This window comes from Elaeis guineensis, chromosome 2, assembly GCF_000442705.2.
Source record: "Elaeis guineensis isolate ETL-2024a chromosome 2, EG11, whole genome shotgun sequence".
Taxonomy (NCBI): domain Eukaryota; kingdom Viridiplantae; phylum Streptophyta; class Magnoliopsida; order Arecales; family Arecaceae; genus Elaeis; species Elaeis guineensis.
Window position 1 is genome coordinate 117,146,195 of NC_025994.2, and position 122,269 is coordinate 117,268,463.

A 122,269-nucleotide genomic window follows, 5' to 3' on the forward strand; every position below is an offset into this window, starting at 1 on the left:
TTGCTTCTGGAGCAGGTATCTTGTCACAACATTCAAGGTAGTCCCAAGAGGTACAGAAGGAGCTGTAAGTGTGGAGGGGACCATTGCTGGGTTTTTAGCTTCAATTCTTCTTGCTAGCATTGGTTATTTTCTGAGAGAGGTATATTTCCTATTAAGTAGATCATTTTATTTAAATTGTTATCCTCAATGTATAGTTTTCACGTTTGAATTGGGAGATGTTAAAGCTGATAATTCATGGATATTCTCACTGGAAGTATTGGTTGGTGAATTTAGTTTTCTTTTCTATTGACTGCAAATAAGTTATATAAACTCACAAATCCCTGTTTATATGAAAATAGTGTATGATGTGGCTGTCATTCCATCTGCTACTAAATTCCTTGTGACCTGGAATCTGATTAGGAGCTCCTGCCTTTTATACATGTAGTAAAATTTATACCTTGCCTTATTATGTATGAAGAGATAATATAGTAATGAATCAATGCAAGTAATATAAAAATATCTGAAGAATCAAAAAGTGAGTGTTAGTTTTCGAATTCAGAAATTTAGAAGTTGATGGAGCACAATTGCATAAAGTTGGATAAGCATTCATGAAAACAGGAGCCAGGTCTGAACAAATGGAATATTAATGCTCCAATATAGCTAAAAATATGCAATTGCATCAGTCACCAAGAACAAAGAGCTTTTAACTTGCACCCAACATCCATCTATTTAAAATAGGCTTATTATGTAGGTTAGCGATGCTATCTGACCCTAAATATTGTTCTGATAGGTAGCTTGTCTTGTTTTAGAAATATTTTTAATCTTTTATTGGAATTATTTAATTTTATCAAGATTAATATGTTCAATCCTATTCCTATATTTGTTCGATAACCAATAACGTAACCAATGTACATGGTTGACTGGATGTTGTTTTCAGGGTTGCAATGTGGTACATTTCATAACAAGAGCTTGTAAATGAATATGTTGGTTCATTGTCTTGCTAAAGACCTTTTTGTAATCATATTCGTTTCCTCTCTTTCCAGACCTTTCACTACTTCTGCCTATGAAACAATGCTTGTCCCTTTTTCCCAAACTATGCAGCAGAGATGAATAACCTTTCCCTTTTCAAGCAATTCTCAGCAGGCCAACAATTCCACACCTATTCGGATATTCATGTTGTCATTGCTGTGCAAGTGCTGCTAATAACAGTGATCTGTATGTGTTATTTAAGTTTTCATTGACCTCATGTCCTTGTGATACAGATAGATGTACCCCAGGCTGCTATATGCGTTCTAGCATCTCAGATTGCAAATTTTGGTGAGAGCCTAATTGGTGCTGCGCTACAAGACAAAGAAGGTTTTCGATGGGTAAGTTGCCATTCCAATGACCAGCTCAATGCTTCTAAATTATTAGTTATATGGTGAATGTGCTCCTTACCTATTGGTTCTTTCTTCATTGACATGAAAAAGAATGAAATAAAATATTTGCACAACATGATGCTTATTGGATGTGCTATTTAGGTAGCACAAGCGCATCTATTAATATAATGGAAAGGTGAAGATTGACAATTTCCAACAGAATTTCATCTGGGTGGAGAATTAGGGATGTGATTTAGGAGAGTCATGTATAGGCACATGCAGATGATATATAGGAAGACATTTCACATAATGACAAAAACGCCTGTGATTTTGGACAATGCAAAAAAGTTGGGCAATGATGGGAACCCTGGCATGACCTGTATGCTGCAAAAGTGAGAAATTGAGGTATATGTGGTTCTTTGGTAGGAAAAATGGAACTTAGAAGTTTGCATGCTAGAGAAAACAACAAATCTGCATCTAGTGGAGGACCAACTATGATCTCACTGAATAGGCAAGCAACGAAAGACCAAGATCTTTTGAGAGAAAGAAAAGAGCTCAGATTGTGTGGAAGCCTGGAAAGTTATTCAATAAAAATGAGAGGAAAGCCTGTGAAATATGAAAACCTATCGAAGTGAAAAGAATTTAAAGTGACTTGCATCAAAAAAGGCTGCAGCTGCACTTTAGGAGGAACTATTGTTGACATAAAAGATGGAAGATCCATTATAATTTCAAACATGAAATCAGAAAAGAAGATCCTCTATGGTGTTATGGACAAATACTGAGAAGGTATGTCCAAATTCATGATAGGCCACACTGTTTACAATTAAGCATGCTGTTCTATGTTCAACAATTATTTAATTAAATCAAATGCGAGTTATATTTCTACCGATATACATAATCTGATTTTAACCATCTACTTGGCTTTATCTATCCTTCATTTGAAGAGGAAATAAAAAGGTTTTCTCCCATATTTCTTTAAGCGGACTGCCTAGCATCCAGGAGGAACGTATACAAGATCATTGATATGATTGCAATTTACAGGCACTATAGTGCACAAGTTCTGGTTTCTACTTGTACTGCAGAATTTCATATGGATTTTACTGTATTATAAATTTAATCACTGGTCATTGATCTTATTGTAGTTATACTGTTTATTGGCAGTTTTATTGACTTTCTGATCTGCAAGGTTAACATTAGCTGTCACTTCTTTTGCTGTACAGTTGAACAACGATGCTGTCAATGTAATCAACATCTCCATCGGCAGCATTTTGGCCGTTCTGATGCAGCAGTTCATGCTACAGAGCTAACTTCAGTAAATAATAGCCATAGCATTGATCCCTGTTGCATGTATATCACATGAAACTAACAAATGAAATGATCGAGTTCGTCAACATAAGAAGGTAGCAGTAAGATTACTGAAACAAATTATGATTATTTATAACCACAAAAGATACGAAGTTCTGAAAAGGATTGACTTCTCGTGCAGGTAAGGCCTGAAATTTTTCAGAGGATCAGTTTGTGTTCTTGAGAACTGCATGGAATGAAAAGTTAAAGAGGCATTTAATTAACAATTCAACCTTCCTTCGCATGTTTGCCATTTTCTTTGAACAGAAGATGATAGCCTGATCCATGTGATTCCAAATCAGCCTGACATATTGTGTAAAAGTTGGTTATTACATCATGAAATTTTAGGAATTGATCTTATCAGTTGCTGGTTGCCTTATATTATCATTTTCAATGAGTGATGCAATTTGTTGTGAAATAAATTATTGGATGATCAAATGTTTGTTGTTGTAATGAAAAAGAAATTTATTTTCCATTATTCAAAAGCTTTCCATGTCTGAACATATTATCTGGACTTTTTTTTTTTCCGCCTCAGTTTGTGTTAAATGTCCTCTAACTTGTGTCTCCATGGCTTTGTATATTATTTCTTCTGTAGAAGCTTTTGTCATTAGATTACCTAGTGGAAAATTTTGATTGAGCAGCTTGCTTTGAATGATTTCTTGTTTTTCCAAGCCCTGAGTCAGCATTTGTCTGTATTAAGTTCAGGTTGACTAATTCAGATTTAAGAGCGTATCAGATGTCATTTCTGGGTTGGATTCATTTAAGCGTGCCATGCAACCCCCTGGGAAGGTTCCCACCTTTCTCATTTTGATATGGAACCTTGTTGATGGTTAGGTATGTACAATGGATGAGATTGGATGAGGTAGGTGGTGGAAGTGTGCTGATCCACTGTCTTTTTATGGGGAATACATGATCCAACATTGTTCTTCGGAAACAGGAGCCTCTTATTTATCTTAGAATTTGGAAATTTAAGCTTTTGGAAATGATGTCTGCCCGCTGTCAGCATTTGTTTGGACTTTGAAGATGACACCAAGCGTGTTATTACTATATATTCTTGGATCTAATCCGACTTCAGAGCCACTTGGTGGGGTAGAAGCCTGCTTGCAGGTCAGTGTCTTGCCCTAAGCTTTCTCATGGTGGAATACCAGAAGAGTGGAGTCCCACACGAGGGGCGCGTATGCATTGAGATTGCTGTATGTGCCAGTAAACGTGTATGCATGTAGTTACATAAGGTGGAGGACTTCTTTTTTTAAAGCGTTATGGCATGCGCTTTTATATGTGAAAGGGCTCCCGTTAGCTCATTACATGTCTTTGTTGGGCTCTGAAACATTCTGGCAGCAAGTGTTTTGGGTGTGAGATTCTTCGGTCTCAGGCATCTATCCTTTCCAACCTGCTAATGTGTGGCTCGCGCGTCCGATTAAGCGAATATATGGGAACGGATGCATGGGGGACACCGCCGATGTGGAAAATTTCCGTATCTGCCACATTGTATGTTTGCTTGTTGAGTTGTTGGATCACATCTGCCTCTTGTGCCAGCTGCTTGTTGGTTGTGCTGCTGCTGTCGTTATGCTTAAGTATGATGTCTCTTTTTTTTTTTTTTTTTTGGTCTTTCGAGAAAAGGCTCTAAATTTTTGATGGTAATGGCTCATAGGTCTTATAATTATGTTCTAGTTAGCGACAGCTGCTGGTCTTATCTGTTGTTTGATATCATGCCAGATATCAAGAATGCTTGTATGATACGGTGCTATTGTTGATTTGAATGGTCAAATTTTGATGTTATTATCCTATATTGAATTAATTACCTTGTAATTTTATAGCATTATATTTATAAGCCACTTAAAACCTTTAGATTGTACCTTGAATTTCATCAAAAATTAAAGTAAAATTCCACGCTGTAATGATGTGATTCATGCATTCCACAAGCTCGTTGGTCAAGTGAGCGCAAGGCTGCAGCCTTAGGACTTCGTACCGTGATCTCCCATGTAGAAATTTTGAAAAAGTAAAGGAGAAGAGAAGAGTCTATAGGAGGGTCATCAAGATTAATAGTGGTTCGTACCCAAAAAAAGATATTGAAAGTGGTAAAAAATACTAAATAAAGAAATAACTGTTGTTAACCAGTAAAAAGAGAAAACTTTATTTAAACTTTAAAAGCCATTCCCCGCTCCCAATCCGGAAATCCCTCCGCTCAATCTTTCCCGAGTACTGACGCTACATGGGTTCATTGCGTTTCAAATAAAAACACCAGGACCCCACCAACCTATCATATCAATCACATCAGAACCCATTCTATCTCCAAGGCAACCACTTTCTCCGTCCAGCTCTTATGCCCTCCCTATTCCGCAGCCAGCCTCGTGAGAACCCAACCCAACACTGTAGAAGAAAAGCAGACCTCTCAAACTCTTCTTCCCTTTCCCCACTTACTTTCACTTGGTACCAAATCCCAGCACCATGATGTCTCCTGCCCTTCTCTCCCTCCCCCAGGTCCTGGTCGTGCTTCCTCTTCTGCTTTCACTTCCTTGTTTTACCGTCTCCACTCAACCCTTGGGGACCAACAACCATAGCCAAGCCCAAATGCTTCAATCCATGAGCATGGCCCCTCCTGAGAGGGAGACCCTCTTCCATGTGATGGAGACCATGTCCTCTGATAGGGACTGGAGGTTCTCCAACCCAGACCCATGCATGCCGGGCTCCTTTTGGCCTGGTATTGAATGCAAGCCAGGCAGTGACAATCACCTCCATGTCACAAGGCTGGACTTTGGAGCCACACCCAACCCGACTTGCAAGAACACTGCCACCTTCCCATCTGAGGTCTTTGACCTCCCTTATCTCCAATCTCTTTTCTTCTTCAACTGCTTTAAGACCACCAAAACCAGCCTCTCCATGCCGCCACCAGCCTACAAACCAGCTGCTTATGCTTCTCTCCAACAGCTTAGCCTTAAATCAAATCCATCCTTGATAGGTCCCATACCACCCCATATCTCCTCCCTCTCCTCGCTCCAAGTCCTCACGCTCTCTCAAAACCACCTCCATGGAAAGATCCCTGAGGGCATCTCCGGCCTGACCTCCCTCATCCACCTGGACCTCAGCTACAACTCCCTCACAGGCAGCATACCAGCCCAGCTGGGTAGTCTTAGCAGCCTGACAGGCCTTGATCTCAGCTACAACTCCCTCACTGGATCCATCCCACCATCAATTGGGCAGCTAAGTCAACTCCAGAAACTTGATTTGAGCTCTAATTCACTGTCTGGAAGCGTCCCAGAGAGCTTGGAAAATCTCGGCCTGCTGGCTTTCTTAGCCCTCAGCAACAACAAGTTGAGTGGGCAGCTACCAAAGGGCCTGCCAAAGCTCCAGAACCTCCAGTACTTCATAATGGATGGCAACCCCATGTTCGTCCCACTGCCCTACCAGCTTGGGAGGTTGTCGAAGCTGCAGGAGCTCCGGCTAGCCAACTCGGGCTACTCGGGTTCGATCCCCAGGAGCTTTGCCCTGTTGGCCAATCTCACCACCCTGTCTTTGGAGAACAACAGGCTCACTGGTGAGATTCCAGCAGGTTTAAGCGGCCTCAGCAGGATGTACCATTTGAATTTGAGCAGGAACATGCTAGCTGGTGTGGTTCCTTTCAATGCCGGCTTCATTAAAAGGCTTGGGAAGAACCTGGACTTAAGTGGGAACCCAGGCTTGTGTCTCAATGGACCTGAGAGCTCTGATAGCATCAGTGTTGGGGTTGAAGTTTGTGGAGGTAACAGAAGCGCCTCCTCCATGCAGCAGCCATTGAGGAGCTCAGCCAGAGCTCCATCATCTCTGTTCTCTAACTTTCCCCTGTTACTGGGTTGTTTAGCTCTCTGGCCTGTTACTGGGTTTTAAATTACACTTCTTGATCATTTAATCATCTAAGACTTTCTAGCTCTTCTCTTTCATTGACTCTTTTGTTAATTCGAGTTGTATGCTATACTATCACCAAAAAAGAAAAGCCAATGTTTTTTGAAACCACCTGGGGACTTCATGGAAGCCTTGGGGGAAGTTCTCACTTACTAATCCAAGCCAAAGCTGGTCATCTGCAGCTATTAGCAAATTTGGCTGTATTTCCTTGTATGGTTTCAGCATTGAGGACTTTATGCGGTGTAGCAGTCTACAGATTTGGGTCGACCCTTCGGCGGGAACTACCATACATAGCTCGTGTTAGATGCTTCCTGTATCCGGATTTAGGTCTTTCCAAAACTTGGTGCTATTTTGTGTGAACACATGTAGTATTATGATTGGGAATGAGTTTTGGATAATATTTAAGAAGTTATTGTGGATGAAGAGCTCACATCATTGTCTTGTCTTACCTGTTTGTTGAGTCTTGGCGAACTTGTATTAAACTTTTGTCAATCAGTGAAGGAGAGAAAAATCCCCCCACACTCCATGGGAAACCGTGTGGGAAATAAAAGCAGAAATTCTTTGTTTTATGAGATGGTACTGTTAAGGCCATTTTGGAGCAGTGTCACCCAGGACAGTGCGACATTTGGTAAATTGGATGTTACTGAGGTAGATATACAGATTTACCTCGATATACAGGTCTACCTCTTTGTGTTGGTTTTTCTCCACCTAAACATGTTGCCAAAAGTCCATCCTTGCATCACATCCTATACCTAGCATACGCTCTTTCAATGGAGACTCGGGGGACAAAAGGGAAGTTTTTTATGGTAACCTTTTATACTCTCAAAAGAAAATTAAACTTTATAACCACCCAATTGGTGGTTTATCAGGTGCAGCTTTGTGAGTCACGCAGTTGCACCCCAAAAGCTCATTTGGAGACGGTATCTTATCCATAGATGGGTTCCGGTCCCCTCTTCTGAGTGTTCTGAAAGTGAACTCAATTTGATGGGGCTGTAAGAGGACAAACAATTGTTGCTGGATTTGTCCTAAAAGAATGTAATGCTAGTTTAATTCATACATATATATAGTCGGTTGCCCATTACCATTATGCATAGTGTCATATGCTGAATCAGTTGCATCCTTAAAAGGTATCGAATGTGATGTTGGGTAGTATCAAGTGTCTTAGTTATAGGTTGAAGGCAATTCACAAGTTTATTATTTCACTACTTAACACATTACATAACTGCAGATCTTTTCCCAATCCTTTGCTATAGGGATATCACAGCATGGAAGACCACTTTAGTTGCTTTTACAGCGACTCATATTCGTAGAGACAGTAATGTTGCAGCCACTAGGCAGCTGTTTGTGTATGTACGGAAAATTTTGAGTTTACTTCTTATACTGTAGCTCACGTAGATCTTCAATTTTTGCTGCAGAGTGATATGTATATATGTTTTGTGTGGTGTCACTGGTGTTCTGGCTTTAGCCCCTATTGGTTAATTTTTTTTGTTAAAAAAAAAAATCTCGTTTGGAGAGATGAAATCTGGTGATGAAACTCATTTAATGCCCATATAAAAATGTGGCAAGTGGATTAGGATTTAGAAAAAGATAAATGAGATTGGTCATAATATAGCATAGCTCTCATGGATGCTAACATGCAATAAGCAAAACTCTAATAGACCTTGTAGCATCCTGTTCCAAATGATGTAGATATTGAGAGTACTAACTAGCTTAGCTGGTAAAGCCATTGCTGTTGGATATGAATACCCTTGGTTCAAGTCTCGTCTCATTTTAGCCGACTTCCTCCTTTCTTGATTCTCGAAGGAAAGAGCAGCAAAAAGAACTATTGATTACAATTTGCCCATTAAAACTTTGCCAACATGAGGAGTTCTTGGAATTCATCGTGTCATCCAGATTAAATTATTTGCTCAAAATATTTGAAATGAACATATGGTTACTCTCTGTACATTGATAATTCGGGAAAAAATAAGCAAAAAACGTAAATTTGAGGAAAAGAGAGAGTTTTCAAACACCAGCCTTCGGTTTGTCATGATGTCCCGAACTTGTGGAACCTCGTTTAATAATGATGTTAATAGAACAGTCGCACGCCAGATTTCACAAGGATGGAACCCACTCACCACAGCGTTCAGGTGGGGATTCGCGATGGCAATTTCGCGAGCAGAACCGGCCAATGGGCTTGATATATATACCCCGTTAGATTCATAGTGCACTCCTTCAGTCATGATGTAGTACGGTTACCAAAGACACAGAGCTGGGGGGGGCTTGTGGAGAAGCCATGGAGTGGATTATTTAGAAAGGGAGTACATGTATCAGCAAAGGGAGAAAAAAACGCCTGGCACACCTGCAAATTGTACGGAAGGAGGAACAGGGAACACGAGCGAAAGGTAATTGAAGTCGACGTGTCCCTTACGAAGTGATAGTTGGCTGGCTGAATGCTGTCAGAGATCTGTCAGTTTCAGCTGCAGGACCGATAACATAGAACATGACATTTTGCCAATCAGCTGACAACACCTAAGCCCGGTCAAATGAAGTCTTGTCCTTTTCAAACAGATGGGAATGGTACTACTTGAGGTCTGTCATAACGGCGTTATAACCATTTTGGTCATACGGCACCTGGCCGCCTCCCCACCCCCACAAAAACCCATAATAATAATAATAATAATAACCAAAAAAAATCATTATAATATATTATCTAGCATTAAGACATTCTATTATTTTTATTTTCTTAATCTTTCTCTAAATAAACTGTCATTTTCAAAACTCAAATTATTTACTATTTTTTTCTTTATAAATGATTATATGGTTTAAAATATATATTTTTAATTTGGTTAAAAATGAACGAAAAGAAAATATCATTAATTTTTGTTACAGAAATGGTTATTTTCATACCAAAAAAAAAATTAAATTTAGATCATAATTTTTGAGATAAATTATAACAATTATAATAGTGGCATGATTTATTTCTAGAATAAGCTATTATTCAAGCTCGAAGTTGAAATATCTTCCGATGATGCCAACCAATTGGCCTACATTTTGTCAACAATTATGCTTTTTACCGCATCGATCAATTCTTTTTGTGCAATAAATAAGTTTTTATATGCAGCATCAGTAGGCTGGTAGCATATTTAAGTTTCACACAAGCTCGGCCTTCCAGACTGGCCCATACCGAATCCTCCGGAACAAATATGCCAACAATCTGAAAAGAAGATTCCGATGCCTGACAACAACCCTTTTTTTCGGAAATCCGTTCTTGATGGGAAGGAAAAAGAACATATTTTACCATAAATACGAAATTTTATTGTAAAATAATAAATACATTAACAGGAAATAAAAAAAGAAAAAATAATAATAAATATGATATCCCACGTGAGTTGAATCTAGGCCGATGGGGTGAGTTATACCGCAACAAATGCATATTTAGTTAAACAAAGTCAATATCCTACATCAGTAAGCACTTAACGTGATCTTTTTTTTTTTTTTTGGGTAGAACACTTAACGTGAAGTTTGACAGAGCTTGCCAAGCTGTTGTTGTCTGGCACACACGTCGAGGCTACGGGTAGATATATCAGACGTGTAGCTTAAAAATGGTGCAGGTCAAGCCCTAGCTATGTATAATTAAAGACATGTTTAGTTTGGTTGGAGGATAACAAATAAGAAAATTATAGTTCGATTCTTTTGATTGAAGAGTTTTTAATTAGATTTCTGAAATTGTATTTGTAATATAATGTGATTCTCTGGTCCACCTTCCATATGATACTATGGATGCCATAGCAAATGAGGAAAATAACTTCCCCTTCATATATAAAATGAGCAAATGAGGAAAATAACTTCCCTCTCATTAGTGCTCTTTTCCGGGTACATGCATGCCTCCATCTTTAATTTGCCTTCCAATCTCGATCCACATTGTCATCACTGCCAACAACGTTACCATTAGTGATGCAATTTACGAAGTGGTCAAGGAAGAGGTGCTAAGTTAGTTATAAGGTAGTGAGCAATAGCCATCTCTTATTGTGATAAAGCAAAGCCTACTATTCGGATGCTTGGTCAATGCTATGCAGCACAAATCTTGTCTTTGGAACATAGCTAGCATTCTTCATTTTAATGTCAACAGTATGAATAGATTGCTTCAAGAACACGGCATGCGACAAAAATAAATGGGAAACATTTGTCCATCTAGCCTCAGTCCATTCAGCAAAAAGATCAATTGCATCCTCTCCAAAACCATCATTAACAAGACCCATAATCATAATATCTCAAGATGTCAAGCTCTGCTAGGGCAAGTTATCCGTCGATGAGCACTGGCCATCGAATCAAACTTGGAATACATATCTAAGATCTTGTTATGAGCCCTAGCTTCAACATTAATTAATGTTCGTGCTATGTAATCATGGGCTAATCTTGCTTCTTCTAGAGACCTTGCGACGCATGCATCAACAATATATATCTATGAAGGTCCACAACACACCAATTTTCTCTAGTAAAGCCAAAAATTCTATAGCTTCTTCCACCTTCCCTTCGTTGAAGAATCCATCCAGCTTCAACATCACTAACTGGATGAGAATAATCAATTCTACTACGAATTGAAGTAGAGCTCCGATGAGGATCTATAAGGCTCATTACTTGATACTCCTTAATTTGGGCTATGCTAAAAATATATATCTTTTTAAATATGATCCATTGGGTATGCGATGATTCTCACTATATATCCCTTGTGTATTATCACCTCTCCTCCCAGTTATATAGATTTGATTTCGATAAACTTGCCATGGATTAATTAAAATCATAGTGTCTGTTAAGGACTTGCTATCCATGGTTTTCCTCATGAAGCCTATTGAGATTCTGATATAGCTCTTTATTTTCTACAGCGTTGTTCTGCGAGAAATTTTCTATAACACCTCCAATACACATCTGGGTTTTGATAAAATTCTTCCCCATAAAATCCACAAGGATTCATTCGAATCACCTCTTCAACAATTCCCCCAATAACGCCATCAAGTTTTGAATAGCATTCACCAAGGACTCTTATGTACCATCATTCTCATATTACTATATATGGAAGACCTCTGCCCTTTGGTTTCAAAGGATTTTCCTATAAAACCCATCAGAATTCCCCCATATCTGTCACCAAGATTCTACCTTTGATGCCCATCAGGGTTTGGAATTAGGTTTCCTCAATGAACGCTAACAATTCTCTGTTGATAAGGGCATTCATTCACCCATGCAGACTCTGTTGGCAAGAGACACCAAGGTCAGAATAAGAAACTCCGGCGACCTCCCACTCATTGCTGAGAGGGTTGGTGGCGAAACCGGTATAATGCTGTTTGACCCAACAAAACAAACTCATATCCCTTTCTTACTGCCACCATGTTCCGCATTGAGCACGGATTCTCTGTAATGCACTTTGCGCACCGTCCATCACGAACAACCATAAATGGATACGGAGCTATGCAATACATGCCGCGTGTGATCATATGCAACCGTCCATCGTATGATAGATCGTGCACATAATGCATCGAATAGTATGGTACATCATGGATACCATAGAGAATCCATGCTCTTTGGCATTAGGCTTTTCTATTGAACTTAGGTGACTGGATACACTCAGCAGCCACCTTTAATCCGAAGAGACGAGTATTTTAGTCATGTAATAGATTTAGGTTACCAAAGCTCTAATATCTAGTTAAACAAAGATGGACAGTAGGAGCAAATTACATTAGAATGTAGTTTAAAGATCTAATTAAAAAATCAAGGGGATCAAATTGTTATGTTTCCTAAAATAAATCCAAACAAGATAAATTTATCATTTTCATTTTATAACTATTTATAATGCTAAACTCTGTGAGTCTGACGCAGAATAGAGGAAATTGCCAGAGGGTTACTTTTATAATTAAAAAAAAAAACGTTTTACTCACTTATTCTACTAAGATCCAACTACGTATATTTATTTTTAATAATATATTTCCGGACCAAATGCAGCCACGCACATCACCTAGAATCACTTCAGAATTGCCGCTACGCAACCAACCCAAGCAAGTATTTTTTAAGGCAAATTGCTGACCGCCTGATCCACTCCATCCCCATCTAATCCAACCCCCGACCAACTACCCCAAGTAAGGAACGAATGGAGCCACCAAACAGTTCATGACCCAAACCGGGCTGCCTCGATTGACCACCAACTACCGACTACTGAAAATTTGTACATTTTTTGTATAAAGAAATCCATGGTCTGAGAAAGAGAATCCCATCTCTCTTTCCTTTTTCCAGTAAACAACAACATAACCTTCCAACAACCAGCCAACAACAACAAAAAATAGACCTGTGATTCCCACCTGGGCAGAGCCCCCATTTCTTGTAATCCCTCACGCAGCAACATGTCCATCTACGAGCATTATGTCAACAAATCAGAGCCCATGCCAAGTCCCATATATAACACACAAGGGAAAGTAAACCTTGGCCGCGTTACAGCATTCAGAAACTCGGAAGCATGCAAGGTGTAAGCGAATCGTGGCAAAAGGGACGCTTCTGTCAGGCATTAATACAAACAAGTAAAAGGCTAAAGAGAAACAGTGGTTGCACGGGGTACTGCGGGGCTGGCTCACGTGGGCGACGCAGGAGTCGCAGCTCCTGACCTCCTGAGAGCGTGGATGGCCGGCAGAGAGAAGGGGGGCCACCAGCCACAGGGGCTTGCGCGTTTTAGTGCTCTCCGCTCTGTCTGACACCAGGGGAGGCAGGGGGGAGGAGAGAACGTGTGCTCGTGCTTTCGAGAGGGCTGGGAAAAGAAAGCGACTGGTCTTGGGTCTGGATGCGACCATTGCCTGCTAAATTGATAGCAGTACTGTTCACATTATGATACAAGTATCATTCTGGTCGTGGTAGCATCATTCTTGTTTCTAAATCGCAGGTATATAGTTTTGTCTTTTTTTTTTTTTTTTGCTGGGTTAAAGTCTCCTTTCTCGCAAATGGAATTACTGTTTGTAACGAGACAATTAGATTCGATTGCAAGATATGGCTTTGCGAACATGCTTGTTACAATGTTAGTGGTGGTAGCATATGGTTGTGGTCCATTATTATCTTATGCAAGAAGCATTTGATTGTTATATTTTATGAGTGGCAATAGATCGGATATCGATCAGATGGGACAATACCTATATTAACATCGTAATTGAAAACTCATATCCATATCCATCTCATACCTGCATCGGGTCAAGCCGAATCAAATAAAATAAATAGTGTGGGTTAGGTCAAATCGGATAAATAAGGAAGATTAGATCGAATAAGATAAGAAACTCATAATATAAATATTCTAAAATAATTATAATTTTAAAAGAAGAAATTTAGATTAAAGCCACATCGAATTAGATTCAAAACAGAGCATACTATTATCTGCATTCGATCTAAAGCCGCTTCAGATATCTTATCTAGAACTCATATCCATTTCAGGGTTTAAACAAGTTGGGTAAAATCCTACTCCATTTGGATCAAGTATTCGGCCGGTCGGTTGCAATTGCTATTTCTAGCTATATTGATAATAGTGTTTCGAAGAAAAGTAGTGGAGTTATGATCTAGATATGACATTGCCTATGAGTGATCCTTTTTCTTTTTTTTTTTTTTTGGTGAAGAAGACCTGCATTAATGAGCACTAACAAAATACAAATGTTCATAAGTGAGCCCCCTTACAGTCATGTATATTAAAAAACAGAGGAAGCTAAGTTTTAAGGGTATGGAGAAAGTATACAGTATATAGATGATGTTTAGTATAGATGAACCAAAAGGTATCCAATTACACAAACAACAAACAAGAGAAAGCAATCCATCAAGGAGTGGCAATTGAGAATGTGAAGTGCATGATGAGACATAAGCCAACCCAAGGATCTAAATTAAAGATCCAGCCAAATGCAACAGCAATCTGTTGAGAGATCATCTATAAGGAAGGGATGCATATCGTGATAAATGGGCTAGTTGAAGAACCTGAAGTGAAAAGCTACTCAAACAGATTAATATAAAAAGCTGAAAGAAACATGTAAGTTGCATCATGGATGAAAACAAATGTTCTAGCAGAAACTATAGAGGAGCCATGTAACCTATTTTGAGAAAGTAATGCAATCCAATTTTGAGTTATAAGCAATCCTGCAGGAATTAACATCGGCAAACATATAATATTCCCACCAAAATGCATTTTCCAACAGGTGCCAAAAGGCAATGCAATTAGCAAAAGCAAGGTAATGAGTAGAGACTGCGATACTTGGTTCTTCTTCAAGGGCAACCATAATGCATTGAACTCGGGCTTGGGGCAAGTATCAGCATAGATAAAATGCACCCTCCCTTCAAGACAAACCTCATACTATGGGTGATCTCTTTGATACGATGTTTCTGGCACGTTAAACGTACACATAGGTCCGACATAAGCTGATTTTAAGGTGAATTAGATAGAGAGTGAACATTTAGTCGGGAAGGATGATTTGTCGACTAAGAACTCTTGTAATTAACTTCTATGAAGCAGAATACATGCTTAAGTAATCACAAAAAATGCTGAAGACCCATCAATATTCTTTGAGTGCCAGTGGAAATCTTTATTAATCTTGACACAAGTAAAATAAGAAGATTATTTGGCTTTGGTGGCATGGGTTACATTTTTGCAATATCCAAACCAGATGTACTCGATCAAAAACTAACATTCTTTTCCCTGAAATAAAACATCTGAGCAACTTTTTGAGCCTTTGACCGAACAACATCGTCCACAACTTTTTGAGTGGTATTTGCTTGGACTATTCGTCTTATCCACCATTGTAAACATCCAAACACAACATATGTTTGCGTTAAAGTACATGGAGGATTGAGTGCAATCCATCTAGAGCTTCATATTGTACTCTAGAATGTGATAGTGTGAATGTAATTAAGAAGCCGTAAACGTTCTTAAATGATATGAAGCTTCTCTAGCATGGGCATGGGTGTAATATTCATATCTAAAACATTATTCATTCTTCTCGTGCAATGGAGGGTTTTTATCCAAACCACTAGAACCAAATTTTGCAGTCTGATGAACTTGAAGCATATACTTGAAGGACAGTATGGACCATCTGATACCTAGGGTCCAAGAACAAACACCAAACACAATATAGGTTTGGGAGAAGAAATAGTATGAACAAAAAAATTTGGAAAGAAAAAACAAAATAGCTCTTTATTAAAATTTACTAAATACAAAGTAAGGAAGCTGCTACATCCGACTTCCACTGTTCTCACCGACACCTCACGTCCACAACCTTATAGAAGACACCCGACCAAACTCTCTCTCCTCTTTCGTCAAGCTCTGATACGGTGTAAAATATTCTGCCTCGCTCTAAAATCATTAAGAACGGCACGATCCCGCATAAGAGGACCGTCCAATCCGGGGATCATAAGAACAAACACCAAACACTATATAGACTTGCAGGAAGAATAAAATTGAGGAGAACAAATTCAGACTAGAAAAGACAACGTAAATATTTATTTTGGACAAAAAAACAATGTAGATATGAATCGCAACAACATGCATGCTTTGCGTCAGCTACTTCAGAGACTAATTGTTGATCAAAACCAAGCGTTTGATCCTTATGCGACATGATTCATCTCAAAGTTCAAACGCAAAACATGATGTGACAAAGGTCAACAAAAGTTGCACTCCTTTTTTTTTTTTTTGGTAGCACTCTTTGATCAACCAGCGCTAGCAAAAACTAAAACTTTGTTTAGTTTTTTCTTTTTAAAAAAAGCAATATGGAATCTGATGCAAAAATTAGGTTTGATTATTCTGTTTTGGTTTCTGTTATTCTTAATCAACTTTTATTATTTGTAAAAAAATTGAAACTAAAATTTTTTTGCTCCCGCTTCTTTAAAAGTGGATTTTCATCCTTCTTCCTCCGGCTTCTTTTCTTCTATCCAATATCAGAGTTAACCTGATCGCCCTCGCCCAATCACTTCAGCTCTCTGGACCTCACCAACGATCTCTCTGCTTAACATCAAGCTATCCCTCATCCTCAACCACGTCATCGGCCCCATTCCTAGTCCCTTTCCCTCTATCACTCCCTCAATCGCCTCTCTATTTGACATTGGACTCTTTCTCATCCTCAACTACGTCACCAACCACATCTACTGTCCCTCTTCCTCATTGTCGGCCATATTACTAATTTTCATTGTCAAAAAAAAAAAAAAAGAAAAAGAGATAGAAAGCGAGCCAAATATATTTTTTATTATTAAAAATTTAAAAAAATAGAAAGAGTATTATTGTTTCTAATTCTTTTTAAAAAAATGATGACAATGCCAAACATAATGGGACTGATTCATATCTAACATGTCACCTAATACGTCAGACATCAGTAAAGCACCAGATAATCTTACCTTCTCATTGCCTGATTTGACTGCAATTCAATCCCCATGTTCCATTTATTTTTTATTCATACATGATTATACTCACATGTACCTTATATATATATATATATATATATATATATATATATATATATATATATATATATATATATATATATATTTTTTTTTTTTTTTTTGTATTTATCTTTTTTTTGCCCTTTTTTCTTTTGTTTTTGCTGATTATTTCTTTGTTTTCTCTTGATTTTTCCGTTCTCAGGAGTCTCAATTGGGTGGGAGGTTTGGAGCGATGGTTGAATAGGAAAGCTTAGACTATAGCTAAGATTCTTCATTCATATTTATATATAATCAGATTTAGGTAGTAGATATTTAAGGGATAAATCCCAAACTATCCCAAATCATATAAGTAATTACTAAATGGATTTTGTTAGAATTTAGGATAGATCGGATATTAAAAAAAAAAAAAAAAGAGCCCAACTGCTATCCCTATTGTTTTGTACATAATTACACACGCCAGCAGCTAAAAGATGCGATGACCACCAAAACAAAGAACCGAGAAAAACAAATAGAAGGTAGTCAAACGAAGGGTCAAAAAGTTACTTCCTCATAGCAGTTCTTGTGGGCCCAAATGGTGTCATCAGCACGAAAAAGTAACAACACATCAGTTTTCCCATAATTTTGTCTCATTTAGATCCAACAGGTTGAGATCCACCATGTATTTTCCTTGATCACATCCTGGACTTAAATGCTCTTTCGCCGCAGCAAATGCCAGAGCTAGATTAGACCCAAGCTCGTCAACGTAATCATCCATTTTTAGCCTTAATATTCTTGGCCGTGGTAACTTGAAAGAAGACACTCTTTAGGATGTGCATCTCGCACCATTCATTGTCAAGTTGACCATTTGCTGGCCCAACAGTGGACTGTTGTAATGCCCAGACAAGTGAGCCAGTCCACAGTAAAATACGGCTTTAAAGAATCTGCGAGGCTGAGAACAGTAGTGGGGCCTTACCAGATATTGAAACCAGTATTTGTTCACTGTTCATCTCTCCTTCTCTCCTTTGCAGCAGCTTTGTTCTCTCTTTTCCTCCAGGTCTGATCACAATTCATTTAATGGCGTGGATCAGTGCAAGCGGGGAGGGGGCAAGAAGGTCAAAACAGGAGGATGTCGTCAAATGGGCTGGAGGTGGGCTCTACTTGCACCAAAACCCTGTGACAACATGCGAGAACCTTTCGGCTTTTCGTCGTCGACAGTATTGGATTACGAGGATGATGTCCAGGGTCCTCTGTACGAGACCAAGGAAAGTAACAACTCTGTATAGACTGAAAATATAAAGCCTGATGTGCTATGACTCTCTTTCGATCATCATGTGTGCAACAAAAGCCTGTAAAGACCCCTGTGATTGGACCAATGTAGGTGTGTGGAGGCAACATGGATCGGCTAAATAATATATTGAAGTGGTGCAGAAGAATTTGATGAGGCTTGATCTAATCCTAAAAGTCATACGTTGAGGGTTGTAGTAGGGGTTTCATTACATGATACAATAAGATCTTGTGGTGGTTGTTATTTTATTATTTATGCATGTCAAGTGGGATTTAATTTTGGCCCATGTCAGAGCTAGCAAAACAAAACAACTCAAATTCAGATTGATGCGATTCACTAATTATTTTGAATCAGCATTTTGTGAGTCGTTTTCTTAAAAGAAGCATAGAAATTAAATTATATGATACATATTTTAACTGAAAGAAAGTTTGTGCTATAAAAGCGGTGGGCGGCCTCTTAACGTGTACGCTCGCGTCCTCGAAAAAATGTTTGCTATAATTACTATTTTATAAGAACTGTTCCGGATAAACAAAAATTGAGGACTGTCAAGGTCTAAGTGGAACATTATTTTGAGGTCGGTTGCAGGCTTACCAGGACCTGATTTTGTATGCGTTCAGGCTTCGTCACAAGCTTGCCCAACGGAAAAGTTGGCTTTGGCAGAGTAGCATTTTTTTCTCTCATAACTGAACCTGGTAACCTTCTTGGCTGATCTCCAATTTCCAAATGAAATATCAGAATTGGTTTTTTTTTTTTTTGCCTTGAGATGAAATGAAATTTAACAATTTAATGCTCTAATAAGAAAAAATCTTTATGAATGCCTTACAGTCATTTTCAAGAACACGAAATAGTTTCTTACCTGCAAGAGAAAAACATAAAATAAAAAATAGAACTAACAACATCTGTCTCGGCTGATGGATGAGATGATTTCGGATGGGGAGAAAAACAATATACACTTGCACAGATACTTGTTGCAAATATGATAGAGATGTTTAATACATTCAGTACGTAGTTCAAAAAGATCAGAAGCTAGCCGTTGGCACAATTTCTGGCCAGGATCTCGATGGCTGATGAATAATGGAATTGTCACATCCCAGCTTGCATGTCCTGTTAAAAGATTTTCTTGGTTCAAGCCTGTGCGAAAAGGGGCACTGCCTTACAGCTTCTAGCCTCAAAAAAGTATACATCAATTGAAAACTTCTAATCTACAGAAACAAAAAATTAAAAAAACCCAGAGGAAAGCCCTCCAATAAATAACATTGACATCCTGGAATGTACAGTAGAAACAAAAGAAACAATTGCTGGCTCGGAAAGAATGCGCCATGGGATGGTGAACATGGAAAAAACAAGAAATATCAGCTTCAGTAGTTTAATAAGGAATACTTCACACGTACAACAATCTTCCCCTTCTCAACTCCCAACTTTGCTCCGGTAACTAACCAGTGGCCCGGTGTATCTTCTGGCCCCTTTGACATCTCCGTCATGTCAACCATCTTTGCAAGTTTACTGATCTGACTAGACCTGTCGCTTGAAGATGTATCATCTGGACATGGTGCAAGAGTCTTGAATGGACTGTGATCCCAAACTGATCTCCGTATGGTACACCCAGGAACCTTGGAGAATAATAGTTTGAGGTGTAAGACACTCTTGGCACCAAAATCCCACACCCCCAACTGTGCCCCCGTCACAATGTAAACACCAGAAAGGTCCCCAATATTAGTTTCGGTGTTCTCTATTGGTGCAGTGCTGACATGGGCAAAGTTCTTCCACTTAATTGGTTCAAACCACCGGCTGTCCTGTTCTTCAGGGCCTTGCCATTTTGGTGGACCAATTGCCACATAAGAGTCCCAGTGTGGCACGAGAATCTTTGGAAGGGAAGCAAGGTGCTGTAAATGAATGGCTAGTCGATTTTGCTTGCTTCCTTCTAGACACAACCTGAGGCCAGTGACTGGTTTCCGACCAACAGATACCTGCATCCAACAGACAAACTTACGTTAGCAGCTAGGCATTTTCTTCCAATTTAAATGGGCTTGACACCATGTCAGATCAAGCTTTCCATGATTTCCAATCCACTGGTACACCACATATTAAGCATGGTAAACTTTGGGAGTGCTTGTGTGCATTGGATATTTCTAATCCATATCCGAATAGTGACTAGGAAAATTTCGCACAATAGATTCTTAATCAGGTGGAAGTATTACCAACATGCTGGTCCTATTTGAGACAGCAACTCAGCAGTCTCCTTCAAGACAAAATACATAACTTCATAAGCTGAGGTGTCTGCCCTCCATTGGCAAGTATTGTCTGATCCAAAGGCCACATCTGACAGGACCATGTCTCTTCTACTCCAATTATATAAACCATCTCACATGGCTTGAGCACCCCAATTGACAGGCCAATGGGACTTCTGCACATCAGCTCATCAAGATGTAGCCTGTCTGAAAGAGACAGCCAAGATGCCCCAGGGTTATTCTTACAGACGTCAATGGCCTCCTCAATGATTGTACACTAAGGATTCATAAAGTTGATTCCAAATAGTTAAAGGTGGTGAGGAAACTAATGGGGTTGTTTTGCAAAAGGGGCCTCCTTACAAGGTGACCCTGGAGAACCTAACAGTGATTGAATGGAAAAGATTTGTTAAAGAAATACACGTGAAGACAGACATTAGAAAAGCAATTAGTTTCAACTCTGTTTCCTCTTTAAAGAGGTTGTCGTGTCAAGAAAAGAAAGTTTTACTGTTGTAAATTCATCATTATTAAAGGCAAAACTGTTTTCCTTCTAGTATGGCCATTCAACTGCTGAGTAAACATTGAAAGATTAATTTCCAAATCGTGAACAGAATCAAGATTTGAAGAACCAATTCTTGCTAATGATAATAATGGTAAGTGATGACAAATTGTATTCAGAAGGAAACCATTACATTGAGAAATTCAGAGCAATGCAGACCTTTCATATCTGCATTTTTTACCTCTTCAAAATTAAGTAGACCAAGCTACTCATGGTTTGGAAGAATTTTGATTGAGAGCCACCTTTAATTGAAGCTTGCAAATACATCCATTAACTGCTGTTGAGTAGCCAAACAAACATCTTGGCCCCTTCAGCATTCTAAAGCAAAATATATAATGAAGCAATTGCCCATACATATACAAGAATGGGCATGCTTTTTCCACTAGCCATGAATCATTAAGTGGAACCGATGTGAAGGACATTGCAAGCTTGGAACGTGGATGTTACACATTTGGGGAATTATTTCACTTTAAAGATCTAGTCATGCAAACAAATAAGATAACTCCTAATTCATATCTGGTTTAGAGCTAACGATTTGCCAGATAATAGAACATAGAATTGATTAGAATGAGTTATTCATTGTGTTTTATATATGGTGAATTGGAGTTTCTTCTGTCGTTGTGGAACAAGCGGACATTTGTTACCCCTATCTAGTATAATTACTCTCCTTGCCAAAAAAACCACTTTGAAACTAGTTGTTTTTATATGCTGAATTGTGAGTATACAGAAGCAGACCTAGGAAGGATGATGGAGGACAATCCTCAGCTACAAGAAGACTCTTGTTGGAATTAGCTACAGTATGGCAACTCTGTGTAAATGATACAGCTGAACTACTTAGAATCTATTATCACGGAATTTCACAGTGAGAAAACTTCATACCTGCTCGGAGCTGATATAGAGCTTGGGGCCCATTAAGCTAAACTGAAGCAAAGGGCATACAGGTTCCTTTCTCTGGTGACCAGGAATGCTTGAAGGCACTGGAGCCCAAACTCGTTGCATTTGAAACTCCAAGAAATACCGCAGCTCCTCTACAGGAGGCTTGTCTGAAGAAATGACAACACAAGAATAGAAAAACAAAGGTGTCATGCCACACATGCTCCAACCACTGACATGAAAGCGAGCAGGTTTGCATAGGTTAAAAACATAAGCATAAAGATAGGCCAGCAATGATTAAAAAAAACATGCCAACAAACAATCAGAGATTATAATAACTCTTACATTCCAAGTATAGATCAACTGAGTGAGCCAAATACTGGAGTCCAGGGAGTCCATTCAAAAGAAAAACTATGGGTAAAAAGGTCATGTTAATAACATCTGGTGCTGAAGGAACAGTGTTCTTCCACTCTGCATGATTTTGAACAAGATCATCACCACCTCTTCTTCTAAAGATTACTGTAACATCCTGCAAAGAAAGAAAAAGCACTTAAGCAAAGCGAACAAGAAAAAGAATCATCATTGAAGAATATGGGCATTCAATACATCGTTTGTAAAACAATTTCTCAAATAGCTAGAGAAGATCGCCACATGCCTGTTTGCACAATCACAAGCAAACAAGGTACATGCCCATATATGGGCAGATAGGCCTGTTAACTGGTCAGGTTTGGGTCAGATCAGGGTCAAACCAAATGCAACCTGAATTTTTTAAATAGCCAACCTGACCCAATCCAGCAATCTGCTGGTTCAGCAAAAAGGCATTCTCTACCCAACCGGGGGTGTATCAGATATTTGTAGCACTGCAAACAAGCCAAGCTGAGCTTTGTGTTGCTCAGGTCTCCCTTGGCTTGTCATATGAGACAGGTGTTTAAACTCATGCTATGGTCAAGCTTTGGTCAAGCAAAGCTTGACCTTGGCAAATATTCAAGCTTGGTTCATTTCCTATTGGAAGAAGCTTGACTGAGACTCTTATTGAGCCACGCTGGAGCTTCTACTTATTTTTTCGGCACTGGAGTCTGCTTGCCTGGCCCATCTACAAACTAAGTTAACTGAAGTTTTGAGTTTGCCTGTCTTCTAATTGAACAAGCTCAAACAAGCCTATCATAGAGCACTGTAAGCTGTTCATATACAGTCTACTTTATTTGGAGCCCCAGATGTGTGACACAATAGCCCAACTGAATTCATTTGAATCAGTCACAACAACTAAGGAGGGGGTGGGGAGGGGGGGGCAGTGAGCGAGTGAATTAGAGAGAGAGGGAGAAGATTGGAGTCTAAGCTGTTGATAAACTGAAAGAAATGTGCCATAAAATTTAGCTCTAAGTGGACCTAGATACTCAAGGTCTACCATTTGTTCTCCTAATGGAAGTGCCTAGAATCTTGGATCTAGTTTCCTCTAATATATTTACACGTGTGTATGCGTGCGTGTGTTTGTGTGTAGGTACAGATGCACAAGATTTTCAAATCACCAACTGAATTAAAGAACAAGGACCACCAAAGTTGCAGGAAACCAGAACATCTCAGTTACAAATCCCTAGACTACACAGACTGATAGATTGCTTAAATCTGAGCAACCGATAAATTGATATTTTCATCCCCTAATGTACTTCTGGTCTACATAGATTTACAAAATCACAAGATTCCCAACAAATAAATGCCAAATTAACAAGATATCAAGCAGAGGAATAGAACTTAGAGCTAATCACAGTTATAAACCCTAGATTAGGATAGTGTCACAATGTTTTATTTCTCTGGCACGAACATAATCATACAGGTCACAAAGAAATTGAAAGAATAAACAACCCTAGATGAATGGACTGAGTCCAACCTCTCTCTCTCTCTCTCTCTCTCTCTCTCTCTCTCACAGAAGAAGAAGAAGAAGGAAGAAGAGCCTTAGATGATGCAGATTTAAGTCAATTCAAACTTATATAGCAAAAATAGAATGGATGGAAAAAATGTCTTCCTGATCCAAATAGGGAGAGAAACATGATAGATAGATAGATAGAGAGAGAGAGAGAGAGGTTGGGGGTTCCATATATGGGATTAACACAGAGAGTAGCACATCCGCTGGTTACGAATGACTCATGATCATTAGCAGTGAACTGGGAGGAAGGCAGGCAGGAAGGCAGAGCCACAAAGGCAACAAGTAAGGGTTAGAGCCTCGGGAGAGGGATGGGAGTAGGGAGTCTAGCCGTTATCTTATATTTTACAATACCGGCCCTAAATTGTTAGATCAAGTTCTAAGCCCAACTCATAAATCTTTTACACAAATTTCTGCAGGGCAAGTCAGGAAGCATTGACACAAAGATTAAAAAGGGGGAAAAGAAGAAGAAGAAATAAATATCAGGATGAAGAAGGATATAATGGACTCACACCAAAGACACAGGAATCACATCACACCCAGGAGTAGGTTTTGCGATAGATGCCAAGAAATACATTTCCCACTCCAAAAGCAGTTTCTTGAAAAATCGAACTTAGAAATGAGTGTCAAGCATGTCTTAAGAAATGTAGAATTTGCATTGTCAAAGTTGGATGAAAAAAAAATGCTTGTTCTCATGCACTCGGTCCCGCCATGCTTCATATTCTCTCTTCCCCATGCAACTCTGTTCCCACCCCGTAGAATGGAAAAAAATCCCAATGGATATCAGTTATCTTTCCATACAAGACTCTTCCTCAAGTTTCCTTCTTTGAGTAGATATCTTACAAAATAATCTGCTATCTACTAAAATATATGTGAAATCACAATATAGATCCCATACCCCCATAAAAAAAAAAGAAAAACTTGACCCCTTCTGCCCTTTTTAAAAGATATATATAGGCAATGATTAGTTAAAGAGACTTTTTTAATCTATCTTTTTGACAGAAGTTTTTCAAAAAGTTTGGGAAGGAGGCTGTTGATTAGGATAAAAATTTTAATAATTTAATTTTGTTAAGATATATGTTTTATGTCTTGTATTAAGTATATGAATAATTTTACATTTTTATATAAATATTTCTTGTTTCCCGAATTGTATAATTTTTTATCGATTGTCTCATGCTCCTATCTCTCATATTGTTTCTCGCACTCATTTCCTAAGCTAGCAACTATGGGTTTCACACTAACTTCATGGAACATGGGGAACAGCCTCGACATAAAAAGATTTCTTTAAAACTTCATCCTTTCAATCATCGAAAATACATCCTTCACACCCAGACTCAATAAATGGAAAAATCTTAATTTAGCCTTATCATAAATCACCCACCACCCCCCCTCCCCCCCACAAAAAAAAAAAAAAAAAAAAGTACAACCTCACCCATGTAATATGAACAGAATTGATGAACAGTAAGCTACAATAATGGTTGGTGTGGAACTTGAGGATCTTCAAAACTGTGATAGGCTAACTTGATCTCAGCCTAAAAACTAAAACATAGAAGTCTGAAAACTGAAAATTAATCTAATTTATCTGATCAAACACTCTGAGATCTGACCCCTCCTTTCAGTCATTCCTTCCAGTTTCTTCTTTATTATTTTCTCAATCACCCTAGCTGCTGTCAATATGTTGATTAATAGAATTTTTCCTGCGTCGAATGTCTTCCTTAGTAGTTCCAAAGCCAAATGTCATTAACTGAATACACCAAAGTCCAAAGACATTACCATATTGCTGACTGATGAAATAATCAGTTCAATCAACAGTATATTAGGGCTAATGATGAAACCAAGATTACCATGGGATGAAAGTCAACAAAGAAATCATTAAAAATGTGAGTCTATGAAACGGTGAAATGAAAAAAGAAATGCCAAAGCTAATGATTAAGCTGAAACTCAAGTCCACAACATCAAACTGATGTGATGGGACAGAGGCTTGAGTATAGTTGGGGATAAAAATAGTATGAGATAATGTAAATTATATCAGCAATTTATTTGAAATTGAATAGGAAGATCTAAAAAGCAACAGTAGGGGTTAAGGCCTTTTTGTATCCTAAAGTGTGTATGCAAATAGGTTATAAGATCAAAAGGAATCGGATACACTTTTGTCACAAATAAAATGAGGGAACATATAGCTATCACAAACTAAAGTCCATGATATACACTTTTGGCCAATACATGCTAAACACCTATGGCTGACGATAATTAGATTATTCTTAATTTTCTGAATCATCTATAGATGAATAAAGTAATCATAAATCTTTACCTAATTCAGTTGTGATATAGCATCTACTGTAGAACACCTTATGACAAAGTAAAATGGAGTGGATAAATCGAAATTCTAGAAAGATAAACACAGTTAACTCCTTTCTAATTAGATGTGCAACACTTCATAGGTATGAGTGCATGTCACAGTTGTTAAGCAGAGAGGGATCTGCAATCTCTGCACTTGAACAGATATTAAAATTGTATGATAAAATATTTCTCACATAATACATTATGATCTGTGCATCTAAGGTAGCAAAAGGCACTAACCTTGTCCTTGTAATTATAGGGAGCAGCATCGGACTGGCTTCCCAAGCTTAGAAATCTCTGGTCCCCAATGTTTTCCACATACTTTTTAATGTCTGATGCTGATAACTGAGATGAATGGTGCTGTTTGACATACACTTCATCTTTACCTCCGATACTCACAGATGTAATAATATGGGTACCGAAATTCTCGATAAAGCTGACGAAAGAATAGGAAAGAGTCACTTGATGATCTAGCATGTGATCAACAGCAGCTATATATATATATATATATATATATATATATATATATAGAGAGAGGAGAGAGAGAGAGAGCTAACAAAGAAAAAACCCAACTGATAAATTTGATGCCTTCTTGGATATATAAGCAGAGGTTTTTCCATGACTACAAGAATGTGACAAGCAGCACAGACCCTAAAAAAAAAAAAATCTACAAATGTCCCCAGTCCGGAGATTCTAATTCCAAGACAAAAAATATGCTGACAATACCTAAACACAGTGCAACAAGTTTATTACCTACTAACCTAGCCAAGGATGATGGATCCCAGCTCCGTGGAACAGCACGTCGGACATCTTCTCGCAACACCAATTCAGCATTTGTAAGTTTAACTTTATATAGAGGGATAAAATAACCATACATTGCTAGGGCTTTTGTTGCTGCAGAATCAATTTTCCAAGAGCCAGTAAAACTGAACATAGAATTGAAATTGCCAAGAGGTACATTTTCTGATAATCCTGACTTCTCATTAAAATATTCAGCCATCTGAGGATAATATAGAATCCAATGGTCATTAGTATTTCAATATCATAGAAAATGCTGCACGCAAAATAGATAAATACGATGTAGAGACTGATAAGGCATGATAACTGTATTCAGTATAGTGCAGAAATTTATTTTTCAATATATAGTGGTAACTACTTTGTATGAATGCTAAGGGAGCTTGGGTAGTATATGAGACAAATATTAGTTTGTCATGCTGAACCGCAAAGGTCAACAGGCAAAAGTAAACATTACAGATATTCATATTTATGGTGTTTATAATCGAATGTGAAGTAAACAGTTGATACATGAATCCCTTCTCACCTATATTGATTTCATTAGAAAAGACGAAACTCACCAGTTTATTCATGGTATTTTCTAGTATCTTCAAGGAGTGTTAGTGCAGAGATTAAAATTCTAAAATGCCTATCGATTTCAGTATTTGACAACAATTCTTTCTGCTGGAACTTCTGCCAAAAAGAGGCACTATCTTAAGGAATCCTCATAGTTCCTGTGGCTTTGGCTATCTAACATGAACTCTCTGTTATTCAAAAATTTGGCTCAACACCTCCGAATTTTTTAAAATAACTGAAGTGCTGATAGATAGGAACTTTATTATCCTAAAGTCTGGTCCAATGGGTTTCTAGTTAGAAATTTCAATATTATGTTGGCTAAAATGTTGTTGATCTTGAATAAATGAATCAAAAGGTACAATCTGAGTCATTCTGCAAATCAAGATATGTTCTGCAAAACTTTGATTTGTCAAAAATAATTTGGGACTTGGAATTAATAGCATGTTCTAATGGTTTGAGAATATCAGCTGAATCTTGAGGCATTTTTATACCTTCGACAATTACAAAGATTAAAATTGACAAAAACTACAATCAACAATATGAACTGCAGCATTTTGCTCAAACAGACCAGATCAACCGATAAAAGTTGACCAACCAATGGAAAAGGATCAAATATCACTAGTGCATGAGTGGTTTTGGCTGGGTTTAGCTCTAGTTTGTATGCGTTAGAATAGGAAGCTGATGCAAATCATTTGACTTGTTCCCACTTCTATATTATACAACTTTAAAAAAGGCCTTTCAACCTGAAGATATAAGGAATCCAAATTGGATTGATCAACTCATAAAAGATCAAACACAGCAAAGATATTTGATGATAATTGCACAGACATTCTATAAAAGCATAAGCTATTTAGATTCATAAATTCTTTGAGCCATGGTTTATTTATATATGTTGAATAAAATAATCATCCATATTTTCCTAAATTATCAAGCAAATATTCCAAAACTTGAATTAGTAGATGTAAACAACCAGTATCTTATAACATAAAGTGCTAAATTATAATTACATGAAGACAACTCCTGGAGTCAGTGAGTAGTACTTCAGAAAGTTTGTTGCAATTTTTGAAAACAAAAGACAGATTTGCAGTGCCTAACTCTGCAGCTCAAGTCACCAAATCCAGGGTCCTCTAGAATTAATTATATATAGGTACGCTAATGTTCATGTCCAGAGTATAATACCAAGTAAATCACATTGTTATTCAGCCATCACCATCACCACAAAGTACATGAGCACCTTGCGAGGGCTCATGATGCCTATCTAAAATTAAAATAATCAGATCTTGTAGCAGCTTGTTTGCCGCATTTGCATGCATTTAGATCTAAGTAATAGGCCATGCATCTCAAACTGGACCAGATCCAAGGTACCCACTGTTGCTGACCAAAATCCTGCCCTACTAAGTCATAACTAGGAACACACCAAAACTAAAGTAGCTCAATGCTCAATCTTGTTATGATTCTCCATATACTCTCAACATTTTCCTCCTTCATGATCATTTCTAAAATGTGGGTGCTATGTTAAAGAGACTGTATGTTCAACCCCAACATGAACCACCATCTTTTCCTTTGCTGCATACCAAAACAACAATATCTGCTATGTTAAAGAGACCGTATAATCAACCCCACCATGAGCCACCATCTTTACCTTTGCTGCATACCAAAACAACAATATCTATCAAGCACTTCATAAACTCTTGTCAACTGATGAAGTAGAAATTAAACCCAACAGGGCAGAAATGAGTGATTCGAACAATGCTTCAGCAGTGCTAAAGATGTTATAAAATTTAATCTTCACGGCAACAGATCATTCAAAAAGGTGAAAATTCCTATTGCTTAAATCATATATAATTTTTTACTCCTCCATAAAAGGGCTTGCCACAGTCTGAACCATTAGTTCAATCAAATAACACATCATCAATGTTTATCAATGGCAAACTGGAAACTCTGATTACTTTCCGGTACTTTTGAACTTGTGAAACAATATCTTCAGCAAATGCATAATTGTCATTCATGAACCTTTCCTTGATGCAATGAACTGGCTGTTCTAAAAGATGATTATAACTTCTACCAACTATTGTAACAAGCAAAACTTGGTAAGACTTCTAAAGACAAGTTTATCCCTTGTCCAGTTTGACACATTCGAGCGAGGGAAATCAGGATGTCTGCAACCCTGCAACTACATGCCCTATAATTCTGGCACTCTATAGCACAAAGTCTACAGCAATTCTACCTTCCTCTTTTTAACTCTCCTCAAAACCTCAAGCTTTCATGAAGACCTGGAATTCTGTAGGGAAATTATCCTGACAGGCTAAGTGTCATCTTTACAGCCAGATGAATGTACTTCTTTAGATGACCATATTTTAGACTTGATGTCAAACCTATATTTCTCAAAAAGAACTCTCATCCTTGTCTCTATATTTATAACATTGCCACCACTAAGATATCGCCCACATTTCAAGATTCATTCACCTATATCTGGAGATCAGATTCGCACCAAGATTATGATTACCTGACAAGCTGTAATTTACCAAAGTAAAGCCAAAGCATTTCCAGCTGAATCTAAGTCTGTGGGGAGACCGGATAAGGGAAGGAATGAAAGAACACCCTTTCTTGAAACAACAGTATCCCCACATTAACAAAAAGGCTCAGATACCCCAAGACGACTATGATTAATTTAAACAAAATCAAGGAGAAAACATCAAAATTCAAGACTGGCGCAGTTTGATCAGAACAAAAAATACTGCCGAAAAGAAATCGAAATCAGACCAGAAGCAGCGTATCAAAGCATCGCAAGCGAAACCCTAACTCCCTTTCAAAAAGAAACTCATAAAACAAAACCCATCAGCATCCAGTCCTAGAAAGAACACTCAATCTCATAACTTCAAAAGTCAAGAAAAACCCAGATCACAGAACGGAAAGGGAGAAAAAAAACGAGTGACAGAGAGATCGGATTCATTTGACTTACTTCCTGGAAGCTACAAACACGGGTGGTCTCCCGCCGGCTCTGCTCCCTTAAAATATCGATATCCAGGGAGACATCGGGAAGGACGACGCCACCGTCGTCGGAGATCACGACGTCCCTGGTGCGCTCGTCATCGACCAGCGCGAGCCGGGAGCCCGGGGTGCCCTTGCAGTAGAGGAGGCGGGCGTCGGAGGTCACATCGAAGCCCCGGCCGAGGGCCTGGACAGCGTTGGAGAGCGTAGAGATTAGAGCGTCGGAGCTCGCCGGCGGCTGCCGCGGCCTCTCCATGGGAGGCGAAGGAGAGATGGGCACGGGAAAGGCTTGTTCTCATCTCATGTCACCTCTCCAGGGGGAGTGGGAATCTCCACATCTCTCGTCGTCAATTGGAACTATAAATTACTATCGTTGAAATCGAAGGCCGGAGGGGTTTGCGTGGTGAGGTGTTTCTTCTCTCCTCCTCTCGGGTCGACTTGGCTTCCAAGGAAGATAGAAAAGGGGAAGACTGAAGAACAACGGTTCGGCTGGGGGCGTTTTGACCACCGTGATAGATCGTAATGGGAAAGACACTGACGGGTCCGTCAATCAAACCGAGCTGCTGTGTTTCTGCGGCTCTTCTTTGGATGCCGTTAGCCGTCCGCTAGCACGCCAACTAATTTTGCATCATGTCTTACTAAAGTCAAAAGGAAAAATTAACATAATAGTCAAACTGTATTCATCGATTTCAACCGGTTTAACCTAACATGCCAATTCTTCCTCATTAGGGCAGCTGCACTGGGTAGCGCCGAGGGTCGCCCATAGCTACAATGAAATCGTTTCTCTCTTAAGAAGCGATTACGAGCTCTTGTGCAATGATACAGAAATCTGATATCTATCACCAGCTCATGGACGATGCAACTCATACATGGCATCCTAGATATGAGAATCCATGTGTTCACAAATAGAGTGCTAAGAAATTTTGTCCTGTACTTGATTGTTTGGATTTTCTTCTTCTCATCCAGAAAACGCTAACGAATTTTGTCGATTTTTCCCTTCTCACTTGGATTGTTGAACAAATTTTGTCCTGCACTTGATTTTTAGGAGAATCGCATGTGAATTGTATACGATGTTGGAGGAAGAAAAATTCTGTAAAGTGCCGGAAAGAAGAGCCAACACCAATGTTGCTTACAGCTTCGAGGGCCAATTCATCAACCACCACATGCTAAGGCTGAGTAAATAATCCAAATCTAAAGAAATTCATCCAATCTGACTCAATAAAGATCATTTTAGTCGGTTGAAAGACATAAATCGGATGGAATCGAATTGAAATTTGTAAAAAATTAATTATCTACGATCGGATTCGATTCCTATACTTTTTAATCCGTATGAAGTCAAACCAAACCGATGTAGTATTTCAAAAACTCACTTTCATTTTTGGGACTGTGTCGTTTAAACTTCAAGATTTTATTAAAAAAAATATCCCATCACCCATTTGGATTTATGAAAATTGTTGCTCAGAAAAGTAGCAACCTAAGAGGGGGATGAATTGGATTGTTTAAAAATTTTAACTAAGTCTGAAATCTAAAATGATCTATGCTTCAAATTAACTTATTTAAAGTGCTTGTGACGTGTTTAATATATGTAATAGTGGAATTAAAATATAAGAAAAGTTATACAAGTATTAAACCAATATAAAACAGAAACTAAAAGCAAGTAAAGTAAATATGAAAAGATACAATACAAACACATAGAAATTTATAGTGGTTCGGAGCAACCCCACATCAATATCCACTCTTCAATTCTTTTTAAAAATTTCACTATAATCAACTTGATTACAGTACATTTGTTTTACCCGAAATTACAAATAAATTCAGTCGATTTTCTGTGATCACCAACCACAATCTATACACTGATTAATTTTTGGGCTCACAATTAATCCAATTGATTTTACAGACTCACCAATCAAAACCTAACAAATCTAATTCTAGACTTGGACGGGCCTAATTCCCAAATTTTTTTCTCAAAAAAATTTGTAAAGAAAATAAAATATAAAATATAATTTTCAGCACAAGTAAAATAAAATGGAAAAATAACTCTTTAAAGCTCAAAGAAGTGATCGTGAAATGGCTCTTTTGAAGCTTCACTTCTTTTTGATTAATGCTTGAGAGAATGTAGATGTTGATGGAGATGATTTCTCTGGAAAATCCTTCGAAATTGTACATAAATCCTTCTCTTTTCTCTATTTTCAATATTATTCAATGAACCTCACCCATTTGAAGTTTTTTCTTTTTGATCCATTTGGCTACCTTCTCAATTGATTCTCTAGCCTTTAATACATTTGAAAGTTGTTGAAGAATAAGTTTTGACCGTTGGAGCACTTGAAATAGCCATTAGAAATAATTCTGCATATTTCTGAAAATTCTTCAGAGCTGGCCATTGAAACTCGAGTCAACTCGAATTGGACTCAAGTCGAGTCGAATGACCTTTGAGTCTTTCTTCCTGAAAATATTTCTTTCTATTTTTTTGTGCAACTTCTGTTCAATAATTCGAATCGACTCGAGCTGCCGCTCGAATTTCTTCGAGTCTATTTGAATTTTTTATTTTTTTTTGAGTCGACTCGAATGATACTCAAGTCGACTCAAGCTGAAACTTTGGCATGTCAAAATCTTTTTTTCTTCTATTTTGCAACTTGAGCCGACTCGACTGAAATTTGAATCGACTCGAATGACAGCCAATTGAAAAATGCTGAATATTTTTCTATATGAGTGACTTTTTAACTTCAACTTTGAGGACCTCTTTCACTTTGATTTTTATAACCTTTCCCACTATGAAGGCTTCCAAAAACTTCTTATTTCAGTTTTATTTGAGCATTTAAATCATTCTTTTCCTTAACTTAGCTTCTTTTGAGGAGATCTTTTTATGAATGAATTCTTCAATTTAAGCACCTGAAAAATCTACATTCATCTTTGAAACACATAATTAGTATCATTTATATTCGATATTTTGGAATCATCAAAATCAATTATAGGATCAACAATCTTCTCTTTTTGATGATACAAAACTTTAAGTATATGCACAATAAAAATATAATATATTTTAATTAATTTACTAATATAATCATGAAGTGATAAACTAAGCACATGTAAGTATATACTTTATAAATGCTTTAATAGATTTATCATAAATTTAAATGAATATATACATATACTCATCAAATACTCATTTCATGTAATTGTTTCAAATAAACATATAAGTATCTCAAGCACAATGAATCAATTGAATGAGCATCTCAAGCATAATAAATTATATAATTAATTTAAATATTTTAAGCATATACTCAACACAACATACTCTCTTCCTTTTTGACAGCATCAAAAAGTATAAAGAGAAATTTAAAAAGTATCATGAAAATTAATTTAATTACAAATATATACACATTCAATGTTAGAATTCAGATTTCTAGCTTGTGACACTATCTCTCCTTTTGGATAAGTACTCTCCTTTCTGAAACTTGATAGTAAATTCAGATTAAATTTCTTCTCTCTTTTGGTCAATATATGTTAAAAAAAATATATCTCCTCTTTTTAAATAAAGTCGATACAATTGCTTTGAGCTTCAAGAATTTAAGTATGATATAACTTTTCAAAACAAAAATATTTGAGTATGAAAAGCAAGCATAAGCTATATTTCAAAATTCATCACTTTCTTTATATAATAAGTAACAATCAATTAAATTAAAAATAATATTATGAATATATCAAAGCAAATCTATGGTCCTAACACATAGCATTCGAGCAAAATCAGAGCAAAACGTGATATCACAGAATAATATACTTGAGAAGAAGATTGTTTGATATCACTTGTAAAATAAACTTCTTATTTTTCTTAATACCAAAGAAAGTCTATTAAAATCATTTCATTCTTATCTTGAGAGGTATCAATCAATTTGATGCACATAGGTATCAATCTTCTAATTTATCTCAAGATATAATATTAAAAATATATTCATGCAAATAGATTATTCATAAAGATATTTTTTTCAACAAATTATCTTTGTCACTCTTAATAAGTATCTCATATTTAAGTTAAGAAAAATATGATTTTTTTTTTTGATTTATCTCAGACAATATCATCTCAGGAATATCTATGCAAAACAAATTTGAGATAATATATTTTTATTCTTTTATCAAAGATAAAACAATAGAATATAAGACAATAATGATCTATTTGATACCAATTGTTGAAATTTTTTATCAAAAAAGATGAAGCAATTAAATTCAGATCAAATTATTTTGATAAATTATTTTAAATTGATATCAATAGATTATGCAAAATATATCATTGAGAGATTTTTTATTTAAATTCAGATCTTTATTTTTTTGAGAAATATCACTCAATTAAGTTTAAAAAATATATAAATTTTTGAATTTTTCTCAAATTATATCAAGAATATAACTATGCAAAATCATATTTGTGACACAATATTTTTCTTTTTTTTGTTGAAAGATAGATTAATAAAATATAAGATAAATAGTAAGATATCTTATACCAATTATATCTAGCTTCAAAATAAATGACAACTTACTTAAAAAATTTAATTTGATACCAATTTCAAAAGATTCAAGAAGAATATTCTCAAATTCATTTCTCGAAAATAATCAACCAGAATAAAGACAGTAGAAGTGATGATTTTTAAAATAATAGATGATAATCAAAGCATGCAAAATATGAATATTCATCAATAATTTATCTTTTAAAATTAATAATGACTTTTTCAAAATAAGTCAAATAACATGAATATTTAAATAAGTAAAATAATTTTTTTTGAAGGATCACATCCCCTAACCAATGAAGATACCACTTAAAGATTTAGGAAGAGCAATTTTTAAATTTATTTTTTAAAAATAAATCAATGAAGTATTTTTTTTTAAATTTTAGCTTGAAATTCAATGCAGTAAAGTACAAATCAGTACAAATAAACAAAAGCATTGAAATGTTCAAATAAATCCATAAGATTAAATCAAGATAAGTATGATGTGAATATTTATCAATAGTTTTTCTTCTTTTTTTAAAGATTAATAATGATGTCTATTATAATACTCAAATAATGATTTCTTAAAAAAATTTCTTGATATTAATTGAACTAAAATTTAAATCATTTACTGATTTTCTTAAAACTTTGATGCCGCTTCAGGATTAAAAAAGAACAAGTTTTAAGTTCATTTAAAAATAAAAGATTAACCTCAGCAAAATGCTTCAAATTCAGCTTAATACTAATTAATCATAAAAAAAATGATGATCCAATCAAACCATGCAAATCAAATTAAATGATTAAAGATATATGAATGTTCAAATTAAGAAAAGTATAATATAATTATTAAATTCAAAAATTATTTCTCTCAAAAGAAATCAACTAGAAATCTCAATCAAAATAAGAGAAAGTTCAAAAAATATTTTTTCTTTTAATTTTAATTTCTTCTCTATTTTTAATAATAAATATCAAAAAAATTATTTTTTCTTAATTCTTTCTCTTTTTCTTTCAAATCATGCATATTCATTAAAAAATAATAACTTGGTATTTTTCTGCCCCTTAGTTTTACAATTAAAGCATATATTTAAATAATTAACTAAACATAAGTAATAACATAAGACACATTGCATTTCATAAAAGATCAAATTTTTATTTATTATCAAAATAAGATTATAAGAAATGATCAATACATCAATTTATTCAAATGCATAAGGGCTACATATACTAAATGAATGGATTGCTATAAATACTAAAGCTCTATGAAAGGAATTCTAGCATCCTAAGACAGTAGGTAAATAAATTAGAATAAATGAATTAAGTGAGGGATCATGAATAAATCAATTGGGGGTTTGTAACTAATCAATTCAAATAGGATCAACTCAAGAGAAAATTAGATGAAGGCTCTAAAGATTAAGTTCAACTACAAAATTTTCAAATCCTTGAGGGTTCAAGTTAGGATGTAATGCAAATCAATTAATATCAAGCATACAATCTTTTATGAATGAATATCTTATCTTGATGTTCTTTGAATCATGCTATTTTTAACATATTCCAATAGTTACATGCCTTATGAAAATGTCAAAGGTTGATTAGTAAGATTTTCATTCAATTATTTTTAGATATAAACAAGCTTAATTTAATTAAGTTCTTCAAGTATTTAGCAGAATATGAGGGATCAAAAAATGGCTGAATTTAGAGTAAAACTTATGCTCATAACAATCAAAATGACACAAGAACTTATAAGAGTATAAAGATCAATACATTAAATATTGAATCAAGGAATGAAATTATGGCAAATATTGAAAAATCATCAAAATCAATCAATAATATAAAATAAATTTAACAAGCAATGATTGAATGATATAAAAAAAATTTTGCTTTTATCAAATATCATCACCCATCCATTTCGAGTCCAAAGCATCTATTTTCAAGAATTAACTCTTTTCACAGATGTTTAGTATATCTACAAAATCATTCTTAATTTTTGGTACCCAAGTCATCTTGGATCCGATTGAGTTAGAGCACATGGTTCCTTTGAGAATTCAAATTTATTTGATCAAAATATGACCAACTCTTTTAATATTACATTCAAAAATTTTGTATCCTACTTTATTACATTTGAAGCAAACTATAGAGTTATTTTTAGGTAAATCCCTTGTAAATATATTTTTAATAATTTTTTATTTTCTCATTGAATTATAATTAATTTTGATTTTATCAAAAATAATTTTTTGATTATTCAAAATTAATTGAAGCTTTTGCGAATCATTTGTAAATTTTTCAAACACAGACTTCAATGTTTCAATTTCTTTTCTAAGATTATTATTTTCTTGCATAAGAGATTTTTTAAATTAAAAAAAAATCTTTTTCTTCAACTAATACTTTTTTTTTCTTCAAAAGTTATTCTTTTTTCATCAATATTTTATCCTTTTCTTCAGCCAAAAATATATTAAATTTTTTAATTTTTTATTTTTCAGCTTTATCTTTTTATATTCATCCATTAAATCATTAAAGGCTTCAAATAACTTATCAAATATAAATTCAAATTTTTTTTATAATATACCTCATCATCAATAGTCATGAGACATAAATTTACTGCATCCTCTTCCTCATCTGAACTAGAGATATCACTATCTCTCCAAATGTGTAACATTACACTCTTTTTGCCTTTTTTGGATTCTTCTTGAGTAGAGGGAAATCCGGCTTGTAGTGTCCTCTCTTATTGTACTTATAGCAAGTGACATTTTTTTTTTTATTTTCTTCTTTACTTTCTTTCTTCTTCAACCCTTTCTTCATGAGGAATTTTTTAAATTTTTTTGTAAGTAGCACCATGTCCTGATCTTCATCTTCACTCTCTTCTTCTTCTTCATCATCTTCCTCCAACCCATCACTTTCTTCTATATTTACCGTTGACTTGAAAGCGATGGTCCTCTTCTTTTTTATCTCTTCTTTTTTCACTTTTTGAGCTATCTTCAACTCATGAGTCATAAGTGAATCGATCAACTCTTTCATGGACAGCTTTATGAGATCCTTAGCTTCTTGTATCACTGTCATTTTGGCTTTTCATGTCTTTGGCAAATACCTCAAAATATTGCAAACAAGCTCATAGTTAGTGTATTTCTTTCCAAGACCACCCAATGCATTAATAATATCGATAAATCTTGAGAATATCGAAAATAGACTCGTATTGTTCCATCTTGAACAATTCATAATTATGAACAAGCAAATTAATTTTAGATTCTTTAACTTGCCTTGTTCCTTCATAAGTAATTTTTAAGTTATCCTAAATTTCTTGTGCGATGTGTAAGTGGATATTTTATTAAATTCATTAACATCAAGTGCAAAATACAAAATATTTATGACCTTAACATTTAGCTCAATCATTTTTATATTATGAACATCCCAATCCGCTTCAGGTTTGGAACATTAACACCATATACTCTTATTGTGGGAGTGTGTGAGCCATTGGTTATAACTCTCCAAAGTTGATAATCTAGTGCTTAAATATAAATACGCATATATGCGTTCCAATAGATGTAGTTTGTGTTATTAAAGATGGTGGTCTAGATGTGGATTGGCTTTCAATAAATGAGGAACCAATCAGGATTGCTATGATCTTTTGCTCAAGACCACTATATCAACAAACAATATTGGAGCATTCGCTCTGATACCACTTGTTGCTCAGAAAGGTAGCAATCCAAGAGGAATGATGAATTGGATTGTTTAAAATTTTAACTAAATTTGAAATCTAAAATGATTTATGCTTCAAATTAACTTATCTAAAGTACTTATGAAGTGTTTAATATATGTAGTAGTGAAATCAAAATATAAAAAAAACTATGCAAGTATTAAACCAATGCAAAATAGAAATTAAAAGCAAGTAAAACAAATATAAAAGGGCACAATACAAACACATAGAAATTTATAGTGGTTTGATACAATTCCACACCAAAATCCACTCTCGAAGCTCTTCTTGAAAATTCTACTATAATCAACCCGATATATAGTGCGTTTATTTTATCCAAGATCACAAATAAATTCAGTTAATTTTTTAGGATCACCAACCATAACCTATACACCAATTATTTTTCGGACTCGCAATCAACCTAGTTGGTTTTATGGGCTCGCCAATTAAAATATAACAAGTCCAATTTCGAACTTGGATAGACCTAATCCTCAATTTTTTTCTTCAAAAAAATTTGTAACAAAAATAAAATATAATTTTTAGTAAAAAATAAAATAAAAAAATAACTCTTTGAAGCTCGAAAAAGTGGCTGTGAAATAGTTCTTTTGAAGCTTCATTTCTTTTCAATTAATGCTTGAGAGGATGTCGATGTTGGTGGAGATGATCTCTCTTGAAAATCCTTCGAAATCTGTACATAAATCTCTCTCTTTTCAATATTATTCAATGAACCTCACTCATTTAAAAATTTTCTACTTTTTGATCTACTTGACTGCCTTCCCAATTGATTCTCTAGCCTTTAATATCCTTTAATATGCTTGAAAGTTATTGAAAAATGAATTTTGACCGTTGAAGCACTTGGAATAGCCGTTAAACCCAAAAACTAGCCATTGGAAGTAATTCTGCCTACTCGAATAATTCAAATCGACTCGAGCTGCCATTCAAATTTCTACGAGTTTTGCTTGAATTTTTATAAGTCTACTTAAATTTTCTGTTCTTTTTTTTTTGAATCAACTCGGATGACACTCGAGTCAACTCGAGCTAAAACTTTGACATGCCAAAACCTTATTTTCTTCTATTTTGCAACTTGAGTCGACTATGATGAAATTTGAATCGACTCGAATGATAACCAATTAAAAAATACTAAATATTTTTTTGCATAAGTAATTTTTTGACTTCAACTTTTGAAGACCTCTTCCACTTCGATTTTTATGACCTTCCCACCATGAAGGCTTTCAAAAACTTCTTATTTGAGTTTTATTTGAGCATTTAAAATATTTTTTTTTTAACTTAGCCTTTTTTGAGGAGATCTTTTCCATACATGAATTTTTCAATTTAAGCATCTGCAAAATCATACATTCATCCTTGAAACACATGATTAATATCATTTATACTCAGCATTTTAAAATCATCAAAATCAATCATAGGATCAACAAAAATATTAATATTGAATTATTAATATAAGCACATCAATTTGAAATAATTTTAAAGTGAAAACTTTCAAATATAGTTATTTTCAGATAAATAATTTTTTTTATTTTTATTTTATACAGATTCAAAAATAAATTCTAAATTTGTAACTCATACAGTTTAAATTTTTTGTTACATTAAATTGATAAAAATAAATAAATTAATTAAAATTGATCAATATTAAACTTAATATCAACGTTGAAATCCAAACCGACAAAATCCATCCGAACCCACTACAAACCGTTCACTTCAATTTCAAACGATTTAATACACAACAAACGCTCAGCAACAGATTGAATTTTTTTCAATCCGATTGAATTTGATCGGATAAAATTTTTTTCTCAATTCAATCAAATTCGATCTATGCTCAACCCTACTTTTGAGGATCTCTCCCCCACCCACTTTTTTTTTTTTTCAATTAATACGTGAGAGCCCATTCTCGGAAGTGGCCAGTCACAAGTGATTTGGGTGATCCAGCTTAATTTAAACACAATCATTAGTACCGTATCATGCCGTGTTCTCTCGCACGAATGAGCCAACTATTTCAACAGCAACCATCCAATCCAGCATCCTGTGCAGCTCTTTACAATATAAGCATACACATGCATCACTGATAGCTCTATTTGATTTGACGTACAGATGTAGCGCACAACCCCAGTCCACTACGTACTATTATGGTCTACCATCAGATATGCTGGATGTATTTACATCTTTCCACAGACCGCTTGAAAGAACACACACAAAAACTAGAAGCTTTGGGTAGAAACAACTTCCCAGCAAACTAGAAACTTAGGTAGCATCATCTTCAAGGTTGTTGACACGTTCACATTCATCAATCCATTCACTGTATCTGTAACATATGAACTGTATCAGATGTTGTGCTCGCAAATCTAAAAATCGGGCTATGTAAGAATCTGGATATGATATGTGGACAATAATCCTACTTACATATCTATAGGCTCCGTCAGCGCTGCAAAGGAAGGAAAAAAAAGAGGTCAGCCAGCACATTCCCAAGAATCAATAGAAAAATCAAGGTTAGCAGTGAATCATGTGAATCTCATAGTTTATGATACCATTGTGTTCTGTGCCCTTCTATTTTTCTTTTTGGTCATGGCCAACAATTAAAGCTTATTGACCAACCAGATCTATTCCGGCCTCAGCTAGATCTGGAGTCTGGACTGCGGGTAGGGCATCCAGAAGGCCACACCTCAACAGTGGATGAGGGTCCAACATCAACATCAGACAGGACCTGGATAGTATCAGTTAAGACCATCAGTTTAACTCAGACCTGTATCTGAACTGCCCCGAGATCCTACCATTAATCTGAACAAAGAATTCCCCGGTTAGAGTCCCATTCGAACTCAGACATGGTTTATTTATTTTTTCCCCTTTTGAAAAGAAGGGGGAGGGGGTGCAGTAGAGGTTCAGAAGTTATCCAAAACAGTCTGCCGATCCAACTTGCACGAGCCCTACCGCATGCTAGAAGCCCACATACAGCTACCAGTAAAGGTTACAACTGAAACTGTGTTTACCTTTTTTCTCATGATTAATAAAACAGATATTGACATCTTATGGAAATTATTAGCTGGCTATTCCCAATAAAGGCCTGTTTGGGTGATCCCACTGGATTTGTGGGACTCGGAAAGCCTGGACAATATCAACCAGACCACCACCCCACCACCAGTAAAAGCCCATATACTGCAGAAAAAAGAAAAAAAAGGCCTCCCACTGATCTTTTTCTTTTCTTTCCTGCGATGCTCAGACCTCTCCATCTTGCTTGTAGTCACCAACCTGCTGCCCTCTCCCTCTCTCTCCCTCCCTCCCTTCCCAATCCCACACATCTGGCAGGATTATCCAAAGAAGGCCTAAGCACATACAGCTTCTGCTGATACTAAGCCTGAGCCTAGTTAACTGTTTATGAACATACCTGTGATGGTGGTGCTGAAACTTTCCTGGCAAATCCTGCATGCAGCTTCACCAATCAAATTCTTCATGTCGCTGAAAAATAAGATGGTTTCTATAAGCAACTGAGAGAACACCATGAATCTATCTTAATGTTTAATATACCATGAACAAAACCAAAAAGCATCATGTGTCCTGACTATTTGTGATACTATGTGTAAACTAGAAATACTGCAAGAAAAATCAATAAAGAAGGTGAAAAAGGCAACTGTTATTGATTGTAGGAAAATTCCTACAGTTCTTCAGCTGTCGAAAACATCTAGACATGGAGAGTCAACATACAATTCTGCTTCTTTGAACCTGGCTCTGACCCCTAGACATACCTGCTAGCGAAAAGCCTACAACTGTTGCAAAAGGAGTTAAACATAGGGAAATATAATTATAACCTAACTAGATATGGCAACTTTAAATATGTTCAACAGAATAGTAAGAGTAGGTGAATTATTAAACAAGGAAGGTTTTCCAAATATTCAAGTCTACTGTAGCCTATTAGTATTACATGGATCAAAGGTGATTATGCATACATGCGACACTCAACGCTGCTTCCATGGTTGCAGAAAGGGCACAAAATACAGTATCAAGCTTATCCATTCGCTTCTTTGGAGGTCGCTTCGCCCTTGATTTCCTCTTTCCCATGCTTGAGCTTCAATTTTTCAACTGAATGAGTAATAAACCTCCATTAGTTAATTCCTCTATGTACAATGATGAGCAATGACAAATAACCTAAATCCTTATTAGGCATTCAAGCAAGACTTCGGAAAAAAAGGTACAAGAAGAAGAAGAAGAAGAAGAAGAAGAAAGAAAGAAAGAAAGAAGATACCAAAACTTTAAAGTATTGACGAGATGCATTTCATAAATATCATGACACTGCATGAGCTCTTAATTGAATATTTAACACATTCAGCATGGAAGACAAAATCTAACATGGCAGAGTTACCTTCAAGACCTTGAACCAAGAATTTGGGAATCGAACGGTATTTACTATTTTTAAAATTTTATAAAATATCATATGTTTATATCTTCTTATCTAGCTGACAGAAGTACGCAAACAATGCCAATCAATACGAACACATTTATCAAGCACTGTCACATCTAAGTAAATGTTGCATGCGCTATAAATAAGACCATTTATATCAATAAAATAGTATTTATTATGACTATCATGATTTTGGGAGTTGAACCATTCATGTAGATAGGATACATCCTATAGAATCTTAGGTTGCTAAAATATGGAAATGGAAATGATGAATGTAATATACTGTATCTCCAGTGTAACAGAAAAACCCATACAAAAACTTGACATGTTCTAAAGATGGCTAAACTGTTAAAACCAGATAAGAAAATAGGACTTTAATTTTCAGGAAACACGGTATCCTTGTGGATTAAGAAGACAAAAGAAGAGTAAATATAACATTTTGCAGCATCTCTTATTCATTTGCTAATCAATCAGATCTTGGTTCTCTTTGCAAAAACTTTATACTTGGATAAATTCAATATATATTTAGCCCATAAGAATTCAGAAAATGGATCCACAGAAAATCTGATTATGACCTAACTGCCTCAGATAGGTTTATACTTTATCATTGATGAAGTATGGATGCACGATGAACAAGTCCCTGAAAAATCTTCATTCTTTGGGCTTGGGTCAGAATTGAAGCCTGTGAAAGAGTTGACCAGCCTTTCATTCATTCAACCAGCATTAAATTTGAAATTACCTGAAAACTGCTTAAATCGTAAAATTTGCAGAGGGGTACAAAGAACAGGAAAAGCTATGAAGTGTTCAAAAAACCTGGTCCTTAAAGTAGGTAACTGTTTGAAATAAGAATTCACTAAAACCATGTCATGCATCCGCATAAAGACCACTGGCAACTATCCCACAAGCAAATGGCTTCTATATTACATCAAAGAATGTATCCTCTTCTTTTATTTAGTCTACTAGCAAAAATGTAACTTATAATACAAATGGCTAATTCTCAGACCAAAGTAAATTGCCATGTTAAAAAATGTATAAGATAATAATCCACATACGGATGAGAGCTTTTTTGTTTATGGACTTAACCTGACCAGGGAAATATTTGTATAACAAGACATGCAAACAACAATACTAATATAGTATACACATTAAATTAAAAGACAAAGGAGCTGGTGTAGGTATATAAGAAAACCTACCATCTCATATATGAAGGCTCAGCAGTACCCATTACTTTTAGAATAACATTACTTTGTTACCTTCTTTTCTTGCTAATACAGCAAGAATTATTATGAGACTTTATATAGTGGCATAGAAATTAGATAGAGTAATGACCGTCTCAGATATGCACCACAATTTTGAAGAAAATTTCTAAATATTTTAGTGTAAGGATTTGATATAAAACAAAACAGGCAAGTTGAGTTTCTAATCATGTCATGCTTGATTTATTTTGAATCCAACTCTGGATGTAACCTAAAGGACATGGACGCATGGATAGACCAGGCATGCAGTCATGCCCATGTAATGGGCAACCAGCTGAGAGTTTTTCCCCATTTTCTTAGAATGCTAGTTGGTATCATAGATTGGATTCCTCAGTTACTAAGCAACAGAAAAAAAAAAAAAAAAAAATCGATGCCAGTATGGGGTGAACTATGGCCAATGGAAGACGTATTGGACAGGTTCACATATTTTACACTTTTGAAACTATTTTTAGGACTAGTCCCACATATCTTCAGTTATTTTGCTTAGTAATTTAGTTGAAAATTACAGGTTTGTCTGGTAAGAAGAACATATAATACATTGCTGGTTTACTTGAATTCTGTCCAGTCATTTTCATGGTTTTCAAATGAAACTATGTTTAGAATAATAACAACTTTGCAGCAGCTTGATTAATAAATTATAGTAGAATTTTTCATCTCTGGTTATAATTCAAAGATTTGACCTTTAAGATGGATCCAATCCCATTACCATTGATACTTCAACTCAACATAAAGCCATATAAAATTTAGTCTGCTGCTTCCTAGGGTCTGAAGCTTAGCCAGACAGAATCCTTTACCTAGGATAATATACCCGCTTCAGAATCTTCCCAAAATCTCAAGCCCGCAAATGCTTCCCTAAGTGCTTTCTCCTTAGAAGTGTTTCTAAAATATCCTCTTCTCCACATCTACGCCTGCATTGTTCTAGCACTCACTCTCGTATGACATTATTTTCTTAAAAATGAAAGAATTCCTGTTCAGCTAACAAGAAATAAGTGGAAAAAAGCATCAGAGAGCTACAAGATAAGAATGAAGCTAATAGAAAACCACATCTTTCAAGAAATTCTCACAAAACGATATTTGTAGCAAGGTGGAACCAAAAAACAAGCAATCATAAAATCTTTCATAAGGAGGGATCACATAGAAATATCAAGACAGGTGCAACCTCTTTCACCAAGCTCTGACAACAAGAGTGTCTAAGAAGGGCATGCTAAATGCAATATTATGTCTCATAACCACATATCCTATCTCATTTTATGAACATGTCAAAATATATTAACCAATAATCGTTGAAATTTAGCTTCAATAATTGGCAGATTGGATTCTGTACTTTCAGTGAGCTACTTTTTTTTCGATAAGGAGTGAGCTACTTGATTACCAGAAACTCAACACAAAGCAATCAGCAATACGAAGCCAGGTGTCATATTAAAATAACTTGCTAGCATTGCATAGTACAGCAAGTTCATCTCCTCATACTGTTCTGCGAGACATTGTTATTTTGTCTTTCCAAAAAATTCTTGTATTTTCCATGTGACGAAGCACGAAAATTTAGAGATCTTAATATATCACCAAAGATTTCTTAAATAAATCGGACCTGTGAAGAATAACACGACTATATCCAAATCTCCGAAGCGACAGCTCAAACAAATCAAGACAGCAATATAAATTCATCGGGGAAAAATTTCAAACTGCGGTCAACTAAAGCTAGAAAAAGCTTAATTAAAGACGTCGGAAAGAATCTTGAAAGCCTTTGAAAACCCTAGATTCAGATTATAATGTAGAATTATAAACAGTAATTTCGGAGAAAAGAAAGAAGATTCAGAAATTTAAATTTGTCTTAAAAAAAAAAAAGAACACCCTACGTTAGCCGATGGGTCAAGAACCTGTCCTGATCACATAAACACACGCGAGATTGGCAAAGAATGCGATGAGAAAACACTCGGAAAGGGAGAAAGAAAAAGAACTCGAAGCCTTACCTCGAAGAGATTGGGGATAAGAACGACAACAGGAAAGCATGGGTTCTGGCACCTGCACCGAAAGAGAGAGCTCCTTCCATGGAGGCGATCGCAAGATTTCACCGCTCCTTGGCTCGATTGAACTGACCACACCGGTGGTCTGGACCGTCCTCCCTCTGACACGTGACCGACCCGGTCCAACTATTCTATTCAGACCCGAACCACGCCAGCTGCACGTGCAAGGTGTTTGTTGGTGATTTTTATTTATAGCTGAAATATAATGGTTGATAATGAAAGATAAAAATTATGAAAATTTTTAAAATATAAAAAAAATAATTTAAACTTGAATTTTCATTCAAAAAATTTAGTTCCATCCAATTAATTAATCCTCACAAATCATAATTTTTAAAATATATTTATATATAAATAAATTAGAATGTATCATAAATAAGAATATATCAAAATAAATAATAATATTTATTTATTTATATTTAAGTGAAAATAGTGTGAAGAGCTGTGGTTATTAAGATAATAGAAAAGAAAAATTATATGATTTGGGTTTTTGGTGGGATTGGATTGGATTAGATTTGATTTGTGTCGAATGGAGCTTAATCTTGTAATCTAAATTAGATCTATATAAGGTAGATGGATGGGTTTTGGATGAAAATTAAAAGATTTTAGATTGGTTCGATTCTTGAACTCATCCATGTCTTTGAATATGGATTAATGTTTTGATTGGGAGAAAAAAAAAGAAAAAAAAAATAATACTTTCTTTTGAAAGTATTTTTATAAAAAGGAGAGGAAAAAAAAAAGATAGAAAAAAAAATATAAATCTCTTTAAATTTATAATTTTTTTCTCTTCAAATGTATTTGAAAAAAAAAAATTAAAATTAATAAATTTTTTATAATTTTTATTTTACTATTTTAATAATAAAAAATAAAATTAATATTATATTTTAATTTTAAATTTATTTCAACCTCCATCCCATTCAACCCCTACGAATGAAAAAAATCAACGAGAGCAAAAAAAAAAAAAAAAAAAAAAATATATATATATTATTTTATTTTTTTAAATTTATTATTTTTTTGAAAATATAATAATAAAAAAGATATAATATTTTTTTTTTTTTTATCTCTAATTATAAAAAAAAATTTAAACTCCCCACCAAATATATATATATATATATATATAATTTTTTCTCCTTTTAATATTTTCATTCCTTTCTTTTCTTCCCCAAACTCCCAACCAAGGCGCAAGATCAAGTCTGATCAGCCCCAGGCTATAAATAGTTTCCCTATAAATCTTGAGACAGACGCATTTCGCCGTCTCCCAATTCTCTTCCGAGGCTCCGAGCTACGGCGTCCTCCCTTGATCTCCCTCCCCAGGGCTCGCTTTTCGATCATTTTCTCGAAGAAGACGATGGAACGGAGCTTCGATCCGGCGACTCTCGCCCGCAGCCGGCTCGCCGTCCTCTCCGCCCACCTAGCCGCCGCGGCCTCCCCCGTCTCCTACTCCGGTGATCTCCCGCCGATCCTCGAGACCTCCCCCGTCTCCGCGCAGGAGATCGTTCGCCATCCGGGGGACCTCGGCGGTTTCTTGACCGTCGTTGATGGGAGAACCGGGAAAAAATTCGAGCTCAAGATCTCTGAGGAAGGGACTGTCAAAGCCACAGATCTCAAGAAGGTATTCTCACCCAAGATCTTCTTTACTTTTTTTCGCCTTTGGATGCCTATTTAAGAGTTATTTTTTGATTTTCGTGTTAAAATTTTACTCGATTCATCTGGCTGAAGAAACTAAAATTCTTGTCCTGTATCATACACTTATAATTAAATTTTGTGTCATTTAGTTAAAAATTCGCCTTTTGGTAAAGCACACGGAAATGAAATTTGGTAAACGAAACGTAAATTCCATGGTTGACTTGTTCTAGTCGTTGTAGGTTCTATGGTTGTTGGAATGGTAATATATTTTATTTATTGTCACAGAGTGGTTGGTGGCCGTGGTGGTTTGTTTAGATTCCGAAATTTGTATAGTCATTGAATTCACATGCATGGATTTTGACTATGGTTGCTCTCTGTTTTGTATTTACCTGGCATGCAAAGTTACTTTGGGTGATGTTAGTTTTCATTGTGGATTATGACAGATAACAACTGGAAAACAAGACAAGGGGCTTAAACTATATGATCCAGGCTACCTTAATACGGCTCCAGTCCGTTCATCCATCTGTTATATTGATGGAGATGAGGGGATTCTTCGGTACAGAGGTTACCCAATCGAGGAGCTAGCTGAGAGCAGCACATTTGTCGAGGTGGCCTATCTCTTAAGTGAGTGTCCTACTTACTAACAGGTTTATTTGAATCATTTACTTCATCTATATGGTCTAAGCTCCTAACTTGCTTGCTTTTCAGTGTATGGGAATTTGCCTTCTAAGAGCCAATTGGCAGACTGGGAGTTTGCAATTTCTCAGCATTCTGCTGTTCCTCAGGGTCTTTTGGTAATTCCTTAGTGCTTGAATTTATGTTTCCGTCGCTGTTCTGTAGTACTAATGTCAGTAACCAAAAATTAAATTTACGGCAAAAATCATTTCTACATTTTATGATGGAAATGATTTTTATATATACTTCTATAGTTACTAATAGCTTAGTTACTGATTTTTCTCTTTTGCAGGACATCATACAATCAATGCCTCATGATGCACACCCAATGGGTGTACTCGTCAGTGCAATGAGTGCACTCTCTGTGTTCCACCCAGATGCCAATCCTGCTCTCAGAGTGAGTATAAGTATTTAACGGTGAAGTTGTTGAGATCCAACAAGCACTTTTTTTACCTCGATTGCCTAGACACATGGAACTTTTCAATTTGGTATTCCATGTAGGTTGAGTTCTTGTTGGAAAAGGTACAATGTGTGTGCATTATATTAATAAATAAAAGAAAGAACAGTTAGTGAGGATTCGAAACATACATCAAGGACAGCTTCTACGACAAAGGTACCCAAAACTTAAACAGAATTATGGAAGGAAGATTTTTGTCCGGGAGACCACACTGCGACATAGATAAACAGTCAGATATTTACAAGTAGCAGGATCTAATAAGATATGCATAAATTGACGTAGCCATGCTTGATTAGTTGTACCTTGACTTCTTATAGATTTTGAATTCCTCTTGTTTCATACCTCTGCTTCATGCACTAGGTAGAACCATCCTCCACACAAAGCCAAAGGTTCCACAAGATGAGAAATCTAGTTCTTTATTCATCACTTAGTTATTTAAGATATGAAAATTATATCCTCTGTATCTAAGAGATGAAGAGTGGATATATATTTTTCATTGACAATAGATAGAGAGGTGGAAAGCTAACATAAAAATCTGCCAAAAATGATAATAGTAAGAGAAGCATGTTATGAAACAAAATATCTTTTGTTTCTTCTTTCTCATGCATCGGACATGTATTGGTTTTGATTAGCTGTAATGTAGTATACATAGCTCATGTGTTCCAGCAGATATAATTACCAGATACTAGCTGATCACATTGTGCTAATTACTCAAACTAGCACCTATGAAGCTGCAAAGACTTTTGAGAGGGTGACAACAATTGACATGTTAAGTTAAATTGTTAAAAATTTTCTTTTTCATGTCATTATCCAGCCACCTTTTTTTTTAAAAAAAAAGAAAAAAATAGACTCTGCAAGTAAATTTTGGTGTTTCTTTCCTGAACATGTAGCTGGATGTACTTTACATTGTTCCTTGTAAATGAGCACTATATTCTTCATAATTTAATGATATAGGTATTTTGCTTGTTGTTATTATTTCTAAAAAGTCTCCTTGTAGATGTTTGTGCTTCTTGACTACCCAGATGTATGGCATCTTATTCACTCTCGTGTACTGTCATTTGTTGCCCTTTCCTTTCTTCTGAAACCACCATCTAAATCTCCAGACATCCCTTGATCTATCAGAATTCATTGGACATCTTTCAATCTTCTTCTTCTTCTTCTAATTTACAATATATGACATCTAATTAGTGATCAATTAAACATGCATATGAACTCATATAGCATTTTTGTGAAGAATCCTGAATGTGTGTATTCTTTTGCTATGTAGGGCCAAAGTCTTTATCAGTCAAAGCAAGTGAGGGACAAGCAGATAGTGCGGATACTTGGAAAGGTGTGTCTTGTGTTCTTTTCCCTTTGGCTTGCAATTTTTTTTTATGGGTTGGCCATTTCAATCTGTATTTCTGTTTGTATGATTAAGTTATATGCAAGCTTATGAAATCCAAATACTAGGTCCAGTCTGGATAGTTCCATGTTTTCATCTTAATATCTTCTGGGTTAAGGTTATGCCTGACCGGCATAAATGGAATAAGGCTTGAATTTTAATGTAATGGATGTGCTTGGTATCAACCATTTGATACAGGTAACCATTGATTTTGTAATATCTCACGTATTGATTTTGTATATTTTATATCTACAGGCACCCACTATTGCAGCTGCAGCCTATTTGAGATTAACTGGAAGGCCTCCAGTGCTTCCTTCTAACAACCTTTCTTATTCAGAGAACTTCTTGTATATGTTGGACTCTTTGTAAGTGATGTGCTACCATTTCTTCTTCGCAGTACTTGTTCAGATGTTCATGCATCTATAAATTTCTTTTGAAGATAATTAAAGCACCTAAATAATAGTGAAAAAAAAATTGTTTGACATGGCAGATGCTTATGCATTTGAGCTTGAGTAAGAAAATGATCTTGCTACTCTTGAAAGCTTAGTCCCTTCATTATATTTCTTGGAAATGCAGAGGTAATAGGTCTTACAAACCAAATCCTCGACTTGCTCGAGCACTTGACATTCTATTTATACTGCATGCGGAACATGAAATGAACTGCTCTACAGCTGCTGCAAGGCATCTTGCATCAAGGTTTGCAACCTGATCTAGAATTTTAACCCTGACACTCAAATGTTGTCTCTCATTTCGGGTGTGACATCACAGTGCCGTAGATGTCTACACTGCTATTGCTGGTGCTGTTGGAGCATTGTATGGCCCTCTGCATGGTGGGGCAAATGAGGTAGGCATAGAACTCCATATCCTGTGAGCTTATAGTCCACATGATTTTTATTTAATCAAAGCTGGAGATGAGTGAGGAGTGCATGATTTGAAATGGCCATTCTCTGGCAGACCCAACTTTATTTGAGTTAATTTGGCCAAGAAGACTGTTCCACACAAATTAAATTTTGTGTTTTAAAAGGATAATAGAAGATTAAATTTGTTAAATGAGTCTGCTCTAAACTTATTCAACTGTCTGGTCTTTTTGGCTGAATGGAAAATTTTATCAATTATAAATGTTGATAATGTCACATATAGCTTTCTGGCACAGTGGAAGAATGTAATGTATCACAGGATCCTCTCAGGTTTATATCTTGGCTACATTTTCTATTTTGAAGTATAAAATCTGTTATTAGCTACCATGTTGGGCCCAGTAGTTTAGTCCAAATGGTCCAGTTTATCAGATTCATCTAACTTGAAGGTTGGAGTTTGGATCATGTTGTTTTCAGAACCAATCTGGGAAATTGCCTGCGTCTGTGGACCTATGAATTCTGTTTGACCATGTTCATTTGTGTGTCATTAATACATTGGTTTGATTTGTTAACTGCAGGCTGTCCTTAAGATGTTGAATGAGATTGGAACAGTGGAGAATATTCCAGAGTTTATTGAAGGTGTGAAAAACAGGTATGTCATGCTTTTGCAGTTTCATGATTACCCAAACAGCAGTTGTTATCTGCCTATGGAGTCTTATTATTTCTCATTGAATTTTCCAAACATGGCTGTACATAGGAAGCGAAAAATGTCAGGTTTTGGACATCGTGTATACAAAAACTATGATCCTCGTGCTAAAGTTATCCGCAAGTTGGCGGAGGAGGTCTTCTCAATTGTTGGACGGGATCCTCTCATAGAGGTTTTCTTATCTTCTCTACATGAAAATATATATTTCTATGACTTTATATAGTGAGATTTTACCGATAAGGTTGTGTACATATGCCTGGGTTGTGGCTGTCCTATCATAAGCATCTGTGCTAATTGTCAGAAATGACATATTTTTGTTGTTATTATGATCTTAATATTGTGATTGCTTAAGCTTGCCTGGCTTTATGCACTGAGTATACTTGTTTTGGTGTCTGATAATGTAGCAAGCAATTTTTTTTTTGGGTAGAGGAGGTGCAAGATTGAAGGCAGTAGGTCTGATAATCAGCTAAATGATGTGTGCACAAAACAAGAGGTAATGACAAGTGGATGTATGAGAGTCAATGTGCAAGTCTGAGCAGGATAATATATTCTTTTTTTTTAAATAAAAAAAAGAGCATTTGTTTCTTTGGGATTGGAGCATAAGTGTGTGACTTAGAATTTAAGTTCTTTGGTGGCACTTGCAAATTTAGATGGACCAAACTTACTCATGGTCTTCTCTCCGTGTAGGAACCACTTGGTTTTTTCCTTTTTATTCTCTTTTCAAAAATTGCTTGTAAAGAACTCTGAGTTTATTTTTGTACTCAGATTCCCAAATAGGCATGTGGATTCGCCGATGTTGGTTCCAGCATGTGGACCATAACTAGAGAAAGCCAATGGCTATTTTTTGACTGGAGGCTTATTCTTACAAGGACCTCTTCGACTACAGCTTTGGTACATATAGTATACTATAATAGTACTATCAAGAGTTCATTTTGCTATCATGTGCTTTTTTCAGGTAGCTGTTGCACTGGAGAAAGCTGCGTTATCAGATGAATACTTTGTTAAGAGAAGGCTATATCCTAATGTTGATTTCTACTCTGGCTTGATTTACCGGTATGTTTGAATAAATGCATCATTTTTTTGTGATAGTTTCCCAAGTAATTAACTAATTGTGAATCAGGGCAATGGGATTTCCGACGGAGTTTTTTCCTGTTTTGTTTGCAATCCCTCGTATGGCTGGATACTTAGCACATTGGCGAGAATCACTTGATGATCCTGACACGAAGATCATGAGACCCCAGCAGGTATATACTAACATAAATCAAAACGATCCTTAACCTCTTTCCTAATGTAATCTTCAAAAAGTATACTTTCATAGCAAAATGGGAAAATGCCATGTGTTCATGGTTGTTGGCCTGAAGATTATAAAACTATTTAGAGTTCTTTTCTACTTTTGTGTTCTTCTATTTTCGTTTTGTTGATCTGGAAAAAACTAAAATAGAGAGTCAATGCAGGTGTCAATTCTAAGGTCTTTGACTTTGAAGGGCTTTCTGGGTCTAAATATATTAGGGGTGGTTCTGCAATGGGGAAGAGGATAGTGGTCTTTGAAAAGTTCAGGACATTTTGTAAAGAAGATGTAGGTGATGATTCTTCATAGCACTAGGTAGGAGAAGAATTACATGGGAATAGATTGTCCTTGCAAATGGACTCAATTTTGGTGGCCATGTCAGGTGTTAGGGAGGGAGTGGACGGCGCATTGTTGTGATCTTTTGAATTCTTTTAGAGGATTACCTGAAAGAAACTGAATAACTCGTAGTAGTTAACTCAAGACTGCACATGCATGTCCCCAGGATTTTGGGCATCATGTTGGCAGAAATATGTAGACTCATTCAAGGCTCTGTTCCATAAACTTTGTCATTTATGACAAGTAACCTTTGTGTGAACCTGGTGGCTTCTATTTTCTAGTGTCTTTCCAACTCCGATCAAAAAACACTACGAGACATATGCAAATATATAATAATCAGCATTCCTGTGGATATCAGTGACTGATTTTTTTTTGTCTTGGTGTTCTAATACATATTTTTCTTAGCTTGCCTGAGTACAGTTTACAAATGTTGATATCAGTTTTCTGATGAGTACATTCAATATGCACTCAACCAAAAACATGGCCAATAAGCCTTAATCCAGCAAATACTGTGCCTCATTAATGGCAGTTAGAGATGGTCTTTTTCTGTTCTTTGTATCAGAATTTTGGTGTATAGGAATCTTGACTTTCCTTCCAAGTCCTTTTAGATATATGTCTTACCTTATAGACCCCATAAATATGCCTATTTTTTTTGGTGTCGTATTTGGCAGTGCTCTAGTCTGTTACTCTTCAGGAAGTGTCTATGTCAACATGTCTGATAGCAATGAGGAGTCCCTTTCATCCTCAAATTTTCATTCCCTTGCCTTTTTGGTATCCAAGATCTGCATTGCAGATCCTGTTGGATTTCGAGTGTAACTTTTAAGTATCTCGTTGCCATGCCTGTGGCAAACTTGAAATAAACAAAATTGCCATCCTGGTCTTCCCCATCCCTCACATGGTCATGGAAGGTTAAAGCAATTTGGACTCCTTATTCTGAATATAATGTGACTCGTGACTATCCTAGTAAATACTGCATGAGAGCCTAAACTGTCTGTTTTTCTCTTATTAGGTATCTACGCATGAGCCTTCTTCTAAAGCTATATTTTATGTCGAGAAAATTATTGGTTTGCTATAGTGTGCCTTTTTAAAATTAAGATTATATTTATATTCACACCTGCCAGGGTTGTCATATATTTGTTACTACTAGTTTGTAAGATGATTTTTTTCTCCAAATTTATTGTGATTAGATGCTAATCTCAATCCCTTTCATATAAATTAAGATTTCATAGTGAAATTGGTTGAACTGGTTAAGAGTCTACCATATTGGGTGGAATAGATGACCGGACAGAGATGGTGCTGAAGGGCTTCTTCATGTATATCTGAGATATGGCTGAATATCTGAGATGGGTTGTCTGGGGGAAATGCATGATGTCGGAGTGCTGGTTCAACGTGAAATATATTGAGGCATTCATTACAAGAGTTTTCATTATCCTACTTCATTTGAGAAACCTGTTATGGGGCCTATTATGTTCCATGAATGGCCAGCTGATAAAAATGGCACGGTTAAAAATCTGTGAGACGCTAACCAATCTGTCCTTTCTCTCCTAAAGGGGGATACCAGGCGTTTATTTGTATGGAATCAATGTTTTATATGGAAGAGGCGCCTCTCCATGTTCCTTCTCGAAGCATTATCTGCTGCTGCTTTGACAGCTGAAACCCTTCTTTTAGTTTTCATTGGCATTTGCAGTCTTTCAATAAACTTGTGCTATTTCTTCCAGGAAAAGATCAACTTGTTTCTGGAAATAATGCACTTAACATGTCTGTAATTGCTTTCTTTCATTATCCTGTCTGATCTTCTAGGTCTACAAGGGCACGTGGCTTCGCCATTATATGTCTCTCAAAGAGCGAACTTTATCAGCTGAGACTGACAAGCTTGGTCAGCTGGCAATTTCAAATGCAACAAGGCGGCGGCTGTCAGGGTCCAGGGTGTAGACTGCAGGAAAAGTGTATGATACAATACATAAGCATCTATTTGGTCCTTGTATCTTAATTGCAAGACTGATGCGAAATCTTTGAAGGTGGCAGTTTCAGCAAACTTTCATGATTAGATGTCTGAAGCAAGTTCTTATGCAGTTATTTTATTTTGTTTCTTTTCTATTTTTCATTTTCCTGTATGGCTGATGCATGCAATATTTCTTGCTTGTTATTTATGTGATAATTTGGAAGCTATGATCAAGAAGCAAGAAATGGAATCATGAAAAGCATACAATACAATCTATAAAATATTTACTGTGATATTGTGCTTTGTAGTTGTGCATATTACTGTTTGTCACAATAGAAGCGCATCGTTCAAAAGTGGGGGCCTAATTATCAGTCCATTTAAATAAAAATTTTTATATCGGATTTAGATCATTACCATCACCCAGATAATTTCCTTGTCATAGACTTAATGAAGTGCATTGCGTGATGCTCTTTTAATTTGTATGGTTCTCTTTATTTATTTTTTCCGTTTCTCAGTGATGGCTGCGGTGGGGGAATGTGTCGGATGTGTTTGGACCCATATGGACTTGGATGTGAACGCAGGCAGACCTGTAGTTTTCATATACGTGAGCTGATGATTGGCTGAATGATGCGAGAAACCATCTGGGTGGCAATTTTTTAAAATTTTAAAATAAATTTGTAAAATTGAGATAATTTTTTTGATTTTTTAAATCTTTATTTGAATTTTCTATGCCTTGAAAAATAAAAATAAATTTTTATTTTTTTTAAAAATAAAAAATTTATGTTTTTATTGGTAGCACCGGTGCTATCTTTGGCATCGTTGTTGCCGTCGTTACCACATTATTATTATTATTATTATTATTATTATTTATTATTATTATTATTATTATTATCATCATCATCATCATCATCATCATCTACACTATCATTATTATTGGCACATCCATAATTATCATTAAAATTATTGTTGGTATCAAATTTAATTATTTTTTTATTATCATTACATCTATGCTTTTTACCGTAGCATTATCATCATTACTTTATTATTACATCATCGATGTCTCATATTATTATGTTGCCATCATTAATACGGTTTCAACTATCTTTGCCATCACTATTATCACTTTATCTATTATTATCACACTTATATTTTAAAACTATAAGAGACATATTTATATTTTAAAATTTAAAAATAAAATAAAATAATTTTTTTTACTGTAAAAATAAAAGAGTGGAGCTATATCATATTTAATTATTTAGATTTAAATATAATTTTATTAACAACCAAATATTGATCAAGCTAGTCTTGAAATAATAGATAGAGAAGACAGTTTTAGAAGATGGGGCAGAGAGATCTACATAGAACGGGATTGTGAGAAAGAGAAAAAAACCTTTCCCATGTCTTTTAGGATGCCTAATTTGGTTTTTTTTGTGAGCCTCTGAGAATGAAATGAAGTATCAAGTCCCTCATAAACCACCTAGTCCCATGTATGGCCATATGTAAACCCGAGTTCGGTGCTCCTTCAAGCATGCCGAGGGGTACGTTAAGCAATACTTATTTGAGACAAAATAGAAGGATTCAAGTGTTTCTTTAGATTGGGTCATTTGGCACTTACTTATATTTTGATATCTGAAAATCAATTTGTTAAAAAAAGATCTAAATTTTTGATTAGTTTGATCTATGAATAATGAAAATTTAAAGGTACTTATTACGAAGCTTTTTTTTTTTAATATAATTTATTCGAACCATCTATTGACAATGATTTTATTTAAAAAATAAACTCTCATAGATTTTATTTAGTTATCCTCTCGACTTTTCCCATCCTTCATCTATCTATCATAGGCGGCATGCTGTTGTGCCTCCTACTAAGATCTATAATTTTAGTCTTTTCATATTTTTTTTTAATTCTACTTTATTTTTTTTATTTTGTAAATTGATTTAAAATTTTACTTCGTTGAAAACTGGAATAAACTGAAATAATTGCAAATGCTGTGAAATAATTGCAAATGTTGTTTCGCTAGATGACTAGAAAAATAAACATATAAAATAAGTTTTTGTAAGACCAAAAAGAATAAGATTTTTGCAGTATTTCAAATAAAGTTGGTTAGTCCGCTTAGCCGGGTAATTTTGTTCCAGATAAAAATGATTAGTTTATTCATGAACGCTTTGTGGTGAAACCAAGAAATCTCACCGAAGGTGACCCTATCTCCATTATCCACTCCCCGTCTTCTCTCCATTGGACCGCCAAGAGCCAACTCAAAAGAAGAGAAATCTCAGAGCCAAACGCCCCACCATTCCAATCCTTCCACCAGAGGAAGAGAAAATGGCAGCGGCGATTCCAACGTCCGCCTTCCTCCCGGCTGTCCGCTCTCACAGCAACCCCTCGCTCTCTTCTCCCACGGCCGCCGCCCTCCCAAGACCCCCTTTCTTGCTCCCTCTAACCTCGCTTTCGCCGTCGCCAAACCCTCGATTCGAATCGCTTCCCTCCCTTCGAGGAACCGCCTCCAGGTCCGCTGCCAAGAGAAGCAGGTCGCAGTCGTCACCAGGGAGAACCGGTGGATGTACGAAGAGTCCGAGATCAACGGCCCCGTAATCCCTCCGTCTCTGGCTCCTTGCTTTCTTTTTTTACGGTTTTCATACAATGTAGTGAAATAACTCTTGTTTTTCCTTGCTTTTTGAACGAGATGAGTCCAAAAATAGTGGGAAAGAAGTGATCTTGGAGGCCTCTGATGGAGAAATCTTTGCTAATTTGGAAATTTGATGTTTTTCGATGTTGGGAACTCCTAGAAATTCTTGGAAACTTGATATTATACTTTCTTCTATGATGACTAAATTGATAGGAAAGATGACTTCTTGAAGGCCTATAGACAAAGTTTATCGCGAATTTGGAATCTTGACCTTCTTCGAGATGAAGATCTGAGCCTGGTTTAACTGTTTCTTTTTAGTGAGAGTTATTTGTGCATGGATTTGCCCTGCATACTCAGGGAGATGTCAAGAGGCCTCGCTGTATGATAAGATTAGGGGGTTTTTCATTGCCCCCAAATGTTGAGATTGATGTCTGGTAAAACTGGAAAGGAAAGAGTGGAGAAAGAAATATTAGAGGCGATGATTGAGCACACAGTATCCTCTGGGATGGTAGAGATATGTTACACAAATTTGAAGAAGCCACTAGAGGAGAGGTTCTTGAATATACAGAGAAGGGCTTATTAGTATTAATAGGGGAAGACCTTAGATAACATGGATGAAAGCCACAAAATGGTCTACGAAAATGCTTGTATTGACATTAGAGGTTTCCCCTAAGCATACCTCTAAACATGTTTTGTGCTTTGAAATGCAAAAGTTCATTTTCTTAATTTTGTCACGTCTGTTTGCTGGTTCTTTTTTTTTTTTTTGGAAACATTTAATTTTTATTAATGTTTATAACTCTGAGATCTTTTCCTATTATGTGGTTCAGTGTTTGGTCAGCTTAATTGGTTACTTTGTGCAATGTCATGTGATGTTTATATTTCCCTCTTGCGTTATGTAATGGTGAATTACCTGTATATTAAGTCATATCCGGGTTTCGATGTTCAAAACTCTAGGTTTTCTATGTAATCATTGCTGTAGTTTAACATCTTTTTGGTTATCACCAGTTATCTTCTGCTGCTCTAGTGTTTGCTTGTTTCCTCAAAGTCAACACCTATCTTGATGTTGTATCTTGATTTTTTTTCTCCATTTTTGGGCATGTTGTGTGGCATGTTCTCTGTGAATCAAAATTATGAAAGTAAAACTCACATTTTTGGAGGGGGCATCTGGTTCTTCAGCAGTCTTTATGTTTGGCCTATTAACATATGTCTATTTGTTTTGTGTGAATCGAAAACAATTATAGCATAATCCAAACTATATTTGCTGTAGGTGCCTTTTCATTTATTTATATTTAGGTTCTGGCCTTATTATGTACTTCTATTTATTTTTTAAGCTTGATGAACTCTGAAGGTATGTTTCCTTATTATGGAAGTCACGAATGCTCTTTCCATTCAAAAGCTCCATCTTTGTAGTAAAGCTTGTTCTTCATTTTTTTTTTTAAAAAACACTTTTGGTCATTTTGTGTTTGACACCACATGTATGCACTGTTTTTCAGGACATTTGGAACAAAACTTGGTATCCTAAGGCTGCAGATCATATAACCACAGAAAAAACATGGTATATAGTTGATGCAACGGACAAAATTCTTGGCAGACTGGCATCAACCATTGCAATACATATCAGAGGAAAGAATCTTGTAACCTACACTCCTAGTGTGGACATGGGGGCCTACGTGATTGTGGTATGTATAATGCATCAACCAGTATTTGGTCTGGGTTTCTGTTTGCCAGCTGTCACATGCACAGATCACCCAGTCAACATTCAACCTGCAAGGACTTTTTTTTTGGGTTTACAGTTTGTAATGCTGTACACTTATGACTTCTGACTTGTGATGCATTTTAATGATCATTTCTTATCTGTCACCAGTCATCAACACATTAGGCATGCTTGGTTTCATAGAAATCCTTGTTTCTATCTGGCATATGAAATGCATCTTTTTGAGAAGGGTTACTAGATGATTAAATACAATCTGCGGTTTTTGTCTTTGAGCTTAAGGCATGCCTAGAGGCATAACTAGATGGGAACTTATGCATTTTGTGCATGTGATGATTGCTAGGAAGCTAAATTCAAGCCATGTGACCTATAATTTTGAATTTATACTCATTGGCCTGTTAGATTTGTCAAAATCTTGGTCAAACTTTGTGTAAGGTATTTGACTGCAACTTTTTGATTCAATTGGGAGTCCTGGTCAGGGCAAGTATAGAAATTTTCTAGCAGTTTTGATATAAAAGTCTCAGATTTTGAATCTGTAATAAGTTGTGCAAGTTTTAGTTTTATCAGAATAGTTTTATAGGTTCCCATGTTGATTTAGAAACTCTATTTAGTTTGGTTTACATTTGTACCTTCTTTTGCATGTGAATGGGTCACTATAGGACTTCTCTTGATATTTGTGTAGGGGAAGCCATATTCTGGATTTATTGTGACCTTCTGAAGAAAATTGCTTTTATCCTCTGTTAATTATCTTTTATTGCAGATCCTACTTTGTGTAAATCATGGTAGCTATGCACAACCATGTTACTTTGCCTTCCTTCAAAAAATATGATACGCAAGGGAATAAGCCTTGAATACCTTTTATCTTAAGTGAATTGTGTACCTTAATAGCTTGTATTGTCCTTTTTTTTTTAATTTTTTTTTAACGAGAATACAAAAAGATACAAATTATAAAGGAACTTAAATTAATATACTTTTCTAATTGAATTGAATCAAAGATTTGAATCAACATCAGTGTATTGGCCAACAGTGTATGGTGCTACCCTAATCTTGTTTGAACATCAATGCATTGAATGGGTTTTGAAATTAGATATTGAGATTAATTGGGCATACAGTCACGTACAATTCTCTACTATTATAAATTATAACATAATGATAGATTACAACCTATGAAGTCATTTAAAATTCTAGATATGTATTATTACTATTTTTAAGGCCCTGAATGATCAAGAAAAAGAGGGGGGGGGGGGGGGGGGGCGCGCATGAACTCCACCACCTAATGATCTGTTTGTCCTGTTGATCTAGCATAAATTTTGTGGAATCATTCCTTACAATTCCCTAACTTTTCGTGACAAAATCTTCTCTCTTTCCATACTATGACCCATTCTATTCTTTATTACACGATACACGTGCCATGCCATTTCAATTGGCCACTGTCTATGTTTGCATCACATAGTATCTAGAATCTGGATATTAACCATTATCTTGTATACAACTAAAAAAAGGGTGTCCCATTGGAGAGTTGGATGTATATAGCCTTGCTCTCGTGTCTAGAGAAGTTATTTCCATGCTTCGAACCCATGACACCAAGGTCATGATGCAGCAGCCTTACCATTGTCCCAAGGCCTGCCCACATCTTATAGGCACATGAAGCTCCTTCTGCTTAGCATATGGCATTTATGTCGACCTTACATTATCTCCTTACCTCTCATTTGCCAGTGGCATCACAAAAAATGCAAAAAGCACTCCAATTTCAAAAACCCTTATTGTATCTCCGTTAGTATGTAAAATATTATTTGAGGGCATGAAGATTTGACTTGTTTTGGTGTCTTTTTGGTCATTGGTCTTGGTCGGAATGTCTTCTTTATTTATATTCCCACTCAAACTACATCTCAGTAGTTCACTTAGTTTGAGATTTTGGAGTGTTTTGAATTTATTCCAATTGAATTCTGATACTGCTGGCACCCCTCTTTTCATCTCATTAATTAACTGTTACTCTCTAACCTGCTTGTGATATGGACAGTAGTGCCTGCTACAATGGTTCAAACTACAAATAACCTAGAGCCATGAAGCAAGCACGGATATGAATAGGCCGATAAGGCAAATCTTGCAGAAGTAAGACATGATGCTACTAGGATATGTTAAGAAACACACACACACACACACACATACATATGTGCTATATATATATATATATATATATATATATATATATATATATATATATATATGTATGTATGTATGTATGTATGTATGTATGTATGTATATGTGTGTATATATATATATATGTATGTGTGTGTGTGTGTATGTATTTATATACACACACAAAAATGTATAAAATGCATTCATAGATACATAAACATACATATATATGTATACAAAAAAAGCATCCATAATTATTCTGACTGCACTGAACACAGGTCAATGCAGAAAAAGTAGCAGTTTCTGGTAAAAAGAGGACTCAAAAGCTCTACAGGAGGCATTCAGGAAGGCCAGGTGGTATGAAAGTGGAGACATTTGATCAACTTCAAGAGAGAATTCCTGAAAGAATAATTGAACATGCTGTGCGGGGCATGCTTCCTAAAGGGAGGGTAAGAAAAAAATTTAATATCTATCATATTCTTTTCCTGAAATGCAAGGGACTAATGCCAATAGTGAGAGAAAAAGCTAGAGATCTACCATCCAATTTATGGATCATAATATATTTGTTACTCTGCTAGAAAAAACTGCTGTGTAAGAGGATGACATTATGTTCTTTTTCATTGAATGTGAAGGACTAACCTTTGCCTTTTACATAAAAAAAAGGAAGAGAAGAAAGCTAGAGATTTTAACTAATCATATTTATGAATCATAAAATCTGCTGCGGCTTGTGAAACTACTCTGTGAGAGGATTTCATCAAATGTTCAGAGGCTGGACAATACTCATTACTGGTTTCTACTTTGGTTCTCACTTAGAATAGGACTGCTGATGTATCAGAAGCTCAATGTGGCACTTTTCCTGCCATGAAGATAAAAGGACAATGGTGGTTTTTGAGAATTTGATTCCAAGTATTGCATTTACTTCAGATTTGATTCATAAACATTGCCTTTCCATAGGTTGGCATGATATGTACTGGTTCCTTTTTGTGGTTCGTTGACTAGAGCCCATTTTCTGAATATATAGAGGGCCATTATAAATTGTTTATGTCTTGCACCAGGTTTTTGTGGAATGTGTGTGTTTCTTTTTTTTTTTTCTTTTTTTGGCATATGATCTATGTATTCATTATTATGTTCTCCAAGAAAAACTGATGGCATCTTGGCATTGTTACCATGACGTACATTGTACTTGATGATTGATGCTTATGAAGGATCTGATTGCATACCTTTTTTTTTACTTTCAAATTTATTTTTAATGCTCTTTTATTGTTTCTTGTGGGTGGTAAATCATGTCTACAGTCTGCATCATTAAAGTATCTCTATATTAGTTTGTAGGCAAACAACTCCCTTTAAATGAATCACTGGTTTAATCAACAATTTAAATTTTCAATATTTGTCACATTTGGAGTTTTTTTTTTTTGTGGAACTTCTCATCTTTGTATTATTTATTCAAAGGACTCTAGGTTCCATTTTTTTTTATTGGTAAGACTTGTGAGAAAGTTCAACTTGGCAAGAAGTTGAAAGCCAATCTTTTTGACACTCCAACCAGAATTTAACTTCTGCTTTGTGCAGCTCGGAAGAACTCTATTCACGCACCTCAAAGTGTACAAAGGCCCAGATCATCCACATGAGGCCCAAAAGCCTATTCCTCTTCCTATAAGGGACAAGAGAATACAAGCAAGGAAGTAGATTTTGTGGTGCTCTCTGCAGATATAAGTGGCAGATTGTTCATGTTGTACGGACGTTAGGATTTTTTTAAAAAAATTCCATAGTCAGAGTGGAGAGGTCTATGGTCAGCATGTTCATTTTAAGAGTTCTAAAAATTTCTGTAACCTGTTTCTTGCCTCCTGATAATGTTTATGTGCACTATCGGTTTATCTCAACTGCTGCTGGTGGCCAAGTTGAATTCATTTTCTCCATGTATGATGCAAGCTTAAATAAATCAATACATTTGCAGGTGCATCCACATCTAAAGTTTGGTGTTTCCCATCATTATTTGGAAATTATGAATGTTCCGTCAAAACTGCAAATGTTTTATGACTCCTGATCACTGCCATGTATTTGATGGCTGTTCGTAACCAGAGATATGAATGTTGCTCCCAACCAAAGTTGCTGTCAAGGTACTATCTCATGCATAGCCTGCACACTTTAATTTTCAAGTTTGACACACCTTAACGGCTGCTTCTAGTTTTATTCTCAGCTTTTCTTTGCAAGTTTACCAAGTTCAAGCCATTGTAAGGACTTTAGGCTTCACCAATATGAAAATTTTCACTTAAAACTAATGGTTAATATTTTACAAGCATTGAGTTGCCATGCTTAAATGCGAGCAGCACTGATGCAGTCATTCGATGCTGTCTAATATCCTCTGGATGCAGCGATTGTGCTCTAGCTTTTCTGCTTCATTCTCTTTGGCTTCTCATCTAAACAGTAGTCAGGATTTAGGACGCAAGGCATGAGTTTTTAGATGCTGGATCGTCCTAAACAAATAACTGTTTATTAGACCTATATGCGTCTTCTTAGAAGTTGCAGGCTTCCATCATTACTGGGTGCTGATTCAGATAAATCAATATCTGATGCATCAACTGACATTGCCTGGTTCTCAGATGGGTTCTGCCAAAAGTTTCTTCTCACTCCGCTAGAGCTCGTACCATTTGCTGAGATGCTCAGGTTTGAAAGTAGAGGCTGGAGAGGAGCTTGTCCTTCGAGCAAACTAACCACTTTTGACATCGTAGGTCTCAGCGTGGGCGATGCATTAGTGCACAAGAGAGCCACATTCAGCATCACCATTGCCTCTTCCTTAGAATACTCTGATCCAAGGTCTGGATCTACCAATTCCAAAAGGGACCCCCTCTCCTGTAGAACTGTGCCTGGGATGCCAAGAAAGCACAAAGTAAATATAATGGTTCTTTGAATCATGTGTACAATTATATACATCCAATCATACTAAGTATAATTTGAAACTCTGTTCATAAAAAGGGAGCAGAACTAAAATTGCTTTCTTGAATATCAAAGACAAAACAAAATTAAGTTAACAGAATAAAGGTTTGAAGAAAAGAATAAAGGGCTAAAGTTACCCAGTCAAGAAGATAGACAAATTCTTCTTGTGGCTTATAATTAGTGTTGCTCTTTCCACTAACAATTTCTAAAGCAACTACTCCAAAGCTGTAAACATCTGCTTTACTGGTTAGATAACCTCGCATTGCATATTCAGGAGCCATGTAACCTCTGAAAGAATCAAAATATGACAAAATTGCATTAGTTATATTCCTAATATTCGACAAGAAAAGTGTTGATGACACCATGCCCAAGAAAGAGAAAATGTACTTCCAAGTAACAGATTGTTAAGCGTCAAGCCAAGCTTGCCTTGTCTCAGGCAAAATATTGTACCGCCAAAACCTTTCAATGGATTTTCTTGAGAGTTTGAAGAAGACAAAACATTTTTAGAAAGAATTTAGAATTCTTCAGTTTTTCAGTTACAAACCAGAATTTGATAATGGATCATCAAGTAAATTAGTCATTTACAAATTATGTTCATCGATAATAGCCATACTAAACTTGATATGCTAACAATCACTGAAAACTAGCATACTCTACATAAATAATTAGAAATGCCAAAAGAATAAGGATAAAACCACATAATAGTAACGCTGGTGATAAACCTTTTTTTTTTTTGGTAACACTGGTGATGAACCTTTATATTGTGAGAAACCATTGTTCACAAAATTAATAATGGTTAAAGATAATTGCTGGCACATGCTGATATTGAAATTTATAGTGCTGAAAATTAGAGGTATTCTTGACTAGGATGTAATAAGAGTTGCATCAAAGCTCATTATTTTCTCCCAAATCTAGGTTTCTCATTACTATAATAAATATCTAGATAGGTATAATCATTTTCCTAGCTTGTGATGAAATTAGTTGGTCACCATGGTAAAGTTGCATCCTAACTGATAAAGCTTGAATAACCAGTCCATCAACAATGACTGTGGGTGCAAATTTGTTCAAAAGTCATTTTAACGATTCAAGAAGAAATACTTACATAGTTCCAGCCACTCGAGTGCTTATGTGGGTATTCTCCTCTTCATAGAGTTTTGCTAAACCAAAATCAGAAATCTTCGCATTGAGATCTCTATCAAGCAGTACATTGCTGGCCTTGATATCTCGGTGAACAATCTTCAATCTGGACTCCTCATGAAGATAGGCCAGGCCTCGAGCTATGCCAAGGCAAATCTTTTGTCTTGTTGGCCAATCCAATTTCAATCTGCACTCTGGTTTTTTACCTGTACAACATATTGATAATTATCTGTTCTGATCTAACCGCATCACACAACTCAATAGCTTAGACAAAAAAGCAACCAGAGAAAAAAGAAGGGAACAAAATAGATGACGTACTAAATAAGGCACGTGCAAGACAATTGTTTTCCATGTACTCATAAATAAGCAATAATTGGTTTCCTTCAGTACAACATCCATAAAGCTTCACAAGATTAGGATGTTGTGATGCAGAAATCATGCCAATTTCATTCACAAATTCACGAGTTCCTTGTCTAGATCTAGACGAAAGCTGCTTCACAGCAATTACAGTTCCATCTGATAGCAGACCCTACACTTTCAAGGAGAATATAGTTTAATAAAGAAGGTAGTTCAAATATAGAGGACTTATGATGTCATACTATGCCTCAGGAAATAAGAATATATAAATAAGATATCATTACTACCTTGTAAACTGAACCAAATCCGCCTTCCCCGATCAAGTTCTCAGCATCAAAGTTCTTGGTTGCTGCTTTAATTTGTCGCAAGGTGAAGGATCCAGTTTGTAGGTCAAGGCCTCTTAGATCTACTTAAAAAAGCAGAATTCATGTATGAGAAATAAAATATAAGCTATTCAAGTTTTCATTTTCCTTCACCTTTTCAACACTATAAGATGCATAACCCATGTCCAGTGCATGACATTTCATGGAACAAAAACAAAGGAAGTTTGTTTGAGTATCATCAACACATGGAAATGCGCCCTTCTAAAGGGTTTTGAGCAGTCAAGATTAGTATATTGTTTATCAGTTTCATCCATGCATCAATGATTATTCACTGCCTTGAAAACAGGAACAGTGTAAAAGTAAAAAATTAATCTCATGAAAATTAAACAATATTAAGAATATTACTACATTTATAACAGTGATAGTTTCACTTAATCCAAAACAAAATCCCTACTTGGAAACCTGAATTCTCTTGAACCAAATTTTTACATCTGTATCATTATATCTGATATGCCAATCAAGAAAGGGTACTCGAGTATTATATGCTGAGGCCTAGGGAGAAGGATGATATTTGGAAAGGAAGAAGAAAGCTAAGAGATGATGAAGGAAGAGAACATGCAGAAAAAAAAAATAAAATGAAGACATCAACTTGGAACGAGTCTTCAGAGGGTTAACATGATTCCTGAATCTGATGCCGTCAGGCTGGTATCTGATGTACTCGAAACTATCTTACATGGCATCCAATCACTCACTCGAGTCTTAGATGATTTTAGCACTAGAATGTCATTATTTTTCGTAAGTACCCCAGGGATCACCAATGTCTTCGATAGAGAAAGCCTTCAAACCTGTAAATATAAGTCTTGCACCCGGTTTTTCATATATGCAAATAAAATTTGTTCGTTAAATAGCGCATTTTGTGCTCCAATTCTTGGCAAAATTCTGATTAGTTGTCAATTCAGCATTACAAATTCTGGAGGTAGGCAGAGGCTCCTTGGTGCTACTTCCAAAGCAATGACTCGTTTCTGAGGCAGAGTGCTGATTCTGAGTTAGAGCAAGTTCCATTCTCTCCTCATGCCTCTTCTTTTATTTCTCCACTCTTGCCTTCCTCTTGCCCTCTTCTTGCTTCTACAATCACAATTCCTCTTGCCACAAACTTTCATATGCTATCCTCATCACAACCAACCCATTTTCCTAGATGGTGTCATGTTACTATAGTTGAATGAAAAGTTCGTTTGTATGCAGATTTCCTAGATTAGAAGGTCAACCTCAATATCATGTACGAACAGTTTGAGATGGAGGTGCGGTTGTACACTTTATATTCTTAATAGATTTCTCCCAGATGCATCCATGTTAGTTAACCTTTTGAGGAATTCTAGAGGAATATGATATCACAACATGAAATAGTAAGAGTCTAACTGAAGTTTTGTCTTCTTCTTCCGTGAAAAGTTTTCTTTTCGTCTTTTAATTATTTATGCTAAAATACTAGTGCATTAGCCAGCAATTGAACTCTCATGCACATGGAGGCCATAAAAGCAACCATACACGCAGAGAAACACATGCACATAAAAAGAGACATAATAACTTGGAATTGGAATGTATGAACACTGAGAATCACATACCGAGCGTGAACTTCATATAATATGCATCTAGTTGGCCTTTTCTCAAAACAAAAATGCAGATATCGATCGTCTATTGACATCATATAAGTATGTAGTATCAGCTGATCACTTAAGAGTATAATGAGGAAGCAGCAATACAATGAATTGCTAGAATCAGAGTAGGGACTAAATGTGATAACCTTCAATACCTTTGTACATGGAATTAAGCCATAACCTCCTTTTCCTCCAAATGCCTAGAGCAAACAGAACCAAGAAAATCCCCAAAACCATGACCACAACCACAATGATAGTATGTATTCTATTACTGCTAGGAGATCCGACATCTATGCGAATATCAAAATCTGAATGATAAAAACAAGGTTATGTCAAAAAATTTGACTGCATTATCAAGTTTCGTGGCAGTAATAGAGTGCAACAGCAAAAGCCACTGAAAATTACAGAACTTACTAGGTGTCACCGAGATAGCTGATATCAGAGGACCATACATTCCTCTAGTTGGAATGCCTGTCGTCCCCTTTCCAGCCCAGTAGAGTTGTATCTTTAAGGTGTTGTGTGTGACATTTGTTATAAAAGTCTTTATAACTGGTTTTCCAGGTCCACCAGCTGCATCTTCAATGTTGAAATCCAGCAATACCATCTTTCCCTGCATTGAGCAAATTTTAGAACCACTATAAATTTTATGTTTAGTTAATCCAAAGGTTAAATGGGGAAAATATGTGTACTTTAATTACCTGAATGAAAACATTAAATAAGCGCTTCCCAAGGCTGCTAAATGTATTGTCATTTGTGAAAACTATTTCTGCAAAGTGGAGTTTCACAGTGTAACTTCCATTCATCATACACAGGCCATAATAGGTAAGTGAAACAGGAGAAAGGCGTGCTTTTGTATAAAGTTCTGGATGGAGCATGGTGAGTATAGATGTGTTTGTAGCAATATAATTGTCCGCATTCGCATCATTGTCCATGAAGTCCCCTGTGCTGCTAAATGCCCAGTTTGGACCTAAGTAAAACGTTGAAGCACCTCTTTCCTCTGTATCTGCTTCATACTTGGTCCTCTTGATAATTGTTTCTTGACCTCCACAATTGATGTGCAAGGAGTGCTGATCTGTTCATAAGATCATGGTAAGACCATGTAATAGAAGAGGGGATCTGGCTTACATAATTGTGTGGACAACCACTTATTTAGGCGATATTCTGGAAAAAATGGTTTTTTATTTTTCAGGCATAAATCAGTCATCATTGGATGCTGAAGTATAACCTTATTGTCTCTCTCTTTCTCTAATAGAGAATGAACAGATCTCAGTAGAACTTCATGACTTTTTGAGTGTTTCCCGCCTCATTTTGGTTGTTAAAAAAGTTTATTGTGAATTACATTGTTCAATGAGATAGACAGAAGCAAGTGTTACAAAATGTGTGTCAATGAGATTACCAGATGAAGCATGGAAATTAATGTGATCATAAACAAGATTGATTTAATAACTACGAAAGGAAAACTTTGGATCAGGATTTGAGTTGAATAATGAATTTGATTTACTTACATTGTTTGTTGGAAGCACTGCAGGGGAAATTCCTCTTTAGGCATGAATTTACTGTACTACTACATGAGAAGATATAAATAAAAGTAAGAGAACAGAGCTAGGGTTCAGAAAATACTGGGTTAACTAAAGATGCTGTTCACGTGTGTTATAAATTTATTTGACAGCTCAAGATAATCTTACATGTTGTCTGCTGCTGGTGAGTAGCACTCTGCTGTGTTACTGAAAAGCATTAATCAGGAGTTATAGTTTGAAAAAGGAAAAAAAAAAAATCATGTTAGAGGCAAGCAAAATATAAGAGAAAGCATTCTTACACACTCCCGTCAAGACATTGAGTAGGGCCTGAGCTTCCCACCATGAAGTAATTGTAAGAAATATCCCTGGATTTCAAGACTAACAGTCAATATCTGATAGAAGAACAATGAAATAGAAAATAATAAATAATCACTCCAACTCTGCAAGCAAGCGTGCAGAGATCTTATGAAATCATATATGCAAAGTTGGCAAAATTGGACCCTCAATCCAAACAATTTAATCACATACATTAATCCAGATATATTAGTGATTATAGTGAACCGCTTCTGTGGTAGGACTCGGTCTTTGTTTGGTATTATTAATAATTGTAAGATGTCTAGCTTCAGCATAAATTAAGCTCGAAGAAAAAGCACTCATGAAGGTAGATGTTAGGCCCCAGATATTTGTACATGTGACTGAATCCATATATTCAGCTACTTCCATTGATAAAACTCAGCTGCACCACATATAGAGCTCATGCAACTCATATATATCCAAAAGTTAATGTGAAATAACAAAATAATGATTGTGGCCACACATTGTCATGAATAGGGGAAAGTGACATTGCAAGAGCACAGTTATTGACATAAAAATGACAGGAATCTTGCATTTGACAAAGTCTAGAAGATAGGATCCCACATGTAAGAGGCATATGTAAATTTAAATGTTTTTTTTTTCTGTTTATTTAATTTCCATTAGGCAAGAACTGTTTGAATGGTACTTCTGAATAAAATATAACAGAAAAATACCGTATAAACCTTGCCTTCTTGCTTTCAACTGAAACCTTTCTTGTATACAAGACACTAAAGGCATACCCTAAACTTCTAATAAGGTAAGCCTTGCTACCTGTCATAGTTTGATAGATCATAACTTGATCTCTGGAGCCAATATGCATACAGTCGAGGCAATTATATTCTTGGTGAAAGTTAGGCTTTAGTTTATATCTGAAGGCCCCCAACAATTAGCAAGATCTGGTTAGTCTACAGTTGGAGATCATGCATATTTTTAAGAAAGAAAGCAAGGATTTTTTTGCCTTCTTAGCAGGGGTTAGATTTTGAAAAAATTCAAAAAGAAATTGTAACTGTCCTTCATGACGTATTCTGCCATAATACACATTTTGAGGACATGGAAATCTTAAGATTCATTATGGCTTAATGCCCATATCGGTGTCCTCACATCATATTGCAAGTTACCTAGTCCAAATTAAAGAACCTCCACAATCATGCTTGTCAATGAAAGAACATTATTGACATCCATTTTAAATTATTTGGTAGGGGTTTCTCTTTGATATACATAAAAACGTATACAATGTTCATATGTATCTATGTAATGTGTGCAAATGAATGCCCACATTCATGTCCGTATATGCATGTAAGTGTATCTATACATTTACTTATGTACTAGAGTTGAGGCACATGCGATGCACGTGCACAGTCACTGTGCATGGATCATGGATGGCTATGACTTTTAAGACTAAGACATGCAAGAACGTACTCTTTTATTTTTAAAATATTTTTACAATATTATTTTATATATAACCTATTTAATTAAAAACGATCTTTAATTAGTTAAAAAGCATTAGTTTTAATTAAGAAGAGTCTTGAATACATGAGAATTCTAGATGATGAAGGAAAGTTCAAAAACTTTGATTTCCATATGAACCTAGAACAAGGGAACCTGATCATATATGGAAAGATATCAAGTCATTTGAAAAAAACAAAAAGATCAGTGGGGCTGGGGTGCATGTGGGAAAGAAGTATCAATTTTTTTCTTTTTTTCAAGTTAGGTGTGTGGATTGTTTTTGTATTTTTTAATACTAGGGTATTGGGGCCATTCAATTGAGGCCTGCTCAAAGCCTTTTCCATTATAGTAGATAGGTGCGGATGTGCACGCATGTATGCCAACCTAAGACGTGCACTAACAACTGCACCAAAACTTTCTATTTAGTAAATATGCATGGATGATTGCAGTGCATTAAAACTTTTATACGCACAAAGATAGTAAATATACTTGTTTTGCCGGATAATCACAAGATAAGGAATATGCATGATTTGTAAATGACTAATGCTTTGTTTGAATTGGGGGTACACGAGAGTTCATAAGGGGAGGAGAGAGAAGAGTAATGGAGGGAAAGGGAGGGGAGGGTAAGGGAATTAATGAACCCTTATTTGGAAAGGGAGGGGAAAGGTAAAAAAAGGTACATATCTTATCCTTGTTTGGATAGAGGGGTTAAGGAAGGGGTAGAAGAACTTTTATATATTTTGACAAATATGTCCTTTCTCATTAATAGATGTACTATTTAATGTTTGTGATATTTTGATCGTGAATCTCTGTCACTGGAATCTGCCTTCTAAAGATCATGATATCTGGATTTGCGTGAGGAGCAGCCTGCGGGCGAAGGTACGGCTATAGAATTTTTGAGTTGTGCGAAGAGTAAAGGAGCGATTGGAAAGATAGAGTATATAATGATCTAGTTGTAACTTTAAAATTTTATTAAAGATAAGTTAGGAAAATAAAAATTAAGCATGAATCTTCCCCTCTGTTACACCCCAACTCGGTTCATAAAGCGGTTGTAACTTTATTCTTTACCAAACTGGAGTTTATTCTTTACCCTCCCCTCCCCTCCCTTTCCTTTATGAACCCCATGTACCCTCGATCCAAACAATATGTAAAACAACTACACCCTCTTGGACTAAAAAAACAAGTGTACCACCATAAAAGCAGCAAGTCCTTTAACAAGAAAATTATGAAGGAACAGTCATTTCACATGGATTTAGAAATAGGTAATCTCACAAACGCTCAATTTAAGCATATTAAATTCAGATACCGTACCATCCTTTGTACAGAAAAAGAAGGAATTAACATGTCTAAATGCTTCCGGCAAGTTAAAAAGAAATGTATATGTATCGTTAGTTAGAAAGTTTGTGAAAGGTCCAAGACATACTAGCAGTCAAACATCATAAAACAGACAGACTGAAGCTGTAGGTAAAAGTATTATTGCTGGCTGATATGAAAAATCAAAAACACTTACACATTCTTGTTTCTTTTCAAGATCCATCCTGGTATGGTTCCAGTAAGCGTGTTTGCAGTAAGATATCTAACAGATAATGGTGTTGTGATTCCACAAACAGGGTAAGAATTCATTCTAGAAAAATAAAAGGTTTGACAAGAAACTGAAACTAGTGATGCTAATTATATCTATTGAGACTTCCAACCATATAAAAACAATATTTAAAAAATATTTGCAACTTACATGAAATCTACGTTAACCAGGGAAGCGAGGGAACTTGGAATTTCTCCTGTCAACTTATTAAAGCTGAGATCTCTGTATAGACAGGGCATAGAGAACTATGATATCAAGAATAAGATTATTTTTTGGCATAGATATTATACATAACAAATTTAAAGAGATTATAAAGGGCTAAGAAGCAAGCAATATCCTTGTATGAGGTTAGACCATGATTAACAGAGAAAAAAAAGCTTTGCGAAACTACGGACATAGAGCACATCCTAGATTTTTGGCAAAAATTGTATGGACATACTTCAATGTACAAGTATTTTATAGCAGAGAAGCCTATCACACAATATGAATGACATTTGCTATGAAAACCAGAAATAAGTTAACGGCCTTTTTATTTTAAAAAGAAAAACAGACTACATTGTTTCTCACCCTTCTGGTTCTAGATGGAATATAAAATGCAATAATGTTTGAGATTTCATGAAGGAAAAAAAAGACATTTACTAAAGGCATATATTTGATAAGATGGTTAAACTGCATGCCGAAGCAATCAGCAACTACTCATGTCATATCTATCCAATATAATTCTTCATTAAATGAAGTTTTCATTATAATGCAAATCTGACAGAGAAAAAAAAAAAAAACATACCTTCATGAATTGCTCCAACCGAAAAGGATCACAAAAAACAAGAGGAAGTGGAATGATGTTGGTCTAAATGAGTACATGCCAGTGGTGGATTTAATTGGCCCGAAAAATACATGCTTTATTTTATGGGAAGATTAAGAAATAAATAACTTACAAGTGCTTCAGCATCCTCATAGATCCAATATAAGCAGGGATATCTCCATGAATGGAGCAATTCCTCAGTATCCTGCACAGAATATGCATTTCTTTTTTGGACTACATTATAATGCATGCATGCATACACATAGTACATAGAAACCTATAACCCACTCAGAGGTATATAGACATCAGACCTTATTGAGATATTTAACTTACAATGTCTTTAAACTTTCCATTTGACTCAAGTTTGGAAAGGTTGATCCATTTCCACTCAGGTCACTAATCCTCCTAACAATAAACACATAAAAGATTCAGCTTTATTGATAGTACAAAATAAAATAGAAAATTACAAGCATGTATCACAACTTGCTTACAAATCAGTCATACTGGTTAAATTAGAAATGCCAGAAGGAATGGGCCCCTCTAGAGAGCATCCCCCAATCTGCCTGCATAGTATGTATATAACTCTTTGGTAGACCGACATCATAAATTAGCGGACAAACATAATTATCATACACACACACACACACACACTAATAGATGGAGTGAATTTACTTACAGTTTTTCCAGTCTGGTCAAGTTTGTTATATATTCAGGTATCTTGCCAGAGAAGTTGTTGTCAGAAATCCTTCTGTTTATGTAGCAAAAATGAATATACATAATATCATTTATTGTTAATTGTTAATAAAATAAAAAAATAAAGAAAGAAACATAAGCTCACAGATCAGTCAAATTGGTCAACTCTGCAAGAGCCTTGGGCAGCGCCCCGGTGAACTCGTTGGAGGATACAATACTGAAATTCGCAATTTTATTAAAAGAAAATAATACATAAATGATTAATTTTCTGAGCTTTTTTCTTTCAATTGTGGGAGAAATGGGAAGACGTTAAAAGCTCACAGTTTCTCCATGTTAACAAGGCGTCCAAGCTCAGGAGGCAGAGAACCGGTGAAGCGATTCCCTTCGACGCTCCTGAGGAACATGTTTATTAACGTTCATCGCCGTTCTAATAATCATAATTATAGAAGAGAGAGGTTTAAGAGTTTCCATACAGATTGGTTAAGGTGGTTATCTTTGTCAGAACTATGGGGAATGGCCCAGACAAGCGGTTCCCCATTAAAGACCTGCATTATTTTTACTAATTTCATTTCAATTTCCGTCATCAGATTATTATACATCTTAACATCTAATTAACCAAAGCACCGGCATTTATTGATTGATTTAGCTAATTAAGTATTCTTAAACATGGATTGAGATGGAATTGACTCAAGAAAAAAAAAAAAAAAACTTACAGGCCTTGCAGCCGCATGCCGGCCCATTGCTCTGGGATGCTGCCGTTGAAGACGTTGCGGCTCAGATCCCTGCGATCATAATCTTCCGTCTTATTAGAGAGAGAGGAGTTTAACTATACCAGTGAGGGGGAATAACTTAACAGCTAATAAAGAAAGGAGTCCTAAGTCCACCGTGGACTCAAGTCTGAGCTTACGACCCCCGACCACGCGGTGCCACCGGACCGTGTGGGCCAATCAACTGGCTAGCCGCCACGCCATGGGCCACACACGGAACGCCAGATTTGGACTCGCACTAGAAGAGATGGTTGGAAAAAAGTATTGATTGGACTTCGTTCATACTGGACTATTAATAATTTAATTTTTTTTTCATTATTTTTTTATTCGCCGTGTATGTGTGATAATAATAACTATTTAATATTATTTATTTTTTTAATAATATATTCTATCATATATTTAATTTTTTTTTTCTGATTGATAAATTATTTATGATCCATTATGAACCAGATCCAATGAATAATTTTTAGACCCAACATTGATACCAAGCCAAATTCTAGCGTTACATATATTATATTTAATATCTTTTATCTTCTTAATAATACGTCCTATCATATATTTAATTTTTTTTTTATGAATCAGATCCAACCAATAATTTTTTAGACCCAACACCGCCGTATAGCGAATCGCATCGGCATCCTCACGTCTGGTCCGGCCCCATACGTTGCTAAATGCTAAATAATTTATTACTATTCTCCCGTCTATACTTACAGCTGCTGGAGGTGACGAAGCAAGCCGAATTCCGGGGGAAGCACGCCTGAAAGGTTCTGCCCTTTTAGAGACCTACGTGACCATACCCAGAACCCCGTTAAAAATTAGATTAAAAAACGGTGAGAATTAAACTACTGATGGTTAAAGAATGAAAGAGGAGGATATCGAGAGATGAGAAGAGATACGATGAATGGCCTACAAGCTTATGATGTGGCATCCAGATTTATTTGAGGAGCAATCGCAGAAGACGTCCATCTCGGAAACCTTCGTCGCATCCGGCACGCTCCTGTTCCCTTCGCCGCTGCAGGGATCGACGCCGAAATCCCAGTTCGTCTTCCCCAGTTTCTCCGCGATTCGCCGGAGCGCATTCACTGGCACTCGAGACCAAATCCAATCAGAAAAATGTAGCTCCCGTTTTAAATAAATACGAGATTCGATCCACCTCCATACCTTCCGATTTGGCGAGCGTTGGCGATGCCGATCCGACCGCGAAAAAGACATCGAGAGAGAGGAGGGAGAAGAGAAGGAAGAACGCGAGATTCTCTCTCATGGCTTCCCACGCGCTTTGCGGTCACACCGAGCTTGGAACTGGAGTGGAGAAGTGGGAGCGACTGATGAGGTGGAGGAAAGGGATTTTTATTTCTGGCCTTCAATGAGAAGAATGGCTTAGAAGAAAACGACCTGCAATTACCCTTGGCCGGTCCTTTGGGGTGGGAGATTTGGGGATAAGTGGAGGAGGGTGGGGGAGCAACGAGGACGGGAGCATACCGGAGTAATAGATAGATATTGGTAAAATCTCGTCAAACGGTCATTTACACCAAAGCGTCGTGAGATGATTGGAAAATGCTGGACCTCTTGTCTACGGACACCGGTGGATCCTTCCTTCGCGCCAATCCACCGTTGGATCGCGCAATTGACGGACGGATGTACGAAGTGCTCGGTGTGCCTTAGGAGCTGTGCAATCAGATGGTCGACGTCATTCTTTCGCGCGATTGATACCATCGAGCCCGATATTTGTAGCGCTGAGCAGAGGATGGCCGACATCGCGGTGGACCGGGTGGAGGGCCGAAAACTTACTCCAGGATGAGCCCGGTTCGATCCAACAATTATTGGTGGGACCTGGTTCAATGTAAACCAGGGATAATTAATACCTTTTATCTCCTTAACAATACATATTACTGTATATTTAATACTTTTTTCCTCTTTAATATTACGTGTTACAACGTATTTAACATCTTCTAGCTAGTAAAGTACCTCTGGTTCACTGTGAACCAGATCCAACCAATAATTTCTCGTTGGGGCCTACTGATCAATGGTCCATACGTGGACTGTCGAGTGTGCGGTGTTTTGACTGCAGAGCAGTCCACTCCCATTAAATTAAATAAATAGAAGAGAATGTTTCCTTCGTTGTCTGGTTTGCGGCGGCTGAGGGGTCGGGCTGCATCTTTCGCATCAAAGAATGCAACCGTTGGATCATGCAATATCTACCTCCAGATCTGTACAGATGCATGGAAGAAAATGGTTGGATTGCCTTGAAATCGGTATAAGACGTGATGGCCGACATCACAAAAGAAAGATCAATCATTCTTTCACGTAAAGGATGCAACCGGGACCCAGTGGCTGAGGCACCATAGGATCAGCGAGTGGCTGCACATCCGCTCTTCATTATTTTCTCCACAGAGGAACTCATTGTGCCGGCTTCTCTATAGTGCAAATCTAAATGCTAAAAGAGTTTTTTTTTTTCCTTTTGTCTTCTTTTTCTTTTTGGTTTGGACAGCCAAGTGATAGTTGAAGTCAGGCATTATGAAGGTTGATCTGCAGTTGGATGACTAGGAGATATCCTTGATTGCTAAGGTAAAAGATGAAAAATAACAGTTGCATTCTTTTTTTTTTTTTTCGTCGATGATCCATGGGGATACACACAGAAATAAGCATGCATTAAATCGAATGCTGAATAGAACTTCATACTCTTAAGTGAAAGTTGATGCCAATACACTAATAAGTTTTTTGTAAACATATATACAAAGTATTTTATGTGACTATATGAACATTTGCACATTTATAATCACTTCACCAATAAAATGTTGATTATAAGCACACATACAAATATGTATGTATAAATATGTATATTTTCATATGTAACTTTAAGATACTTTGAAAAGAAAGTCAAACAACTTTGCATGTGATATTTGTGTTATGCATATTTAAGCTGATTTTTTAGAAGAAATTTCTTCTTTGGCCTATTTGCGTACATTAAAACCAAGCAAGATCTGATGCATCTTTAATCCCACAAAGATAGAGTTTTAAGGCATATTTTGTTGACAGGAGTTGGATTTTGAAATGAGTGAGTGACTTTCATTCTAGTCATTTCGTTAGGGAGGAGTCGCATTCTCATTCTGATTATCAAAAAAAAGATAATGTTTGAATTCTTACTCTCTCCTAATATTCAAATTTCATTTTGATCACAATTTCAATTTCAATCATAAACTAAATATGTCAGGGTATATAGCCATTATGATTTCCATTCTAATATATTTTGATTTGATTCTGATAACAAACCAAATGAACCTTTAGATTAGGAGTACCAACCATTTTGTTTGCTTCTACCTACATTTGTAGCAATAAATTAGAAAATTTGGGGTCTTTTGTTGTTGAAGATTGAATTGGAGAGGCCGTGCATTGTGGGACATTTCCATGATTGACTATACCCTCCATCATTCTTGCAGTATACCATATATTATTTTTAGATCTAGTGATCTAATATAGATAGATAACCATGATTTTTTTCAGTCCAACCCAAAGTGGAGAGTATCCAAACTCCACTACTAGAGCAAGGACATGTTGTGGCTCGCCAAACTTATTCTTTTTTTGGTACATGAAGGACTTAACCGAAGAGATAGAAAAGATACAGAACACACAACTAAATATGTCGATGATAGCCAACAACATATGCAACAGCCTCTAGGATTTGAAGAAATCAGTACGGATTTTATCACAGCCGTCAAACTTTTGAAAGCAATCTTTGATACACCAACATGTTAGGATCCTTTGCCCCCAAGTTCGCTTAAAATGGCCTCCTTATTGGAGGGAATCTTAAAAAAAAAAATTAAAAAAAAATTTTCTCCAAATATTTTAATTTTATTTTTTTAATTATTATTTAAATATTTTAATCTCTTCATTATTATGATTTTAATTTTTGACCCTTTATAATTTTTTCTCTTTAAATCCTTTTTCTTTATAATTATTTTTCTGTATGTTGAAAGAATCTCCATCAACGTCCTTACGATCGTGTTTGCAGATGGAGGATCCCGTTCGTATCTTAGGATAGTTCTTCCAGATCTTTCTGTATGAGGGATAAGAATACGTCTTAGGACAGTATGCTTCCATATTTGAATATTTTTTTTCTTGATGTTTTATAAGTCTTTTATAATTTTTTTATAACAAAATTTTATTAATTTTATTTAATCTTTTAAATCACATTAATAATTCTTTAAATCATGTTCTAACAATTCAAGGCGTATCTCTATGCACAAAACTAAATTTGAAAAAAAAAAAAATAATAATCACACACAAGTGCTGCAATTCCACTTTTTACCCATGTTAATCAGCACATCAGGAACGAGCAGGGGATTCTGCCATGCGGAAGAAGCAAAAACTAGTCATCCTATGGGTTAAATATACCATTGCTGTCGGCGTCCTCCCTTGCAAATTATTTTGTGGCCAAGAAAGGGTTTACCATGGTCAATTTAGAAATTTCATGGCTCGTATCTAGGGCATTTCGGAGAATGCTTGGCATCATGATATCATCTTTTTAAATTTCTTTTCATTCTAAAAATAAATATTTTACATCACATGCTGTTAGCTAATGTTAAGTAATTAACTGTTTTTTTTTTTTGGTAAATAAGTAGTTAACTGTTTATTGTCAATATACTTGACCTTTAGGTCTTTATGTTTTCTATGAGTATTGGAGTATAATTTCATAGTGAACTGAAACCATAAATACTATATCTTGAGAATCTGTGTAGAATTAGTCCGTTGACTCTCTCAAAGCATGTGTTTAGTAATAGAAATATATATGTGATGGCATAAAAAAAAATTCTTTTGTTTTTCCTGCATCTTATGCCGAGACACTTTTCCTGGTTTCTACTGAGCCAGTGAAAGGACAATGCTTGTAATGTTCCTGGCACCTTTTATGATGAATCTTGATATTCACTGATATTGCACAAAATAATATTGATAGTTTTCTGAATTTTGTTTACATTCGAGTGTTTTAGAAGTTCTTTTGTTGTTCCTGTAGTTTTCTCCGTTGTCTCTTAATTTTGATCTGACCCTTTTTTTTTTTTTTTCCTTATCTGGAGAATTTTGTATCATTTGATCTACCTGGGCGGTTGATATCTGGATATCATCATCTTTCTTGTTCTTCTGTTCTATGAGACCCATATGGATGGAGAGGGTTTTTGACATCGAAGAATGCAGAAAAAAAATCAGGAATTAATTAATTTTTATTGTTAAAAGACATAATCAGCTATAAAATTTTTGCAATTGTAAAATAGAAATAATCTCGTAAAATTATAGTGCTGTAGTCAGCCCTTTAAAACCCGTGCATGGCCACTTATTTGTACGGACTTTTCTGCCGATCGAGCATCAGTCGGCCAGTCCGTCTAATTATTACTTGGACAGATCCAAATGGATCCCACCAAATCGATAACACGCCACGTGAATTTTTGATTGTGTGTTATCCACCGTGCATTTTCTCCAAGATTTGCGGTGGTCTACTTTGACCTGATTCATGCAATAATTCTCCTCCTGCAGGGCCCATGACTGTGATTTATTGGATCATGTGCAACTGTATGAACACATAAAGCTCGTATACGTTGATGGCTGCCATGGCATCACCTTAACTGAGAAACGGTTGAGAAACTTACTTTATCTTAGCCAATACTTTTTACAATTATAGGTTGTCCATTCATTTTTTGTTCACAATAATATTCCATCCGTTTTTTTCTGTATTTCCTCGTTATTATAGATTATTCATGTCAGAACTTTTTTTTTTTTTGGGCAACATATTCATGTCAGAGCTTTGAAAGGTCGGGTGCCAAGTGTTTACAATTTGGGTTTTTGATGGAAATCTTCATTTAAAAATCAAGATATATCTGCCTTAAGAGAATCATGTGATGAAATTCTTATAGATCCTTCTGCATAGAATGAGATAACTTGGAACTACGTTGAGAAGGGTCACGACTAAATCATGAATGAAATGAAGATATGCTGGAATAAAAAAAAAAAAATATTTAGAGACCTAAAATGCTTAGCACTTGAACTTGATATTTCAAACCTTAGATTATATGATTTAGGATATTAATTAGAGTCTAGTTGCAAAGTCAACATTCAGGTTAAAATTGTTCTCTATGAAGTGAAAAACTTCTAAACTTTTTTTGATCAATTTGTCTTACAAAAGATTTAAATGGAACTAAGATTCTAAAGCCATCGAAAGGGATATGGCTTAGTCTACAAAGGATCTTCCAGTAGTGAAAACCTCATCTTTGTGATAGGAGATCTCTTGAAAGAAGTTCAGTGTGATAATAAAAATGATTGATTAGTCAGAAGCACATATGATTTATTTAATATAGGAGTCATAAACTTCATCCTATCTCTATGGTAATTAACACTCTTATGTTGTAGTTAGGAAGAGTTTATCTCTAAACGAGAATTGAGAGGTATTCTCGAGACTTGACACTACATACATTCATGGAGAGGCTCGCCCATATAAGAGTATCTGTATATGGCCAAATATTAGATATAGATTTTCTTTAGTAACTCTCATGAAAAATCAAAATATATTTACAGAGTCACTAATGCACAAACTCGCGATAGAGAATTATGTACTATGTATGTGGTAACTAAAGTCTGGATTAAAGAAACATAGTTCAAGATGTGATTCACTTCGATTTTTTCAGATAAAAACTATTCACACTAAGTGATGTTATCTTATAAAGACACCTTACCCATTACATAGTATAAATATCTTAAAATTTATATTTATATTTACTTTTATTTTATAATTTTTGAAAAATTTTGAGTTTTATGGGGAATTGTTATAGGGAATCCAGAAAAAGAAAAACTCAAAATTTTTTTAAAATTTTCTTCTAAGCATTTTAACCTTGTTTTTTAATTTATCATTTAGATGTTTTAATTTCTTCATTACTATGATTTTAATTTCTGATCGTTGGGCTCCTAATTAAAGGTTCTGACTGTTAGGTTTCTTATTAAAAATCTTAATGGGTCAATAAAAATTCAAACGGCCATAAACAGTCATAAACGATCACATTAGATAGTTATAAAAGGACCGTCTGGAAATCTGATTTTGATACATTCTATCTAAGCCTCTCTCTCTCTTATTTATGACTTTTTCTCTTTAAGTCTTTTCTCTTTGTAATTATTTTTGTGCATGCTGAAAAAATTTTTATCAACTTCCCATGGTCGTATCACAGGCGGAGAATCCTGATCGTGTCTTGGGATGGTTTTCTTGAATTTTTCTGTACGAAAGATGGAAATGCACTTTAGGATAGTGTCCAACATGCTTCCAGATTTGAACATTTTATTTCTTGATATTTTATATATTTTTTACAATTTTTTTATAATAAAATTTTGTTAATTATATTTAATCTTTTATATCACTTTAGTAATTCTTTAAGTTTTATTATAACACCCCCTATCACTTGGGTCTTAGTTTCCCTACTTAGCTTAAATCTAGTGAAATAGTTTAGAATTCAGCGACTTATTTAAGATAAAAAAAAAAAAAAAAAAACTGCTTCTGATGTCATCTATCAGTCAAGGCAAAAAAGCTTTTTGGTTTAATTTTCTAAGCAGCTCATGATTCATGCTCGTACAATCAAAGCCTTTTAAGATTTGTAAATGTGAGGACTCTTTCCACTTTCTAATTTTCCAACCTGCCAATTTAAGAAAAGTCAGATTCTAATACGTTGAATCCTATCCATGGTCCACCACTCCATTGTCCTTTTTTTTGGGTACAAAACGGGATTGTCTTTTTTGAATTAGGAAGCCTCAATAGTCTCCCAAAATTCATGACCAAAGAAGGCCAAGACTCTAACCACTAAATTCCAATAGAAAAAAAAAAAAAAAAACAGCCCAACACAAAAGAAAAGTGATGTTGAAGAGAAAAGCTTCACCCCAAAATCAAAGAGCTTTCTTTTCATCATTTTTTTTTTTCATTTATGCAGCTTCCATTCTATCCCCCCCCCCCCTTTTTTTTTTCCCTTAGTGATGAATGATTAATGTGCTCTAGCTCATATCTTAACCCTGGCTCACAAAAAAGGTAAATATCTTCCCATCTACTCCAACCTTATCGTCTCTCTTTCTCTATCTTATTGTGCAGGAGGTTATACATGATTTGGTGAGAGCTTCGAAAGTCAGGAGCCTTATGAAAATAAAGATGGATATAGAGCATGCCTACGATCATATTCAATATGATTTTCTATGGTACACCATGATGCAAATGGGATTCCATGATGGGTGAACTAGGTGGATTAAAGTGTACCTTGAAGGGCCTTTTTTTGCCTTGTTAATTAATGGCACTATTGTGGAATTCTTTCAATCCAAAATCGGTTCATGCTAGGGTTGCCCATTATCCCTATGTCTGTTTATTATCTGTACAGATGCGTTGACTAGGTTGTTCAATTTGAACGTCAGTTACTAACGCCTCTCTATGTATCAGTCCGTTCCATTTGTAAGGCCAATTTCACATTTATTGTGTACAGATGATCATCTTCTAATTGCAAAAGCAACTTAGATGATCGCAATTGTGCTTCGAAGGGTAGTTGACAAATATTGCTTGATTTCAGGATAATGGGTTAATATTTGGAAATCCTTCATTAAATCAGCCTTAAGATTGATGTCAACATAAAGCATATTATTAAAAAAATGCCTTGGAGCAGAAGAATGTGAAGAGACCTGGCATTATCTGGGGGTTCCTATTCTGAAAAAGACAACCTCAAGTTTCTAATTGCAATTCAATGATTCAAAGGATCTATGATCGCTTGGAGGGATGGCAGTGGAATTCTCTATCTTTGATGGACCGAATGTTCTCGTTAGATTAGTGTTAGGTGCTATGCTAGTTTGTCTCGTCGTCGATATCTTTCTTCCTAAGGAAGTTCTCAGAGAGCAGAGTTTCTTATGAGACTCCTACGATCAATCCGGAAGGATTCATCTTTTTGCAAGAGAAGCACTGTGCCAACCTACCCAACGTGGAGGCTTAGGCATTCATTCTTTATTTATTAGATAGGATGGAGTTAGGACGCATGATAAATGCTGCTTTGAAATCCTCGCGAACATGAAGCCACTTCAATTTTCGTGTATGCCAATGCAGGATTAAAGAGCCAATATTCTATCGGGCCACCAGATGTTCCCATAAGTCTGGGACCCAATGCAAACTTGGCAACCTGAGTGTGCTTTGGAGTTTTCCCCAATTTGTGTATTTAGTGGTGCTAAGTTGGGCTCAGACAGGCTCTTATTGATTTAAATGCAATATGTGATGCTAGATGCGGTCCAAAATAATTCGGCCCAATCATTTTCAGGCCCAATTTATTTATTTATTTATTTTTTAATACAGTGGGTAACTCATATAATCTAATATGAATATATCTAAAAAATCAGAATATAAATATCAAAAAAGAAACTATAACAGTTCTGCATGCACTAGCAAATGGGTCTCCGATGTCTTTTTCTCTACCTACTTTTTCTCCATTTGTGCATGATATTTTTGTTAGCTTCCACCCACCGATGATGCAACAACATCTTAGGATATGTAAATTTCTCTATCTCTTCGTGGTCATCAATTATTGTGGGGTTTTGGGCTTCAAAACGGCCAATAAATTTAGGTGGAATTGGTGCCCAATAAAATTGAAAGTGAAGAGCTGGATCTAGTGCTCTCTCTGATCAGACGTGTTCGTAGGCTGAGGTAGATTGGACTTCATCCAAAGGTCAATATCATTAATTTAGGCCAAGCTCAACCTGGCCTACCTTCGAGGGCCAAACAAGGACCTCACTCGGGCTTTGGGCGTCGGGCCAGGCCTCAAACTTCTTGATAATTTTTAATTTTTAAAGTACCTTAAGATGCGAATTATGAATCACTAAATATTACTAGCAACTTACAATAATTGCAAATTAAGTATAGAAATAAAGCAAATAGGGGCAAACATTACAAGAAAAATAAAAATTATTGCCGAGTCAGACTTTTATCTGCCTGACCCCAGCCCTTAACAAGTTTTTCTCCGTCTACTCACAAGTTATAAATTAATTATTGAAAAGGGTTCTTAACATACTTTGAGGTAGTTGGCTTATCAAATCGTCCATAGCTAATCTCATTTTCTTTTTTAAAAAACACTAGAACTTGGCAAATTGATTCACATGAGAGGTATTCTTAATGGCGACACTCATCATTTTTATTCGTAGCTCGAATGTTGCCATTAATTCCTCACTAGTGTACTAATTTCTTCCGTATAACAACCAATAGATTAAAATATATTGATTCAAATCTTATCTCAGGGAGAGATTTCATTTGTATCTTTCCTGCCAAGAATGATTCTTTTTTTGTAATATTAATTTGCGTAATATTTACTTGAAATCTGAATAGATAAATAAAAATAAAAAATTAAAATATTTTAAAATTTATGTAATATATGATCCAATGATTATATCATGAAAAAATATCCAATCATCTGCACGAAAGATACAATTCAAATTTTTAAAAATATCAAATAAATTAAAATAACTCATGATTTATAAAACTAATCATCCTCTCAGCTCTTTCTTGGTACCAAGTGCCAATATATTTTTGAAAATGGTTCTCTGCTGTGCATATAGTGAGATATTTATCAAAAAAAAAAATATAATATTTATTAAATTATTTAAATATTTTTAGATTTATTTAAATATCAAATAAATATCCTAAGTTACCCACCATCAGCATTCACATGTCCCCCGCATCTGGATGCAGTTGGTTAACAGCACATGCATTCTTTTATTTTTTCTTGGTCATATTGCTCCCAGTGGTTTACTGGTAGCCATCGTACGTTGACCCGGAATTCAAAGCCATCCATTCGGCCTCCTGTATTTTATTCCTTCCGCCTTATTCCGTTGAAAACGATGGGTAACCAAACTTGCCAGCAAATTGCCTGCACAAGAATACATAGTTTTGTTCCTATTCCAGTCAACGACGTTTTCATGGGTTCCGATAATATATTTCTTGCGAAAAAAATGATTGGCCATTCTCATGACGTAATCATTGGATTATGCTTCACATAGCTTCCAAAATATATATTATTTTTTTATCATATATGATCAAAAAAATTAAAATATATTTGAAAAACTGTACAAAATATGATCTAACAGTTAGAATATGAAGAAAAATAAATATTTTTTTTACATGAAAATACAATCTGAATCTATATCTATATACCTTTATCATTTTCTTGCAGATAATGTTGAGAAAAAGTTGCATGCTACCAGAAGTAGCATTCTGCTTCTCGATCTAAAACAGATAAATAAATAAGCAAGCAAGTCAAAAAAAAATAAAAAAAAGTTGGGGTGAATGTGAGCATATCATCTTCGAAGCTCAACTAGTTGATTGTCTATGATGTCATCAAAGCCGCACAAGAACGTAAACTTGATGCAGCTGGCTCGAGTCTAAATACCATGACCCAAAAAATTATATTTTTGGGCTCCTTTTCTACGCTCAGCGATAATATCACCTCATAAGAACTGAAATCTTGGAGTGAGAAATTATCAGTAGTTGACAAGTCCATTGACAAGCCAGTATCAGAAAACGTAAACCAATAGCGATCAGCTGCGAATAGTTCTTGATTTCAACCGCCAATTAAGACCATGCACCACCTCGGCTCTTACATTAATTTCATTTTTTTTTAATGTGGAATTTGAATACTTTCCTGCGAACAATTTTCATTTTTACATTTTCTTGATAAAATTTTGATTTTTTGATTAATTTAAATGCAGAGCATTTAACGGGGGATCATGGATGAATAGTTGGAATTTTATGTTATTTTAAGAACCGTAGAAGATCAGCTTAATATATGCAGGTACTATTTAATTTACAATTGTTGTCTAATATTGTGAATTTTAAAACTTATTATCTGTCGTAGCTTCCGGTATAGAAATAAATACCTCCAAAATAAGTTTACATATGGCCGAGTAACAGTCACTTTCTCAGAGCATGTGATTAGTATGGTGCACGGAAATGTTGGTGCATGTAATGTGAACATAAGCTTCTCATTTTATCACATATTTTTTGGATCTATAAAAAAAAAATTATAACCAAAAACTCCTTCAACTAATAGAATCACAAGCTTCGTGATTTAAAAAAAAATATATGAAAAAAATCACATGTGATATTTTTTTTTTATTTAAAAAAATATTTTGTCTCAATATAATACAGTTAGATAATATAAATCAAATAGATTAGTCATCTAACAAATCGATATATATATCTAGATAAATTGATATATAATTTTTAAAATATAATGTCATCAGAACATAGTATATGATCAGATGACATTATTTAATAAATTAATCATTTAGCAATCTAATATATATTTTTAAATAAATTAATATATAATTTTAAAATATTATATTCACTAATATATATTATATGACTAGATGATACATATTCATTGACTTTCTAATATATATTATAATTTTTTTTAATATATATCCTGTAATGATCAAATATATATCTTCAAATAAATTGATAAATAATTTGTAGAAGATAATTTTTATTAGTATATACTATATAGCCACGTGATATATCAAACAAATTAGTTATCTAATAAATTAATATATATCTCTACATAAATAAATATATAATTTTTAAAATTAATATATTATTTTTTAGCTTTGTTTGTTATAATAAATTATGTATATATTATTTTTTAAATTTTATGGACCCTTAAGTATAAAGATCTTAGAGAAAAAAAATTCAAAAAAAAAAGATTTCAGAAGATAGATGGGCGAAGCTTTGTAAGAAAAAAAAAAGAATATAAATGCTCTCTTTTTATGCTCTTTTTTGTGGGTAGCTTCTCTTGATGCCTATAATTTTTTTTTTTTTATAAATTATGAAATTGACATGCTCCATTGATGTAGCTTTATCCATATTTTGACCTTTCGTCTTCCTGGGCACCAAAGAAAAATGTGGCAATATAGAAGTTCGGCTCCATATAATATTTTATAGTGCCGACTGCCCGCCCCTATTTTCGCCAACGCGTTGCTGGATATAATGTGCCACTTGGAGAATTAAATTTCACCACCAACCACGTGGTCACGAGACGCCCGACTGAAAGTCTTCGAAGTGTATGGTTCGTCACTATATTTGGAAACAAAAAATAAAGCCTATGGCTATTCTTCGCAAATGAATAATACCGAGACAAGGTGGCCCCCGCGATTTGGCCTTCCGCTGCGTAGTGTTTAGGGTTTCCTACTACATCAGTCATGTATTAATTCCATGTGCTAGAGAGGAACGCGAAGAGGAAGAAGACACAGGAGATGGGAGTAATAATGGTAGAAGCTGAAAAGCGGTTCTCCGCTCCTCTGCATCGTCTTCCTTCTCTTCTCCTCTTCTTGATGCTGCTAGTTTTCAACTGTTTTGATGACCTCGGTTGTGGAGCTCAGAAGCTGGTTGAGGAAGAAGGTAATTACTCCATTATCTACGTTTACGGTTTCTTCTCCTTTTATGACTCATTTCTGCTATCTTCACAAGTGATTCATTGTATGGTAATGAACTGATCCTGATAAATTTTCAAAGTTGGGGGAGGCAGTTCGCTTCCTTTATTTTGATTTCAAAAAAAAAAAAAAAAAAAAATCCATCCTGTTCCTCTGGCCTCCTGCTATTGATGGTCATCCATCCATCCCCTCTCCAAACGTACGTTGGCTACGAGGATTACACAGCACTCTATGATCCAGCTTGGGCATCGTAGGAGATCCATGCTCTCCTCTTATAGTTAATGTAGTTATCTCCTTAGCTTGATGCAGGCCCGAAATGGATCCGGGAGAGCTGATCCGAGGCCGCTCCGACGAAGTGGGCCCTCTTAGCCCACTTTCCATCGAACTAAATTTCTAGTACAAAAATCAATCTCAAACAAACTACATAATGGATGTGTAATGATGGTTGTACCAAAACATCTGGATTCAAATCTTACCTTCACTAGAATTTAGAGAGTTAAAATTGTATCCGGAGGGGCATCCAATCTTCTAATGCAATGTAGAGACTGAGATACAATAAATTATGTTTTCCAAGTTAGCCAGGTGCTCATCTCTTGTGGAAAAGCTTATCCCATGCACAGCTTGGGTATTGGCTAGTAGTAGAATTGGGCTTTGGCTTGGCCAATTTTAATTTCTGAACATAAAAAAGAGAGATGGTATATGAAATGATGATGATGATGATGATGAACTGCAGTCACCGCATTACGGTTGATTGGCAACGAGTTAGGGAAGAAGTGGGACTTCTCAGCGGACCCCTGTAGCAAAACTGCAGGGTGGCTGGTCCCTGCAAGCACCAAAGCGTTTGCCAGCAACGTCACCTGCAGCTGCAACACCACCACAAAATATGCCACGTGGTTAGCATGTACGCTCGTTTGCTTGGAAAAGATCTCTCATTTTCACTGCTGTCTATCTAATCCTTTGTGGAAAATTAACTCAAAAATCTGTTGACTTCTTCTGCAAAGAAACATTATAGTTTCGTAGGACAAGGATTGCTACTGCTTCATTTTTTTTTTTTTGTTCCTATTTTAATCACACTGCATGCATCCTATGAGTTCTCAGTCTACTCAAGGGTCAAAACTTGACCGGAGTTCTGCCGGAGGAGTTTGCTAATCTTACCTTCTTAAGAGAGCTGTAAGTATACAGAGTAATAGTGAAGCAGGACCAGTGATGGTGATGGAATATCGAAGTCATGAAATTATTTTGCTTATGTAACAGAGATCTTACACGAAACTATCTTAATGGTTCCATTCCCCGTGCTTGGGCTTCGCTTCCCCTCACCAAAGTGTAAACTTTTTTTATCCCTTTCTTCTTCTTCTTCAAAAGGAAAAAAAAAAAATCTTTTTTAGAAATAAAGAGAATGAGAAAAGGAATTATAATTAATTTTTTTCCCTCTACATGTGTATATTTGTACTCACTATTACTATAAATGCAGGTCTCTTCTGGGAAACCGAATCTCTGGGAGGATCCCTAGTGAACTTGGAGAAATCATCACTCTTGAGGAGCTGTAGTACTTCTTCCCTGCATCCTAATTTCCTCTCTTACCCTTCTCTCTGTAAATTGTTTTCCAAATTTTGGCATGACAGGGTGTTGGAAGATAACCAGCTGCAAGGCTCGATTCCGGTGGCCCTTGGTAACCTGGTCAACTTAAAACAACTGTAAGATCCCATTTCTCATCTATCCAAGGGCTAACTTAAATTTCTTGTATTCAAGAACTGGTGACAAGATCATCACCATTTCAATAGGATGATGAACAGATGCAAGTTGTTCCCCTTCTGGTATTTATAGGCGCCCTACAAACAGAAGGAAAGTAACCACGGCAGAATCGTTAACAGGGCTAGCTCAAGGGCAATGCCCAATTGAGAGTCCTCTCACAATTTTAACCCATCAAAAGAAGCGAGAGGCTACGTTAAATTTCTAATGTCCTTTTGTTGTTGTTTTGTAATATTCCTTCTCTTTTTTTTTGCTTTCTTTCTGTCCACTTTTGCAGCACACTTTCATCAAATAACTTGACCGGAGAATTGCCGGACTCGCTTGGCAATCTAACGAACTTGACAGACTTGTACGTCACAAATCTCTTCCTTTGGATGGTTGCTGTAGTGGCTATAAATGCTGTTCATTTGAATAACTTCTATAGGTTACCGCCTTCAGAAGCCTGTTTATTTGAAGTTAAAAGGAAAGGGAGAGAGACCTCTATTTTGAATTAATGAATTGAGGTAAATGCTAAAATTTTCCAACTCTCTTTTATGCAGTAGAATTGATGGCAATCCAATCTCCGGCAAAATTCCTAGCTTCATAGCGAACTGGAAGAAACTCCAACAATTGTGAGTACTACCACTACTACTCACCCATGTTAATCATTTTAGTGTCTCTGCAATCTTGGCCTTGAGATTAGTGAATTGAAACATGACCTTTTTGTTTGCAGAGACATGCAAGGAACGTTGATGGAGGGACCATTCCCTCCCACCTTCGCGACATTGGAATCTATGACTGAGATGTATGACCTGTATCACTGATTTTCTGTATTTCGAATCTTTGATTGGTTTGATTGTTTCTAGCTAGTTAATTTTTATGAATGGTTGGGATTGCAGGAGAGTGTCTGATTGGAAAGGAGGGGATGGAAAGTTCCCTCCATTGCAGAATATGAAAAGCATGGAAGAATTGTACGTCTGACTAAAATCGAACCACTGTGGAGAGAAGTAATGTATATTGATGTAGACTATTTCTTTTCCTCAACTCAGAATATGCATATTATTGCAGGGTGTTGAGGAACTTGTCATTATCTGGAGGAATTCCTGATTTTATTGGGCAGCTGACGAATCTTCATGTGTTGTGAGTTTGTCTAGATGCTACCCTTAAATACTTCTAGATTCTTTAGTCATTTTCATCATTATCTGTTGATGAAAGAACTAAAAAAGGGTCCTGTCTCTCTGTCTCTGCTTGTGTTTATGTTTCACCATCTGCTACTAAGAGAACTGATAATGCAAGTTATTAACATGGAAACAAACATTTCCTTCTTGCAGAGATCTTAGCTTCAACAACCTGACAGGTGCAATTCCAAGCAATTTTGAGGACTTACAGGAAATAAAATTTATGTAAGCAGCTCAGATAAACTTGGTTGTATTGATACTACTAACAATTACTATAATTAAGTTTTATTCAGCTTCGTAACCCTTATATTTTATGTTTCTGATTTTTTTTCCCCCATATCCACCTCTTTTCTCATGTAGATACCTTACTAACAACAAGTTAAGTGGAACCATACCTGATTGGATCTTGACTAGCCAAAAGCACCTGTATGTTATATGTTATTTTAGATCTTTCTATGCTGCATTTCATTTGCTTTATGGCAATTGGCAATTCTTTAGTTTACAGAATTCATCTCCATTTTATAATATTTAAAATTGCAGGGATCTTTCCTATAACTCTTTTACAGGAACACCAGCACCATCCGATTGCACAGGGACTGTGTAAAGATTCTTCAGATCTTTACCTTTTTTTAATCACCTAGTTTTACTAGGAGTTGTTTTATTCTTTCTCTTAATTCTTTTTTTTTGCTTGTAGGAATCTGGTTTCCAGTTATTCATCAACAGATAATGATTCGTTAAATTCTTATATCTTATCATCCCTTCTTTTATGAACCAATATTTCTTCTTAATGTTTCAATTTAGCATTAAACCATACCTAAGTATATTTTCCTACTTTTCTTCCTTCTATAGAATAAAGACATGTTTAAGGAGGAATCTCCCTTGTTCTGGAAAAGCCTCAAGTGAGTGCTTTGACCTGGAAAGTCTCTCTCCTTTACAACAGCTTTGAAGCATTAGTTTCACCTTACTAGGATATGCCAACATGTCCAAACAAAACCATATTTATGTTTGACTGTCATCATGTTTCTCAATCAATGCAGACTACAACTTATTCATAAATTGTGGTGGTGATAGTGTGGTCATTGATGGCAATGAATATGAAGCTGATAAATCAACACAAGGTATATCAGCATATGTTCCATCTGATAATGGAAAATGGGCTTACAGCAGTACAGGAGACTTCGTGGAAAATGAGGATGAAAGCTACATTGCCACTAATGCATCAGTGCTGAACATGATTAAACCAGAACTGTACACGACTGCTCGAATGAATCCTCTCTCCCTCAAATACTATGGTCTTTGCTTACAGAAGGGAAATTATACAGTTAATCTTCACTTTGCTGAAATTATGTTCACTGATGACCAAACATACTTCAGTGTTGGGAGGCGTTTATTTGACGTATCGATACAGGTCACTGTTTTTACTTTTACAATCTTCAGGCCTCATGTTTCTTTTGTTTCACATAACCTAGTAAATATTCTATATGTTATGGTATTTGTCTTATAGTGTCAATACTCCTTTTTTGAGCAAAATGTATGTCTAACATATGAGAAAAATATATTTATATTCTGCAATGCCAATATTAACACATAAGACTAATTTATTTGATTTATTTTTCTTCAACCCTTTGCTTTAGTTTCTGTTTTATTTGTCCATTGGCTGCTAATATGCAGACCATGGAAATAACAGTTCTTGCATGACAAAGGTGCTAATTTATGCAGGGCAAGAAGGTTTTGCATGACTTCAATATTGCAAAAGAAGCGAATGGGACTGGTAGGGAAATTATTAAGTCCTTTACTACTGTTGTAGATGGCACTCTGGAAATTCATTTTCAATGGGTTGGAAAAGGGACAACCGTTATTCCTAAACAAGGTGTATATGGACCTCTTATATGTGCAATTTCAGTTACACCAAGTAAGCCCTTAAAACGGCCTTCTCTCCGTCCATTTTGAATTACTTGTATAATGATGGTCTGATCATATCTTCCTTGTAGACTTCAAGCCTGATACAGGAGAACTATCTGTTGGAGCCATATTGGGCATAGTTGCTGCTTCTTGCATTGTCATTTTGCTGATCATAATCTTGTTATGGCTTTGGTTTAGAAGAAAAAATGCTGCAAACAATGGTGAGATAGTAAAGCCTCAGTTTACATGATGATTTATTAAAGTCTTCTAAGTAATTATTAAAAACCACTTATTTTCAACAAGGGCCATGTGGCTTCAAGATTGCAACTAGAAGACTTTGTTGGCACCACCTCTTATGACTTGCTAAGAATACTGTGCTGTGATTTACAATCCAGAGACTGAATCAAAGTTTTTTTGACTTTCAGCCGTTTAGAAAGTGAAAATTAGCACCAGGTTTTGTTGCCATTTGAAATTAATCCTTATAAAATTAGCTATTTTAGGTTTATTCCTATGCACACATAGTTGGGGCTAGTTCTCCCCAATTATTTTCATCAAACTACTTCTGAAGTACCATGTTAGATCTTTTCTTTTTTTTTTTTACACTGACATACAATGAAATATGATATAATCTCATGGTAGGCTGAGTTGTTTGTATGAAATTCATGACGGTTATTACTAGTAGAAGCCTCATAATATGATTGTCATACCAGAAATATGTAGACTTGACTTGGTGATTGTGTTCATCTAGAGCCTTATTTAAAAATAATTGTTAGATATTATCTCTCTTTGCAATTTTTTCTTATGAAGACTCTGTGCATGTTTAGAAAACTAAAAGCAAAATAAATCATGGGAAAAACTAATTTCATCTCGATCACTGATTTCCAATATTAAGTACTCCGAAAGCCAAGCATTATTAACTCACATATCAAACTTAGTAGTTTCTAAATCACTACCTATGCATACAGAACTTCGGGAACTAGAGTTGCAGACCAGTTGCTTCAGTTTAAAACAAATCAAAGCTGCGACTAATAACTTTGATCCTGCAAATAAGATTGGTGAAGGTGGCTTTGGACCAGTTTACAAGGTATATATAAGCTCACTTAATTGATAGCTTTATTTCCCTCCTGGATAAATTCTTTTTTTTTTTTTTATGACTTTTAGTAATTGGTAGATAAAAATTCTAGATGTTGCTCTTTGTAGAGATTTGATCCTAAAAGGAAACTATCATGTTTCAGGGTGTGATGCCGGATGGTTCTCTGATAGCAGTCAAACAACTTTCTTCGAAGTCTAAACAAGGGAACCGTGAGTTTGTTAATGAGATAGGCACGGTATCAGCCTTGCAGCACCCAAATCTTGTGAAGTTTCATGGATGTAGCATTGAAGGAAATCAATTACTGTTGATATATGAATATATGGAAAATAATAGTCTAGCCAGTGTTCTATTTGGTTAGTGCTTCTTTTGTCGAACTTTCTTAACATCCTGCACTCAATGCCACTTGTCATTTGTATTGTTTGTTTTGACGACTTGTTTTCATCAGAGAAAAATAATAAGGGCATGTACTTCAATAGGTCCAGAAGAAAATCGACTTAAATTGGACTGGCAAACAAGGCATAAGATTTGCTTGGGAGTAGCAAGAGGTTTGGCATATCTTCATGAGGAGTCAAGGTTGAAGATTGTTCATCGAGACATCAAGCCCACAAACATTCTACTAGACAAAGATCTCAATGCAAAAATTTCTGACTTTGGTTTGGCAAAACTTGATGAAGAAGAAAAGACACACATCAGCACCCGAATAGCAGGAACTCTGTAAGTTAACAATTTGCTTCTGATTAAGGAAGCGAACAATTTCTTCATATGCATTTTAATAAATTTATTGTTCATGTAGTGAAACTGAAGTTGGCCTGTCAGGATTTTAGAATAACAATTTGAAAGAGTTCGTCAAAATATCTAGTAATTCTTGTTGGTTCTCGTTTCCTCCTTTTTTTCCCTATTTTTTCTGTTCATGAGGTCCAGGACAAGTTAGCTGGGGTTTTTGTCTATCTCTCTTGCTTGAGGCCCGAGTTTATACATTTTTGCTTCTTTCTTCTCAGGGAAGTTTTACCTGGTTGATGGCATGGTAGGCACCTGGTAGATGCCCCTCACTTCCCAGCGTTCTGCGGCTCTCTGTTACTTCACTCGTTTTTGTGTCTTCTGTTCTCCCTGGCATTGAATTCCCTTTTTGACTAGTCCCTTGTATCCTGTCATTTGCCTTTTCCAATCATATACTTGGTGGTGTCCCACTATTTTTCTCAAATAGGTAGGTAATAAACTCCATAAAGATATCAAAGAGTAAAGAGTGTTAACCTGTGAAAGAAACCTGTTTATGAAATAATTTATAAATAAAATATATAATTTTGATATTGTGCACTTGCATGCATGTGTGAATACTTTGTTAGGTCATGTATGTTGACCATCTTCTGATTTGACCTTCTTGTTTTCTTGTAAAAAAAGTTCAGATTTTCCGAACATGCTTGCATGTCTATGCGCACAGCTCTGAATAAGATTCATTTTTGTTTGCATTCCTTTCTGCATCTTCTTGGTCCCCTTGTAGTGAATGATCTTTATTAGGTGAAAGTATGAAAATCTTACTTCATGATATCGACTGGTCTTAGTTTGCTAGCACTTTGGTTTTGAACTTGAGACCTTTGCGACTAGCTGAGATGCCTGTTGGCAGTCCTTGTATACATTTAGTATTTCATAAATTGTGTGGCCATGATCTTTAATCATGCAGAGGATATATGGCTCCAGAATATGCCATGAGAGGTTATTTGACAGACAAAGCAGATGTTTATAGCTTCGGAATTGTCACATTGGAGATTGTTAGTGGAATATGCAACACACGTAGACCAAAGGAGGACTTTGTTTATCTTCTGGATCGGGTAAGTAGGAAGTACTGCTTCTATGTTTTGTCAGGAATTGGTAACAACACTGTAATCTAGTAACTGACCAAAAGGTCAATGCAGTACTGCAAAATTATGAAGTGATCTCTCAAGCGGATCCTAGTCGCTTTTTGGCCAGATCAAAAAAATAATAACATCAGCCATCTAAGCCTCCTAATTAGACGGTCTTTTCTATTTTTTGAGTTAGAATTGATGGCCATTTATGAGATTCAAGAAACATGATAAAAGCTACCTAGTATAGAAGTCCTTCCAAAGCATCCGCTTGGGAATACCGAAGGCTAAAAAAAATTATGGGACAAGATTTCTTTTGGATTTCTGGTGGTAGAAGGGAAGAGGCAAACCTCTTCCCAGGATTACAAGCAGTCAAATCCAACACTTCTAAACATAAAAGCAGGAAGAAAATCTTTGATCCTAACCACTCCCCTCGTGTAAGATCTCACGTTTCCGAGCCGTCTGCGACTTGGTTTCCCTCTATATGAGTGGATTTTGATAATGGAAGACAATGTTTATGTGCCAGATGTGTCTCAAATACCTTAATTTTTCTCTGTGTTTTCTCCCGGCAGCCAAATAGGCTTAATTATTGGAGTCATTGCAAATTATTAATCCAGTTCAGGGTATTCCTGGCATTATAGTTTAGTTTGACCCATCTTGGATAGGAAACTGTCCCTAGAATACCATCATTGCATCGACTGACCCACTAGACCAACTCACTAGGTATTTCACCCAGAACCTCTGGTTGCTAAGCAAAGAGCTGTGAGACAAATGTCAGTTCACTAACTTTCAGCAAAGCTACTGAACTAAAATTTTCATCCTTATGATACTTTCTCATCACTAATCTTAAATTGTCATCTTTATGATATTTTATCATCATTCATCTAGTTAAGGTGACAAAAGTTTTTTTTTTTTTAAATATAGTCATTCTTTGGTCTCCTATAAGAATATTTCTCCTTCTAAAGGAATTGTTTTGGTATTTTGCTTTCTATTGTCAGATGTGCATGTAGTATTCATATATATATATATTTCCTTTTCCTCTAAATGCACTGCAGGCCTGTGTTTTACAAGAGCAGGGAAATCTGCTTGAACTTGTTGACCCGAGTCTTGGTTCGAACTACTCAAAAGAAGAGGCACTACAGATGTTGAACTTGGCTCTTTTATGTGCCAACCCATCTCCGACTCTTAGGCCAACAATGTCCACTGTTGTGAGCATGCTAGATGGGAAAACACCGGTGTCCATCCCATCTATGAAGCACATAAACCCCAAGAGTGAGGAATTGAGATCCGAGTCCTCGGAAAAAATCTTCCATGAGATCCAATTGCAGAGCATTTCGATGGATGAGCTATCAGTCGATACCTCAGTGTCTGTCCACAGTATAGAAGAATGTCCTCATCATTCCCTAGTAAGCAAGCATCATTCAGATTACACCCAATAGATTGCAGTGGAGCGCTTGAGGAAAGAGGAACTCTCTCCGTCACTTAATGTGAACGTTCTCGTGCATATTGCAAGCAGCCACCTCCATATGAATACATAGATATGGAGACAATTACTTGGACTCTTTTGCTCCTCTTGGTCGTTAATTCTGTGAATAGATCACCTAGCTCGGGGGATAGCAGTACTCATCTCTTTTTGTTGTAATCTATTCTATCAGAAGTAGACTACAATGTCTATTATAGGCATCATGTGTATTATGCCGAAAAAGCTTATATGTCCTCAAGCATGTGTCTGCCGGGTTGGTTTTACAAATAATTGTATTGTTTTAAGGAGAAAATAAGGAGTATGCCTTGTATTGTCTGCAATCGCTCAGGAATTTGATAGGAAACAGCTTATACTTGCAAGAAGAAAATGGAAAGGCTTCAATATTTGCACTGTACTTAAACTGAATCAAGTAGTTTCTATTGTGTGTACAATCAACTGTACTAGCATAGTTTGGGATAGAAAAAAAAAATTGAGCTCAAATACTGGCAATATAAGAATTTAGCTTTGGAGGATCGATGTAAACATGTATTTAGTTTTGTAAAAGTTATTTGCTGAAAAAATTTTGAATATTTATATAAAATCAAAAAATTTAGATAATATATTTTGACTATTCTTTCCGAAGGAGGTCTTATGCATAGTTAATCCATAAGCTTCTAATCCCCTTTGTGAATTTCCGTTGGACAGATTTCTTGGTCCCGTGTAATTGTTACTTGGCCTGCTTCATGCTAAAGGACAAAGCAATTTAGACTGCATTATTAAGTTTGTCCACCTCTCTCATCTCCATTAATCCCAATATAAAGGGTGGGGCTCGCATATCCTGAAATAATTGATTAAGAGCAGTCTGAGAAAAGCCTATCAGACTCGGTCTTGCGAGACTCGGAGAACAGTTGATGGTGGCACAATCAAGATGGTGGAGCTTGAGCTATAGATGACTCTCAGAAACTTAGATTAATCCTAAAAAAAGCTACGGTGGCACCATTAATTTGAGACATTTTAGGGGAGTGGAGTTGGACCTTGAAATAAAAATGGATACGAGCACTTTCTATTCCAACTATTTGATCAGAGATCATAGAAGATGCTCCAATTTTTCAACTTTCAATCTATATTTTTTTTGGTATTTAAATTTTATTTTGATTTGAATTTCCATCATGAATTAAATAATGTCAGAAAATATAATTATTTTCATTTTTACTCCAATCCATTCCACTTTGGTTCCTATTCCTGTAAGAAGATTTAGTGGATTGGCCATACTAGCTTATTACCGTGACCCGTGTGCGTCGACTTCAACAGTAGCACATCATATCTCTCCACGGTCGACCCCTGTTTGGCTATTCTTTCCCATTCCATAAGAGACGAAACACCAGTCCACGACAGCTGGTGAGTTAAGAAGTTTGTCGGCAAGGATTGAGATAAGTGATAGAGGAAGATTATTATTATTATTTTTTTCCAAGGAAAGCTCGGGTTTTAACATGGGTCTCGACCTGCAAGAATAAAAGCCGAGACAAACTTGTCCCAGTTTAAGAAGGTATCTCTATTCGGGTCTGGCAACATCAAGCCCAGTTCTGGCAAAACTACGGTTGGGAGCACCAGGTTTTGGGAGGATATGTGGCTGATGCAGTCCTTTTTTGGGCAGAATTTTATGCTAGGTCTTTGAACCAACTTCATCAATATCATCACAGTGGAGTTGAAGGAGACCAGCTTGGAACATCCGTACAAGGTGTACAAGGGGTCCGTTGAGTCAGCAAAGATGATCTAGTCATAACATGCTCACCCCTTTCACACTCTCTCGGATTTTTGGAAACTTTCACATCATGGTATGTTGACTATTGAATCTTACTATAAGATCATTAATTTTGGTAGTTTGAGCTGTCCATGCTATAAAATCATTTGAAGGGGCTGCAATGTCGTAGAAAGTAAAAGTTTTTAATTGGTTTTTTATTGCGTGGATGTTCAATGAAGTCGGCAAATTACTTATTCATTGAATGTTCCTTTGCAAAAAGCATTTGGACCACCATTAAGACAATTGAATTTAAAAAGGAGGCCAACAATAAAGTCAGCAAATTACTTATGCATTAGACGTCCCTTTGTAGAAAGCATTTGCACCACCATTAAAGACAATTGCATTTAGAAAGGAGGCCAACAAACCTCGATGAGTACCTCTGGACTAGTTGGAAAAAGAGAGACCGGCACAAACTGGATAAAAGGTGAGGTGATCGGCTATTCTCCGCTGATTGTTGGGAATTATGGGATGAATGGAATTCTCGGTTGTTCCTCAAAAGGAAGTGTTCGATTCATGCAACACTCCAGACGATTCTCCACTCTTTCCATAGATGGGCGCATCTCTGCTCCAAAAAGATTGAAGCAAACCATATAATTAACTGTGCGAGAAGTTATTGGCAGATCCCTCCTCTCTATGATCACCTCTGTTCTGGTCTTCTTCTCTATTTCCCTCTTATCTTCTCCTTTATCTGGTAACTGGTTTCTGGACGTATTATAATTACCTGAATAAAGGGAGGGGCTCAATATAGAAAAAAAAAAAAAAAGGTCAGTCAATTGCGACGGCTGCATGAAGAGGGCTACCTAATCCTTTGCCGTGCACAAAACGCCAAGCGACAACCTCAACGATTATTATTTAAAAGTTTATTTAAATGACAAGAATCTAGTTGGGCATGTGCTTCTTGCACCATCTTGAAAACTCTTATCATCTGATGTCATATTCCTCAAAAATTGTGACATAATATTCAATTCATCGAGATCGGTTGACTCTGATGTGACATAAAAATGGCGCTCTCCCTATATTAACAAATTTTCAATTAAATTAAAAAAATTGGTGATTTTTTAATAATAAATAATATGTTAATTTTTTATTAAACTATCTACGATGCAGATGGCTTTATAATTCTGACCAATAAATTCTCATCTGATGTGCCTCCGTCTTTTTTGAATTTTCTTACTAAATTAACATATCTCTTTTCAACTTACAGATCTACCGTATGGTGCCGTGCACCGCGCACCATCCATCGCAGGATGGGTGCCGCAAAGGATCCGCGGCGCTCTTTCTGTTTTCTCATTTTTTTTTTGGCAAACAAACACTGGGTTTTTGACCGCAGGTGCGCGTGGGCCAAACTGGTGTCCATCACAGATCATCCTCATTCTTTCCCTCTATAGTTTTCCAGCATTGCTTGTTCCCGGTTCTTGGATCCAAGGAAGAGGGTGAGTTGGAGGAGATGGGAGTAATCGTAGCAGTAGAAAAGGGAAAGCCGTTGGCCGCCCCTCCACCTACGCTTCTCCTTGTCTTCTCCATTCTGCTAGTTTTGAGCTGCTTTCATGAAGGCAGAGCTCAGAAACTGGTTCATGAAGAAGGTACTTTTTTGATTTATTTTTCATAATATATTTTCTCTTTTCTTCACATCATGATTCGTGAAACAATGGCACTTGTTACTGGTACCAACCAATAGTCTCCCTCCGTTCTTGTTTCCTACTCCCTTCAACGTTTGATTTTGTACCAGGGCTATGAGTTACAGAAGTGATGCAGATTAAGTACATGAACTGTCTATAAACTTAATTGGTCATTCTAGATTTTAGTTCTTTCAGAAAAAAACTTTTTGTCTTTCCACAGTATTGTTAATGATGTAAAAATAAACTAAGGTTTCTATACTAGGTTACCGTATTGATTTGGGAACAACCTTGCAGTATAATTAGACCATCCCTTCTCTTCTTTCTTTAGTTTGCATGAAATTAATTAGAAAGAAAATGTTGGATGAATTGGTAATGATGGACTGCAGTTGAAGCGCTAAAAACGATCGGCTCCAAGTTGAGAAAGCAGTGGGACTTCTCGGTGGACCCTTGCAGTGGAACCGCAGGGTGGATGGAATCTACGGGCTCTTACGAGATAGCCAACAACGTCACTTGCCAATGCAACACAACCTCCAATATCTGTCACGTTACAAGCATGTACGCGCCCTTTGCTCACGAGTCGCTTTTCCCATGTTCTGCATTTGATCTCCTTCAAAGAATAAAGTTTGATCTTCATTTTCTGAAAAAATAATATACTTAGCTTGTTTAGTTTCATAAGAATGAACATGCGTTGTCAATTATTGCGACCCCAAATTCCTCATCTGGTTTAGTATGGTTGGATCTTGGATGTCACAGATGTATTTTCAGTTCTATATTTGAATGCTGGTATAATAATTCCATTAATGAGAGTTGTCACTTCTCAAGGAATTAGTTTGTTATGGTATTGTAATAGAGCTTCGTATTGTTAAAGTGGATGTTATGTATCATAACTATCATATGTCAAAACATAAATTTCTATAATGTTATATATATCATGTTATCTAAACTATACAGATAATTCTATCACCATATCATACTTATTTTTTATGTATATTAATGTACTATATATGTTGCATATTATATGACAGATCTTTTGTATTCATTATGTACATGATTGTGTAAAATGATTTTCATATAATGGTATTCTGATTCTATTACCATTAGATATATTGTATTACCAGTATTATGATAACAGTATAGCACGCGCACCCATGCACACACTACAAAACGATATCACATTATTACAACAAAACATCACCTACATACATTGCAAAGTGATATCACATTATTACTATAAAACTTTACATATAATATACACCAATATTTATAATGTTAAATTGATAAAAAAGTAAGTGTCCTGCAGCCAGATAATTATCTTATTGTGTTAACTAATTCTATACTATGGTATATTATCAATCTGTTAACTTAATATCATGTTATAGATTTATAATAAACTAATACTCTACAATGTTGTTATTTTTAATATAATATGAAGTAATATCGTATCTGTTATTCTCTCTAATAAGTTATTATATATTTTAGATTATTAAATATGGAGTTACATCTAGCAAATATTTTTTTGTTTAATTGCAAGTGCATATAAATACAAGCAAACCATATCATATAATTAGAAATGCAACTTTTAGATATATACAACTTCTTAAATATATATAATCCTATCAGTTCATTATTCCCAACTTGTGCGGTGTAAAGCTAAATATATTTCTTCTCAAAGTGACAGCTTTGAGATTATTGTCGTAATCAAATCTTTTTGTATATTTTCATTACATGGTTGCATATTTTTGGATTTTAGTTTGCTCAAGGGTCAGAACCTGACTGGAGTTCTTCCTAAGGAGTTTGCCAACCTTACCTTCTTAACCGATTTGTAAGTCTACATGGCAATAGTATAGTGAAAATATAGGAATTTAAGAGACCTTAATCTCATGCCATTATTTTGTCTATGTATTTTGTTTATGCAACAGAGATTTAACTTGGAACTATCTCAGTGGATCTATTCCTGCAGCCTGGGCATCCCTTCCCCTCACCCATCTGTATTTTGTCTCACATCTTCTCCTAGATTCTTTTCAAGAAAAAAGGATCAAAGAAAAATTGTACAAGTGACATAATCCTGCTGGCTTCAATGTAGGTCACTTTTGGGAAACCGAATCTCTGGGACGATTCCACAAGAGCTTGGAAGAATGACAACCCTTGAGGAGCTGTACTTCACCTTTCCTCCACTTTTATTTTCTCTTTACCTCTTTTATCTAAATGCACATGAATTTATTGCCAAATATGATCGACTGTTTGATTCTAGAGTTGCCAAGTTAGCCGTTATGAGCTTGATGAACTTTTCATATACAATTTATGGGTGCTCGAAGCTTTTTTTTTTTTAAATTATTATTTTATAATTATCTGCTGTCTTATAGGGTTCTGGAAGATAACCAACTGCAAGGCTCTATTCCATCAGCACTTGGTAACCTGATCAACTTAAGGAGCTTGTAAGTCCCCTCTCATGTATACACAAGCTATTTTTAATTAAAACTCCAACTCTTATCGTTATAAAATAAAAAAATTACAACTCTTATTTGTTAAGCTAAGAACTGTTAACTATTCTATGTTATAATTGCATTTTGTTTCCTTCCCTACAGCCTTGTTTCGGCAAATAACTTAAGTGGAGGGTTGCCAGACTCGTTTGGGAAACTCAGAACATGACAGATTTGTAAGTCAGGAATCTCTTCCACCATTCTGTTAGTAGGTGCACCCACCGGTCAACTTAATGACTATAATTCTTTTTGCCACTAGCCATAGGTCTCCGGACCATTTTGATATGCTACCTATAATCAAATAAATTAAGGTAGATTCTGAAAATTCTAGCTCCTTCTTGCAGTAGAATTGATGGAAACCCAATCTCTGGCAAAATTCCAAGCTTCATTGGAAATTGGACGAAACTTGATCATCTGTGAGTACGGATACTAATTCATTGACGTTTGGCAGCAAATGGTGTTGCATTGATTCCTTTTACTAATTCTTTTATTCTAACATATTTTATTTTTTTGTTTATTTTTAAATAATCTGTAAAGAAAATATTATTAGTTTTGATAATTATTATTTTGACAGTATTTTGGGTATTTCTAAGAAATCAATTAATTACTAATTCTGCAATTTTTCACAAAATTGGAAAAAAAAAATTATGTTGGACTAGACTGACCTTACATATTTTTCTCGCCACTATTATTTATTAAAAAAATTAAAAGATAAGAAAGGGAAGTGGAAAGAGATTAATACCATGATCCATGATCCTTTTCCTTTCTCACACGCAACATTGCTGACATAATTATCTTCATTATTGTTCACGGGAAATGAAGGGGAACCAGTTCTTTGTCCTCTTCTTCTCTCACCATAAAACCAATGAAGATCTTTTGGTTCACTAACAAAAGGTTTATCCAATTCTGCCAAAAAATGATTTTTTAAATATTTATTATTAGCTGGATTTTTTTTTTTCCTGCCAAACGCTATAATTTTGCCACTGAACTGAAATGCTCTTATCCCGTGTAGCCCCCTTTTTTTCACGCCTTATACTGAAAATTTATGTGATTAAATCTTAAACTTCCTTTAGTCTTTTGAAATATTTGGTCTACACTGTAACATCAGCTTCGTCCAAACTTGTGCAATTGATATTCGAAACTCTTGCGCACACAATGTTCGACGGAATTCCCGAACGGCTTATTTTCTTTCTATTTCCATACTTTTGGAAGTAAAATTTTTTTTACAGCAAAAAGTTTTAAAAACTCTAAGAAACTTCAGGAACAAACCTGCCAAAACTGAAATCTTTTTCTTTTTCGTTTTTCAAAAAGAAAGGCAATGCCGGATGAGTCCTTCGTTTGAATGATTAATGATTTGAATCTTGAACAATCTGTTCCTAGAGATATGCAAGGGACGTTGATGGAGGGGCCATTTCCTCCCGTATTAGAAAAGTTGGTAGCCATAACTCAGCTGTAAGACCCTTTTTAATGCTTTACTTCACTCACTTTGGTTAGTCCAGTGATTTATAGTGTTTATTAATTACTGAGGTTGGCACTGCAGGAGAGTGTCTGACTGGAAAGGAGGGGATGGGAAGTTCCCTCCATTGCAGAACATGACAAGCTTGAAATATCTGTAAGTGTGAATGGAATTGAAGTCAACAAAGATTAATAGTATAATATATGATGAAGCGTGTTTATTCTCCTACTTAATGGATATTAGTTGTCGGTATGATGCAGTGTGTTGAGGAACTTGTCTATATCTGGTGAACTCCCTGATTTTATTGGAGAGATGACCACTCTCTATGTCTTGTAAGTTTGTTCAGAGGCTTCTTTTCATGACTTTAGCTTCTAAGTTGTTTGTGTTACAGTTCTTTTTCGCACTATCTACTATTAAGAAGACATAATACAAGTCAGCGACACAGGTGCAAACATTTCCTGCTTATTTGTTGTATATTGTGTTTATCCTGCAGAGACCTTAGCTTTAACAACTTGACAGGTTCAATTCCGAAAAGCTTTGATGGCCTTCAAAATTCAATCGGTTTTATGTAAGCAAACTAGATGAACATATTATGTTACATGACTAATAGTTTCCTTATTTGGGAAGTTTTACTCTAGTTTCCTATTCGTTACGTTCCTTTTCTTTTTGATGAATTGTCTTGTATATATCTCTTGCATTTTCTCATGTAGGTTCCTTACTAATAACATGCTAAATGGAGCAATACCCAGTTGGATCTTGAGCAGTAGAAAAAACATGTATGTTTATTTGCTCAGAACTTTCTATTCATTTGGTTATGATGAGTCATAGTCTTGGTTAGAAATGTCAAAAACATTGTTCAGTGCTAAAATTCATCTCAATCATTTTATGACTTTATGTTACTCAAAATTGCAGAGATCTTTCATATAACTCTTTTACAGGATCTCCGGCACCAGCCAATTGTCAACAAGGGAATGTGTAAGGATTCTCAAATTTCATATTCCCTCACAATCAATTCGTTTTAGTTGTTAACTTATTTAATCCTTCTCCTATGATTTCAATTTTTTGCTTGTAGGAATTTGGTTTCTAGTTATTCATCAACAAACAATGATATGTAAGCTTTTTATATATTATGTTGTCTTCATTTTTTAATTCATATAGGTCCTTATCATGTCAATTTTAGCTTTAACAGTATGCTTTGGTAATTTCTACGTACTATTTCTTTTTTTTCTTGTAGGATTGCAACATGTTTAAGGCATAATCTCCCTTGTACTGGGAAAGCTAGAAGTAGGTACAATAATTTGTTTAAGTTCTTCTTTTTAAAGAGATTGAGCTTATATTCCAAAGTACTGGGATATGCTAAAATATTTAAACAAAACCATAGCTATGAATGGCTATCATTGTGTTTTGTAATATTTGCAGACTACAAGGTGTTCATAAACTGTGGTGGTCCTAAAGTGATCATTGATGACAATGAATACGAAGATGATTCATCACAGCAGGGTCCATCAAGATATGCTGCCTCTGATAGTGGGAAATGGGCTTATAGCAGCACAGGAGTTTTTTCGGCAAATGACGATGCAAACTATATTGCTACAAATGTATCAGCACTGAACATGACTGAACCAGAGTTGTACATGACTGCCCGGCTGAATCCTCTGTCTCTCAAATACTATGGTCTTTGCTTACAGAAAGGAAGTTATACAGTCGATCTTCGTTTTGCTGAAATTATGTTCACTGATGACCAGACATACTTTAGTGTTGGAGAGCGTTTATTTGATGTATCAATTCAGGTATCTTTCTTTATTTTTACAATCCTTAGGTCTCACATTTTTCTTTTGCTTACTTTAATAATATTCTAAATACTACATTCATTATATTCTGTTTTTACATTCTACCGTGTCAGTGTCAAAACGTGAGCATGCAAATAATACTTTCTTGCATGACAAAACTGTTTATTCCACAGGGAAAGAAGGTTTTGCAGGACTTCAATATTGCAAAAGCAGCAAATGGGACTGGTAAGAAAATTATTCAGTCATATAATGCTACTGTAGATGGCACCTTGGAAATTCATTTCAGTGGGCTGGCAAAGGGACAAATGCCATTCCACAATTAGGTGTATATGGGCCTCTTATATCTGCAATTTCAGTTACACCAAGTAAGCCCTTAAAAGAGCATTTCTTATTTCCTGTTGAATTACTTATATAATGATGATGTCTGATCATTTCTTCTTTGAAGACTTCAAGCCAGATACAGGAGAAAGCAATCTATCTCTTGGAGCTATTTTGGGCATAGTTGCTGCTTCTTGTGTTGTAATTTTGCTGACCTTAATCCTGTTATTGCTTTTCCTCAGAAGGAAGAATGCTAAGAACGATGGTAAGATAATAAGTTCAGTTTACTTGATTGTTCTCTTAAAGTTTTCTTTAGGAATTATCGTAGATCATTTATTTTCAGTGAAGACCTTATGCCTTCAAGAGTGCGGCAAGAAGACTGTATGGTTGGCATCTGACATTAGTTTCTAGGACCTCTAGGATTTGTGTGTGATTTGCAGTGTGGAGACTGAACCAAAATTGTTTCATTCTCAACCATTTAAAAAAAAAAAAAAAGAAATACCCAAGTGACTGAACAAAGATCCCCATCTATTTGAGATAGCTGCTTTCTTTCCTTTTAAAACACACTTTGAGGGTTCCTAGGAATCACATTCATCAAAAATCTCTGGTTCATCATGTTAAATATTCTTCAAACAGAGATAAAAAAGAAGCAAATATGTTTTAGTATGTTGATGGAGATTAAGTGGACTAGTCAAGGTTCGCGGATTCGGTACCGGAACCCATGCCAGCCGATGGTGGGCGGTATGGGTACATATCGAACCGGACCGGTGTGAATTGACACAAAGTAGAGGAAGCGAATCGGGAGGAGGAAAAGAAAGATAGAGAGAGGAGGAAAAAGAAAAAAGAAGGAGAAAAAGCCATTGGAGAGGCTGCCGGAGGGCCTCCGGCTAGCCGCCATGGCTGCTGGATGGTGCACTCGATGTCTGTGGCACCACAGGCATGAATTAGGGGCGATCCCCTGTTTCATGAGATTTTTTTTAAAAAACACAGATTACGGTGAAGCCGTCCTCACTATTTTTATTTTTCTAAAAAAAAATTTTAAAAAGTGAAGCTGGCAAATGATTGCCGACTTCGCTATTCATCGATGTTTTTAAAAAAACACAATGAAGGAATAGGGGCGGTCACTCTTGTTCCACGACGCGGCTCCGTCACCCTATAGTATGGTGGCCACGGCGACTATCCGGTGGCCATAGCGGCTATCCGGCACCCTCCAGTAGCTTCTCCGCCGGCTGCATGATCCTTCAATACCATCGCTCCGTCTCTCTCTCTCTTTCTCTCTCGTTTAAAAGTTCTATCAGACAACACTGAGCCACGGAGGCTTCTGCGGCCCTCCAGCGGCCGCAGCGGGCCACTGTCGGCCTTCGGCGACGTCATGATCTCTCTCCCTCCCCTCCTCTATCTCTCTTCCTCTCTTTTTCTCTCCCTTCTCCGGTGTACCATTTTTTTCGGCCGAACCGTCCTGGTTCCTTTACGGTCTGGCTAGGTACGGGGTGTACCGGCCAGTTCGGGTCGGTATGGAATTTCGTGGACAAGTGGAAGGTTTATATTTATGGTTAGGGTATTTTGCATTTCACATTCAAAATTATATAAATATTGCACACAACAACTCCCCTTAAAATCTATTTACAATGATCCAGATAAACATATTTTTGCTTTCAAATGGCACTTCTGTTAGCTTTCTTTCATCTGCAGTAATCTTGGTCCCTGGTTAATTTAACAAGGAAATGTCTGTCCACCGGGAGTGGATACACTTCCCCCTTCCCATTCTAAGGCAAACCTTACAACCAAGCGTCCACTATCTAGGCCTCCGCAAACACACATGAGAACTTACATACCCAATGACATCGCAGTCCTTGCCAGTGCTACTGCTGGCTGCTGAGAGCCTACAGACCCCATGCTGCCGGTGCCCCCAATCTCAGCAGTGTTGGCCTGAGAGTGTTTCTTGTTGTAGTACTTGGACCTAGAAATTGATGAGTGAGATGAAAGTTTATGCTTTCGGTAGTTACATGGACATAGATGCTATTATCATTGAATAGTATTCCTTATTCTTCATCATAATCAGACAATTTTTTTCAATTCATGTTTGAAGTTTCAGAGCATCTTTAGTATTGAGAGCACAAGGTCTTATAAGAGCTTGCCCAACCCTGTAATCATTGAAAAAAACTTGCGAGAGCTCAGTGAAGAACCCTAACATTGGAACAGTGGGGGAAAAAGGTAACAAACAGTTTGTAAAATGGGGACAGGAGCAATTTGTCCCCTCACTTACGGAGGCCCCCCCAAACAATGAAGGTAATGGTGGTGAGCTCATCGGTTAGCGTCAAACTCGCCCAAGGTCTGTTTGCAAAGAAAGACAGGTTTATCTGGTGTGATTTGTAAATAAGCATTAGGAGAGGTGTTGTACACAATACTGATATAATATGTAAAATGCAAAAGAAATCTTCTGGTTATCATACCTTATACGTCTCACTTGGCAGCTGTTTTTATCTAGAACTTTATTAAACTATACCTCACATCCATATTTCTCATTAGACGTTAAGAAATTAGAGCAATATAAATCATGGGCGTAGTTGATTGGCATTTTGTTCATTGTTTTCCCATATATAGGTGTTTCAAATGCCATGCATTAGTAAACCATGCATTGATCTAATAATTTCTAAATCATAAAACCTATGCATGCAGAACTTCGAGACCTAAAGCTGCAGACTGGTTACTTCAGTTTAAAACAGATCAAAGCTGCCACCAATAACTTTGATCGTGCAAATAAGATAGGTGAAGGTGGCTTTGGTCCAGTTTACAAGGTATGTCTTAGCAAAAATGAATTGATAATTTCATTTCTCCCTTTTTGTTGTATTTTTGATTATTTTTTCTCACTTTAAGTAATTTTATGTTTAAATATTGTACATCTTATCCTTTGGTAGAGCTTTGATTGTAAAATGCAACTACCTGGTCACAGGGTGTGGTGCCTGATGGTTCTGTAATTGCAGTTAAGCAGCTTTCTTCCAAGTCTAAACAAGGGAACCGTGAATTTCTTAATGAAATAGCCGTGATATCAGCCGTGCAACACCCAAATCTTGTGAAGCTTTATGGTTGTTGTATTGAAGGAAATCAATTACTGCTAATATATGAATATATGGAAAATAATAGTCTAGCCCGTGCTCTATTCGGTACATGTTTCTGTCGTTTTACCATAATTCCTAGTACTTTGGATTCAACACCCTTTTTAATTTTATATTCTTTGTTTTGACTAATTATGTTGCCAAAAAGTATAACAAGAGCATGAATCTTACCAGGTCCTGAAGAATACCAACTGAAATTGAACTGGAAAACAAGGCGTAAGATTTGCCTAGAGGTAGCAAGAGGTTTGACATATCTCCATGAAGAGTCGAGGTTGAAGATTGTTCACCGAGACATCAAGGCGACAAATATTCTGCTTGACAAAGATCTCAATGCAAAAATATCTGACTTTGGTTTGGCAAGATTGGATGAAGAAGAGAATACCCACATCAGCACCCGAATAGCTGGTACATTGTAAGTAGATGATATATAATATGTTAATTTGTCATAGTGGTGTTTTATGCATTAATTAGTAAATAGAATATACAACCTGAGAAGATAGTACCAAAATATAGTTCTGTGGTACTTAACTTACAGTGTCATGCACTGTCAGCCTTTGAATGCTAAATATCATTTGGTCGGTCTTAGTGCACATTCAGTACTTTGTATACTGTATGAAGCTGATCTGTATTTATGCAGAGGATATATGGCTCCTGAATATGCAACAAGGGGTTACTTGACAGACAAAGCAGATGTTTACAGCTTTGGAGTTGTCATATTAGAGATTGTTAGCGGAATGAGCAACACAAGTTTTAGGCCCAGGGAGGACTTTGTTTTTCTTCTTGATTGGGTAAGTGTTATTGGATCTCATATTTTTGTTCAGGAACTTTTGTTGACATGATCATTGTTAGGTGAAGGACAAGATCTTACTTTTATATGCTAACAAAAATGTGAATGTATAACCTTGAGTTCATTTTTTTCATCCTCAGAAAACAAAAAACTATGAGTTGATTTTCATAGCAGATCCTAATTGCTTTGGACCAGTGAAGAAGATAATAACGTTTATTCATTGAAACCATCTAAGCCTCCTTCTGAATGGTCATTTCTGACATTCAAAGGAACATGATAGAACCACCTAAGTTGAAAGTCCTTCCAAAGCATTCACCTTGGGATGTCCTCTTTATTATTTTAAAAGGAATTTCAGGAATAAGAAATGATTGGGGGTTGCAAAAACTGAACCAACACGAGACAACAGACCTGACTTGACCATGTAGAGGCTAGGTTTTGATGAAGATTTTTCCAATCTGTCAGGTTTGGGGCAAATTTTTGGACTTGGGCTTCAAATATAGCTCTATTGATCTAAGGTGGGCGTCAAATCCTCTTAAACTGATTGGGTTTCTTATACCCGACACCAACAGTTTGGTCAAATCAGGTCTACCTGGACAATCTGTTCCATAGGTACCCTGGAACGGCTTGTGCCCTGTAGTTTTTGTTTAACTCATAAATGCCCCTTACAATCTCAACAGTACCCTATATTTTGATAACAGTAGTATTATTCTTTGGAATTGTTGTAGTATAATATTTTTTGTTATGTTCTAGGAATATATCCTTATTGTCTACCAACCAATATATAAATTAACATTTATATTCTATAATATAATACAATATTGATAATACATTTGTTATTAGAATAATAATGTTATTATTATTATCATCATATTATTATATGTTATATTGAAAAATGTATCATATTATATTGTTATGTTTGTTTTGTACTTGACATGTTTAATATCATTGTTTATTGTCCAATGGCCCAAGAATAAAGGAAATTGCAAGGGCAAATCTGTTCATTTTTGAAAGTGACCCCTTTCTTTTCTTATCCTTAGCATCGAAATAGCACAACAACAAAATTGTGATCATTTCTTGGATAGCAACATTTATCCTCGAGAGAATTTAAACAGTATCCCACTAAACTTGGTATTGGTTGCACCCACCTGGGATAACAAATCGCTGAAAATGCGTGCCCTTTCCAAACTCGGCCTAAGCAAGTTGGATTTGGAGTAAAGCTTTTGATCCAACTTGTGTCGTGTGGATAGAGTTCTTTATTTGAAGGGGTTGGGTCATGCCAAGTCGGGTCATGACCATGACATCAGGTTTTTAATAGTAGCTGGTCTTTTCGATACTACTTGTTTGTTTCACCTTAGAACTGAGGCACCAAGTCTTTAATGCCTGGATCTGGATGGATGGAGTTGGTTTGCAGTTGGGTCATGTGAAGTAGAGTAGATTATGGGACAATGTAGTCAACATTGCTCATGTGGGTCAACCCATGGGTGCTTATGTGTGAAGGAGTTCTCGTTTGATGCTGATTCATGTTAACTATGGGCTAACATTATATATGGTATTATTCTAAATTGACCTAACCCAACATGCAATGCCACCTATTTTTATGCTGAGAAATAATTGAAAAGAATCTCTTACGACCACCATCAAATCTCATCAATTCCCGGTTTCATTTATACTTTATAACCAACTTTCATTTGATTATTTTATTGGAGTGATTTTTATAGACGAGCCAATTTAACCATGCAAATCTCTCTTCCCAATCCTTTTGTTAATAAACTTCTAATATAAAAAACAATAGAAGCAAAAAAATGTTTGGTTCTTCTATAGCCTGAAGAAAAATGCTAGATTCAGTCCTACTCTAAGATCCCTATACACAAGATCCATTGAATCCCTAAGTAAACTCGGCAACCACTAAGAACATTTCTGCTTTCTTCCCCTTCTTGCAAGCCAATTCACAGTACTGATGACTTTCTCGGTATACATGTGGTATATAAAAATCAAGAAATTCCCATGGTATACCATAAACCTCTCCAAGAATAGTCTGCATGTTGGTTGACCAACTTTCCTGCCCATAGGGATAGATAAATTAACATTACCGGGGCCTTCTGTTTTGATCCATATTTCCTTGTCCCTTGGTGCCTAGCTTGGATTAAGCCATCTCCAGTAGCATTAATTTCCTTGTATTGAATATTTTCTGTAGGATACCATTCAGTAGCTGCCAAATAGGCTTACCAGAATCATCACAAAAAATCAATCCAATTCAAACACATTTGTATGGCGTTTAGTTTAATCCAACCTGCATTGAAAACTGTTGACAGAATATCCTGCTGTTTGGTTTGCCTGAATCACTGAATTAACCTTTGTGTTGTACTCCCAAACCTCACTAAGGTGTTCACCCATCTGGCTGTTTTTTTTTTTTTTATCCTACTGCTGGGTCATGCCATAGCCTTTCTAATTGTCAACAAAGTGAATTGAAATCTTCATCCATGTGATTTTGAGCTGACACAAGTTTATTAAGATATAGTCATTCTTTTTTTCCCCCAAATAAGACATTTCCTTCACCTTGATCTAAATTTGAATTCTGTTGTGTTTTCTTTCTCTATTTATCACATGGATGTTCTTTTTTTCTTTATTGTAAGATTTGAATAGAACATTGATACTTATTCCTTTTTCTTTTACATGGATTGCAGGCCTATGTTTTACAAGAGGAGGGAAGACTGCTTGAACTCGTTGACCCAAGCCTTGGTTCAAACTACTCTAAGGAAGAGGCAATGCAGATGTTGAACCTGGCTATTATATGCACCAACCTGTCTCCAACTCTCAGACCCTCAATGTCCACTGTGGTGAGCATGCTAGATGGGAAGATTCCTGTGCAGGCACCTACTACCAAATCCAGAGACTCCAGCAGCATGGATCCGAGAATCAGGTCCTTTGAGGAAATGTCCCAAGAAAGCCAAGCACACAGCATTCCGACTGACGACCAATGGTTTGATACCTCAATTTCTGCCCAAAGTTGCAAGGAAGAAATCACTCCTCTCTCTCAATCAAGCAAGCTTCCATTAGATCACAATTTATAGTTGAGAGGTCGGGGAAAAGTAAATTAAAAGTGCTCACCTTCTATATATAATTGCACGGATTTACATTAGGAGATTATATAACTAAGAACGGATCATGCAGACACATATCTGTCGTCTCTTCTTTTCTTGCCAAGAATAAAGTAGGTGTCTCGTCTCAAGCAGACTCATGACCATCTCCATTACAGATACAGTGGTTCTTGTGTAGCAAAAGCTTATTAAGTAAGATCTCACATGGTTAGTTTCGTTTTACAGAAGAAAATAGAAGGATGTTTTTTCTTAAATTTCCACTGGTCGCATTGGTAATTAGCAGGAAACTGTGTGATATTTGGTAGAAGAATTATGCAATGTCATCAGTATTTCTGCTGTACTTAGAATTGGATGACGTATTCTTTTTTTTGCTAATATAACTATAAATTTCAAAGGCAATTAAGTTTTTCATATAAGCTTTTTATTTGTCTATGACTGATTCAGGACTTTACACGCCGGGCACTCAAACTTGTAAACCGCTCCAACTTTCTAATTATTGTTGGCACTGTCAAGGAAGTTGATTGATCGGTTGGTCTATAATCATTCCTTGGACCGCGATTCTATGGTTTTGAGGGACACTCGTGGGAAGTTCTGAATTCGAGTCCTTGTAGCGTGCTCGATCTTTAGAGCCTAGGTAATTTAGCCAAAATTCACACTACGGCTAAAATTCCTTTCTTTATCTAAAAAATACAGAAACAAAAAATCTTAACTTCTCCAATGGCAACATGTCGTTCATGATCTCATTGGTTAGCATCTAAATGCCTAATCACCTAGGCTGAGAATGTTCCAGAGACGCGCAAGCAAATAAAACATAAAAATGAAAATGGACATCTCATTCGCTCACGGATTAAGCTGTTTTAATCCATAATTTTATTCATTTCCTATTATTTTGTTTATTTTCTTAGAGAAAGGGTGGAACAATCCACCTAAGTACCCAACTTAACTTTAGTTCCTCCTGATGACACTCCTTTAGCTGAAGAAGCCAGGCCTCGTCTCATTCTTTGCAAGCCTACTATTTTGTGTGCTTGGGTAAAAATCTGAGCCCATGGACGGTGTTGTAAACACTGGATGCATAAAATCTATGGCCATCCGATCAATTGTAATGAGAGTTATAGCCGCCAAAAAATGAAAAGGTTTATTTGAACGTTTGGGCTGAAAATTCTATAAACTTCATCGATTGTTTCAGTATAGCCAATAAAATTATCGGCTTACAGGCTAGGTTGAAGACCGGATCTAGCGCCAAGATGATAAGTATCATTGGGCTCTGAAAAATATTTTATATTTTGATTTTTTAAACTATGTTTATATTAAAATGGTACGACTGTTCATTTGTATCTAAAAAAAAAAAGAACAAAAGAAGAATAAGAAGGAGGAGGAGTGACACACTTGTAGGCTGCTTCCGCTCTTGATTCATGGCAGGCCATTATCGGACTAACGTCTGAACGTCAGATTATTTTCAGGCTTAGGCCCACTCATCCCATTGCGGACACCTGCTGGACTTTAATGATAGGGATGACAATGGATAGGATTTGGATTGGATATTGTACCACTGATCCTCAAATCCGAACTTAATACTCTATATCCAAATCCTACTCAATATCCGATTGGATAAAAAAAAAATATTCATCCCCATATCTAATGGGTTCGGAGATACCTACGGATAATCTATTTTCCCATATTCAACCCATACCTACTCCATGCCTATCCATATCCAAGAAAAATAAACAACCAAAATAATTTTATGCATATTATCAACCAAAACAAAATTACTAATTCAACATTAAACATAATTTATAAGTCTTGATTTATAGAAATCAAATGTAGGAATAGAATTATAATTTAACATAAAATATATAAATAATCAAAATAATTATATATATATTATCAATAAAAATAGAATTATCCAAATAAAATTATAAATATATATATTCGGATATGGATTAGGATATTATCCATATCCGTAGGTTCGGATCGAGTTCTGATTTGAATTTAGGTAGAAAATAATATTATCCTCGTTCTATCTATATCTGTATTATAATTTTTTAAATTTTATTTAAATTTAAATTTAATTAAATTTAATTTTTTAAATTTGATCATATTCAGGACGCATATTTATGGGACCTATTTTGCCATCTCAATCTGTGAAGTCTATCCTCGTATGCGAAATTTTTTAGTCCGTAAGCCAATTATGGATAAGTCCCACCGCCTTATCCGCCTTCTATAAATATGACCCTCGGTCTCAAAGCCTCCGCTGCTTCCCATCCCCACGCTTTTCTCACTCTCGGGTTCTCGCTTGACGCGGGTGGTTGTCTCCGCCAACGCGATCGAAAGAAATGGAAAAGGAAGCCGAATCGCACAGGAGAGTGCTTCCAAACCCTCAATCTTTTCGTTTGAATTCCTTGGCCAGATGTCGTTCTTGATCGCATTTATTTTTTCTTGAGTCGGCGGATAAAAGGTTGATTTCGTTCTCGATGCGATCATTTGCGAACCCTAGTTTCGTTATCCCTCTCAAAGATCTTTAAAGTTCAATACAAAGAAAAAAAAAAATCAGATCGTTTGCGAAATCCGCGGCAGGGCCTTCGCTGTCTTGCGCTTCTCTCCTTCACCGTGGCTTCGAGGCTTCCCACGGCGTCGAACCGAGGCGCCTCTCGGCCGACGATGGCGGGGGATGGTGGAGGAGGACCATGGCATCCCCTATCATCAAAGCAAAGCAACGGGATAGCTATGAAACTGTCCGAAACCCTAGTTTCCCGTTCGTTCTTCTTGATTTCTCTGTGTTCGATTAATAGAATTCGCGTTGTCGGTTGGTTTTCAGTGGTTTCGTTTCTGATTGTTTGACGGGTCAAGATTGTGTTTTTCTCTCTTCATCCTTCTCAAGAAAAGGTTGGAAATTGGGATTCTTTTCTTTCTTTATTCTTTCGTTCTTTCTGTATTCTTTCGTTCTTTGTGATTTTGTTCCTTCATTTTTCTTTTTCCGTTCTAATATATGCACACTGAGAAATATGGATGATGCAACTATGGTGATGATGGATTACAGGTAAGGCATTGCGTTTGATTACCTCCGAGTTGGGGAAGGAGTGTAATTTTTCAGCGGACCTCAGCAGCGGGAGGCAAGGGTGGTGGAACCAATACGTTTCTTTCTTTCTTTCTTTTTTGGATAAGGACCAATATGTTTCTTTGAGATAGCAAGCAACGTCACTTGCCGCTTCAACATCACCTTCAATATGCTTATAAATCTCCCTCACGGCTCCCTGTCTAAACTCTTTTTTGTTGAAAAAATAAAAAACAAAAACCCTGTAACCTCTAGTTTCATTCAAAGAAATCTCAAAGTAGGAAAGTTCTGAGATTGTTGCCCCATGGGTCATAATATTTGTATTTTGGGATTGCAGCCTATTCAGGAGTCAGAATCTGATCGGAGTTCTTCCAGATGAGTTTGCTAACCTTCTTGAGCGACGTGTAAGTATGTCAAGTATAAACACTGGAATCTTTCATACATTTAACCCATGCTGTTATTTATTTATTTACTTATTTGTAACGGAACTATCTCAGTGGATCCATTCCGGCCGCTTGGGCTTCGCTTCCTCTCACCGGTCTGTAGTTTACCTCTTCCTATTTGTTGCTTTAAAAGAAGACCTAGCGGCAGAAAAATAAAAATAAAGAGAAAAGGGAGACGAACAACTTGTAAATGACAATATTGTAAATAATCTGTTCTGCACCTCTCTTCTAGGAAATCGGATCTCAGGGAGCATCCCGGAAGAGCTTGGAAGAATTACCACCCTTCAGTCCCTGTACTCCTCTAATCCTTTCTCTTTTGATATCAATTTGTTAGATTACATTACATGCACTGCACAAGCCATGGGGAGACACAACTCCCTGAGCAAAGTTTCATCCACCACTCAGCAGTTTGCTTTCAATAGTAAAATGTATATAATATCTGGTATGGCATGGGATATTGCAAGATAACCTGCTAAATGGCTCAATTCCTTTGGCCCTTGGGAACCTCATGAACTTAAAGAACTTGTACAACCAATTGTCATTCTTGACAGGCTATGTTTGAATTTCTAGAACTCTTTTTTTGATAATTGATTTTTTTTGCTATTATTTCTTTGTTAGTTGCATATTTGCATTGTTATTATTATACTTTGTAACACGTCACATTTTCTATTCCTGTTCCAGTGTTCTTTCATCAAATAATTTAACTGGGGAATTGCCAGACTAACTTGGCAACCTCAAGAATCTGAGAGAGTTATAACTCAAGAATCTCTTAACAGATAAACATTGTTTTGTTTCCATAAGTTTGTTCATCTAAGTGTTACTTAGATTTCACATAGTATGTTAGATGCTAAAATTCTCTAACCCTCTGCAGTGAAATCGATGGGAATCCAATCTCTGGTGAAATTCCAAGCTTCATGGGGAAGTGGACTAAGCTCCAATGGCTGTCAGTACTGCAACAAGCTGTCCATGTCCTTTTCTAGTATTGTTTTCAATGCCAACCTTGAGAATAATAATGATTTGAATCTTGAACCTATTATTTTGCTTGCAGGTACATACAAGGAACATCGATGGAGGGGCCCTTTCCTCCCATCTTCTCCACACTGGTGTTTCTAATGCAGCTGTAAGAACTATTTTAATGCTTCACTTCATCCGTTTCAATTAGTCGAGTGGCTTCTAGTGTCCTACATATCAGTATGGTTGGGACTACAGGAGGAGGGTCTTTGACTTGAAAGAAGGAGATATGAAGTTCCCTCTGCTGCAAAATATGAAGAACTTGGAAGTCCTATAAGTATAAAGGAAACAAAGTTAATTTAGGACAGCAAGTAGAGCATGTGAGTTGGTCTATTTTGATCTTTTGCTTGCTGAGTCCATATCAATCGGAGGTATGATGAGTGTTAAGAAACTTATCAATGTCTGGTGAACTCCTGGATTTTTTTCAGGAGATGCCTAATCTTGACCTCTTGTAAGTATATCCAGAAATTCTCTTGGTGACTTTTGCCTTCATTAGTCATTTAGGTTATAGTTCAACTATATGATTTTAATTACACAATTTGCTATTATGAATATTTATTACACAATCAATTCATTAACATGGGTGCTAACCTTTTCTATTTCTTTTGTATACTTTATGTTTCTCTTGTAGAGATCTAAGCTTTAACAATCGCAGTGGTCAAATTCCAGGCAGCGGTGATGGACTGAGAACGATAAGTTATATGTAAGCAAATTAGATTGACATTGTCATATGCATACTATGAAGCATAAACAGTGGCTTGATGGAGAAAGTTTCAGTCTAGGGCTCCTTTTTTATTACACACTGCAACTTCCTAACTCTTTTTTTTTTTTTTTTTTTAATTTTTCATTAATTTGTTTCATATCCACTTTACTTTGCTCATCGGGGTGCCTTGCTAGTAACATGTTGAATGCAACACTGCCTAATCTGGTCTTGACCAGCAGAAAAAATTTGTATGTCATACTTACAGTGTGCTTTTTAAGCTGCATATTATTTGCTTATGAGTTATCATTCTCTAATCATAAATCCATCTCCATCATTTTATGAAATTCAAAAATTTAGAGATCATTCTTACAACTCTTTTGTGGGACACTTGATTATATCCAGCTGTCAAATAAAAGATGTGTAAGGACTACCAAATTCCGTACACCCCCTTGATCGATTGTTTTTAGTTCATGATTTGTCCATTCTCTCTTAGAGTTCTTCTTTCCTTGTTTGTAGGAATTTGGTCTCTAGCTATTCATCAACAGCTAATAATTTGTAACCTTCTTCTTTGCTCCCTCCCTCCCTTTCCCCTGCCCCACCCCTGCGGCAAAGAAAGAAATGTCTCCTCTTTAATAAGGATACCTTCATGTTTAAGATGGAACCTACCCTGTACTGGGGAACCTTTTAATATAGGCACTTGCTGAAGTTTTTTTTTCTCTATCGTGGTGGCAATATTTTTAAGCTTTTGTTTCATATTGTGATGATATAATGTGTCAAAATATCTAATGACAAGCATATTTGTGATGGACTCTTCCCCATGCCTTGCTATCACTATAGATTATGCCTTGTTCATCAATTGTGGTGGCAGTAAGGTGACTTTTGATAATAATGAGTACGAGTGGATACATTAGTCTTGTCCATCAAACTATGCTGTCTCTGATTGTGGAAAATGAGCTTATATTAGCAGTACAAGAGATCTTTTGTGGGACAGCCAGGCAAAATACATTGTTAGGAATGCATTGGTGCTAAATGTGACCAATTCGAAACTGTACATGACTGCTCGTATAAACCCTCTCTCCCTCAAATACTGTGGTCTTTGCCTATAGAAGAGATACCGTACAGGCAATCTTCACTTTGCTGAAATCATGCATTAAGATGACCATACATATTCCAGCATTGGAAAGCACTTATTTGATGTATCAAAACAGGTTATTGCTTCTGTATTTGTATATTTAGGTTTATTCAACTCTGTGTCTCTATGGGTTACCGTAATTAGTGCTAAAAGTAATGATTCTTGGATTGAAAAACCTGTAATTAAGCAGTGTCAAAAGGTTCTACAAGACTTCAAAATTGCAAAGGAAGCAAATGGGCCAAGAAATTATTAAGTCAACTGTTATGTTAGATGGTAATCTGGAAATTCACTTTCAGTGGGCTGGCAAAGGCACAAAACCATTCCTCTGCTCGGTGTACGTGGATGTCTTATATCAGCTATTTTCATTCCAAAAAATTTTGTGCACCGCAGACGATGTAAAAAATTTAATGTTGAGTGTATCATCTTGATGTTGAGTGTATCATCTTGTCCAATTGGTCTACGTAGTTGTTATTTTTTAATATATATTTAATATTTAAAATTTTATTTTTTTATTTAAAATTTTAAATGATAAAAATATTTTTATTTTTTAAAAAATTATAATATTTTATGTTTATATTATATTATTCTGCAAAGTCATAATTTTTTGTACAGAAGATGTCATAATATAATGCAGTATATCATAATATACACGGGATATAATTTTTTTTAAAGAATAAAGATATTTTTGTCATTCAAAATTTTTAAACGAAAAATAAAGTTACGTACATTAAATGTGCAATAAAGTTATAGACATTAAATGTGCATTGAAAAGTAGTTAGACAATAATATTTTTTTAATATTATGATATTTTAGATTATATTATAATATTTTGGATCATATTATGATATTCTGTATAAAGTCATAATTTGATGCAGGATGTCATAATATGCATAGGATATTATAATTTTTTGGATCATATTATGATATTCTGTATATAGAAAATTATGATATATCATAAAATATCATAATTTTTTTTGAAAGAGTAGAAATATTTTTGTCATACAAAATTTTTAAACGAAAAAATAGAAGTATATGTATTAAATGTGCATTGGAAAGTGGGAGTTAAGAGTTAAGTAGATTAATCATATAAAATAGTATGTTCTGTATCGAATTTTTTACATCACTTATAGTGCATAAAAAATTTTTCTTTCCATTCCAC

General features: G+C 35.8%; 10 protein-coding genes across 17 annotated transcripts in view; 7 read left to right on the forward strand and 3 right to left on the reverse strand.

Moving 5' to 3' along the window:
- Positions 1 to 3,178, forward strand: part of LOC105041191 (protein VTE6, chloroplastic) — a 5,754-nt gene extending 2,576 nt beyond the window's left edge. The window contains exons 3-6 of one of the 2 annotated variants that reach the window (XM_010918061.4): positions 16 to 139; positions 1,242 to 1,346; positions 2,558 to 2,740; positions 2,824 to 3,178. In XM_010918061.4, coding sequence (XP_010916363.1) covers positions 16 to 139; positions 1,242 to 1,346; positions 2,558 to 2,644 — 316 coding nt within the window. In that variant the 3' untranslated portion in view covers positions 2,645 to 2,740; positions 2,824 to 3,178. The remainder of the gene's footprint in view (positions 1 to 15; positions 140 to 1,241; positions 1,347 to 2,557; positions 2,741 to 2,823) is intronic. The other variant, XM_010918053.4, reaches the window with a different exon arrangement.
- Positions 3,179 to 4,972: 1,794 nt separating this feature from the next.
- On the forward strand, positions 4,973 to 6,968 carry LOC105041206 (uncharacterized). Its single transcript, XM_010918072.4, has one exon. It carries the CDS (start codon positions 5,130 to 5,132, stop codon positions 6,543 to 6,545), a length of 1,416 nt encoding a protein of 471 aa, XP_010916374.2. The 5' UTR covers positions 4,973 to 5,129; the 3' UTR covers positions 6,546 to 6,968.
- Positions 6,969 to 19,164: 12,196 nt separating this feature from the next.
- On the reverse strand, positions 19,165 to 30,983 carry LOC105041215 (MACPF domain-containing protein CAD1). Its single transcript, XM_010918085.4, has 6 exons — positions 30,468 to 30,983; positions 26,917 to 27,155; positions 26,396 to 26,591; positions 22,243 to 22,426; positions 21,904 to 22,067; positions 19,165 to 20,207 (listed from the first exon to the last, which is right to left on the reverse strand). The coding sequence occupies exons 1-6, from the start codon at positions 30,750 to 30,752 to the stop codon at positions 19,599 to 19,601; spliced, it is 1,677 nt and encodes a 558-aa protein (XP_010916387.1). The 5' UTR covers positions 30,753 to 30,983; the 3' UTR covers positions 19,165 to 19,598.
- A 9,618-nt stretch (positions 30,984 to 40,601) lies between these two features.
- LOC105041229 (transcription elongation factor 1 homolog) lies at positions 40,602 to 42,738 on the reverse strand. The gene is given in 5 exon segments (XM_073252967.1): positions 40,602 to 40,973; positions 41,072 to 41,093; positions 42,051 to 42,121; positions 42,610 to 42,652; positions 42,655 to 42,738. Coding segments are annotated over 5 exon segments (264 nt in total). The 5' UTR covers positions 42,722 to 42,738; the 3' UTR covers positions 40,602 to 40,912.
- Positions 42,739 to 47,500: 4,762 nt separating this feature from the next.
- LOC105041280 (citrate synthase, glyoxysomal) lies at positions 47,501 to 55,906 on the forward strand. The gene is made up of 13 exons (XM_010918178.2): positions 47,501 to 47,950; positions 48,408 to 48,588; positions 48,673 to 48,758; positions 48,932 to 49,036; positions 50,364 to 50,426; positions 50,733 to 50,842; positions 51,054 to 51,173; positions 51,246 to 51,321; positions 51,910 to 51,983; positions 52,089 to 52,209; positions 52,993 to 53,090; positions 53,158 to 53,281; positions 55,462 to 55,906. Exons 1-13 carry the CDS (start codon positions 47,687 to 47,689, stop codon positions 55,591 to 55,593), a joined length of 1,554 nt encoding a protein of 517 aa, XP_010916480.2. The 5' UTR covers positions 47,501 to 47,686; the 3' UTR covers positions 55,594 to 55,906.
- A 1,947-nt stretch (positions 55,907 to 57,853) lies between these two features.
- On the forward strand, positions 57,854 to 64,049 carry LOC105041287 (large ribosomal subunit protein uL13c). The gene is given in 5 exon segments (XM_010918191.4): positions 57,854 to 58,011; positions 58,014 to 58,192; positions 59,724 to 59,909; positions 62,360 to 62,530; positions 63,648 to 64,049. Coding segments are annotated over 5 exon segments (738 nt in total). The 5' UTR covers positions 57,854 to 57,926; the 3' UTR covers positions 63,765 to 64,049.
- On the reverse strand, positions 63,773 to 77,127 carry LOC105041294 (probable LRR receptor-like serine/threonine-protein kinase At1g07650). Of its 7 annotated transcripts, XM_073252944.1 has the most exons (24): positions 76,804 to 77,125; positions 76,553 to 76,724; positions 76,354 to 76,425; positions 75,589 to 75,657; positions 75,349 to 75,420; positions 75,197 to 75,268; positions 75,021 to 75,092; positions 74,859 to 74,930; positions 74,674 to 74,766; positions 74,516 to 74,587; positions 74,316 to 74,387; positions 73,531 to 73,602; positions 73,309 to 73,374; positions 70,298 to 70,363; positions 70,167 to 70,205; positions 69,987 to 70,045; positions 69,180 to 69,553; positions 68,896 to 69,091; positions 68,637 to 68,789; positions 66,794 to 66,915; positions 66,468 to 66,678; positions 66,115 to 66,355; positions 65,150 to 65,300; positions 63,773 to 64,928 (listed from the first exon to the last, which is right to left on the reverse strand). In XM_073252944.1, exons 1-24 carry the CDS (start codon positions 76,901 to 76,903, stop codon positions 64,578 to 64,580), a joined length of 3,039 nt encoding a protein of 1,012 aa, XP_073109045.1. In that variant the 5' UTR covers positions 76,904 to 77,125; the 3' UTR covers positions 63,773 to 64,577. The 7 variants fall into 7 exon arrangements, with proteins under 7 accessions (XP_073109045.1, XP_073109042.1, XP_073109040.1 ...); XM_073252941.1 differs by lacking the exon at positions 63,773 to 64,928 and having other exon boundaries at positions 65,058 to 65,300; positions 69,987 to 70,042; positions 74,674 to 74,745; positions 76,804 to 77,127; XM_073252939.1 differs by lacking the exon at positions 63,773 to 64,928 and having other exon boundaries at positions 65,058 to 65,300; positions 69,987 to 70,042; positions 76,804 to 77,127.
- Positions 77,128 to 88,787: 11,660 nt separating this feature from the next.
- Positions 88,788 to 98,719, forward strand: LOC105041309 (probable LRR receptor-like serine/threonine-protein kinase At1g53440). The gene is given in 25 exon segments (XM_010918231.3): positions 88,788 to 89,071; positions 89,837 to 89,980; positions 89,983 to 90,004; positions 90,202 to 90,273; positions 90,358 to 90,426; positions 90,575 to 90,646; positions 90,726 to 90,797; positions 91,130 to 91,201; positions 91,392 to 91,463; positions 91,565 to 91,636; positions 91,731 to 91,802; positions 91,900 to 91,971; positions 92,163 to 92,234; positions 92,370 to 92,435; positions 92,550 to 92,609; positions 92,704 to 92,742; positions 92,859 to 92,908; positions 93,047 to 93,417; positions 93,729 to 93,921; positions 94,001 to 94,132; positions 94,877 to 94,995; positions 95,147 to 95,357; positions 95,481 to 95,718; positions 96,683 to 96,830; positions 97,898 to 98,719. Coding segments are annotated over 25 exon segments (3,039 nt in total). The 5' UTR covers positions 88,788 to 88,926; the 3' UTR covers positions 98,282 to 98,719.
- A 1,166-nt stretch (positions 98,720 to 99,885) lies between these two features.
- LOC105041332 (probable LRR receptor-like serine/threonine-protein kinase At1g53440) lies at positions 99,886 to 115,128 on the forward strand. The gene is given in 27 exon segments (XM_073252936.1): positions 99,886 to 100,139; positions 101,436 to 101,688; positions 102,111 to 102,279; positions 103,475 to 103,546; positions 103,644 to 103,712; positions 103,808 to 103,879; positions 104,088 to 104,159; positions 104,310 to 104,362; positions 104,365 to 104,380; positions 104,549 to 104,620; positions 105,585 to 105,656; positions 105,745 to 105,816; positions 105,921 to 105,992; positions 106,154 to 106,228; positions 106,371 to 106,436; positions 106,573 to 106,635; positions 106,733 to 106,771; positions 106,895 to 106,944; positions 107,080 to 107,450; positions 107,624 to 107,729; positions 107,732 to 107,815; positions 107,896 to 108,033; positions 110,448 to 110,566; positions 110,722 to 110,932; positions 111,059 to 111,296; positions 111,522 to 111,672; positions 114,356 to 115,128. Coding segments are annotated over 27 exon segments (3,213 nt in total). The 5' UTR covers positions 99,886 to 100,088; the 3' UTR covers positions 114,743 to 115,128.
- Positions 115,129 to 117,582: 2,454 nt separating this feature from the next.
- Positions 117,583 to 120,075, forward strand: LOC105041317 (uncharacterized). Its single transcript, XM_073252968.1, has 9 exons — positions 117,583 to 117,652; positions 117,807 to 117,885; positions 118,159 to 118,229; positions 118,319 to 118,359; positions 118,497 to 118,557; positions 119,136 to 119,232; positions 119,313 to 119,384; positions 119,474 to 119,548; positions 119,907 to 120,075. Coding segments are annotated over exons 3-9 (423 nt in total). The 5' UTR covers positions 117,583 to 117,652; positions 117,807 to 117,885; positions 118,159 to 118,228; the 3' UTR covers positions 119,983 to 120,075.
- Positions 120,076 to 122,269: the final 2,194 nt, after the last annotated feature.

Coding starts and splice junctions, on each gene's coding strand:
- LOC105041206 (XM_010918072.4), top strand. CDS start 5,130: ATGATGTCTCCTGCCCTTCTCTCCCTCCCCCAGGTCCTGGTCGTGCTT.
- LOC105041215 (XM_010918085.4), bottom strand. CDS start 30,752: ATGGAGAGGCCGCGGCAGCCGCCGGCGAGCTCCGACGCTCTAATCTCT. Junction 27,156..30,467: donor GTGTTTGTAGCTTCCAGGAA/GTAAGTCAAATG, acceptor TATTATCCTCAG/ATGGCTGAATATTTTAATGA. Junction 22,068..22,242: donor AGTTGATCTATACTTGGAAT/GTAAGAGTTATT, acceptor TCATTTCTTCAG/ACAAGCCTCCTGTAGAGGAG.
- LOC105041280 (XM_010918178.2), top strand. CDS start 47,687: ATGGAACGGAGCTTCGATCCGGCGACTCTCGCCCGCAGCCGGCTCGCC. Junction 52,210..52,992: donor GACGGGATCCTCTCATAGAG/GTTTTCTTATCT, acceptor TGCTTTTTTCAG/GTAGCTGTTGCACTGGAGAA. Junction 53,282..55,461: donor AGATCATGAGACCCCAGCAG/GTATATACTAAC, acceptor CTGATCTTCTAG/GTCTACAAGGGCACGTGGCT.
- LOC105041294 (XM_073252944.1), bottom strand. CDS start 76,903: ATGAGAGAGAATCTCGCGTTCTTCCTTCTCTTCTCCCTCCTCTCTCTC. Junction 76,725..76,803: donor AACGCTCGCCAAATCGGAAG/GTATGGAGGTGG, acceptor CTCGAGTGCCAG/TGAATGCGCTCCGGCGAATC. Junction 75,658..76,353: donor CTTCGTCACCTCCAGCAGCT/GTAAGTATAGAC, acceptor TTATGATCGCAG/GGATCTGAGCCGCAACGTCT.
- LOC105041317 (XM_073252968.1), top strand. Junction 118,558..119,135: donor ATTACCACCCTTCAGTCCCT/GTACTCCTCTAA, acceptor AACCCTCTGCAG/TGAAATCGATGGGAATCCAA. Junction 119,385..119,473: donor CTGGTGTTTCTAATGCAGCT/GTAAGAACTATT, acceptor TTGGGACTACAG/GAGGAGGGTCTTTGACTTGA.